Genomic DNA, 144,179 nt, shown 5'->3' with positions numbered 1-144,179 from the left:
AAGAACTGAAAGAAACACTGACATGTTACACTGACAGATGTTATACATCAGTATATTGTGGGGTATTTTACACATATCCATATATATATACACATATATATGTATATTTATATAATCTCTCTCTCTCTATCTATCTATTGTTCTGTCTTTCTATCTGTCTGTCAGTCTGTCTATAAAATATCTATCTATCTATCTGTCTGTCTGTCTGTCTGTCTGTCTGTCTGTCTGTCTATATAATATCTATCTGTCTGTCTATCTATCTGTCTGTCTGTCTGTCTGTCTGTCTATCTATCTATATAATATCTATCTATTTAAACACACACACACATATATATATATACAGTATATATATATATATATATATATATATGTATATTTGTATAATCTCTGTCTATAAAATATCTATCTATCTGTCTGTCTGTCTGTCTGTCTGTCTGTCTGTCTGTCTGTCTATATAATATCTATCTGTCTGTCTATCTATATGTCTGTCTGTCTGTCTGTCTGTCTATCTATCTATCTATATAATATCTATCTATTTAAACACACACACATATATATATATATATACAGTATATATATATATATATATATGTATATTTGTATAATCTCTCTCTCTATCTATCTATTGTTCTGTCTTTCTATCTGTCTGTCTATAAAATATCTGTCTGTCTGTCTGTCTGTCTGTCTGTCTGTCTGTCTGTCTGTCTATCTATCTATCTATCTATCTATCTATCTATCTATCTATCTATCTATTTGTCTGTCTTTCTATTGATAAAATATCTATCTATCTATCTATCTATCTATCTATCTATCTATCTATCTATCTATCTATCTATCTATCTATCTATCTATCTATCTATCTATCATGTCTGTCTGTCTGTCTGTGTATCTATCTGCCTGCCTGTCTGTCTGTCTGTCTGTCTGTCTGTCTGTCTGTCTGTCTGTCTGTCTGTCTGTCTGTCTATCTATCTATCTATCTATCTATCTATCTATCTATCTATCTATCTATCTATCTATCTATCATGTCTGTCTGTCTGTCTGTGTATCTATCTGCCTGTGTGCCTGTGTGTCTGTCTGTCTGTCTGTCTGTCTGTCTGTCTGTCTGTCTGTCTATCTATCTATCTATCTATCTATCTATCTATCTATCTATACATACATACATACATACATACATACATACATAGCTTTGGCTAAATGAAGCAGAAATTAGAAGTGAGGTTTCTTATTCGCTGTGATAAAAATGTTGACCTGACTTGAATGGATAATTGGATTAATTTAAGAACATCATAGATATAATCATCTCAATGACAACCTTTATCTTACCACGGATTTATCTTGTTAAACTAAGGCGTGTGTCTAGAGGTTAATGCATTCACGGTCTAATTCACTTCTTCACGTCCCCCAATAACGATAATTAATGTCCCAAATTTGCAGACCGAACTGAGGCTTGCACTGAGTGAGCAATTGCTAAATAACTGCTAGCTGAATAGACGTTAAGGATTTTTAGCACTAACGTTCATAACAGGCGTACGTTCCTTATACATTAATTACCATCATCAGCTACAGCCACAGGACCATATTACTTTAATGGTGATGGCTGAAAATTTCCTCATTATGCATTGCTGGGTTTAAAGTGCCATGGGGAGGGTTGTTTATGTGCCTCCTACAGAATGTTTCGAGCATAAACGGCCGAGCACTTTGCTGAAGCAAAGCTCTGATTTACGTTGCCTTCTTGGCAGGCATCGATGGCCCAGCGAGGTGTGAAGATTATGCAATGAAACAGAGTCTCAGTTTATGAGCGGAGCATCCATATTCATTAGCGGCAGAACATTAACATATGACGCCTGTGCCGGAGCCTGCATGTTTTATGAGCATGGTTAATGGTACCTCGACAACACTGTGAGTACAGTCTTATTTAAATAGAGTAGAATAAAGAAAAGACACGGAGACTTGTGCATCCCTAGGAAAGCCACATGGCACTGAGCAGATTATTGATTCTCCCCCGTGTCCTATTGATCCCTGATGTTTTCATCTCGCAAAGGGCCTGCTAAGCTGCCCGTGTATCTAGGAGACACACTGACAACGCAGACCATTGACTCCTGGCTATCAATCGTCACGGTAGCTGGATATCATTAAATCCTAATCATCATGTTTCCATCCAGCAAACAAAGGCGAGCGCCTCTCGTGACCTCGAAATCAAAGCAGTGATCTGTGCTGTTCAATCCCGTCTGTAAGTGAGGTCATTACAGTGCTACTTTTTATTCGATTAGGCAGGCTATATGATGCATGGTATATATTTAACCTATCCTGTAGGCTGATTATACATTGTATGAATCACAGCATGTTTCTGAGATGTGAGACAAAACCATACATCTTTAAAGAAACCTAAATTACTGCCAAACAGACAGTAAATGAAGCTGAGGATTAAACCATGGACCTGTGAGACATCAGCACTACATGTTGTGCTACTGTGCTGCCCTAATCAGCGAAATCAGAAACAAATATAAAGACTAATCAAATGCCGCTCAGGTGGCGCAGCGGTAAAAACACAAGCTGCAACCAGAGCTGGGATCTAGAATACATCGTATCGAATCTCAGCTCTGCCTAAGCCGGATATGGGTCTCTCTCTGTCAGACTGGTGCAATTGCGACCTCTGCTGGCTGATTAGGGGCGCCTACACAGAGATGAGGAAAGAGTGCTCTTTGGGTGTGTCTCTCTGTACACAACGCTAGGTGGCACAACACTCGTCAATGTGTGGGTGATAAGATGCATACGGCTTGCTGGGCGTGGGTTAGCTTCGATCTCCTCGGTCAGAGCAGGGATCGGCATTGGTGGAGAGGAAGCACGATACAATTGGGCAATTGGATGCTCTAAAGGTGGAGAAAAAGGGGAGAAAATGCATTAAAAAAAAGACTAATCAAAATAGTACATTAGACAAAACTACATTTTATATTTTCATGAAGGACAATTTTATGTTAATAAATCCCTTTTAAATCAAAGCTCAACAGAATGTGTTTTGTAATATATCTTTATTTTGTTTATGCATTTTCTCCCATTTTTCTCCCTTTTAGGGCGTCCAATTGCCCGATTGCGTCATGCTTCCTCTCCACCAATGCCGATCCCCGCTCTGATTGAGGAGAACGAAGCTAACTAACGCCCCCTCCGACACGTGGGCAGCAGCCATATGCATTTTGCCACCTACACTTTGACGAGTGCAATGCGGATCAGCACTGTGTATGGAGAGTCTGATCAACACTCTTTACCCATCTATGTGCAGGCGCCATCAATCAGCCAAAAGTTATGAGAGAGTCCCTATCTGGCTTTAATATCCCACTCCTATATGAACAACAGGCCAATCGTTGTTCATGTGGTTGCTCAGCCCAGCCGGCAGGCAGAGCTGAGACTCGATACGATGTATTAAAGATCCCAGCTCTTCACACAAAATGTTTCAGTGGCTGGTGTTTATTTAAAACCACAGCATTCAATAATAACAGTAAACACGGAGAGCTGACGGAAAAGAGAAACGTACACTTCGCTTCATACGCATCGACTCCTGACTCACTTATAGCGATATTGTGAACAGAGCATCTCCCACTATACACCTCTATTAAAGACACACATACACTGTTGTTTTTGTCACCAATTTATCTTTACTGTTAGCCTTTTTTTACGGTCCTTTTTTCAGACTATGGCTATAGCTATGCCTTTGATGGATATGAAATGGGATGTTTTGTTATGTAATATGGGTAACAAAAAGGTAATATAAGTGGGCTTTTTTATCACTGCTTCGTCTAATTCAGGGTCGCGGTGGGTACAATTCACTAGCCGAAATGCAGGAAACATCCTGGACAGGTCACCAGTCCATTACTGGACAAACACACCCAAACACAGGGCAACTTAGTATCTCCAATTGACCTGGCTGCATGTCTTAGGACTGTGGAAGGAAACCCACACAGACACAGGGAGAACAAACAAACTCCACACAGATTCGAACCCAGGGCTTTTTTGCTGTAAGGCCATAGTGCTACAGTGCTACCCAACAGGCAACCTGTCATCTACTCTTTGTCCTACATTCTGAGCAAAGCAAAGCATGGAAGACATATAATTCGTGAAGCGTGTTAAAATATCCCCATGATGCTAACAGCCCCTGTTTGGTGCATGGCTCTAACAATAAATTTGATCATTCTTGCGCTTCTCTAGCACCGACGCCCGAGGCACCGACCGAATTCCTAAGCGGAACGGAGGAGGGGCGACTGATCAAGCGTGTGACTTCACGCAGGGGACATATTTTACCCCTCTGACAGCAGGGGACATCCTTCTCCCTCTCACTGGGGCCTGGGAGAATAAGGGGGAGGGAGAGGCACTGATGCAAGAGATCGATGGGATACGGGAAGGGGAGGGGGCAGGGACAGATGTGGGGGAGCTGTACTAAAGCCATGCTCCATTAAAGACAGTGGGAGTATCCCACCGCGCCAGCCGTCAGCCTGACAAACAGCCTGACTTCTGATAATAGTCTGCCTGATCAATAGCCTGTCCTGCTCCGTCCACTCCCTGGGGAAACACAGTGGAGAGGGGCAGGGCTGCCACTGACCTCAGGGCAAAGGTCGGAGGGCTTAGGTGTTTAGGAGGGGGGCATGGGAGAAAGGACGGAGGCCATAAATAGTCTGTTGGAGATTCTTTAAAGCTGCAGTGTGTATCTTTCTAAGATTTTGACACCTACCTGTTATAAACAAAAAATACCCAAAAAGGAGCTTGACTTTAATGTGACTTCACAGGTCACAAGTCAATCGAAGCTGGACTGGTCAAGTGTATTTAGTGGATAGCTAATTAACAACATGTGTCCGCTATATTACATATCAACCTGAGACAACTAACAGAGTATAAACAAATCCTTAAAAGTAGCAGTATATATACAGTATATTCATAAGGTCCCTCCGTGTAGTTCTGGGATTTTTGCTCACCGTTCTCATGATCATTTTGACCCCACGGGATGAGATCTTGACCCCAAGGGAGATTATCAACGGTCTTGTATGTGTTCCATTTTCTTACAATTGCTCCCACAGTTGATCTATTCACACCAACCTGCTTGCCTATTGTAGATTCACTCTTCCCAGCCTGGTGCAGGTCTACAATTTTCTTCCTGGTGTCCTTCGACAGCTCTTTGGTCTTGGCCATGGTTGAGTTTGGAGTCTGACTGTTTGAGGCTGTGGACAGGTGTCTTTTATACAGATAACGAGGTCAAACAGGTGCCATTAATACAGGTAACGAGTGGAGGACAGAAGAGCTTCTTAAAGAAGAAGTTACAGGTCTGTGAGAGCCAGAAATCTTGCTTGTTTGTTATTGACCAAATACTTATTTTCCACCATAATTTACAAATAAATTCTTAAAAAATACTACAATGTGATTTCCTGGATTTTTTTTTCTCATTTTGTCTCTAATAGTTGAAGTGTACCTATGATGAAAATTACAGACCTCTCTCATCTTTCTAAGTAGGAGAACCTGCACAATCAGTGGCTGACTAAATACTTTTTGACCCCACTGTATATATATATATATATATATATATATATATATCAGTGGCGATTTCTGTAAGACTGCAAGGGAAGCTCAGCTTCCCCTAAAATTTCAAAAATTAAATGGTCAAATATGTACAGTTGTGTTAACATTTCATTGACTACAAATGCGTTAGAACACGTTCATCTTGAAGACGAGTTCGTTCAGAATCAGCTACTTATCACAAATCGACTCGATTTTGTTAACTTAACTCATACGTTCCCGGAGCGTCAATGCATTTACCCGCAGACGCTGAGCGTCTCTTTGCTTCTATGGGGCTGCGTGGGTGGGACTTCGAAACTCGCCGGTCATTGGATAAATGCCACGATTTTGTCCCGCCCCCAGACGCTGAGCGTCTCTGGGGGTGAATGGGGCTGTGGGCGGGTCTGGACGCTGAGCTTCTGCAAGATGATTGGAGGATCAGTCGAAAGGCTGAATCCCGTTTTGATTGACAGCTGTCGCTGGGAGCTTCAGTACCATCGCGGACTTTGCGAGTGAAGTCGGAAGACAAACTGCAACCCATTTCCTGCCATTTTCTTGAAAAGTAACAAAGGGGAGAATTTATACATTTATATATAAATAAATTGACAAATTTTATGATGTAAGCCGACAATGAGCTTCCCCTCTTTGAAAGACCAGCAGCCGCCACTGATAAATATATGGGTAAATGTTACAGCCAGCTTCCGGCGTAGTGATGAAGCATTGCTCCCTACACAGTTTGAAGTTCCTTTCATTTGAACATTTTCATTACCTACATAGTGCACTTCACAGGAACAACTGGGTTGAATGGAACGCTCCTACAGAATTGGCACTAATGGTTGAAAGGCCGCTTTCTGAACCAATCAGACCTTCTGATTTTAATTTTTAGTAAGAAATGCTGTTATTTGCATTTATTCAGTTTGCGTCACACAGATGATTGTCAATTAGATGCTTGATTGGCTTTCTAACGAGTTCGTGTTTTACTTCACAACCGGAAAAAGTTTGGAGGTTTTTAATTATAAGCACATTTACAAAATAACGGATTATATTCCTAATGGTTATAAATTATACACACGGTTATAAATTTAACAGCATCTGGAAGAACATAAGCTAAGGTAAGCAGTGGTTATGATTTTTTTTGCTGTGTTTTGGATTTTGGCCTCTGTGCCGTGATTTATCGAGCGTTTTTGTTTTGCAATGAAAACAAAATGTATCAGTTTAAGCTTTTAACTGGTACCTTCTTGTTACTGAAATTACATTCATTTGCACAATGACTAGGAAAGTAAAGGCACTAAATAAAATCGCAAAATAGAGTCGCTAATCTGTTGTTGTTTTTTATCTGAACGTACATATTATTTGTTTATTTCTACGCTACATTTCCAATATATCTTTTGTGTATATTATATTGACTCGTGACTTGACTTGGACTCTAGTCTAATGACTCGTGACTTGACTCGGACTCTAGCCTAAAGACTCGTGACTTGACTCGGACTCTAGCCTAAAGACTCGTGACTTGACTCGGACTCTAGCCTAAAGACTCGTTACTTGACTCGGACTCTAGCCTAAAGACTCGTGACTTGACTCAGACTCTAGTCTAAAGACTCATGACTTGAACCGGACTCTAGCCTAAAGACTCATGACTTGACTCGGATGCTAGTCTAATGACTCGTGACTTGACTCGGACTCTAGCCTAAAGACTCGTGACTTGACTCGGACTCTAGCCTAAAGACTCATGACTTGACTTGGACTCTAGCCTAAAGACTTGTGACTTGACTCGGACTCTAGCCTAAAAACTCGGGACTTGAGTCGGACTCTAGTCTATAGACTCGTGACTTGACTCAGACTCTAGCCTAAAGACTCGTGACTTGACTCAGACTCTAGTCTAAAGACTTGTGACTTGACTCAGACTCTAGCCTAAAGACTCGTGACTTGAGTCGGACTCGTGACTTGACTCAGACTCTAGCCTAAAGACTCGTGACTTGACTCGAACTCTAGTCTTAGGACTCATGACTTGACTCGGACTCGTATTTTGTGACTTGAGAGCATCTCTGCCTTAATCTACTACAGCCTAAGTTAAAGTTAATGTCAAGAAATCAGGTCAGAATGGTCTGCCTCATGTCCTGCCTCATGCCTTCTCCACCAAACGTTCTGATTTATTTACATCTTCCACTGCCATCTCTCCAGCCCCGTTTTAATTGTCTCTCTTAGTTATTACTCCACTGCCCTCTTCTCTCTCCTGGTTTATTGATCATGTGATGAAGCGGCGAGTGGAAGAGGATAGAAGCCTCTGTGGTTTTTTAGCAGATTTAATGGTTTTCATTTTGTAGCTGTGGATCCGCAGACCGTGTTATTGATGGTCGTCCTCAGCTTCTCCGTCACGCCATCCATTTTGTTTATTTGCAGTGCTGTCCTCTAGCTTTAATGCCCCTGTGCTTTCACTCTCGCTGTAACAGAACCAGGTCAGTGTTGACCTTCACTTAGTTGCAATGATCTGTACGTGTGTGTAAGTATGTAAGTGATAGCATAGGTGGTTATTCAAATCTAATGTGGTATACAGAACATTTGTAGCTGTCAGCTTTTCCCCACATATACCTGTATATATATTTGGGTGTGGTGTGTGTTGTATATACACCAATCAGCCATAACATTAAAACCACCTCCTTGCTTTTACACTCACTGTCCATTTTATCAGCTCCACTTACCATATAGAAGCACTTTGTAGTTCTACAATTACTGACTGTAGTCCATCTGTTTCTCTACACATATTTTTAACCTGCTTTCACCCTGTTCTTCAATGGTCAGGACCCCCACAGGACCACCACAGAGCAGGTACTATTTAGGTGGTGGATCATTCTTAGCACTGCAGTGACACTGACATGGTGGTGGTGTGTTAGTGTGTGTTGTGCTGGTATGAGTGGATCAGTGTTCCACTCACTGTCCACTCTATTAGACACTCCTACCTACAGTAGTTGGTCCACCTTGTAGATGTAAAGTCGGAGACGATCGCTCATCTATTGCTGCTGTTTGAGTTGGTCATCATCTAGACCTTCATTAGTGGTCACAGGACGCTGCCCACTGGGTGCTGTTGGCTGGATATTTTTGATTGGTGGACTATTCTCAGTCCAGCAGGGACAGTGAGGTGTTTAAAAACTCCATCAGCATTGCTGTGTCTTATCCACTCATACCAGCACAACACAAACTAACACACCACCACCATGTCAGTGTCACTGCAGTGCTGAGAATGATCCACCACCCAAATAATACCTGCTCTGTAGTGGTCCTGGGAGAGTCCTGACCATTGAAGAACAGCATGAAAGGGGGCTAACAAAGCATGCAGAGAAACAGATGGACTACTACAGATGGAGATTTGTATATAAATAATCATAATTCTCACAATTTTTTTGGTATTTTGCACATTTGTATCTCTATTTTATAACTGATTGCTAACTGAATTGCCGTAGGATTGCTAGGACCGGCTTATAGTGCAAATTAACCAGTAAACGTGAAGCCCTCGAATGCTACGTGAATAAAAAATGTTAAATTGCTAAACACATTTTTCACAGCAAATTTCACAGCAAATTGCATATTGTGCTGTAAATACACTATATACACTAAGCAAACATTAGCTTGTTGGACATCCCATTCCAATACCAGTCATTAAAAGACATTCAGTTCCAAGACTACACCCACACTTTTAAGGCTAAATTTATATATAGATTAGGGCTGTTGAAGTTAACGTGCTAATAACGCATTAACGCGATCTCAATATAACGCGATTTTAAAAAAGAGTGCCGTTAACGCAAATTCTATTTGGCTCTGCGAGTCATCCATAGTTCATGTTGAGACTTGACCGTGCACGGTATCTCTCATTAAGACAGCGTTTCTCAAATGTAACCGAGCGTCGTAGTGATGCACTTGCTTAATAACTAAATAAATACACGGTATTCACAAATTGTCGGGAGCATAACGCTTTATTACTTTTTCTGTTACGGTACCGAACAGCGGACAGCTAGAGTCATCGCGTTAGCCAAGCATGCTATTCCATGAACTATGGAAGCCCCAAAGGGTCAAAACACACTCACTTTGTGTAGAAACGTCCATCAAACCATTGTCACAATACAACCACAGAAAAGTCTGTTACAATAACTACGCCTTATCCCACGTAAAGCACCGCTGATCTACAATGTTTGCTGATGGAGAAATTTTAACCTACAATCTGACATATACACGATGTCAAGGGTTTCTGCTGGATAGTATTACTGCCTAGTATGTGAGTGAATAAAACTCCCTTACAGTTTTCTCTTGTCCCAGCAGTTTTTAACATAAGTACATTTAGCATAAAATGTGTTCACCATTTTAATTGTAACATTTCACTTAAAAATCCTTGTTTTCTATAACATTTACACAGATTTTTTTTATTCGATTAATCGCGATTAACTATATGAAATTCAGAGATTAGTCGCGATCAAAATTTTTAATCGTTTGACAGCCCTAATATATACGTATATACAGTGTATCACAAAAGTGAGTACACCCCTCACATTTCTGCAAATATTTCATTATATCTTTTCATGGGACAACACTATAGAAATAAAACTTGGATATAACTTAGAGTAGTCAGTGTACAACTTGTATAGCAGTGTAGATTTACTGTCTTCTGAAAATAACTCAACACACAGCCATTAATGTCTAAATGGCTGGCAACATAAGTGAGTACACCCCACAGTGAACATGTCCAAATTGTGCCCAAAGTGTCAATATTTTGTGTGACCACCATTATTATCCAGCACTGCCTTAACCCTCCTGGGCATGGAATTCACCAGAGCTGCACAGGTTGCTACTGGAATCCTCTTCCACTCCTCCATGATGACATTACGGAGCTGGTGGATGTTAGACACCTTGAACTCCTCCACCTTCCACTTGAGGATGCGCCACAGGTGCTCAATTGGGTTTAGTCCATCACCTTTACCTTCAGCTTCCTCAGCAAGGCAGTTGTCATCTTGGAGGTTGTGTTCGGGGTCGTTATCGTGTTGGAAAACTGCCATGAGGCCCAGTTTTCGAAGGGAGGGGATCATGCTCTGTTTCAGAATGTCGCAGTACATGTTGGAATTCATGTTTCCCTCAATGAACTGCAGCTCCCCAGTGCCAGCAACACTCATGCAGCCCAAGACCATGATGCTACCACCGCCATGCTTGACTGTAGGCAAGATACAGTTGTCTTGGTACTTCTCACCAGGGCGCCGCCACACATGCTGGACACCATCTGAGCCAAACAAGTTTATCTTGGTTTCGTCAGACCACAGGGCATTCCAGTATCCATGTTCTTGGACTGCTTGTCTTCAGCAAACTGTTTGCTGGCTTTCTTGTGCGTCAGCTTCCTTCTGGGATGACGACCATGCAGACCGAGTTGATGCAGTGTGCGGCGTATGGTCTGAGCACTGACAGGCTGACCTCCCACGTCTTCAACCTCTGCAGCAATGCTGGCAGCACTCATGTGTCTATTTTTTAAAGCCAACCTCTGGATATGACGCCGAACACGTGGACTCAACTTCTTTGGTCGACCCTGGCGAAGCCTGTTCCGAGTGGAACCTGTCCTGGAAAACCGCTGTATGACCTTGGCCACCATGCTGTAGCTCAGTTTCAGGGTGTTAGCAATCTTCTTATAGCCCAGGCCATCTTTGTGGAGAGCAACAATTCTATTTCTCACATCCTCAGAGAGTTCTTTGCCATGAGGTGCCATGTTGAATATCCAGTGGCCAGTATGAGAGAATTGTACCCAAAACACCAAATTTAACAGCCCTGCTTCCCATTTACACCTGGGACCTTGACACATGACACCAGGGAGGGACAACGACACATTTGGGCACAATTTGGACAGGTTCACTGTGGGGTGTACTCACTTATGTTGCCAGCTATTTAGACATTAATGGCTGTGTGTTGAGTTATTTTCAGAAGACAGTAAATCTACACTGCTATACAAGCTGTACACTGACTACTCTAAGTTATATCCAAGTTTCATGTCTATAGTGTTGTCCCATGAAAAGATATAATGAAATATTTGCAGAAATGTGAGGGGTGTACTCACTTTTGTGATACACTGTATATATATACTTTTTGTATATATATATAAGATTTACTGTCTTCTGAAAATAACTCAACACACAGCCATTAATGTCTAAATAGCTGGCAACATAAGTGAGTACACCCCACAGTGAACCTGTCCAAATTGTGCCCAAATGTGTCGTTGTCCCTCCCTGGTGTCATGTGTCAAGGTCCCAGGTGTAAATGGGGAGCAGGGCTGTTAAATTTGGTGTTTTGGGTACAATTCTCTCATACTGGCCACTGGATATTCAACATGGCACCTCATGGCAAAGAACTCTCTGAGGATGTGAGAAATAGAATTGTTGCTCTCCACAAAGATGGCCTGGGCTATAAGAAGATTGCTAACACCCTGAAACTGAGCTACAGCATGGTGGCCAAGGTCATACAGCGGTTTTCCAGGACAGGTTCCACTCAGAACAGGCTTCGCCAGGGTCCACCAAAGAAGTTGAGTCCACGTGTTCGGCGTCATATCCAGAGGTTGGCTTTAAAAAATAGACACATGAGTGCTGCCAGCATTGCTGCAGAGGTTGAAGACGTGGGAGGTCAGCCTGTCAGTGCTCAGACCATACGCCGCACACTGCATCAACTCGGTCTGCATGGTCGTCATCCCAGAAGGAAGCTGACGCACAAGAAAGCCAGCAAACAGTTTGCTGAAGACAAGCAGTCCAAGAACATGGATTACTGGAATGCCCTGTGGTCTGACGAGACCAAGATAAACTTGTTTGGCTCAGATGGTGTCCAGCATGTGTGGCGGCGCCCTGGTGAGAAGTACCAAGACAACTGTATCTTGCCTACAGTCAAGCATGGTGGTGGTAGCATCATGGTCTTTTGCTGCATGAGTGTTGCTGGCACTGGGGAGCTGCAGTTCAATGAGGGAAACATGAATTCCAACATGTACTGTGACATTCTGAAACAGAGCATGATCCCCTCCCTTCGAAAACTGGGCCTCATGGCAGTTTTCCAACAGGATAACGACCCCAAACACAACCTCCAAGATGACAACTGCCTTGCTGAGGAAGCTGAAGGTAAAGGTGATGGACTAAACCCAATTGAGCACCTGTGGCGCATCCTCAAGTGGAAGGTGGAGGAGTTCAAGGTGTCTAACATCCACCAGGAGTGGAAGAGGATTCCAGTAGCAACCTGTGCAGCTCTGGTGAATTCCATGCCCAGGAGGGTTAAGGCAGTGCTGGATAATAATGGTGGTCACACAAAATATTGACACTTTGGGCACAATTTGGACATGTTCACTGTGGGGTGTACTCACTTATGTTGCCAGCTATTTAGACATTAATGGCTGTGTGTTGAGTTATTTTCAGAAGACAGTAAATCTACACTGCTATACAAGTTGTACACTGACTACTCTAACTTATATCCAAGTTTCATGTCTATAGTGTTGTCCCATGAAAAGATATAATAAAATATTTGCAGAAATGTGAGGGGTGTACTCACTTTTGTGATACACTGTATATATATATATATATATATATATATATATATATATATATATATATATATATATATAGTCACCATCCGCTTTCCAGCGTTGTACCAACTTTTTAATGGAAATAAGATGGTGCTAAATCTGGACTATAAGCTCTCTCTCAGTCTCAGTCTCAGTGAGTAGCACTGTCACCTTAAGACACGCTCTTCCAGTGTCTGTGTTCAAGAGAGGCTTTATTGTCATTCCAGCTATATACAAGTACATATTAAAACGAAACATCGTTCCTCCAAGACAAGTGTAGTGTTGGCCACCAGTGTGTGTGGGTTTCCTTTGCCCTAATTGTAAATGTGTGTGAAAGTGTGTTTGCCCTGTGATGGACTGGTGATCTGTTCAGGGTGTTTCCTACCTTTCGCCCAGTGAATCTGATCCACCGCAACCCTGAATAGGATAAAGCTGAGGTAAAATAGGCAATGAATGAATAAAATGAACAAACACCACTGGAAAAATAATACAAACCAGATATAGGTACAGGGGTGTGGCTAAAACACCTGAACACAAAGAATTCATTGACGTGTCTACGCACTTTTGGTTCCATAGTGTTATCACACATTTTTAGGCTAAATGATCTCCTTAAATCTGATAGTGTTTATGTGCATGCTCAAAATCTTTAAATAGAACGTCACATGTGCAGCAGCCACATTGAGCACATTCAGCCGATCTGTTTATATGAGCCGGATAGGAAACAGTGAGTCAAAAAGGCTCTTGAACGTATCAAGCTGTGTTGTGGCATGTGTGGAAGTCATGAGTTTAGTAGAACATTACGAGGTTAAAAGAGCAAGTTCCTTTTCGAGAGGTGCAACGTGGGGGAAGTTGCGTCTTTAGTGCAAGCTGGCAACGCAGCATCGTGCCTCAGAGGAGGATGTGGAAATAAACTTTGGGTAATGTACTTAAACCCTCCCCTCTCGTCTACACACGTACATACCTGGTGAGTAGCAGCCACAGAAACATTTCAAAGGACCCCTTTCCTCCTTCTTCTCGCGAGCTGCCGCTGTTATCTCAGAGTGACAGTTGTGGCTTAAACGGCGGTGATATAGCCTGACTGGGAAAGTAAGACCGCATAAATTTAAAGAGGAAAAAAAACAGAAAGCAAAGAGCTCGCATGCCGGCGGCCTATGCAGACTTCAAATGCTAACAAGCTGGAATAACATTTTGCTTGGGGTGTCTGCTGGAGGCCTCCCAGCTGCTGGTAGGGTGATGTGAGAAACAGCCAAAAAAGTTCAGATACTTCCTAGGGCTTGTGTGGTTCTGATGTGAGCTAAACCACTTTGTATGGAAAACTACAGCGGTGGTCGACATTCAAATTTTAGGAGTTTGTTTTTTGGTTGACCATGTAGCCACTGAAGCATCGCTGCTTTTACATCATCACATGAAAATCTTCTTCCCCTTAAAGCTTCTTTGAGCGTCCAAAAAGATGGAAATCAGATTGTGCTAAATCCGGACTATAAGCTCTCTCTAAGTCTCTCAGACACGACCAATTACTACTCCTCCCACCCTCAACGTTTCCAACGGAAATATAAAAGTGTGGAAACTTTTTGAACATTGCTCTAGTTTGATTCTGATGTTATAATAGATTAAATAAAGGGTGAAATGTGTCAGAGAAAGGCATCGAGAGGAATTTCAGTGCGTAAAGGCCAAGGGCGCAAGCTTAAGCTGAACGCCTGTGATCTTTGATCGCTCAGACGGCACTGCATCAAGAACCGCCACTCAACAATAGCTGATATAACCACATGGGTGAGGGATTACTTTGGCAAACCTTTGTCAAGCACTACAATACAGAGTTACATGCACAAATGCCACTTCAAACTTTACTGTGCAAAAAAGAAGCCTTATGTTAACCATGTCCAGAAGCGGCGTCGACTTCTCTGAGCTCGGAGGCATCTAGGATGGACCGTCAAACAGTGGAAACATGTATTGTGGTCAGATGAATCAGCATTCCATCTTTTTTGGAAAAAATTTACTCTGTGTGCTCTGGACCAAAAGCCCAAAAGCCAAGGTCTGTCATGGTATGGGGAGGTGTCAGTGCCATTGGCAAAGGTCATTTACACTTCTGTGATGGCAGCATTAATTCAGAAAAGTACATTGAGATCTTAGAGCAACATGTGCTGCCTTCAAGACGTCATCTTTCCCAGGGACGTCCATGCATTTCTCAACAAGACAATACAAAACCACATGCTGCACACATTACAAAGGCATGGCTGCGGAAGAAGAGGGTACGAGTACTGGACTGGCCTGCCTGCAGTCCTGACCTGTCCCCAATAGAGAATGGGTAGAGAATTTTCAAACAGAAAATGCAACAACGACAACCCCGTACTGTTGCACATATTAAGACGTGTTTGCAGGAAGAATGGGACAAAATAAAAGCTGAAACACTACAGTAAATCACTTGGTCTCCTCGGTGCCAAAACATATTTTAAGTGTGGTGAAAAGGAATAGCAACAGTACAAAGTGGTAAATGCTTTACTGTCCCAACTTTGTTTTGGAATGTGTTGCAGAGCTGAAATGCAGGAATGGATGTTTATTAATAAATGAGATGAAGCTGAGCAGATAAAACATGAAATATCTCAGGTTCATCCTGTCTACAATGAAATAAAAGTCAAAGTACATGTGTCTTTTTTATTATTTGCACTTTTCATGTCACAACTTTTTCTGATTTGGGGTTGTAGATTTATGTTGCTGTTGTGCTCTTGGTTGTCTCTTTGCAGGATAATCCATGGAAATGTGTAATGGTGAATTAAACTGGGGATGTGAGTGTGTGTGTGTGTGTGTGTGTGTGTGTGTGTGTGTGTGTGTGTGTGTGTGTGTGTGTGTTTGTGGGGCAGAACGGCTACCCTAATGCTAAATTCTACTTACTTTGACTGGCAGGCCTGTCTGTCGTCATGGAAACAGCCAAAATCTCCACACTGACCTCCCAACATCGTGTGATGGAGTATAACACTGACCACGCTCCACAGCCCTCTATCACTCCTCATCTCCACTTATCGAGGACTATCTGTTTCTCAGACGCACTATCGTTTTATCTCCTCTCTCTCCCGGGCTGCGGACCCGCACGCGCTCACATGGTTTATGTCACGCTCGGTGTGCCGAACCGAGCGCCTGGTTATTTGTTAACAGGAAGTCGGAGGTGCCGAGCCAGTGGGATCACCTCATAACATCTTTGTTTGGGTTTGTGCAGTGGTGTGGAAAACACACACACACACACACACACACCCAAACATACACGTACGGTTGCCAGGAGGAAATTGTGAATCCTCTAGAATAAACTGGATTTTTTTTATTAGTTGCATATTAAATTTTTTTAACATACAGGTTTTTTTTCTGTGACCCTTACTAAACAGCTGTTTATCAGGTGGTCCAACTCTTAAAAATAATGCAGTAACTCACACGGTTACTATAATTATTTAAGAAAACTTTACCAGTGGTTGTAAAACTACCAGCTCTGGAATATCTCCAGCTTAGATCTATATTAAACACAAAAATCAAGGATAAAACAACTCTAGAACTTACTACACCAATTTCTGAATTCTTCAATATCTAAAATTTATAGGTTCTTATCTGAACAAGACCAAACAGTTTCTATACCAAAAAACAAATGGGAAGAAGATCTCTCAAATACTCTCACTGCCGATTCCTGGACAAATATTCTCAAAAACCCATTTAAAATAACTAACAATATTAACATCCACCTTATACAATATAAGGTAATTCACAGAGTACACTATACTAGGCAAAAGCTATATAAAATGGGATTAGTGGACTCTGAAATCTGTACACACTGCTCACTAAACACCCCAGACAACTATATACACGCCTTATGGTACTGTCCACCAATCAAACACTTCTGGCAACTAGTTATAAGTTATCTGACTCCACTACTAAAACACCCCAACCCCCTATCCCCATCACTCTGTGTATTAGGTGACACATAGACCACAAACTTAAACCAGGATGACACAAAAGCACTTTTAGTGGCGCTAACCATCGCCAAAAAACTATTCTCACAAACTGGAAATCAAAGAAAAATATCACAATCAATCAATGGAAAAACTTACTCATAGAACATATAGAAATGGAAAAAATATCAGCATCTATCAAAAACGGAACTCACGAACACAAGAAAACATCAGCACTTAAAAACCTGTTATATCAATAACTTCATCAGCTCTCATCAACATAACACAACCATTACACATCTATAACCATTCTATATATATATCACCTCCACCCGAATGTTCCTAAACGCGCACACACACGTATGCACGCACGCATACACACACACACACACACACACACACACACACACACACAGAGATAAGACAAGACAGATTCATTTTTATTATAATTTTTTTTGTTCGTTCCTCTCTCTTCATTTATTATTACTATTACTTTTCTTCTCCCTTTTGTCTGCTCATGTCTGTTCCCTCTTTTACACTCCGCTCTCACCCCCCTTTTTTCTGTTTGTTCATTATATTGCTTATATTATTGTTTCCTTATTATATGTAATGTATATCTTCCCTCTGCGTAATGACCACACTTTAGTACTTTGCATTAACAATAATAAAGTTTAATTGGTCCCCCGAAGAGGGGGGGTGGTGGTGGTAAAAAAAATAAAATAAATAAATTTACCAGCATGGTAAGTAAACAGTAGACAAACAAAGCTAATAAATGCACTATATGTGTGTGGTTAGGACAAAATAGGAAAACTATGCAGTGTTACTTGAAATTAAATTAATAAATAAATAAATAAATAAATAAATAATGTAATTATTTTAATATACATAATTATTTATTTTTTAATAATTTAATATACATAATTAAGAGCCATTTTTGGACGGTGTAAATCAGATAGCATTAAATCCGCACTATGAGCTCTACACTCACTGTCCACTTTATCAGCTCCACTTACCATATAGATGCACTTTAAAGTTCTACAATTACTGACTGTAGTCTATCTGTTTCTCTACATGCTTTGTTAGCCCCCTTTCATGCTGTTCACAGGACCACCACAGAGTAGATATTATTTAGGTGGTGGATTATTTAGTGTGTGTTGTGCTGGTATGAGTGGCATTTTTTCACTGTCCACTCTATTAGACACTCCTACCTAGTTGGTCCACCTTGTAGATGTAAAGTCAGAGACGATCGCTCATCTATTGGTCATCTTCTAGACCTTCATCAGTGGTCACAGGACACTGCCCACACGGCGCTGTTGGCTGGATTTTTGGTTGGTGGACTATTCTCAGTCCAGCAGTGACAGTGAGGTGTTTAAAAACTCCATCAGCACTGCTGTGTCTTATCCACTCATACAAGCACAACACACACTAACACACCACCACCATGTCAGTGTCACTGCAGTGCTGAGAATGATCCACCACCCAAATAATACCTGCTCTGTGGTGGTCCTGTGGGGGTCCTGACCATTAAAGAACAGGGTGAAAGGGGGCTAAAAAAGTATGTAGAACAACAGATGGACTACAGTCCGTAATTGTTGAACTACAAAGTGCTTCTATATGGTCGGTGGAGCTGATAAAATGGACAGTGAGTGTAGAAACAAGGAGGTTAAACTAGTTTTAAGCTATGTTAGGAGTGCTCTAAGGGGATTCCGAGAAGCTCTATGAATACAGCCACTGATGTCAGAATGTGTCTTGTGATTATTATAAAAATATTTCTTTAAAATGCTTGTTTGTTTTGGGTTTTTTGTCTTATTGACCAAATTCTTCACCAATTCTCCTGGTAATAAACTTCTACCTTGACATTTTTTTGTTATGTTACTCGATACAATTGTGAACAGCAAGTTTCTGGTGTCATCGACTGTGTGTAAAACAACAGTGTACACTGCATTCCTAAAACATGGACTTGCTAAATTGTTCTTGAATGTTAAAGTGCTTTTGTACAATTCTTCTGGTGCATGGATTAGATCTCTGAGCAGACGTTCATTATAAACAGGTAAGAAACACTTACACATTCAATCACGACTTATTAATTGTACCTTCTAAGCATTTTTCTTCCTGGGACTGTAATTGACCTTAGGAAGACCTTAAAAGTAAAATTTTCAGGCATGCATGAACCAGCATTCAGTCATCATGTCCACCAGTGATATAAAACACACACAAAACACTCTTGCATCTGGCACAAAAACAGACAGCAAATTTGATAACTGCTTGCATATGTCTGAGGAAAGTCTGTGGCTTTGCTGTGAGATGGTGGAACTGTTCAATGACAAGTACACACACACTTAAACACACACACACTTCAGCAGACATGCCAGTGACATCAGGCACAGAGAGAGTGTGTTAGCGCACAGTGAAAACAGTAATTCAGAGCACAGTAGCTTAACCGCACCACATGAAAGGAAGTGGTTCGAAAAGACTTGATGGAGGTGTGGGTGCTGCCTTGCAGAAAAAAACAAGGTCAGCGTGTACTCAAGTTTCAGCTCTCAAGTGACATGTCTCTGGGGTTTATTTCTAGCCTAAAGACATGAAGTGTAGCTTTTACTGATGCTAAGTAAGAACAATGATATACATATAGAAACAGACATCATTGTGATAAAAATAAATTAACACAAATTAGCAATTTTAATTAAGATCAAAATCAATACAATTATTAAAATCCACTATTTAAACCCAGTGTATATATTCATATCACCATATAAATACTCTATATTTCCTATAATTTTATCTAATTTTGTGTTTTACCTATTTTTTATATTTTTATATATTTTATATTTTTTTATTATATTTTTTTACCTATTTTTTTATATTTTTACATATTTTACTTATTTATTTGTTATCTTATTTGTTATGTATTCTTTTATATTTTTATATATTTTACATTTTTTTATCTTATTTTTTAACCTATTTTTTTGTATTTTTATATCTTTTATTTATTAATTTTTTATTTCATTTTTTATTTAATTATTGCTGCTGGTCTCACTGAGAGCTACCAAAAACAGAACACTGTTATGTTTTGCACAATTTAAACCCAGTGTATATATTCATATCACCATATAAATACTCTATATTTCTTATAATTTTATCTAATTTTGTGTTGTACCTATTTTTCATATTTTTATATATTTTTATCTTATTTTTTTAACCAATTTTTTATATTTGATATATTTGTATCTTATTTTTTTACCTATTTTTTAAAATATTTTTGTATATTTTATATATTTTTATATATTTTATTTCATTTATGATGCTTATCATAGAGAAAGCTACCAAAAACATAACACTGTTGTGTTTTGCACCATTTAAACCCAGTGTATATATTCATATTACCATTTAAATACTCTATATTTCATATAATTTTATCTTATTTTGTGTTGTACCTATTTTGTATATTTTTATATATTTTATTTTTTTTATCTTATTTTAACCTATTTTTTATATTTTATTTTTTTATCTTATTTTAACTTATTTTGACCTATTTTTTATCTTATTTTTCTTTTACCTATTTTTTATTTTTTTTTATATTTTATATTTTCTCATCTTACTTTCTATTACCATTTACCTATTTTTTATATTTTTGTCATATTTTATTTAATTTATAATGCTGGTCACACAGAAAGCTACCAAAAACAGAACACTGTTGTGTTTTTCACCATTTTAACCCAGAATTTATTTACATTTGAAAAGAACTCAGAACTAAGTTCTCACTTAGAATTAAGGCACCTCAGTAGGGAGCATGTTAAGGCATCTAAAAATTCGGACAGGCCTCTTGTTAAGAAGCAAGGTCCGTGAAATTTAAAATTTTAAAATTGCTGCTGGTCACACTGAAAGCTACCAAACAAAGTTTCATAGTATAACTACAAAGACAATAAAGTCTGTCTTATCTTATCTTATCTTATCTTATCTTATCTTATCTTATCTTATCTTAAGATTTACACAAAACCCTTTGATTTATAAGTACCCATTATAAGTATCAGCATCTTTAAAATACCCTTACAAGCTACTTTATGCCACAAAATCATTCATTCATTATCTGTTTTACCACCGCTTTATCCGATTCTGAGTCGAGGTGGGTGTAATTCACTGGGCAAAAGGTAGGAAACACCCTAGACCGGTCGCCAGTCCATCACAGGGCAAACACACACATTCACACATAGGGGCAATTTAGTATCTCCAATGAGCCTGACTGCATGTTTTTGTACTGTGGGATGAAACCCACACAGGCACAGGGAGAACATGCAAACTTCTGGCTCGGTGGGTAACACTGTCTCCTCAAAGCAAGAAGGTCCTGGGTTCATTTCCCAGGTGGAGTGGTCTTGGTTCTTTCTGTGTGGAGTTTGCATGTTCTCTCTGTGTCTGCGTGGGTTTCCTCCGGGAGCTCCGGTTTTCTCCCACAGTCAATTGGAGGTTGCAGGTTAATTGGAGATACTAAAATGCCCCTATGTGTGAATCTATGGTATGCATGTGTGTGTGTGCTCTGCGATGGACTGGCACCTCGTCCAGGTGTTTTCTGTGTGCCTTGTGCCCAATGAGACCTGGGATAGGCTCTGGCACCCCTTGCGACCCTGATTAAGATAAATGGCTTACGGATAGTTATTTTGTCACATTGTCCAAATTCCAGCTTTAGATAATAAACTCAGGGCAAGCTGTAGCTTAGCAAGCTGGACTAGTTATCAGAAGGTTGCTGGTTCAAGTCCCACACATGCCAGGTTGCTGCTGTTGAACCCTTGAGCAAGACTCTTAACCCTCCATTGCTCAGACAGAATACTGTAACTGTAATATAAGTTGTTTTGAATAAAAGCCCCTACTAAAGACTCCCGGAGGAAAGCCACACAGACACGGGGAGAACATGCAAACTCCAGCTTTAGATAATAAAATCTTTTTGATACAGGTGTTAATTCATTATTCCCTTCGTCTAAGCTGTTGATGCTGTGCAGCCCCAAAACATGGTGTTTGTTTCTTCTATAATACCTAACACTTAGAATGAGTTTTTGTGCCGCTCAGGTGGCGCAGCGGTAAAAACACACGCTGGAACCAGAGCTGGGATCTCGAATACATCATATCGAATCTCAGCTCTGCCTACTGGCTAAGGCTGAGCGGCCACATGAACAACGATTGGCCTGTTGTTCAGATATGGGCGGGACTAAGCCGGATGGGGTCTCTCTTCCATGACTGGTGCAATTAAGACCTCTGCACAGAGATGAGAAAAGAGTGCTCTCAGGGTGTGTCTCTCCGTACACAACGCTGAGCTGCACTGCACTCGTCAAAGTGCAGGCGATAAGATGCATACGGCATGCTGCCCACGTGTCGGAGGGGGCATGGGTTAGCTTCGTTCTCCTCAATCAGAGCAGGGATCGTCATTGGTGGAGAGGAAGCATGACGCAATCGGGCAATTGGACACGCTTAAAAAAAAGGGGAAGAAAAGAGGAGAAAATGCATAAACTAAAATATATACATATATATAAAAAGAATGAGTTTTTGTGCTCCTGGTGTGACATTTGCAAGACACAGCACTGTATTTTTTTGTTATAAGCTGTGTATTTGCAAGACACAGCATTCAACTGTCATGAATATTTATGTCGAGCAAAGACTTCCTCTTTTTAATTACTTTTTCTGGTCCTGAAAAAGCTATAAAATCAGCCAAAGCAGCTTAGACCACCCACAGTGTCACGGAAGTTTAAATAGGGTAGAGTGCGGTCTGGGTGCAGCGAAGCTTCTACCCAGATAAGTCTGTTCTTTCATGAACCACATGACAGGAGCATACAGCTGCATAACGTTTCCGCTTCTGCACAGACAGAACAGCAGTCGACATCTCGACCTCACAGGGCTGGGTATCAATGATTTTATTAAGAACGAGGGGGGGGGGGGGGGGGGGTCAGTATGTAGCAATGGTATTTACAAGTGTGTGTTCAGACACAGTGGGCATGTACAGGCTTAGTCCATGAGTATGATGGAAAATTTAATGGCATGTTTCCACGTTTTCAGTGCTGTACAGGAACACTTCTTTTACATTTAGGAAATATCAAAGAAAGGTTGCCGCCAGCTAATTTTTTAGCGCTGTGGAAGTGTCGTGTGAAGTACAGTCTCTATTAAAAGCAAAGCCTGTGATTTTTTTACTCTGTGGCTTAAGTTTTACATTTCCATTTTTTATTCAAAGCCACTTTCAGTTGTGACAGTACAATCTAAGCACTTGAGGGTTAAGGGCCTTGCTTAATGACCCAACAGTGACAACCTGACTGTTGTGGGGCTTGAACCGGCAACTTTTTGATTACTTGTCCAGTACCTTAACCACTAGGATACGGCTGCCCTAAATCTATCTGTCTGTCTGTCTGTCTGTCTGTCTGTCTGTCTGTCTGTCTGTCTGTCTGTCTGTCTGTCTGTCTGTCTGTCTGTCTGTCTGTCTGTCTATCTATCTATCTATCTATCTATCTATCTATCTATCTATCTATCTTGTTTTATTTGCCAACATGTTACGATGAAGCTGGATACACTTACACACTCGTATGAACATACCAACCTAACTGTATTTTAAGGGAGTTGTGAATACAAGTTTGTGCTTCAAGAAGAAAAACTGGTACGTCTGTTGTGTTATGAGGCCATGTCTGTGGTAAAGGAGTACAATAGAAATGTAGATATACATTATAAATACACAGTATACATTTGGCATTTAGCCTCCAAGAAAAACAACAAATTGTCCAAGACTTAAAAGGCAGACTGCAATCACAGCAGGATATGTTACAATTGGCCCTTTGAGAGCCACCATAATGCAGATGTGGCCCTTGGTGAAAATGATTTTGACACCCCTGCCTTAACTGGTAAGAGGCATGTAAACAAATAAGCCTGGTATTTTGTTTGGCACGGCTTTTTTAGCTACAGTGTATCACAAAAGTGAGTACACCCCTCACATTTCTGCAGATATTTAAGTATATCTTTTCATGGGACAACACTGACAAAATGACACTTTGACACAATGAAAAGTAGTCTGTGTGCAGCTTATATAACAGTGTAAATTTATTCTTCCCTCAAAATAACTCAATATACAGCCATTAATGTCTAAACCACCGGCAACAAAAGTGAGTACACCCCTAAGAGACTACACCCCTAAATGTCCAAATTGAGCACTGCTTGTCATTTTCCCTCCAAAATGTCATGTGATTTGTTAGTGTTACTAGGTCTCAGGTGTGCATAGGGAGCAGGTGTGTTCAATTTAGTAGTACAGCTCTCACACTCTCTCATACTGGTCACTGAAAGTTCCAACATGGCACCTCATGGCAAAGAACTCTCTGAGGATCTTAAAAGACGAATTGTTGCGCTACATGAAGATGGCCAAGGCTACAAGAAGATTGCCAACACCCTGAAACTGAGCTGCAGCACAGTGGCCAAGATCATCCAGCGTTTTAGAAGAGCAGGGTCCACTCAGAACAGACCTCGCGTTGGTCGTCCAAAGAAGCTGAGTGCACGTGCTCAGCATCACATCCAACTGCTGTCTTTGAAAGATAGGCCGCAGGAGTGCTGTCAGCATTGCTGCAGAGATTGAAAAGGTGGGGGGTCAGCCTGTCAGTGCTCAGACCATACGCCGCACACTACATCAAATTGGTCTGCATGGCTGTCACCACAGAAGGAAGCCTCTTCTGAAATCTCTACACAAGAAAGCCCGCAAACAGTTTGCTGAAGACATGTCAACAAAGGACATGGATTACTGGAACCATGTCCTATGGTCTGATGAGACCAAGATTAATTTGTTTGGTTCAGATGGTCTCAAGCATGTGTGGCGGCAATCAGATGAGGAGTACAAAGATAAGTGTGTCATGCCTACAGTCAAGCATGGTGGTGGGAATGCCATGGTCTGGGGCTGCATGAGTGCAGCAGGTGTTGGGGAGTTACATTTCATTGAGGGACACATGAACTCCAATATGTACTGTGAAATACTGAAGCAGAGCATGATCCCCTCCCTCCGGAAACTGGGTCGCAGGGCAGTGTTCCAGCATGATAATGACCCCAAACACACCTCTAAGACGACCACTGCTTTATTGAAGAGGCTGAGGGTAAAGGTGATGGACTGGCCAAGCATTTCTCCAGACCTAAACCCAATAGAACATCTTTGGGGCATCCTCAAGCGGAAGGTGGAGGAGCGCAAAGTCTCGAATATCCACCAGCTCCGTGATGTCGTCATGGAGGAGTGGAAAAGCATTCCAGTGGCAACCTGTGAAGCTCTGGTAAACTCCATGCCCAGGAGAGTTAAGGCAGTTCTGGGAAATAATGGTGGCCACACAAAATATTGACACTTCAGGAACTTTCACTAAGGGGTGTACTCACTTTTGTTGCCGGTGGTTTAGACATTAATGGCTGTATATTGAGTTATTTTGAGGGAAGAAAAAATTTACACTGTTATATAAGCTGCACACAGACTACTTTTCATTGTGTCAAAGTGTCATTTTGTCAGTGTTGTCCCATGAAAAGATATACTGAAATATCTGCAGAAATGTGAGGGGTGTACTCACTTTTGTGATACACTGTATATGACCACGCTTTCATTTTATCAAACTGTTTCACCTTATTTTAATAGAAAGAATAATAAAATATTGACCGGTGCACCTTCATGAGGCCATGTTTATGCATCCAATTGCCAGATTGCGTCATGCTTCCTCTCCACCAATGCCGATCCCCGCTCTGATTGAGGAGAACGAGGCTAACCCATGCCCCCTCCGACACGTGGGCAGCATGCCGTATGCATCTTATCGCCTGCACTTTGACGAGTGCAGTGCAGCTCAGCGTTGTGTACGGAGAGACACACCCTGAGAGCACTCTTTTCTCATCTCTGTGCAGGCGCCATCAATCAGCCAGCAGAGGTCGTAATTGCACGTCATGGGAGAGAGACCCCATCCGGCTTAGTCCCGGCCATATCTGAACAACAGGCCAATCGTTGTTCATGTGGCTGCTCAGCCTTAGACGGCAGGCAGATACGATGTATTCGAGATCCCAGCTCTGGTTCCAGCGTGTGTTTTTTTGCCCGCTGCGCCAGCTGAGCGGCCATGAGGCCATTTCTTTTAGACCTGGAATGACTATCTATCAGCAGAATAAATGGGGCCAAAGAATGAATTATGTCCGCTTCATGTGTTCGGTGCCCTTTTTTTATCCTTTTTGTACGTCATCGATTTACAGCAGCAAGTCTCCTTATTGTCCCTGCCACTAAAAATACAGGAGAGGGGAAAACAACAACAGTGACATGGCAGGGGTATTGATTTTAACGGCCGGACACGGTCTCACAGTCGCCCCCGGGCACCTTTTATCGAGAGCAGTAAAATAACAAAGGAGATGGGCTGGAAGTTTTCCATGTATACCAATCAGAGTTTATAAATTGCTCCATTACCTTTATTTCCCTTGGTTACTCCAGGAACATTAGCAATTATTTTCTCGAGGGCTTCACCCACGAAACTAATAATCTGGTGATTTAGTGCCTTGTGGTGCGAGGTACCTACTCCCGCCTGCCTTAATCCATTCATCCAACCACCTATCAGTTTTACTTCGCTGGGACAAATTGCTTGCCGGAGCACATCCGAGGGAAAAATGGGTCAATAAGTATCCAGCATGCTCCCTCTCCCATTAGAAAGCACTAACAATGTGTCTCGAATGTACGTACATGTCTTAAGACTGGCGAAGCTCATTATGGGAATAATACGTAAAGAGGCACTGATTGCGTATTCATGAGAAATTCAGGTGGAATGGAACGAAAGCACAGTGCTTTGAAAAGCATTACGTTCACTAAATGTATATTTATATTACAACCCCAATTTAGAAAAAAATTGGGACAGTATGGAAAATGCAAACACAGTGTTTCTTACATTTACTTTGACTTTTATTTCAATGCAGACGGTTTGAACCTGAACCTTTGATGAGCAAAGATGATCAGAGAATCTCCAGTTTATCAACAAATGTGTGAGAAAATTATTGAAATGTTTACAAACAATGTACCTCAAAGAAAGATTGGAAGGGATTTGCATATTTCTCCCTCTTCTTCTTCTTCTTTCGGCTTTTCCCTTTTCAGGGGTCGCCACAGCGAGTCATCCTCCTCCATCTCACTCTGTCCACTGCGTCCTCTTTCCTCACCCCAACTACTTCCATGTTCTCTCTAACTGCATCCATATACCTCCTCTTTGTCTTTTTCCTGGCAGCTGCATATCTAACATCCTTCTACCAATATACCCGCTGTCCCTCCTCTGGACATGTCCAAACCATCTCAGTCTGGCCTCTCTAACTTTATCTCCTAGTTGTTTAACCTGTGCTGAACCTCTGATTATCTCATTCCTAACCTTATCCATCCTTGTCACTCCCAAGGAGAACCTCAACATCTTCATTTCTGCCACTTCCAGTTCTTTCTCCTGTCTTTTTGTCAATGCCACTGTCTCCAAACCATACAACATAGCTGGTCTCACCACTGTCTTGTAAACTCTTCCCTTGACCCCTGCTGTCACCCTTTTGTCACAAATCACTCCTGAAACTTTTCTCCATCCACTCCATCCTGCCTGGACTCTCTTCTTGACCTCTTTACTACACTCCCCATTTTCCTGAACAGTCGACCCTAAGTACTTGAAGTCCTTCACCTTTGTGACTTCTGCTCCTTGTAGCCTCACTGTTCCACCTGTCTCTCTCCCATTCACACACATGTACTCTGTCTTGCTACGGCTGACTTTCATTCCTCTTCTTTCAAGTGCATATCTCCACCTCTCCAAGTTATCTTCCACCTGTTCCCTGTTCTCACCACAGATCACAATATCATCTGCAAACATCATAGTCCATGGGGATTCCTGCCTGACCTCATCTGTTAGTCGGTCCATCACCAAAGCAAACAAGAAGGGGCTCAGAGCCGATCCTTGATGTAGTCCCACCTCCACCTTGAAGCTATCTGTCACTCCTACAGCACATCTCACCACTGTCCTGCTGTCCTCATACATGTCCTGTACCAGTCTGACATACTTCTCCACCACTCCAGATTTCCTCATACAACACCACAGCTCCTCCCTTGGCACTCTGTCATACGCTTTTTCTATATCAACAAAGACACAATGAAGTTCTTTCTGACCATCTCTGTACTTCTCCATCAGCATCCTCAAAGCAAATATGGCATCTGTGGTACTCTTTCTTGGCATGAAACCATACTGCTGCTCACAAATAGTTACCTCTTGTCTAAGTCTAGCTTCCACAACTCTCTCCCAGATCTTCATTGTGTGGCTCATCAACTTAATTCCCCTGTAGTTGTTACAACTCTGTACATCACCCTTGTTCTTAAAAATGGGCACCAGCACACTTCTCCTCCATTCCTCTGGCATTTTCTCACTCTCAACAATGCCATTGAATAATTGAGTCAGAAACCTCACTGCCATCTCACCTAGACATCTAGACAAATCCGGTATGGTATCTCTTAGATGAACTCGCATGTTAGTTTTGGCAAAGTGTTTTACGTCGGATGCCCTTCCTGACACAACCCTCACCATTTACCCAGGCTTGGGACAAAAGATACACTGGCTTGTGTTCCCTAGTGGCTGGTTTTTGCATATTTCTCCCTCTACCATGCATAATATTACAGTGCGGAAAGGTCAAGGGCGCAAGCTTAAGCTGAACGCCCGTGATCTTTCATTCTTCAGACGGCACTGCATCAAGAACCTCCACTTAACAATAGCTGATATAACCACATGGGTGATGGATTACTTTGGCAAACCTTTGTCAAGCACTACAATACATAGTTACATGCACAAATGCCACTTAAAACTTTACTGTGCAAAACAAAAGCCTTATGTTAACCATGTCCAGAAGCAGCGTCGACTTCTCTGGGCTTTGAGGCATCTAGGATGGACCATTACACAGTGGAAACGTGTATTGTGGTCAGATGAATCAGCATTCCAGGTCTTTTTTGGAAAAAATGGGCGGCGTGCGCTCTGGACCAAAGACAAAATGGACCATCCAAAAGCCAGGGTCTGTCCTGGTATGGGGTTGTGTCAGTGCCCTTGGTAAAGGTCATTTACACTTTTGTGATGGCAGCATTAATGCAGAAAAGTACATTGAGATCTTAGAGCAACATGTGCTGCCTTTAAGACGTCATCTTTTCCAGGGACGTCCATGCTTTTTTCAACAAGACGATGCAAAACCACATGCTGCACACATTACAAAGGCTGTGGAAGAAGAGGGTACGGGTACTGGACTGGCCTGCCTGCAGTCCTGACCTGTCCCCAATAGAGAATGTGTGGAGAATTTTGAAATGAAAAAGGCGTGACGACCCCGTACTGTTGCACATCTTAAGACGTGTTTGCAGGAAGAATGAGACAAAATAAAAGATGAAACACTAAATCACTTGGTCTCCTCAGTGCCAAAACGTATTTTAGATGTGGTGAAAAGGAATAGCAACATTACAAAGTGGTAAATGCTTTACCGTCCCAACTTTTTTTGGAATGTGTTGCAGGTCTGAAATGCAGGATGTTTATTAATAAATGAAATGAAGTTGAGTAGATAAAACATGAAATATCTCAGGTTCATCCTGTCTGCAATCAAATAAAAGTTAAAGTAAATGTAAGTAAATGTGTTTTTTATTATTTGTATTTTCCATGCTGTCCCAACTTTTTCTGGTTTGGGGTTGTACGACAAGCATAATAAAAGACACAAAGTGCATAATGATACTACTCATCAATGATGGAAAATCAGTTGGAACCCTGAGCTTTTTACTCTGCAATGAGACAATAACACCGGTACCGGTCCGTGGCCTGGTGGTTGGGGACCACTGGTCTAGAAGACTTGGACCTAGCCACATCATGTATGCAAGTTGTACTTGGAGGAATCCTCCATTCTTCCCCAGTAAGTAAGATTTCCTTCCTTTGTACATCTCCTTTGGTTTGGTGAGTGTAAAACGGGGATTGTGTGTGTGTGACAATGTATTTGCGTGCAATGTAAGTGAGGCTGCTTGCAGGGCCGAGGCTTATTTTAGCCAGGGTTTGTACAGTAGATGGATAGCATGCTGATAGACTGGACAGGGCCTCTGTGTTCCTGCAGCCGTCCCATTAGTATCTCCTCAGGGAGGGACAGACCTGGAGGACAAGGAGACAGGTCCAGATTAGCTAATACATCACTGCCTGGGGGATGGCGCAAGAGTCCGTGACAACATCGCTTGGAGACAAGGTGGCCACCATGCCGCAGGGCTGACTGTGCAGTCCTGTTACACCCTGGCCTGGATGATGTGACCTGACATGTTGTTTTGTTCCTCAGCACGACTGCAGTGCCAACATCATGGCAAATTTTGCTCAGTAAAAGCACCAAACAGGTTTCCGGATCTGAAATGCAGCAGCTTACATCCCCAGAATATTTCCTCGGTGGTTTATTCGGAATATATAATTTTTTGGGGGTCAAATTTGTTATCATAGTACTGAAGTCTTACCCTTTATTAAAAACATTAAAGACATATATATATATATATACTATATATATATATATATATATATGTCTTGAATGAAAACCAATATATATGGAATGAAACTGATATATGTGGAATGAAAACAGATGTATATGAAATAAAACTGATATATATGGAATGAAAACCCATAAATATGGAATAAAAACTGATATATTTGGAATGAAAACCGATATATATGGAATGAAACTCAATATATATGGAATGAAAACAGATATATTTGAAATAATAACCAATATATATGGAATGAAAACCGATAAATATGGAATGAAAACCGATATATATGGAATGAAACAGATATATGTGGAATGAAAACCGATACATATGGAAGAAACACAGGTTTATATGGAATTAAACTCAATATATATAGAATGACAACCGATATATATAGAATAAACACAGGTATATATTAAATCAAACTCAATATATATGGAATGAAAACTGATATACAAATATATGGAATGAAAACCGATATATATGGAATGAAACCAATACATATGGAATGAAAACCAATATACAGGTCCTTCTCAAAAAATTTGCATATTGTGATAAAGTTCATTATTTTCCATAATGTAATGATAAAAATTAAACTTTCATATATTTTAGATTCATTGCACACCAACTGAAATATTTCAGGTCTTTTATTGTTTTAATACTGATGATTTTGGCATACAGCTCATGAAAACCCAAAATTCCTATCTCACAAAATTAGCATATCATGAAAAGGTTCTCTAAACGAGCTATTAACCTAATCATCTGAATCAACGAATTAACTCTAAACACCTGCAAAAGATTCCTGAGGCTTTTAAAAACTCCCAGCCTGGTTCATTACTCAAAACTGCAATCATGGGTAAGACTGCCGACCTGACTGCTGTCCAGAAGGCCATCATTGACACCCTCAAGCAAGAGGGTAAGACACAGAAAGAAATTTCTGAACGAATAGGCTGTTCCCAAAGTGCTGTATCAAGGCACCTCAGTGGGAAGTCTGTGGGAAGGAAAAAGTGTGGCAGAAAACGCTGCACAACGAGAAGAGGTGACCGGACCCTGAGGAAGATTGTGGAGAAGGGCCGATTCCAGACCTTGGGGGACCTGCGGAAGCAGTGGACTGAGTCTGGAGTAGAAACATCCAGAGCCACCGTGCACAGGCGTGTGCAGGAAATGGGCTACAGGTGCCGCATTCCCCAGGTCAAGCCACTTTTGAACCAGAAACAGCAGCACTGGACTGTTGCTCAGTGGTCCAAAGTACTGTTTTCGGATTAAAGCAAATTTTGCATGTCATTCGGAAATCAAGGTGCCAGAGTCTGGAGGAAGACTGGGGAGAAGGAAATGCCAAAATGCCTGAAGTCCAGTGTCAAGTACCCACAGTCAGTGATGGTCTGGGGTGCCATGTCAGCTGCTGGTGTTGGTCCACTGTGTTTTATCAAGGGCAGGGTCAATGCAGCTAGCTATCAGGAGATTTTGGAGCACTTCATGCTTCCATCTGCTGAAAAGCTTTATGGAGATGAAGATTTCATTTTTCAGCACGACCTGGCACCTGCTCACAGTGCCAAAACCACTGGTGAATGGTTTACTGACCATGGTATTACTGTGCTCAATTGGCCTGCCAACTCTCCTGACCTGAACCCCATAGAGAATCTGTGGGATATTGTGAAGAGAAAGTTGAGAGACAGAAGACCCAACACTCTGGATGAGCTTAAGGCCGCTATCGAAGCATCCTGGGCCTCCATAACACCTCAGCAGTGCCACAGGCTGATTGCCTCCATGCCACGCCGCATTGAAGCAGTCATTTCTGCAAAAGGATTCCCGACCAAGTATTGAGTGCATAACTGAACATAATTATTTGAAGGTTGACTTTTTTTGTATTATAAACACTTTTCTTTTTTTGGTCGGATGAAATATGCTAATTTTTTGAGATATATATGGAATAAAACTGATATATATGGAATGAAAACCGATATTTATGGAATGAAACTGATATATATGGAATAAAACTCAATATATATGGAATGAAAACCGATATATATGAAATGATAACCAATATATATGGAACGAAAACCAATAAATATGGAATGAAAACCAATAAATATGGAATGAAAACCGATATATATGGAAGGAAACTGATATATATGGAATGAAAACCGATACATATGGAATAAACACAGGTATATATAAAACTAAACTCAATATATATGGAATGAAAACCGATATATATAGAATAAACACAGGTATATATTGAATCAAACTCAATATATATGGAATAAAAACCGATATATATGGAATGAAAACTGACATATAAATATATGGAATGAAAACCGATATATATATGGAATGAATCCAATATATATGGAATGAACCTGATATATATATCGAATGAAAACCGATATATATGAAATGATTACCGATATATATGGAATGAAAACCGATATATATGGAATGAAACTGATATATATGGATACATGTGGAATAAACACAGGTATATATGGAATTAAACTCAATATTTATTAAATGAAAACCAATACATATGGAATAAACACAGGTATATATGGAATTAAACTCAATATATATGGAATGAAAACCAATATATATGGAATGAAAACCGATAAATATGAAATGAAAACCAATATATATGGAATGAAAACCAATAAATATGTAATGAAAACCGATATATATGGAATGAAACTGATATATATCAAATGAAAACCATATATATGGAATAAACACAGGTATATATGGAATTAAAGTGATATATATGCAGTATATAAGTAAGTAAGTAAGTAAGTAAGTAAGTAATATATATACAGTTGGTCATCTTCTAGATTTTCATCAGTGGTCACAGGACACTGCCCACAGGGCGCTCCATCAGCATTGCTGTGTCTGATTCACTCATACCAGCACAACACACACTAACACACCACCACCATGTCAGTGTCACTGCAGTGCTGAGAATGATCCACCACTTTAATAATACCTGCTCTGTAGTGGTCATGGGAGAGTCCTGACCATTGAAGAACAGCATGAAAGGAGGCTAACAAAGCATGCAGAGAAACAGATGGACTACGGTTAGTAATTGTAGAACTATAAAGTGCTTCTATATGGTAAGTGGAGCTGATAAAATGGACAGTGAGAACAACAAATATTACAAAGTGTGCTTTAAATCACAAATTGCCGCCTCCTTCTTGACTATAAGATTAAATGTATTAAGTTGTCTGGTATTTTTGCATTACTGTGGAATCTAAAATTACCCTGTGGCTGGAGCACCATACGGGTTCACTTACTAAATTCAAAGAGCTCTAGTGGGTATGTGTTTGTTTTCACGGAGGCCTCAAATTTAAATGTGTTAAACAGCCTGTAATAAGACTTGTGGGCTCACACAAGCACACACACACACACACACACACACACACACATGGGCCTGCGGTAACACGGTCTTCTGACGTTGGACGACAACACCCAACCTCAGTTTTTCCAAAGCTGGGTGGGATGAGAGACACGGCCAAGCCACAGCACAACCGAGATGGTCTGGATACCAGCACACACTACGTACAGACAAAGTGGGTATGTGTGTTCGCACACAATTATGCTCGACATTTGTGTATACTTGTAAAATGAGGGGATGTGGTTCTACCAGTGCTGCTTACCATACAAGCCCACCCATGAATACACACGTGCATACACACGAACCAGTGACTTAATTATCCATCCAGCACCTGGCAACACCACAGCGGCGGTTTGGTTGTTGGCTGTACTTGACAGGTTGTTGTGAAGCATTTTGTCATGCAATGCGCATCACCTGACAGGATGTGGAGCTTATGTGAGGTTCTTTGCAGCTCTGGAAGCTCTAAATATTATGGAATCAACATTATTTAAAGACTATTATTTTTCTATCTGATTTACATCTGGCACATCTGTAAAGTATGATTGATTACCATGGAAATAATTTTAACATACTCCTATGAGTCCACTGGCAAGCAATTGTCATGGTAAGCTTTTACAGGTTTGAACCCAGGGAACCCACACAGTACCTGTATATATAGTGTGTATACATTATATACACTGATCAGCCATAACATTAAAACCACCTCCTTGTTTCTACACTCACTGTCCATTTTATCAGCTCCACTTACCATATAGAAGCACTTTGTAGTTCTACACTTACTGACTGTAGTGCATCTATTTCTCTACATACTTTTTTACCCTGCTTTCACCGTGTTCTTTAACGGTCAGGACCCCCACAGGACCACTACAGAGTAGGTATTATTTAGGTGGTGGATGATTCTCAGCACTGCAGTGACAATGACATGGTGGTGGTGTGTTAGAGTGTGTTGTGCTGCTGTCACCGCTGGACTGAGAATAGTCCACCAACCAAAAATATCCAGCCAACAGCACCCCGTGGGCAGCGTCCTGTGACCACTGATGAAGGTCTAGAAGATGACCAACTCAAACAGCAGCAATAGATGAGCGATCGTCCCTGACTTTACATCTACAAGGTGGACCAACTAGATAGGAGTGTCTAATAGAGTGGACAGTGAGTGGACACGGTATTTAAAAACTCCAGCAGCATTGCTGTGTCTGATCCACTCATACCAGCACAACACACATTAACACACCACCACCATGTCAGTGTCACTGCAGTGCTGAGAATGATCCACCACACAAATAATACCTACTCTGTAGTGGTCCTGTGGGGGTCCTGACCATTGAAGAACAGCATGCAAGAGGGCTAAGAAAGCATGCATAGAAACAGATGAACTACAGTCAGTAATTGTAGAACTACAAAGTGCTTCTATATGGTAAGTGGAGCTGATAAAATGGACAGTAAGTGTAGAAACAAGGAGGTGGTTTTAATGTTATGGCTGATCAGTGTATATATACCTAATATCCAGAGTAACCGCCGTGTGCAATAGTAATATTGGGCCAGTGATAGCTCAGTGGTTAAGGTACTGGACTAGTAAACAGAAGGTTGCCGGTTCAAGCCCCGCCACCACCAAGTTGCCACTGTTGGGTCCCTGAGCAAGGCCCTTAACCCTCAATTGCTCATTGTGTAAGTCGCTTTGGATAAAAGCGTCTGCTAAATGCTGAAAATGTAAATGTAATATAAACAAGTCAGAGCCTAACGATTTGTGGTACTGAACTAGTAATCAAAAGGTCGCTGGTTCAAGCCCCACTACTGCCAGGTTGCCACTGTTAAACCCTTAACCTTTAATTGCTTAGACAATATACTGTCACAGTACTGTAAGAGTTCAATTAGGGTGTTTAGTTATCTGATTTGAAGGGATCTACTTTCCCAAACTGTAGTGGAGTAATAAGTGGTTTTATTCCTTTTCCCTTAAGACCAAAATAAATGTAAATAAATGATTTTATATGGTAATCGGTCACATCCAACAAACGCAGTATTCCAGTGTAATCTGATTGGCTGTTGATCAGACGCAGTAAGTCGTAAGTCGCAGCACATTCCACTCAAATCAACCCTTCCAGACTTTGCAGACAGGAGCTGTGCATCACACAGGCCCAAATAATCTCTCTCTTCATCTCTCCCTCTCTCTCTCTCTCTCTCTCAAGCCCCTGGGAGTCGCTCTTTGTCCCTGTCATGTTCTGTTGTTATAACCGCTCAGACTAAACTCTACATTTACCTCAGATCTAAGGCGGCGAGACCCTAGGGCTCAGACTTATCTGGCATTATCAAAGCAAAAAAAAAAAAGGATTGGAGCCAACACCCCTTCATTCCTCATCTGTCCAGCAGGCCGGCTGTTTTGTCTGGAAGTAAGTGCAGATTTGCGTAACAATGTCAGACAGAAAGGAAAGGAGGAAGGAGCAAGAGCAAGAGAACGTTCCACTCGAGAAACAGAGAGAGAGAGAAAACTCAGACAATCTCACTTCATCCTTCAATCCCTCTCCAGTCTCTGCTCTGGACTGGACTGGACTGGACTGAACTGGAGAGAAGGATGAGGAATGTTTGCCACATTTTGGACAGAACGCTTGAGGCATTTGGCATTCTGAGAGCTGAGTAATTGCCACCTTATGTTGCTTCCTGTCAGTATTGGCTTGGTTGAATTTGACACAATTTAAGAAATGCTTCAGAATGTATTAACCCAATCAGTTTAAACCTCTGTAGCATATACACTTAATGGACAAAAGTATTGGGACACCACTTCTTTATATACTATATATGGCTGAAATAACCTCAGTTAGACGTTTCCTATAACCATGCTACCCACCGAGCCACCGTGCACCCCGGAGAGAACTTATGAGCAGTAATAATTAAGAGTAGTTTAGAGTTCCTATGTTGTTCTTTTAGTACATTAATCCATGTTAAGCTGTTTTTAATAATAAGCATTTTACACTTTCCCGGACAAGCTGATTCTCAAAATTTTTCAGCACCCTGAGCGGTAAAACACAAGTTTAAAAGTGAACATAGATAGATGTGGACGCTTTCAGAGTGGATTTGATGGTTATTTCACACAAATGGATATCATATGATGGTGCACTTTGATGATGTTTTACCGCACTGCACAAGCCAAGCGCTGAGCTAAGCAGCAATGTTTATTCTCTCTTTTAGAATCTTTTCCTATATTGTGGATTTATGCAAATATGTCACAGCCTTGAGCTAATTGCCAGTATGATCAGCTGTCCTATGGGTAATTAAATCTGTGTAAACAAGACATGCAGGAGCGTTTCCTTCTTCACAAAATAGAAGTAAAGTACTGGGGAGCGTGGTGAGCGCTCCTTGTTCTGTGTGACAGAGTCGATGGGTTTTCTGGGCCTGTAATCTAGCTGGTTATTGTCTTCCAGACGCAAAGTTTGCATGATGATTGCTCAGAATATTTGTGTTGCGTAAACTCGTCGATTTAGGTCTCATCTCAAGTCAATATAGTTTCTATCTTGTCTTGGTTAGTAAAGTTATGTGACTTAATATGCTGCAAGCATGAGTGCCTATGCCACCATAAAAGAGAATAAAATAGTAAGTGATCTTGATGCCTTATGGGCCTTGCCAAATTAAAAAAATGTAAAAATATAACAATATTAATATTATTAAAAAAAAAATTATCATTAATATTAAAAATAATTTATTTATTTATTAAAATATTTAGATAAAAAAAAATTATTATTATTGTTCTTAATAATAATAATAATATAACAAATTGTTATTATAAAATAATAATTGTTATTTAAAATATTAAAATATTTAAGTTTAAAAAAAAATATTATTATTGTTCTTAATAATAATAATAATATAATAAATTGTAATTATAAAAATAATTATTATTATTTAAAATATTTAAATATTTAAATAAAAAAAATATTATTATTGTTCTTAATAATAATAATAATATAAAATTGTTATTATAAAAATAATAATTGTTATTTACAATATTAAAATATTTAGATTTTTAAAAATATTATTCTTGTTCTTAATAATAATAATATAATAAATTGTTATTATAAAAATAATAATTGTTATTTAAAATATTAAAATATTTAGATTGTTAAAAATATTATTATTATTGTTTTTAATAATAATAATAATAATAATATAGTAAAGGTTATTATAAAATAATAATTGTTATTTAAAATATTAAAATATTTAGATTGTTAAAAAATATTATTATTATTGTTCTTAAAAATAATAATAATAATAATAATAATAATAATAATAATAATAATAATAATAATAATAATAATAATAATAATAATAATAATAATAATAATAATAATAATAATAATAATAATAATAATAATAATAATAATAATAATAATAATAATAATAATAATAATAATAATAATAATTGTTATTAAAAAACGCTAAATATTTTGCTAATGGGCCAAGCAGGTCGATGGCTTTGCTAAAGGGGCTAACACTGGCTGCTTAATAATAATAAGATTCAAACCCACAACCTTCTGATTGATACCCTAGAGCCCCTAATGCCTCCAATGATGGTTTAATTTAGAGAGGCACCTACATATCAACTTTGTTTTTAAGCAACTATATTTCTTATTCAAATTGTTGCCATCAGCCAATCAGTTAGTCATATAATATTTGTGATTCAGGTCACTGACTCAACAAGTAAAATTCATCCATGAACCAAAGATGTCAGAAAGCAGAACTCATCCCATTTATCATCTGGCATATCGTTGCCTTCAAGTGCTTCATACGGGCTGAACCTTTGAACCTCTTTTTTTAAATCTGCAGGATTAAGTGGAATATTAGTCCCATATACAGCTGAATTTCTGCAATGGAGATAAACTTGCTCTGTATCTTAATGGAACGCAGATGCATCGCTCTCTGATGATAAACGAGTCCCCAGCTCAAAGCCGGCAGATTCGCCAGCGCTGCTGTAAGGCTGTGGATGTTATGATACATTATCAAAACTCTGAGTTAGTTTAGGGCAGATAAAAACGCAGGCTCAGGACTTTCCTGGCGAATGGAAACGCCAGCCGGAACCTCAGCACGGTCTTTTTCTTACACTCCAGTGCACATAACCGTTCTAAAAAAAAATGGCACAGCTGCCGCACCTGCTCGTGTTTGCCAGCTCTGGGCTCTCCCGCGCCATCTCTCGCCTCTCGAAGCTCTGCTAATGAGGGGATTTTAATTACTGATAGCGTGGCCCTATCCCTCCGTTAACTGTACTCAGCTTCATTAACCGCCATCAACAGGAGAGCGCCGCACATAAACACAGCTCATTAGTGCTGCTTCTCCTCCTTTTCGCATTACTCTCCCCCCTCTTTCTCCCTATGGAATTAATGGCAGGTCATTTTTCATTCCCCGCGGAGATTAAGAGACGGAACTTTGTTAGCAACAACGACTCAAGGGAAAAAAATAATGTTTTTGTTTGTACGCGCGGTATTTTTTTTACTCTGAGACAAAGTCAATATTTGTGCTTTTAAGGGCTGCAGTGCGGTCAGATCGCCGTCGGAAACCGTGCCAGGCTGAGGTTTGTCATTGAAATTTACACACGGTTGTTGCCAGGTTATCTCGTCAATAAGTGTCAACATGGTGCAGTTTAATACAGGTGCGAGCGGATAGCAGCTGGCGAGGCTCTGTGGCGTGTCAGATAATGCGGATGAATCTGCCTCTCTTCGCACTTTGGATAGCGTGAAAGGGCCGGAGGAGATACCAGGTCTCAACCTCACACACTCCAGGCTGAACAGCCCAGTGGAGGTGAAAATGCATTTGGACCAGAGTGAGAAAAAGCTCTTCGGCATCCTGATATAGGATTGCATTTATTGATAATCAGTAAGCACGTTATGATCAGGGTTAAGATGGGTCTAGACCCTCACTTATAACTAAGTGCAGTTTACAGTAGCCAACCCACCATCCGCATGTGTTTCTTTTGCAGTACTTTAGGAGAGGACACTGTAAATTTGGCTGGGTTTTTTTTTCAAGTAAGGAAAGTGGGGGTTGGGGGGGGGGGGGGGGATTGAGTACCTTAGGGACACTCACCGATTTTGGTCTTATCTCAAGTCAATTTAGTTTCTATCTTGTCTTGGTTTTGACTGTAATTTAAGTCAGTTAGCTGATTTGTAAAGTTATGTGACTTAATATGCTGGAAGCTGGAGTGGCTGTGACACCATAAGAGAGAATAAAATGGAAAGTGATCTTGATGCCTTATGAGCCTTGCCAAATTAAAAAATATATAAAAATATTACAATATTAATGTTATTTTTAAAACTAAAATTGTTATTATTATTATTAAAAATAATAATTGTTATTTAAAATATTAAAATATTTAGATTAATAAAAAATATTATTATTATTATTGTTTTTAATAACAATAATATAAATTATTATTATAAAAATAATAATTGTTATTTAAAATATTAAAATATTTAGATTATTAAAAATATTATTATTATTGTTCTTAATAATAATAATGATAATATAATAAATAGTTATTATTAAAATAATAATTGTTATTTAAAATATTAAAATGTTTAGATTTTTAATAAATATTATTATTATTATTGTTTTTAATAATAATATAAATTGTTATTATGACAAAATAATTGTTATTTAAAATATTAAAATATTTAGATTATTAAAAATATTATTGTTCTTGATAATAATAATAATAAAAAATTGTTATTATAAAAATAATAATTGTTATTTAAAATGTATTGATAATTTATTGATAATCCGTAAACACTTTATAATCAGGGTTAAAGTGGGACTAGGCCCTCACTTATAACTAAGTGCAGTTTACAGTAGCCAACCCACCATACTCATGTGTTTCTTTTGCAGTACTTTAGGAGAGGACACTGTACATTTGGCTGGGTTTTTCTTTCAAGTGAGGAAAGTGGGGGTTGGGGGGGCGGTTGAGGATTATATCCACCTTCTACATGTGTGTTGAAACCTGAGTACCTTAGGGACACCCATGTGGACATGAAAGAACACACCAGAAAGAACTTCCTACAGACAGTGACTGGGGATAAGGATTGAACCAGAAGACCCATGTTGCCATGCAGCAGAGATGGGGACTCGAGTCTGCACACACAGCGACTTCAGACTCCACTCTGACTTGTTTCAAATGACTCGTAAACAACAAGAGTCCCTAGCGTCAGCATGTGTTAACATAAGTTACGTGTGACAATTATTTATTCACTTCATTTGAACATTTTCGTTCCCTTTTGGATTGGAATCTCACTTAAAATAATGGAATACCCTACTTAGTGCACTTCACAGGAACAACTGGGGTGAATGGAACGCTCCTACAGAATTGGCGCTATTGATTGAAAGACCGCTTTCTGAACCAATCAGAAAGTTTTTTTAATTAAAAATTTTTTATTAAGAAATGTTGTTATTTGCATTTATTCAGTTTGCGTCATACAGATGATGTGTTAATGAAACGCTTGATTGGCTTTCTAACGAGTTCGTGTTTTACTTCACAACCGGGAAAAGTTTGGAGGTTTTTAATTATAAGCACATTTACAAAATAAGGGATTATATTCCTAATAAGACACACAGTTATAACTTTAATAGCATCTGGAAGAACATAAGCTAAGGTAAGCAGTGGTTATGATTTTTTTTGCTGTGTTTTGGATTTTGGCCGCTGTGCCGTGATTTATCGCGTGCTTTTGTTTTGCAATGAAAACAAAACGTATCAGTTTAAGCTTTTAACTGGTACCTTCATGTAGGGAAATTACATTCATGTGCACAATGACTAGGAAAGTAAAGTAACTCGTGACTTGACTTGGACTCTAGCCTAAAGACTTGTGACTTGACTCTGACTCTAGACTAAAGACTCGTGACTTGACTCGGACTCTAGTCTAAAGACTCGTGACTTGACTCGGACTCTAGCCTAAAGACTCGTGACTTGACTCGGACTCTAGCCTAAAGACTCATGACCTGACTTGACTCTAACCTAAAGACTCATGACTTGACTCAGACTCTAGCCTAAAGACTCATGACTTGACTCGGACTCTAGTCTAAAGACTCGTGACTTGAGTCGGGCTTTAGTCTAAAGACTCGTGACTTGACTCGGACTCTAGTCTAAAGACTCGTGACTTGACTCGGACTCGTATTTTGTGACTTGTGAGCATCTCTGCCATGCAGCACCTATTCTACCAGCTACGCCACCGTGCTGGCATACTAGCACAATCCAGGAATTATGTTTGAGTGATTTGGAATGTTTATACCTGACATTTCAGTGTAATAAGTTTTACAGGTGTGCCGCTACGGGGCTAATTAAAGCAAAACAAAACGCCGGGCATGAAGGGAAACGTGGCTGTTGCGTGACAGCAGCTGCCCAGTAAAACCAGGCCTGCCGCTGGCCCGACAGAATTTACCCGACTTCAGAGAGAGCGAGCGCTAAATGACATCATTTCCCCCGTGGCGCGTGAAACCCGTCAGATGTAAATACTGTCATTTGCCATTCTAATGACCCTCCAGCCAATCCCGTCCAGCTCTCGCTAGCTGGGTGTTACATCTCATCGCTGTTTCCGATGCCGGCACAGTCGTAAAGCGAAGGCAGCGTCAATATCGCTTTACACCCGACGGCGCCCGTTCCCGCCCTCCCACGTCCTCGAAGCGTTCGGCGCTTGGCCGGCGCGAGCGCAGGCACTGTAGCAGGTACACAGTGCTCTTTGTTTACCCTCGTCTCTTACCAATCTGGCGCACAGATGGCTAACAATTATTTCTCTGTGTGCTCATTGCTTCTGGCAAACTGGCAGTGCGCTCGGAGATTGGTGTAATCTTTTATTATTTATGATTGTCTAAGATTCCTGGATCAGGATTTAAGCACAAGCTGTTGAAGAGCTGAGAGGAGCCATTCGGGGGGGCTCGGAGGAGGGAAATGGAGTGTAAACACCGAGCCTGGAAGCAGAAAGGAGTGGGAGAGCTGCCGTAATGAAGCCGTGAATGTTGGGGCCTGTTCGCAGGAGAGACGCACCCTGCGAGTTTCAAAGGAATTTAATCCCATTACCACACACTAAATATACAATTTGTTTTAAGAGCGTCGTCGGTTGAGTTTTATGATAATAAGCGGAATGCCGCGGGCGCTTACCGAGAGAGACGTTTGGAGGGCGCAAGCTAATAATTAGATTTTAAAATTAAGTCAATTTGGATCCTCATTTGAAGTGAACATAAGAGGCTTAGCTTCTCACTGCGGTAGTGTATTAATTTGCTTAGTCTCTTTTTCACTCTCACAGGATGCTTTGTGGTTTATAATACTGCAGAACTCAATATTACAAACATCGTTCAGTATACACCGATTTATCAGCTCCACTGACCATATAGAAGTGCTTTGTAGTTCTACAATTACTGACTGTAGTCCATCTGTTTCTCTGCATACCTCCTTTTTAGCCTGCTGTTCTTCATTGGTCAGGCCCCCCACAGGACCACTTCCCAACAGGTATTATTTGGGTGGTGGATCATTCTCAGCACTAACATGGTGGTGGTGTGTTAGTGTGTGTTGTGCTGGTATGAATGTATCAGACACAGCACTGTCACTGCTGGACTGAGAATAGTCCACCAACCAAAAATATCCAGCCAACAGCACCCCGTGGGCAGCATCCTGTGACCACTTATGAAGATTTCAAAGATGACCAACTCAAACAGCAGCAACAGATGAGTGATCGTCTCTGACTTTACATCTACAAAGTGAAACAACTAGGTAGGAGTGTCTAACAGAGTGGACAGTGAGTGGACATGGTATTTAAAAACTCCAGCAGCACTGCTGTATCTGATCCACTCATACCAGCGCAACACACACTAACACACCACCACCATGTCAGTGTCACTGCAGTGCTGAGAATGATCCAACACCTATTATTTATGTCCACTCTATTAGACACTCCTACCTAGTTGGTCCACCTTGTAGATGTAAAGACGGAGACGATCGCTCATCTATTGCTGCTGTTTAAGTTGGTAATCTTCTAGACCTTCATCAGTGGTCACAGGATGCTGCCCACGGGGAGCTGTTGGCTGGATATTTTTGGTTGGTGGACTATTCTCAGTCCAGCAGTGACAGTGAGGTGTTTAAAAACACATTACCACCATGTAAGTGTCATGGTGAGGATAACTGTTAATTTAGGAAGCAAAAGCTCTTGTGGCGTAATTGCGGTAATCACTTATTGTCTTATAAGAATCGTCTCTACTTAGGCAGCTGCCTAGGTAGGCAGTAGGCAGCAAGGCAGCTCACTAGGTTTTGAAACAGACCCAAGTACAACATGCACTTTATTTCTGAAGTCTGGTAATATTACTGGTCGTTTCCATATAGATGATTTTACATTATCTGTTATGGTGGTGTTTCACATTGCATTTCCGAAAGTCCAATAAAGGAAAATGACCCTGTCGGACAAACTGGTCAAATAGCCACACAAACCGTTGCTGAGACATTAATTTCCGAGCCCAATAGCAGGTTCAATAACCAACTCCTTATCCATTTCAGCAGAAATACACAGACAGTGTTTCTGGCCATAATAGCGCTTGATAATAGGTGTGTGTGCGTATATCGTGCCTGGTTGGTGGATCTCTTCATCACAGTGTGTAATCTCTGTTCAGAGCGGGTCAGATCCGCAGCCCGAGGCCCTCTCTTAACACAGAGTCTCATCTCCCGTCAGGAACCGCAGCACCATGCTTAAGAGCATCCTTCCTCCTCTCCTCTCACACTCTCACCTTTCTTTATTATTCTTTTACTCAACTCTTCCCTCTCATTTTCCCCCACTCGCTCGATCTCACTCCATCACTCTATTACATTTCCTCCCTATCGTGTTTTCTCGCTCTCATTTTCGACTTAATAGCAGAACCAAGTCCCCCTCGGAGGCGCCGGGCTCGGCGGATGGAGGAGTAATTTTTTTAGGGGAGCATGTGTCAGTCAGCATCTCTAGGAGTGCTTGTGCGCAGGCAATTTTGCCTGGAGGAGCAGCAGTTTATTGCTTTTGTGGCAGGAAATAAGAAAAGAGACCCTCTATGGTGTGGAAGTCATGAAATTACAGTATCCTGGAAGAAAATGAATAGGGACCCTTGGCGGAGTAATTGTGGCCGGCTTTGTTCTGTGACAGGAGCGCGTACTGACTGTCCTCCAAGCTCCAAAATACACTGGCTTTGTTCTTCAGGGAGAAGGATTTGCTCATGGAGATTGGACATATACACTGATCAGCCATAACATTAAAACCACCTCCTTGTTTCTACACTCACTGTCCATTTTATCAGCTCCACTTACCATATAGAAGCCCTTTGTAGTTCTACAATTACTGACAGTAGTCCATCTTTCACCCTGTTCTTTAATGGTCAGGACCCCCACAGGACCACTACAGAGCAGGTATTATTTAGGTGGTGGATCATTCCCAGCACTGCAGTGACACTGACATGGTGGTGGTGTGTTAGTGTGTGTTGTGCTGGTATGAGTGGATAAGACACAGCAGCACTCACTGTCCACTTTATTAGACACTCCTACCTCGTTGGTCCACCTTGTAGATGTAAAGTCAGAGACAATCGCTCATCTATTGCTGTTATTTGAGTTGGTCATCTTCTAGACCTTCATCAGTGGTCACAGGACGCTGCCCACATGGTGCTGTTGGCTGGATATTTTTGGTTGGTGGACTATTCTCAGTCCAGCAGTGACAGTGAGGTGTTTAAAAACTCCAGCAGCGCTGCTGTGTCTGATCCACTCATACCAGCACAACACACACTAACACACCACCACCATGTCAGTGTCACTGCAGTGCTGAGAATCATCCACCACCCAAATAATACCTGTTGTGTAGTGGTCCTGTGGTAGTCCTGACCATTGAAGAACAGCATGAAAGGGGGCTAACAAAGCATGCAGAGAAACAGATGGACTACAGTCAGTAATTGTAGAACTACAAAGTGCTTTTATATGGTAAGTGGAGCTGATAAAATAGACAGTGAGTGTAGAAACAAGGAGGTGGTTTTAATGTTATGGTTGATCGGTGTATGTGGATGCCTGACCGTGAGCTTGTCAGACATCCTATTCCAACACTGTGGGTATTACTATGGAATCGCCTCCCCTTGTTTAGTCGTATTACAGCCCCAAATCAGAAAAAGTTGGGAAAATTCAAGTCAATTTTATTGCAGATATCATGAACCCAAGATATTTCATATTTAATTTGTTAATTTGCAACACATTCCAAATAAAGTTGGGACCGTAAAGCATTTCCCACTTTGTAATGTTGTCATTTCTTCTCACAACCTTTAAAACATGTTTTGGCACAGTGGATACCAAGCAATAAAGTGTTTAAGGTTTTAATTTCTCCACACATTCTCAATTAGGGACAGGTCAGGACTGCGGGCAGGCCAGTCCAGTACCCGTACCCTCTTCTTCCGCAGCCATGCCTTTGTAATGTGTGCAGCATGTGGTTCTGCATTGTCTTGTTGAAAAATGAATAGACGTCCCCGGAAAAGACGACGTCTTGAAGGCAGCACATGTTGCTCTAAGATCTCAATGTACTTTTCTGCATTAATGCTGCCATCACAGAAGGGGAAGGGCACTGACACAGCCCCATACCATGACAGACCCTGGATTTTGGACTTGTTGCTGATAACAGTCTGGACGGTCCTTTTCGTCTTTGGTCTGGAGCACACGACCTGGACCTGGAATGCGGATTCATCTGACCACAATACACGTTTCCACTGTGCGATGGTCCATCCTAGATGCCTCCGAGCCCAGAGAAGTTGACGCTGCTTCTGGACATGGTTAACATAAGGCTTCTTTTTTGCACAGTAAAGTTTTAAGTGGTATTTGTGCATGTAACTCTGTATTGTAGAGCTTGACAAAGGTTTTCCAAAGTAATCCCTCACCCATGTGGTTATATCAGCTATTGTTGAGTGTCGGTTCATGATGCAGTGCCGTCTGAGGGATCGAAGATCACGGGCGTTCAGCTTAAGCTTGCACCCTTGGCCTTCACGCACTGAAATTCCTCCTGAGTCCATGAATCGTTTAATGATATTATGCACTGTAGAGGGAGAAATATGCAAATCCCTTCCAATCTTTCTTTGAGGTACATTGTTTCCCTCATTGTGCATTTTGGCACTGTCACTTTATTAGCCGAGTTCCTTCGGTTTCTAAATATGTGCTCTAAATCGGTGCTTGTCAGATGTAATGGTGCTCTGTGAGATATATCTTTATAATCTCAACACACTGCCAGAACGACAAGTGATGACTTAATCCTTTCCTAATTCCCAACAAAGCACTCGTTTGTCGTGAGGAGGCTCAGTTATGTCTAAATCAGTGACAAAGATCCAAACCATTTGATGTCTGTAGTCATGGATTAGGGCTGCCAGCATTGGCTTTATTCATTAGACTTTATTCTCTGGGCCTATCAGTGGCATTGTGTCAATCAGTGATCAGCCATAACATTAAAACCACCATCCATTTTATCAGCTCCACTTACCATAGTTCTACAATTACTGACTGTAGTCCATCTGTTTCTCTGCACACTTTTTTAACCTGCTTTCACCCTGTCCTTCAATGGTCAGGACCCCTCACAGGACCACCACAGAGCAGGTATTATTTAGGTGGTGGATCATTCTCAGCACTGTAGTGACACTGACATGGTGGTGGTGTGTTAGTGTATGTTGTGCTGGTATGACTGGATCAAACACAGCACCGCTGCTGGAGTTTTTAAATACCATGTCCACTCACTGTCCACTCTGTTAGACACTCCTACCTAGTTGGTGCACCTTGTAGATGTAAAGTCAGAGATGATCGCTCATCTATTGCTGCTGTTTGAGTTGGTCATCTTCTAGATCTTCATCAGTGATCACAGGACGCTGCCCACGTGGCGCTGTTGCTGGATATTTTTGGTTGGTGGACTATTCTCAGTCCAGCAGTGACAGTGAAGTGTTTAAACACTCCGTCAGCATTGCTGTGTCTGATCCACTCATACCAGCACAACACACACTAACACACCACCACCATGTCAGTGTCACTGCAGTGCTGAGAATGATCCACCACCCAAATAATACCTGCTCTGTGGTGCTCCTGTGGGGGTCCTGACCACTGAAGAACAGCATGAAAGGGGGCTAACAAAGCATGCAGAGAAACAGATGGACTACAGTCAGTAATTGTAAAACTGCAAAGTGCTTCTATATGGTAAGTGGAGCTGATAAAATGGACAGTAAGAGTAGGAATAAGGAGGTGGTTTTAATGTTATGGCTGATCTGTGTATATACTGGTGACTGTGATTTTATAGCTTTAGGAGTGGCATTAGTCTTTAGGATCTAAAACTACTAGTCTATCATTCACATCTATTCCTGAGAATTAGCCTACCACATTAGCCGACCTGCTAGTTAGTCTGTTTGTTAGCTGCTGGCTTGTTAACAGTTTACTAACGTTGCCTGCCTAAAACGATGGTATATTAAAATGTTTTGTGTTTTTTACATACATAATAATTAAATAAGACTTCAGTTTTATTTAATACACACTGTTCTTTTTATCTGTGATCAATGAGGTTTAGTATATCTGCACCAAACTGAATATAGCCAGCCAGCCTGCTAGCTATAGTTCAATCTATGGTTATTATTAAATATTTGAGAATTTTAATAAAGTATCTATCTATTAATAAAGTATCTATCTATCTATCTATCTATCTATCTATCTATCTATCTATCTATCTATCTATCTATCTATCTATCTATCTATCTATCTATCTATCTATCTATCTATCTATCTATCTATCTATCTATCTATCAATAAGATAGATTACACCATTGTAAAAATATCACTGCACTTTGTACCACACTTAACTCTGTACTTTTTACAAATGTATCATCTCAACTGTATATACCATCAGTATTTTGCAAATTTGCACATGGCACTATTGCACTGTTTACACCAGCTCAACAATAATGTGAATACTGTATATACTTGCTATACTTATATACTTCATTTTATTTATTCTCATTCATTACCCACTTATGTAGCCACTTTAGTCACCTTCATTACTCTGCAAATACATATTAGTCTATTCACTGTACAATCATCATTATCTGTTTAATAGTCTTAATATTCTGTCTAATAGTCTTAATATTCTTATATGTCTCCTCATTTCACTTATCTGGTCACTTCTGCACTTTAACTGTGTATTATATGTATATAATCTTTATCTTGCACTTCTGGTTAGATGCTATTGCATTTAGTTGGCTCTGTACTTGTTTACTCTGCACAATGACAATAAAGTTGAATCTAATCTATCTATCTATCTATCTATCTATCTATCTATCTATCTATCTATCTATCTATCTATCTATCTATCTATCTATCTATCTATCTATCTATCTATCTATCTATCTATCTATCTATCTATCATCTATGAAAGATGCAAATTGGGACAACTGCAATTTAAGCTTGTTTACTACCTTTCTGTACCACAGATGCCGCTAATACTGATATTCATACTGATATTTTTTACTCTTTTATCCCCTAACGTTTAAGGGCTAAGTGGAAGCTTGGTAGTGCCAGGATTTGATCTCAAAACTCTTCGATCAGTAGTCAACCACTTAGCCAGCACTTGAAAGCACAACAGTCATCACAGTTAATCACCCACAACAATGATCCGACTTTAGAAGTACCTAAGACTAGCATAAAAACCTCTCATAAAACACACTTATACTCTTAGCCAGCTGTTGGCACGAGTAGAAATTATAGTATTGATTAGTTGTGGCGTTGTGGTGGTGTGTCTGTGAGAGTAAGAAAGGTAGTGAAAATTATTAGCGTAGGAGATTGACACTGGGCAGATGTGCAGACCTACCAGATTTTGATTGGATAATTATAGAGGAGTCATAAAAACATCAAACGTTCAATTAAAGGAGGTGCTGCTTGTGTTGGGGAGAGGGAAGTGTGAGAGGCCAAGCTATGCCCGCACCCTTGCGCTGCTTCCAATAGTCAACAGCCAGCATCACTACTTGTCATCCATAGAAAACCTAGTGAGCTGCCTTGCTGCCTACTGCCTACCTAGGCTGATGCCTAAGTAGAGAGGATTCTGATAAGACATTAAACTCATAAGGCAGATTATTTAGACACACCACTTAGACAGCGATCACGCCGATTTGTTCTTAGGATTGTGTAGGGTGACGTAAAATGTCATCTATGTAGAGAGGTCATTAGGTTTTCAGACAGACACATAGATTGGTACATTGCCAGGACTAGACACAGTGAGCTTTGGTGGTGTAATGGTAAGAGCCACATCACTGGTAACTGGGGGTGGGGGGGTAGAACTTAGCCACTGAGAAAAAAAACGAGCAGTGAACCCTTGGTGCCTTAGACACTCTGGCGATTCTGCCCAAATATGCCCCCTCTTACTGCTTCCAATAGTCAAGAGCCAGCATCACTATTTGTCTTCCATGGACATCAGCTACACATACACTGATCAGCCAGAACATTAAAACCACCCCCTTGTTTCTACAATTACTGACTGATTACTCCATCTGTTTCTCTGCATACTTTGTTAGCCCCCTTTCATGCTGTTCTTCAACAGGACCACTACAGAGCAGGTATTATTTAGGTGGTGGATCATTCTCAGCACTGCAGTGACACTGACATGGTGGTGGTGTGTTAGTGTGTGTTGTGCTGGTATGAGTGGATAAGACACAGCAATGCTGCTGGAGTTTTTAAACACCTCACTGTCACTGCTGGACTGAGAATAGTCCACCAACCAAAAATATCCAGCCAACAGCGCCCCGTGGGCAGCATCCTGTGATGAAGGTCTAGAAGATGATCAACTTAAACAGCAGCAATAGATGAGCAAACGTCTCTGACTTTACATCTACAAGGTGGACCAACTAGGTAGGAGTGTCTAATAGAGTGGACAGGGTGTGGACACTGTATTTAAAAACTCCAGCAGTGCTGCTGTGTCTGATCCACTCATACCAGCACAGCACACACTAACACATCACCACCATGTCAGTGTCACTGCAGTGCTGAGAATGATCCACCACCTAAATAATACCTGTTGTGTAGTGGTCCTGTGGTGGTCCTGTGTGGGTCCTGACCATTGAAGAACAAGGTGAAAGCAGGCTAAAACAGTATGTAGAGAAACAGATGGACTACAGTCAGTAATTGTAGAACTACAAAGTGCTTCTATGTGGTAAGTGGAGCTGATAAAATCGACAGTGAGTGTAGAAACAAAGAGGTGGGTTTTAATGTTATCAGTGTAGACTGGCACATTGCTAGAACTAGACACCGTGAGCTTTGGTGGTGTAATGGTAAGAGCCACAGCGCCTAAGTTCCGGGGGTTCGAATCTCAGGCTGGGGGGGGGGCACATATCGGTGCACCCTTAGTGCCTTAAATCACACGACTTCGCGCCTACATGTTCCAACCCTGAAGCTCTCCACTGGACCATCTGACTTACAGATGACACGATGGCCCCGGCGGCCACCTGCAGCTTCGCCCCGAGGGCGACATTCTCAGCTGCAGACCGACGACCGCCATTTAATCCGCCCAGGCAACTATCCCCGTGATTGACCCACAATCCTTCGGGGCTTTCTGTTCCCATGGTAACAGATCTCCATGCAGTCATGAAGTGATCTACAAAATAATGTACATCAGTGTTTCCTGCAATGTGCTTTCTCGCTCTCTCTCTCCGCCTCTTTACTTCTCTCTCGCAGCTGGTAGCTCGCACGTTGTAAAATCTGTCAGACAATTAGTTTTGCTTAGATTCATCTCCGCCGCTGTCAGTCATGATGCGAACATCAATCACACTCCGGTGATTTTCTTCAACTGCCGTGGTTGAGGATCAGAGATGTATGACAGCTAGCCGTAATTTGCGGAGCAAAAATGAGTTCTGAACAGGAGAACTAATTAGAGTACGTTTAATTATCGAGAACATGGTAAGTCATTAAATCTTTTGAGGAAGAGTAGGGTTATTATTTTATTTTTGCATTTCCCAGACTATTTTTCTCCCAGTCTAGTATCTAAATCCCTAAGTGTATCATTTGCTATTGCTGCTGACCCCCACCTTGGTCATTATGTTCCCTCTCCAAAACAGGGGCAGGGACCAACCGCTTTTAGACGCTCTGTCAGAGTCTAACAGAGCAGCAACGTGTACGGATTCATGCCTTATTTGTGAATCAAATATCTCTCATGCAGACGCTTAGACCAGCCAGAAGAGGTCGCAATTGCAGCAGCAATGTCCACTCCCTTAGACAAAGACAGTAGTGTCTGTGTGGGGGTCCAGCCGATTAAGAGCACAGCTGAGATTTGATCTCAAGAGCTAAAGATCTCAGAAGTGGTGTACTAGCGTAGTTGACCAGTGTGTCCATAATGTTTATGGTTGGAATTGGCACATTGCTAGGACTAGACACTGCCCCAACTCTTTCTAATTTGTGGTTGTAGATTATTAAAGCAAACAATAGGGCTTACTTGTGGCATAGTGACCAGACCTGTAGCACTTAATTGACAAACCATACTTATAAACTCCTTTGAGCATTTGTTTTTCCTGCCATATGCTTGACCTAACAATGTTTCACAATACCCCAACCCCCTCAAACGCTTTCCAAGGTGTGGTGAGTGTTACACTTTGGGTTATGGCCTATTGTGTTGCCCATCCTTTGGGCACAATTCAGGCTGGAGATCTTCAGACTTTATGACCCTAAAGAATAATAGGAAGCATCCCTGTGGGGGTGGGCTGTTTATACGTGTGTGTGTGTGTGTGTGTGTGTTTGCAGAGGGAGGAAAAGGAAGGTTGGACAAATGAGAAAGCCGCCTGTTGATCAGTGAAGAATAATGACGGCACAATGCCCTATTAGACTCTGCCTTCCAGTGAGTAATCTTCCCCCTTGTTAATGAGAGGGAGAGGAAAGGCGAGACCAGACAGACCACGGTTTTATGCTCAGGGAGTTCAAAGGAACGGCTCTGGGAACTTTAGCAGCTCATTGCGAAAATTGATGTGGGCTAAATGCTGGAAAAAAATTGGCTTTAGCAATTACCTAACAGCGCGGTGAAAATGTCTCCTGCTTAGTCTGAGCGAGCGTGCCAGAACCGGGCAAGCGTGACAGTCCGGGCATCAATCTTTCTAAAAGTGAGCACGAATCTACCTGAATGATAAAAAAAAAAAATCACATTTGCCGAAAAGATGGTTCATTAAATTCATCTCAAGTGCTCTAAGTATTACCCTAAGGCTGTGTGATTGTGTACGCACCGAATTAATGGACTGCTAATCAGCGCCGACGTTCAGCAATGTTCTTTTAGCGGCGTTCGGTAGCTAAGAACGGCTGACAGGAGGTCAGTCTTGAAGGCGTCTGATATCATACAGGTTGCCAGGCTGAGCGGAATCATTGACGGTTATACCATTATGGAGGAGGAGAGGCTTTGTAAATGGAAGCCTACGAGCCTCTTGACGGATGAGTCGGGCGCTGAGCACAATAGTCGTTAATGGTGCTCCGTTCTCCTCGTGGGCCTCATCTGAGCTTCGGCTGTATTGTCGGGGCTGAATGGTGTTAACCCCTGCTTCAAGGACACGCACACAATCTTAACGGATTCTACAAATGGAAAGAAAATAACCATCTGACCGGTAATCGGGGGATGGTGGACTGAAAAAAAAGTGTGTCCAGGGCATTTGTGTGACCATTATAAAGGATATTGATTTTTCCAACAGCAGAGTAAGAAGGTTGCCAGATGTAAGAGGCTTGGGGTGATATTTGCTGTCCATTTATCCAGCTCTTTAGCCCATGAGAAAGTGTAGACTGGTCTGCTAGTTCATTTTATAACACTGGATGTGCTATTATAAAATAATACTGACACATTTGCAATAAAATTGATAAAATCCACAGTGTTGTTAGTGTTGACACCACCAAGTAAGCAATTATTCTCTGATTTACACAGGCCCCATATTGTGTCTCTTATAATGGGCATCTTGGGCAAGATATGTGGTATACCCAGCCCCCATTGTTTATTAATAAATTCCCAAGTAATTTTTGTGATAATTTCATCAACAATAAATAATACAGTGGGAGAACATCCAAGAATCAATGTGGCAGTATGATTGGATTTTGGAAGACCTGCAAAGGAATACAGTGTCCCATCCAATATAAAACAGCCCAAAAGGGTACAGACTATATTAACTAACAAAATACAGTATGTCACTTTAAAATAATGCTTTACAGCAGTTATTATACTACATATTACATATCTTCATCTTATCACATACTACATTTCTTATTCTATTAATGTAACTACATAGTGTTGTACAATAATACTTGTGTACCTTAATACTTTTAACTTTAATGTATCTTGGGCTGCTGAAATAACTGCCTTTCCTATGGGATTCATACAGTGATTTGTCTATCTGTCTGTCTGTCTGTCTGTCTGTCTGTCTGTCTATTTGTCTATCTGTATATACACCGATCAGCCATAACATTAAAACCACCTCCTTGTTTCTACACTCACTGTCCATTTTATCAGCTCCACTTACCATATAGAAACACTCTGTACAATTACATCTGTTTCTCTACATAATTTTTTAGCCTGCTTTCACCCTGTTCTTCAATGGTCAGGACACCCACAGGACCACCACAGGGCAGGTATTATTTAGGTGGTAAATGATTCTCAGCACTGCAGTGACACTGACATGGTGGTGGTGTGTTAGTGTTTGTTGTTTTAGTATGAGTGGATCAGACACAGCAGTGCTGCTGGAGTTTTTAAATACCGTGTCCACTCCCTGTCCACTCTATTAGACACTCCTACCTAGTTGGTCCACCTTGTAGATGTAAAAACAGAGACGATCGCTCATCTATTGCTGCTGTTTGAGTTGGTCATCTTCTAGACCTTCATCAGTTGTCACAAGACGCTGCCCACAAGGCGCTGTTGGCTGGATATATTTTTGGTAGGTGGACTATTCTCAGTCCAGCAGTGACAGTGAGGTGTTAAGAACTCCATCAGCGCTGCTGTGTTTTATCCACTTATACCAGCACAACACACACTAACACACCACCACCATGTCAGTGTCACTGCAGTGCTGAGAATGATCCACCACCCAAATAATACCTGCTCTGTGGTGGTCCTGTGGGGGTCCTGACCATTTAAGAACAGGGTGAAAGCAGGCTAACAAAGCATGCAGAGAAACAGACTACAGTCAGTAATTGTAGAACAACTTCTGGGTCAGAAAGGCCTGTAATAAATTGGCCCAAGATTTTGGTATTTTAAGATGAACCTGGTTTACTTTAATCGAGCCTCTAAATATATTACATTTTTAGTTCAGAAGTACTCTAACCACTGACTGCGAAAGCTGTTATTAATTTTTTTCCCTGTAAATATAGAATATACTGTATAAAACATATTTCTTAACTATCTTTTCTAATATAAAATATAAATACAACCACTTCTATTTAATTATTATTAATAATATTAATACGTATTATTATCAATAAGATATTTAATTTCATGGTGTAAGAAGTAATTTACATTTTCAGCTTTTGGTAGACGCTTTTATCCAAAGCAATGACAGCACTGTGACAGTATATTGTCTAAGCAATTGAGGGTTAAGGGCCATGCTCAAGGGTCCAACAGTGGCAACCAGCGACCTTTTGATTATTAGTCCAGTACCTTAACCACTAAGCTACAACTGCTCTTAAATATTAATTTTGGACCCATTTTTTATTACTTTATTTATTCACCCATTTATTGGTTCATTTGTTTATCTTCCATAACTCTTTAATTCAGGTAAGGGTAGTAGCAGGTCTGGTGGCATCCAAAAACTTTGGGTTCAAGGCAGAAGCACAACCTGGACAGCCCACCAATCCATCCAGGGACAACACATTAAATCCTTTACTTATTACTTATTACACTCGCACCAATGGGCAACCTGGAGTAGCCGATCCACCTTCTGCATTCTCACTTTTACACAGTAAAATCCACTAATCCACTAATCCACTAATCCACTAATTTTCTATGAACATTAAAAGTAAACCATTTGCATCTTGTGTGTAGAGTCCCTTTGTACACATAATCTACACTTGCTTTGCTTCTACCACACACCCTTGATAGCTGCACTTAGGGTTTTAAGATACCAACAAGTGGATGTTGATGTTTGAGAATTAGAAATTCAGGGTAGTAATTGGCTCCGTTTCCCTCTGGCAGATTGCACCGTGGCCGGCCCGGAGCCCCTGCCAACGGCTTCATCCCTTTTTGTTTGGTGACACTGTTCATGTCTGCAATTGTCCCTTTTGATAAGGCCTTTCATCCTGTTTGCATTGATTACAGCCTGTCGAGTCACCCTAATACACTGTCGGCCATTCATACCCCTGTGCCACACACTGGGCCCATTGTGGAGGCTGGAATGTGATTGTGCGTGTGTGTGTATGAGTGTGTTTGTGTCTAAGTGTACGTGCGTGCTTGCGCGTTAGCTATATAGGCTCGGTTCGGAACGAATGTGAGTATCCAGGAGACGGGGACACATGCAGTCTCCTGTAAAAGCTAACCATGGAAATACTTTAAGACCCCTATTTTATGCTCCGTGAGCATGAAACTTAGATCGAGTACGCACAGAAGCAGGGCGCATTACTCATTTATGCGACGAGAGTTTGCTTTTCTGTTTGGGTGCTTTTTTTGTCACGTTAATGACCACATACCGAGCTATTTGCATATGGCGCCAATGAGCTGTTGATGAATACGGCTCTGTTAAATAATTTATATGTGCCTTGTTTTTCAGTGTGCAAACAGTAAATGGAGCTTAAAAGACTTATGGCCTGCTTATCAGGCGGCATGGTAATTTTGGCAGTAGCTGGGACTTTACAGAGCAGAGCAAAGCTTTCTATTGTGAGGGCTTTCCCACACTGGCTTACATGAGCGCTAACAACATCAGAGCACACGCTAATACCTGAAGAACTGGACTCCCCCTGCTCATTGTTAGCGTTCGAACGCTGCTTGTTTTAAGTCATTTGCAATCATTTGTGATGTGTGTCTGTACCTAAAGGGAACCAGGTGGGTGTGTGGGAATTGGGCATTGGCCCGGGTTGAAAGCGGATAGGCTGAATCCTTGTTCTGCGAAGAATTAAAAGCACCTCTGCAAATAGCGGCATGTGTAAATCCCGGGGGTGGGAGGTTCACAGCGGCTGGGGTTTCCGTATAAATAAACAGCGAGTGAGGTCTGCGGGGGCGGATGGGCCCTGGCTCTCTCCACTCCCCCCCCCCTCTCTCTCTGAGGTTAGGGCTGGCCTTTTGTTGCACTAAATCCAAGCACTTTCTATTCAGCAAGCTGGAGGGGGTTTGTCTGGGAGAGATTAGGCTGCCAGTTCTGGTGAGCGCACACACACACACATTTAACACACACGCATACACAATACTGCACCTTTCTCAGCCAAAAGACCCCCCCTCTCTCTCTCTCCAAACATTTTCCATAACAAGAATGGACAGAATAAAGTCTCACTCCCAAGCTGAGTGCAAAAAACCTGCCATGTAAATACAATTTGGACACCTTTGGCTCGCTTCCAAAACCACGGAACCATTCAATTCCACAACCGTCACGTCAGTGCGCCGCGCGAACCTTCAAAATTGGGATGAGCGTAAAGCTTTTTATGGTGCATTACATTTTCTCCAAATTTCCTCCAAATCCCCAGTGTACGACCACCGTATTTTTAATCCTAATGGTTGCATAGTGCGTGCAGGCATAAAAGATAGTAAATTGCTTTGTGAGGATATCATTAAAGACCGGATGTCCTGCTTGGGCTAGTAATTACTGTGTAATTGTGAGGATATTACAAATTTATACCCAAATCAATTAGGTTAATCAAACTTGAAATTTAATAGGAAATAAACAAACAAGGTCAGAATGACATATTTTGTACTCTATTAGACCTCTGATAGACATCACTGGATTGCAGCTTTATCATGGTCTGGGTCACAGTGGGTCTGGTTTTTCAGTATAATACAGTGACACACCCTGCACCCTGGATGTCAATCCATCAAGAGGCCAAGTGAGTCAATCTCTTACTATGAACATGTTGGTATTTTAATTAGTACTAGAATCTAATTACATTCAAATCCATAACATATAATTGATATTTTACTATTTTATGTAGTAAAATAGGTTTGTGTTATTAATGAAGGGTATCATTAATTAATCAGAAAAAAAGAGCACTGGCACCTGCCTTCATTTGCTCATGTGATCAACAACAAATCTTATTCATGCTTAATTAAGAGGGTTTGTTTCTTGCATAGTTTCTTGTTGTGGTGATGTAAAGCTTGCTTGACTGTAAACAGTGTCACCCATGTAAAATGTAATTAATGAAAAATTTACTGGTACATTTAATGCAACCATGTTTTCAGTATTCGGTATCTTTACTGATATTAAGTAGAATAATCTTTATTTTTTATTATTGTTCCTGCTGTTATGTGTGAATCTTATTGATTAGTAGCTAAGAATTATATTGAATGACCGAATTCGGCCTCACTTGCACGTCTTTGGATTGTGGGAGGAAACCGGAGCTTGTGGAGGAAACCCACACAGACATGGGGAGAACATGCAAACTCCACACCTGGCGATCAAACCCTGAACCTTCTAGCTGTGAGGTGACAGTGCTACCCAATAAGCCACTGTGATGCCCTTAACTGTGTTTATATTCTCTATTTAATTAATGTAAAAATTTCTGGTACATTTAATGCAACCATGTGTTCAGTATTCAGTATCTTTACTGATATTAAGTAGGGGTATCTGTTCTTTTATATTGTTCCTGGACTGTAATGTGTGAATCTTATTGATTAGTAGCTAAGAATTATACTGAATGACCGGATTTGACCTCACTTGGATGTCTTTTGACTGTGCTCCCAGAGGAAACCCACGCAGACACGGGGAGAACATGCAAACTCCACACAGAAGGGACCCGGACCGCCCCACCTAAGAATCGAACCCAGGACCTTCTTGCTGTGAGACGACAGTGCTACCCTCAAAGCCACCATGCCACTTTTAACTGTGTTTATATTCTACATTTAATTAATGTAAACATTTCTGGTACATTTAATGCAACCATGTGTTCAGTATTCAGTATATTTACTGATATTAAGTCGTGATATTTAATTGTTTCTGGATATTAATGTGAGAATCTTATTGATTAGTAGCTAAGAATTATATTGAATGACCGAATTCGTCCTCATTTGCATGTCTTTAGACTGTGGGAGGAAAATGGAGCTCCTGGAGGAAACCCAAACAAACACAGACACAGGGAGAACATGCAAACTCTACACAGAAAGGACCCAGACTGCCCCAGCTGGGGATCGAACCAGGACCTTCTTGCTGTAAGGCGAGAAGCCAGCATGACTCTCTTAACTGTGTTTATATTCTACATTTAATTAATGTAAACATTTCTGGAACATTTAATACATGTGTTCAGTATTCAGTATCTGTACTGATATTAAGTCGGGGTATCTGTTCTTTTTAATTGTTCCTGGACTTTAGTGTGTGAATCTTATTGATTAGTATCTAAGAATTATATTGAATGATCAAATTCGGCCTTTAAGGAAGCTATAAAGTGTTTGCATGCCGCTTTGTGACACCCTTAACTGTGTTTATATTCTACATTTAATTAATGTAAACATTTCTGGTACATTTAATCTAACCATGTTTTCAGTATTCAGTATCTTTCATATTGTTCCTGGACTTCTATGTGAGAATCTTATTGATTAGTAGCTAAAAATGATATTGAATGACCGAATTCGGCCTCATTTGCATGTTTTTGGAGTGTGGGAGGAAACCGGAACTCCTGGAAGAAAACCACGCACACAGACACATGGAGAACATGCAAACTCCACACAGAAAGGACCCGGACCACCCCACCTAGGAATCGAACCCAGGACCTTCTTGCTGTGAGGCGACAGTGCTACCAACTAATGTAAAATATAATTAATGTAAACATTTCTGGTACATTTAATGTAACCATGTTTTCAGTATTCAGTATCGTTACTGATATTAAGTAGTGATATCTGTTCTTTTTCATTGTTTCTGGACTTTAATGTGTGCATCTTATTGATTAGTAGCTAAGAATTATATTGAATGACCAAATTTGGCCTCATTTGCACGTCTTTGGACTGTGGGAGGAAACCCAAACATACACAGACACAGGGAGAACATGCAAACTCCACACAGAAGGGACCCAGACCGTCCCAGCTGGGGATCGAACCAGGACCTTCTTGCTGTGTTTATATTCTACATTTAATTAATGTAAACATTTCTGGTACATTTAATGCGACCATGTGTTCAGTATTCAGTATCTTTGCTGATATTAAGTAGGGGTATCTGTTGTTTTTATATTGTTCCTGGACTGTAATGTGTGAATCTTATTGATTAGTAGCTAAGAATTATATTGAATGACCAAATTCTTCCACGTTTGCATGTCTTTGGACTGTGGGAGGAAACCGGAGTGCCCAGAGGAAACCCAGACACATGCCGCCCTTAACTGAGTTTATTTTCTACATTTAATTAATGTAAACATTTCTGGTACATTTAATGCAACCATGTGTTCAGTATTCAGTATATTTACTGATATTAAGTAGGGATATCTGTTCTTTTTTTAATTGTTGCTGGACTTTAATGTGAGAATCTTATTGATTAGTATCTAAGAATTATACTGAATGACCGGATTCGGCCTTTAAGGAAGCTATAAAGTGTTTGCATGCCGCTTTGTGCCACCCTTAACTGTGTTTATATTCTACATTCAATTAATGTAAACATTTCTGGTACATTTAATGTAACCATGTGTTCAGTATTCAGTATCTGTACTGATATTAAGTAGGGGTATCTGTTGTTTTTTAATTGTTTCTGGACTGTAATGTGTGAATCTTATTGATTAGTATCTAAGAATTATACTGAATGACCGTATTCGGCCTTTAAGGAAGCTATAAAGTGTTTGCATGCTGCTTTGTTCCTTTGTTTTATGTAAGGCTCTCATTACCACGTGGTAGTAACAGATTGTTTGAACTGGAAAGAAAAGCCATTGGAAGCTAATTAAGCAGCCATTCCAGGCGCTATTCACCAGCACAAGACCGAGAAGCACAGGCATTTGTCAGCGCTTGACCCCGCGTGGTATTGATTGACAACGAACCTTCTTGAATGACAGCTTTAACCCGTGCTGTCCAATCATATCCGAGAGCACAAGCGTGCTCCGCTTTCATTGGCTGAGAAGGTGTAAAGCCGCAGAGCAAGCCCACGTGGGTGCAACGAAGCGGCCAACCCAGAGAGGATGGTTGTTGTTACTCCAGTGCTCGGTGCAGACATGGCCGCCGTTCAGTGGGATCAAACCCCAAAAACCTCTCACTATATTCACATGATGGGTCATTCTCTCAGCCACATGCACCCTAAAGGCTTCGAATAAAATGTAACACCGCGGATACGACTTAATAAATCCAGCAATCCACCTACACTGAAATGTAAACACGAATTCAGACGCACCGAAAGTATTAGGACTTATAATAATAATAATAATAATAATAATAATAATAATAATAATAATAATAACAACAATAGTAATAATAATAATAAAAAATCTAAATTCAATAATAATGTCAGCCATGTGTCATGTATCCTGTTTTATGAGAAAACTAGTAGTTAGTAGCTTAGTATTTTGATTATTTTTATATTAAGTATTAAAGAAGCCACTTGTTATATCAACATTTAGCTATTTTCTAACTGTATACAACCTAAATGGACAGAAAAATAAATCTGCTTTTGAAGGAAAAACAAAAACAAAACAATAAAAAACTCGAAATGTGGAAATGTTCATTAATATTAAGCAAATTAACATTTTATGTGTTTTTAACAAAATATATATTTGTATAATATGTATTTATATTCTATAATTTATTTTGTTTCGTTATATTTAATTATATTTATGTAATTTTTTAAATTATTTATTCACTTAAATTTTTGTACCTTTTTTAATATCTTTGAATATTAACTGTACTTTTTCAAAGTACATGTTAATATTTTAAATATATTTTATATTTAATTTTTACATTTGAAAATCTCTTTTTACGATTTAATGTATAATTCCTATTTTATTCATTTAATAATTGATTCTAGCTACCTTTTTTCTTTTTTTCTTTTCTTTTTTTTTTATTCAAGCTACCTTTTTTATTTTTTATTTTCTTTGTTTTTTTAATTTATTTTTTATTTTTATTTATTCATTTTTTTTATTCAAGCTACCTTTTTTATTTTTTATTTTCTTTCGTTTTTTCATTCTTTTGAATTTGAATTTATTTAATTTTTAATTTTTATTTATTTATTTATTTATTATTTTTAAATTCAAGCTACCTGCTTGGATCTAAAATGGCGAGAGTGACGTCACTCGCAGAACCGATGCTCCCACGTGGGGACATCACACCGCGATTGGACGAACACGAGCGACTCCGCGTCGGTCTCGCTGATTGGTCGAGGAGCGGCGCTTTCGCGGCAGTTCAGACCGTGGTGTCAGTAGTGTGTCTGTGTGTGGTACGGGGCAGCGACGCTGGACAGAGTGCGAGAGCGAGAGCGGAGTTACAACTTAACCGCTTCCAGTCGTTTCTAAACATATCGGAAATACAGTGGAGCAGTTTTTTGGGATTATGAGAAGGTATTTTTTGAGAAGGTTCGAACGAGAGTTGGAGTTGTGCGAGTGAACGTTGGAGCGGCTGCGCTCCGGACGTGCTGAGGAGAAAGAGGCAGTCGGTCGCTTTCTGTGTACAGTCACATACAGGCGCATGAACGGGAGATGCTGGAGCGCTGGGTTTCTTCTTAAACTCGGAAGTTTTCGACGCCGTTAAGCGCTAGAAGTGCCCCGAAGTCGAACCGGTTCTGGCTCCCTTTTTAAAAAGTCGTTTTTTGGTTCTTCTAACGGCCGTTTGAACGGTTGGAGACGCGCAGGCAGCACAGCAGGTACGTGGCTACCAGGTTAGCTTAGCATACTGCCGATATTGTTCTACAAGTCTTCATTCAGCCTCGCGCGCTAACTGCTAGATTGACGGCTTCACGTCCACTGTAATGTTTACACGCTTAACGGCTTGATTCTGGAATGCGCATGTGTGTCCGAGTGTGCGCAATTTAATGCGCAAACAAAGGAAAAGAACAGCACGCTTTGTTATGAGCTGTGGTATGTGGTCAGTATTTACTGCTTCAGTAGCTCAGGTTCGGTTTATAGGGGTTATGAAAGCAGTACAGTCCTAATCAGCTGTTATTACCTGACCTGACTGTAGCTGCTCCTTTATTTACCTTGGTGTGTGTTTGTATAATGTGGGTCAGGCTGTCTGACATGAGTTGGTGGTGCACTGCTTAAAGGGCCCAGGTTCGATCCTGAGTTCTGGTTAGATTTAGTCCTGCTCGTGTGTCTGTGCTTGTTCTGTTATTTTCTAAAATAAAAAGACAATCCATGTATGAATTCGCTGTTTAGAATTCACACTAGATCTAAATACATGAGAATTAAATGTCCTAATAGAATAAGCACCACATTGCAATCCGGATTATGCAGGTTTTAAAAGATAAATGACTCAATATTGATGTTGGTTTGTGTATTTCTTGTGTCTGAGACCCATGTCAGAGGTGCTGGTTAATTATCCATGGGTGTTTTGATTAATTAAGGCAGACAATTAGTTTATTCTAGATTATTTGTAATACACAGCTCAGATTATTGTATTGTTTAAATATGACACAAGATATTTTGTGGACGATAAAGCCGTTTCTATGTGTAATTCTGTTACAATACAGGTAAACGTAACCGTACTGTGTCTGTTTACACATTTTACAAATGTATTAACGCTCTATGTCCTTTTCGTATGCATTAACACAACATATCTGTTGCAGTGTAATTAGAATCAAAGCACTCACTAGATAGCCTTCCACCTTCAACAGTGTTTACTTTACATCTTCCAACCCGAATGCAAACACAATCACAATCTAAGGCTTATTTTTTTTCTGCTTGTGTTTTGGCCGAAAAGGTGAAAGGGTTCGTGCTCATCCGTACACGAAGACCGTGGATCGGGGTGTGTTCACCCCCAGCACTGACCGGTGTCCTGATGTGCTGATTTACTCCGGACCCCCTTCCACCCAGCAAAAGCGGCTAGCCTTTGAGAACCAAAGGATACATTTCAAGATGTATCCACAGGGCCGGCATCCGGTGAGTCGCACATCTTGAACTAATACGGGCTGTAATTTGCTGCATCTGCGTCGTCTTAGCCGGTGCAACGTGGAACCCTCGATGTGTTTACGTAGTTCACTCGGGTTTATTTATGCTCCGAAGGAAGCTTGCAGGTCGGAGGAATGAATCTTTTAGAGACGTTTTAGTGGCGTGAAAAGCTGCGAACGTCCTGAATTACCAGAAAAATGCGGTCAAGCCGAGAGAAAGTGAAGCATCTCCTTTGAAGCGACTGCTTCAGCCTGAGAAGTCGTGTTTGTTTACTAGAGCGAGGACTTTTCTTCCTTTTTAAAAGAGAGCACCTGGTTAGACTAGCGAAACAGAGGGAGGAAGGCAAGGCGGCGTTCGGCATGCTCAGACTCATCCAAGCGAGGTGACCCCACTCCTCTGCCTGGTGTTTATGCAAAGCTTTAAAACCACCGCCGTCTTCACCCAGATGTCAGAGCAGGAACAAAAAAAGGCAGAGACAGGAGAGACGTCACCCGTTTTCTCTCGGCTTGATATATTAGAGGTGCTCCCAGTGGGCGCAGGATGCATTAGAGCCTCTCTCAGTGTTTGCTGGAAAACAAATTCGGTTCTCGCGGGAGGTAATTGAGTTTGATTGATGTGATGGCTGTCTTTCAGGCGCCCCACCAGCCTGGTCAGCCAGGCTTTAAATTCACAGTGGCAGAGTCGTGCGACAGGATCAAGGATGAGTTTCAGTTCCTGCAAGCTCAGTATCACAGGTAATAATCTAAAGCTGTATCACTGTTAGTACTTGCTGCATGCTGTTAATATTTGTTTTTTTTTATGTGCTATATTTAAACTACAGGCTGTAACGTTTGGAGGTTTTGGGACCTCTTTGGTACAAATAATTAAAAGCATGTATGTCCGGTCCAGGTCCTTTATGTGTGGCGTTTGCATGTTCTCCCCGTGTCTTTGTGGTTTCCTCCCACAGTCCAAAATTGTGAACTGATGAATTTTGTGTACCCAGTAGCTACCAGTCCTGTCATGAATGCAACCGAAGTGTGTAAAACATGACGGTAATGCATGTATGTGTAATAGTGGCAGGTTATAATGGTCAACGACAGCCGATAGGGCGACCCCGCATTAGGCTTTTTAGTATTTTTTCATATTAATATTGTCACACGATATACATATACAGCAACTTTAACAGAAGTGCAAGTTGTTAAATGTGAAATGACTGAGCCGCTGTGTGTTTACAGTCTTAAGGTGGAGTACGACAAACTCGCCAACGAAAAGACGGAAATGCAGCGCCACTATGTCATGGTAAGACGAAAGGAGTGTTTTTATTTTTATCTACGCCGTATGCGACAGTGACGTGTTTATGTATACAGGCCCTGTCGCCGTGTTTGTGTGGGCGTGCCTGCAAGTTTGTGAAAAAGCCTCTCGCAGCGCCGTCAGCTTCATTAAAGGGCTCCGAGCGACTGCTCAGAGAAGCCAGGCTTTTTCATACCTTACCCACAGGGGTCAATGACCATCGCATTGTCCCCTTTTTTCCCCCCTCCCTCTGCCTTTCTGTGTCCCTCCCTTCTGCTCCCCCTTCAATCTCTCAATTCCTCTGTGCCGGCCTCCCTCCGTGCAGGGATCTGATTATTCTCCAAGGAGACGGCACTCTCGGACAAATGCGTGGCTGTAAATTGGGTGAGGGGTGATGGAGGCGGTCCAGGGGCAGCTGTGGGAAAGTACTCGATCGTGCCGGAAAACGTACAGTCTCCCGATAATGAGATTTGACACGTGAACACGAAGCCATCCCAAAAATCAGCGTTGATTTAAAGTCCAGGATTAATCATTGACACGATGTGAAAAAGACCCGGATTCAGACGCAGACTCGGATCAGGTTTTATGATTAGCAAAGAAAGGAAAACTTCCTGTTATGTCATGAAGCAAGGTCAAACCATGGAAGTGTGTTCTCTTATCATGGGTAAACACGCGAAGGATGACTTTAACCAATACCCCGGGACGCTAGTTAAACATTCCACTTGCATTAAGAAGCTTGTCTGACTGATAGGAAGGATGAAAGGTTAGGTAAACACCAGGAAGAATCCCAGTGCTAACTGGCTGCACTGATAGAACAGAGATGATCCGGAGTCGGAGACGCTTCTATTGTGAAATCGTTCACGCTAAGGCTGGATTTTTTTTTTTATTAATTAAGGTACTCGACTAGTAGTCAAAAGGTCGCTGGTTCAAGCCCCACGAATGCCAGGTTGCCACTGTTGGGCCTTTGAGCAAGGCAGCCATAACATTAAAACCACCTCCTTGTTTCTACACACATTGTCAATTTTTTCAGCTCCACTTACCATATAGGAGCACTTTGTAGTTCTACAATTACTGACAGTAGTCCATCTGTTTCTCTGCATGCTCTCCTTTTCATGCTGTTCTTCGATGGTCAGGACTCCACTACAGAGCAGGTATTATTTGGGTGGTGGATCATTCTCAGCACCGCAGTGACACCGACATGGTGCTGGTGTGTTAGTGTGTGTTGTGCTGGTATGAGTTGCTGGACTGAGAATAGTCCACCAACCAAAAATATATCCAGCCAACAGCGTCCAGTGACCACCGATGAAGGTCTAGAAGATGACCGACTCAAACAGCATCAATAGATGAGCGATCGTCTCTGACTTTACATCTACGAGGTGGACCAACTAGGTAGGAGTGTGTAATAGAGTGGACAGTGAGTGGACACGGCATTTAAAAACTCCAGCAGCACTGCTGTGTCTGATCAACTCATACCAGTCATAGTCACTGCAGTGCTGAGAATGATCCACAGCCTAAATAATACCTGCTCTGTAGTGGTCCTGTGGGGGTCCTGACCATTGAAGAACAGCATGAAAGGGGGCTAACAAAGCATGCAGAGAGACAGATGGACTACAGTCAGTAATCGTAGAACTACAAAGTGCTCCTATATGGTAAGTGGAGCTGATAAAATAGACAGTGAGTGTAAAAACAAGGAGGTGGTTTTAATGTTATGACTGATCAGTGTATACGGTACTGTAAGTCTCTTTGGATAACAGCGTCTGTAAATGTAAATATACATAAAGCTCTGGTTGACTCCGATCTTTCTGGTTCAGACTCGTCTCGAATGTTCTGCACATAGGCTGGAAAAAGCCAGATTTAAAATTCTGGTGTGAATCAGAAGCTGCAAAGAAAAAGAAAAAAAAAAAAAAAAAAAAAAACACCCTTCTGATGTGCACTAAGAATATTTGATGATTGGATATGCTGAGTGAAAAGCCAAAGCGAATAAATTTCCCCTCTCTTTCTCTTCAGTACTACGAGATGTCCTACGGGCTGAACATCGAAATGCACAAACAGGTACGTGAGCCTTTGATCCCGTCTCGATTTGATTCCTGCCGCTGACTTAGAGATCACACCGTCTGTGATCTAGGGATGGTGTGAGAACACAGGGTGTGTTACTTGTATGCTTGTACGCTTGTGTGTGTGTAGAGCGAGAGAAACCTAGTCATCCCAGTTACACCGGTATGTCAGGGATGAGTAAAGCGTGCTTCATAGATATAACGGTCTGTTATTGAGAGCTGGAGCTACATAAACAATCATTTCCTCCCATTTCCTGCCTGGGCTTGGCTTAACCGCACATCCCTGCGTGGTCAGACAGGTTTGATAAGATTAAAGCTCTGCGCTTGGCACCGACGACCCCGGTGTCTTAATGAGTAAAGAGAGAGGAGACGGTTCAGGCTCCGTTATGTCAGCACATTTAAGACACCCCTATAAATTAAAGCTGGGGGAAAATAGATGCTGTAAATTCAACCCAGCCGTGAGTTCCATAATGTGGAAAGTTTTAATGCGCACGCCTGACTCGTGTGTTTTAAGAAGGCGCTCATTATACACCGACCAGGCATAACATTATGACCACTGACGGGTGAATTGAATAACACTGATTATCTCCATCACGGCACCTGTTAGCGGGTGGGATATATTAAGCAGCAAGTGAACATTTTATCCTCAAACTTGGGCGAGCGTAAGGATTTGAGCGAGTTTGACAAGGACCACAAGGTGATGGCTAGACGACTGGGTCAGAGCAGCTCCAAAACTGCAGCTCTTGTGGCGTGTTCCCCGTCTGCAGTGGTCAGTATCTATAACAGTGGTAAACCGGCGACAGGGTCATGGGCGGCCAAGGCTCATTGATGCACGTGGGGAGCGAAGGCTGACCCGTGTGATCCGATCCAACAGACGAGCTCCTGTAGCTCAGATTGCTGAAGAATTTAATGCTGGTTCTGATAGGTGTCAGAATACACAGTGCATCACAGTTTGTTGTGCACGGGGCAGCAAAAGCAGAACCAACACACTATTAGGAAGGTGGTCATAATGTTATGCCTGATCGGTGTATTTATGCCCTAAAATCACAAGAGATTTGAAGATCAGCATATGGCAGCACTGGGGTGCAGCTGGTAGCACAAAGCAACGTGTAAGGAGTTTGTTTTCCTCATGTCAGCATCGTTTTACCAAAAGTAAGGGATTAAAAACCTGCCAGTATTAGAGCTGGAAATATTTAAAACAATTTTAGTCAAGCCATGTTTATATTTTATCAGAAGGTAACCAGTTCAAAAAAGCTTTGAGCATTTTTGCTATTATATATAAAAATACAAGGTTTCCGGCCGTACATCAAACATTCATTCATTCATTGTCAGTTTAACCACTGCTTTATCCTGGTTTTGGTTGTGGTGTGTCTGATTCATTGTGCGAAAGGCAGGAAACATCCTAGACCGGTTGCCAGTTCAACACAGGGCAAACCCAGCACATATTCACACACAAACTCACACTCAGGGAGGGCAATTTCTAGTAGATTCAATTAACCTGACTGCATGCCTTTGGAGTTGTCGATGGCAACAGGAGCACCCGGAGGAAACCCACACAGACAGGGAGAACAGAGCCGGGGAATCAAACCTATGTCCTTCTCTCCACTGTGCTGCCTTGTAGATCAAACAATAAAGCAGACAGTAAATGTGCAGCAGTTGAACGAGAAAGGGAAGCACACATTGTTCAAACTAAATAGGGGCGGCACGGTGGCTTGGTGGGTAGCACCGTCACCTCACAGCAAGAAGGTCCCGGTTCGATTCCCAGGTGAAGTGGTCCGGGTCTTTTTTGTGAGGAGTTTACATGCTTTCTCCCACAGTCCAAAGACATGCAAGTGAGGTGAATTGGAGATTGTCCATGACTGTGTTTGACATTAAAACTTGAACCGATGAATCTTGTGTAACCAGTAACTATCTGTCCTGTCATGAATGGAACCAAAGTGTGTAAAACATGACGTTAAATCTTAATAACGTATAACGATTCCTTCAGGCAGCACGGTGGCTCGGTGGGTAGCACTGTCACCTCACAGCAAGAAGGTCCTGGGTTCGGTTCTCTTTCTGTGTGGTTTGCATGTTCTCCCCGTGTCTGCGTGGGTTTCCTCCGGGAGCTCCGGTTTCCTCCCACATCCAAAAACATGCAGTCAGGTTAATTGTAGACACTGAATTGCCCTATAGGTGAATGCGTGTGTGTGTGTGTGTGTGTGTCAGCCCTGTGATGGACTGGAGCCCCGCCCAGGGTTTTACTGTGTGCCTTGCAGCCATTGAAAAGCTGGGATAGGCTTCTGCACCCCCCTACAGCTAACCCCCCCACCCCGCGACCCTAATTGGACAAGAGGTTAAGACAGACACTGGGTGAGTGTGTAACCAGTGTAACCAAAGTGTGTAAAACATGACGTTAAATCCTAATAACATATAACGATTCTTTCAGGCGGCACGGCGGCTCGGTGGGTAGCACTGTCGCCTCACAGCAAGAAGGTCCTGGGTTCGGTTCTCTTTCCGTGTGGAGTTTGCATGTTCTCCCCGTGTCTGCGTGGGTTTCCTCCGGGAGCTCCGGTTTCCTCCCACAGTCCAAAGACATGCAAGTGAGGTGAATTGGAGATAAAAAATTGTCCATGACTGTGTTCGATATAAGCTTGTGAACTGATGAACCTTGTGTAATGAGTAACTACCGTTCCTGTCATGAATGTAACCAAAGAGTGTAAAACTAATCCTAATAAGGTATAACAATTCCTTCACATTGATTCCACTAAAGTCAAGTCAACTTTATTTATATAGCGCTTTTTACAATAGACATTGTCTCAAAGCAACTTTACAAAATCCAGGACCAACAGATACAAACATACAGATACAGAAATATCATCGTTCGAGAGGTGCATGTTCAGAAATGAAAACGCCTGAATAGCAGAACAGTGTGTAAATAATTCATGCTGCAATCTGCAGCTTTTGGAGAGTGTTGGGAAATGAATGTGCCAGATACGGAATACTATGCAATACTGAATCGTTTCCCCTGTTGGTGCAATAGTGCAACTTCCCTAATTTGTAGTGGTTAAATATGTAGCCACTGATGCACCGCTGCTTTCACATCATCATCACATGGAAATCTTCTTCCCCTTAAAGCTTCTTTGAGCGTCCAAAAAGGTGGAAATTGGATGGCGCTAAATCCGGACTATAAGCTCCCTCTGTCTCTCAGATACGACCAATTACTGCTCCTCCCACCCTCACCGTTTCCAACCAAAATGTAAAAGTGCGGAAACTTTTTGAAGATCCCTCTTAGTTATAATGTAAACTATTTACAAGCATTGGGGCAGTACGGTGGTTAAGTGGGTCCTGGGTTCGATCCCCAGGTGGGGCGGTGCGGGTCCTTTCTGTGTGGAGTTTGCATGTTCTCCCAGTGTCCGCGTGGGTTTCCTCCGGGCACTCCGGTTTCCTCCCACAGTCCAAAGACATGCAAGTGAGGTGAATTAGAGACACTAAATTGTCCATGACTGTGTTCTATATAACCTTGTGAACTGATGAACCTTGTGTAATGAGTAACTACCGTTCCTGTCATGAATGTAACCAAAGTGTGTAAAACATGACGTTAAAATCCTAATAAACAAACAAACAAACATCATCATCACATGAGAATCTTCTTCCCCTTAAAGCTTCTTTGAGCGTCCAAAAAGGTGGAAATTAGATGGCGCTAAATCCAGACTGTAAGCTCTCTCTCAGTCTCTCAGACACGACCAATTACTGCTCCTCTCACCCTCACCACTTCCAATGAAAATATAAAAGTGTGGAAACTTTTTGAAGATCCCTCTTAGTAAAAAAACAGTAGATTATTACCTTTTATATCGTACTGCTTGATATGTGGCCTATCAAAATATAGTCTAAGTACTAAATATTAGGGTAAATTAGTAATAAAATTTAAGGTGTGAGACAGTACAGATGTTGAATGTTATTCCCCCAAACTCCAAAAGCTAATCTTAGAAACGTGTGTTTATATCCGCGCGTTATTTTGATCGATGCCGTCGCCCCGTTTTCCAGATGAGCGAACAGGAGCGTCGATGTAATTGGATCATCACAATAAGGGCGGAGGACGCTGGTTTAGCCCGCTCTCCGGCAGCCTCCCCCGTCCTCCTGAAGGTTAATAGCATCAGGGAGGAGCGGTCGAACAGGCGATCCATCAGTGTCCACCGTGTGTGTCAGCGTGCCGGGTTGTTTGTGAGATCCCACGCTCTTCTGATGGCTCCTGTCAGCCAATTATCTCGCAGCTAGAAACTGGTTGTGAGAGGGAAAAAAAAGGGGGGGGGGGAGGTTGTGGGAGCAGTGGACCGAGCGAGTGGGAGGGCCAGGCCTTTGTAAACAGGTTAATCGACTGATCCAGTTTAGAGCTCTGACTTTTATCAGCCGCCACCATCGAGCCCGTGTAAGCGCCTGTGTCATTTATCCAGTCCCAGCTCGATCAGTCTAGAGGCGAAGGAGTAAATGTAGTAAAACTTACCTCGCCATCATGCAGCACAGTAGAATGAATTCATTCGCACCATCGTATGGTCCGCTCCATGAGGTTCGGCCACCCAATCAGCTGGCTTATTTATTTATTAGGATTTTAACGTCATGTTTTACACACTTGCATACATTCGGACCGCCCCACCTGGGGATTGAACCCAGGACCTTCTTGCTGTGAGGCGACAGTGCTACCCACCGTGCCGTCTGAAGGAATTGTCATATGTTATTAGGATTTTTAATTCATGTTTTACACACTTTGGTTCCATTCATGACAGGACAGGTAATTACTCATTTAATGTCCAACACAGACAGTCATGGACGATTTAGTATCTCCCATTCACCTCACTTGCACGTCTTTGGACTGTTGGAGGAAACCGGAGCTCCTGGAGGAAACCCACACACATAGAGAGAACCAGCAAACTCCAGACACAAAAGACCTGACCCGCTCCACCCGGGGATCAAACCCGACAGTAGACACCCACCCTGCCGCACCAGACACGGCTCAATGCGGATCTCCACCGAACGCCTCGGCGTCTGATCAGGGATATCCCGATCCGATCTCAAAGATCGGAATCGGGGCCGATCAAGGCATTTTTTTTTCAATGATCGGTGTCGGCTTTACTAAGACCGAACCTAAACCGATCCTTCGTTTTACGTCAGCATGTCCGCTGTGTGGAAATACTTTAAATTGGAAAGTGAAACAAGTCCAACAGTGAAGTGTAATGTCTGCAATGCGAGCGTTTCACGAGGCGGTGGGAGCAGAGCTGCGTTCATTACTGTAGAATTCTACTATTTATATGGTGTGTGAGTCGAGGATCACTCCGGTTTACAAAACAATAACTTTTAATCCGAGTATGAAAACCTCAGGGACCATAACGTACAGCTTTTACGAGTTTACGTGTTACAAGACTGAACGACATCTCAGTATCAAGCACTCTGATTGGCTTAGTTATGTCACCGAGCGTCGTAGTGATGCACTTGCTTAATAAAGAAATAAATACATGGTATATGTCACAAATTGTCGGGAGCAGAACACTTTATTAACTTCTTCTGTTACGGTACCGAATAGCGGACAGCTAGAGTCATCGCGTCAGCCAAGCACGCTATTCCATGCACTATGGAAGCCCCAAAGGGTCAAAACACACTCACTTCGCGTAGAAACGTCCATCAAACCATTGTCACAATACAACCACAGAAAAGTTTGTTACAGTTACAGTTACAACACGCATACAAGTACGGTGGCTCATAAGAAACAAACCAGATATCATTTAACCAAACGATCTACCAATTTGATACGGCACCTCAAAAATAAACACTCAGCCGAATACAGCGAGTTTATTATTATATGATGAGAAGAGGAACCGGAGGCTGATTTTCCTCAAAAAGAACCTTCACTTCATTTTGAGTGTTCTACTTTTACTACTACAATGCTGCACTAAGTTTGTTTACTTTTATTTTGTAAAAATAAAAGAACATTAAGCAATAGCTTGGATGCAGGCAATTTTTTTCCTACAGCACTGCAGAGCTATTCAGTTGTTAAACGTATACATTGGATTAATTTGAATAACTGTAATGTACTTGAAGTGTGCACTGTGTGAACAGGTATTTTCTAGATATTGTCTAGATAAGAACTAGATAATAAAGTATCGGTTTGAGACTCGGTATCGGATCGGGATCAGAATTAATGATCGGGATCGGGAACCAAAAAAACGTGATCGGGACATCCCTACGTCTGATATCTCCAGACAGCCGTAGCAGCGAGCGAAAACACACTTCTGACATCTGCTTTGCCGTGTCGATAAGCCGCCATGACCGGATGTTATTACCCGTCGATACATATATCTTAGCCCCGATGACTGGCGCGAGTGGGTGGGGGGGGGATCCCTCTCCCACGTTGCCAGGTCATCCCCCTGCGCGTCTAGAGCCCTGGATCGAGTCGTCCTGCGCCCGCTTGATGCCGAGACTGATCAATGATTTATACCAGGGAGACTAGTAAGTGTTTGCTAACTGCTGGATGGCCCTTCTTAGCGCCAGCCAAAGCAAACACACTTACTCTGTGGGGTGAGCACACAGCCCCTTTTCAAAGAAAAATATTGGATGGTTGGAAGTAAGGGCTGACAGCCCAGACCGCCTCTCATTTTCTCACTCAACAGCCCGCGGTCAGGTGGAGAATACGCGCCCAGAGAGTGACGCCATGTCCCCGCGCTCGGTAAATGAGAGTCTTTGTATTGTTCCAGGTTGACACACACAGGTGTTCGCTTTAGCGTTTTCAACCCAAGCTCGATCCGCCAGGTCTGTAGCATCGTTGTGCGCACTGTGTACAATCATTTCGCTGTTTTCTGCATGGGGGGGGGAAGGAAGGGAGGGGGGTGAACGCTGAACAGAAGTGGCGTGTTTCGCACAGCAAGTCAGGTTTAAATCACAGGACATGAATTAGATTTATACTGGTGCTGTACTCCTGTGCTAAATACTTTTTAAATACACTGATCAGCCATAACATTAAAACCACCACCTTGTTTCTACACTCACTGTCCATGTTATCAGCTCCACTTACCATATAGAAGCACTTTGTAGTTCTACAATTACTGACTGTAGTCCGTCTGTTTCTCTGCATGCTTTCTTAGCCCCCATTCATGCTGTTCTTCAATGGTCAGGACCCCCACAGGACCATCACAGAGCAGGTATTATTTAGGTGGTGGATCATTCTCAGCACTGCAGTGACACTCACATGGTGGTGGTGTGTTAGTGTGTGTTGTGCTGGTATGAGTGGATCAGACAGTCCACTCACTGTCCACTCTGTTATATTAGACACTCCTACCTCGTTGGTCCACCTTGTAGATGTAAAGTCAGAGACGATCGCTCATCTATTGCTGCTGTTTGAGTCGGTCATCTTCTAGACCTTCATCAGCGGTCACAGGACACTACCCATGGGGCGCTGTTGGCTGGATGTTTTTGGTTGGTGGACTATTCTCAGTCCAGCAGGGACAGTGAGGTGTTTAAAAACTCCATCAGCATTGCTGTGTCTTATCCACTCATACCAGCACAACACACACTAACACACCACCACCATGTCGGTGTCACTGCAGTGCTGAGAATCATCCACCACCTAAATAATACCTGCTCTGTAGTGGTCCTGTGGGGGTCCTGCCATCGAAGAACAGCATGAATGGGGGCTAAGAAAGCATGCAGAGAAACAGACGGACTACAGTCAGTAATTGTAGAACTACAAAGTGCTTCTATATGGTAAGTGGAGCTGATGTGGACAGTACTAAGTAGTGCTAAAATATTCCTTATATGTAGACTAAGGACTCGTAGATCAGTTGTAGCCTAGTGGTTGAGGTACTGGACTAGTAATCAGAAGGTTGCTGGTTCAAGCCCCACCACTGCCAGGTTACTGCTGTTGGACCCTTGAGCAAGGCCCTTAACCATCAATTGCTCAGACTGTGTACTGTCACTGCTGTAAGTTACTTTGGATAAAGGCATCTGCTTAATGCCAAAAAAATGAAAAAGACTTGTGCCCAGAGACCCTGACCAGGATAAAACACTGGTAAAACTTAATGAACTGATTAAAATTTGATCTGAGACTCAGTACTTCTAAACCATAAGACCACCTGGGTCAAGTATTATTTGTGATCGGGGCGCTTGGCCGCAAGCGCCAGTCGTTTCCCCTCTATATTCAACGCTCATCAGCGACTCGCTCCGTCCCGCCCGCCGCTGATGGCAACAGACAAACAGCTTTCAGCACGCCATTGACAGGCCAGGCCTGGAGTGCTCTTCAAGGGGTGCTAGACAGGTCCGAGTACCTGTAATTGTGCACCGGCGCATGAAACCCACCGCTCGAGAGGCCCGCTTTCATCCGCTTAAAGAGACAACGTCCTATTTTTATCCGCGGCCCAAGTACAAACACACACATCACGCCGTGTCCGCGTGTAGCTACAGGGTGGTGAGAGCAAACATGTACACGGACAGCTGTCATTTATCCCTCACACACACATCGTACATTACAAGCCAGAGTACAAAGGTTTAAAGTGAGTGACTGTTAAGTCGACCCTTGACCCCACTCGGCCAGCTGTCAGCGTTCTGGTAAGCCCTTAAGGAATGTGCTCGATACTCTGTAGTCTGAGCAGATCCTGTCAATCATTCAGCCGCTATTGACGAGGTTATCTCTGATAAGGCAGCTAAGCTGGCTTATCAATTCTGTTTGTCGAGCTATCCTGCAGCTGTTTTCATTTAGCTCGTTAGATACACCTCGTTACTTCAGCGTAATGTCACACAGATTATACAGTGGTACCTTGTAACTCAACGTCCCATCAGTTTGTTATTCAGATTCAGATTCAGAATCAATACTTTATTGATCCCAGAGGGAAATTGCAGTTCTTACAGTAGCACCCACTTATGTAGAAAGAATAAACACTCTACTAGCTAAAAACTAAGAAGAAGAAAAAAAGAAAATTTAGCAAATAGAATTTAAAAAGTTATTTACACATAATTAAATAATTAAATGCTTGCATTATTATTATTGCACATATGAATACAAAAATTGCACTGAATATTGCACAGGTGAACCATAGTGTCACATATTAAGGGAGGACAATATATAATATACAGTGTATCACAAAAGTGAGTACACCCCTCACATTTCTGCAAATATTTCATTATATCTTTTCATGGGACAACACTATAGACATGAAACTTGGATATAACTTAGAGTAGTCAGTGTACAGCTTGTATAGCAGTGTAGATTTACTGTCTTCTGAAAATAACTCAACACACAGCCATTAATGTCTAAATGGCTGGCAACATAAGTGAGTACACCCCACAGTGAACATGTCCAAATTGTGCCCAAAGTGTCAATATTTTGTGTGACCACCATTATTATCCAGCACTGCCTTAACCCTCCTGGGCATGGAATTCACCAGAGCTGCACAGGTTGCTACTGGAATCCTCTTCCACTCCTCCATGATGACATCACGGAGCTGGTGGATGTTAGACACCTTGAACTCCTCCACCTTCCACTTGAGGATGCGCCACAGGTGCTCAATTGGGTTTAGTCCATCACCTTTACCTTCAGCTTCCTCAGCAAGGCAGTTGTCATCTTGGAGGTTGTGTTTGGGGTCGTTATCCTGTTGGAAAACTGCCATGAGGCCCAGTTTTCGAAGGGAGGGGATCATGCTCTGTTTCAGAATGTCACAGTACATGTTGGAATTTATGTTTCCCTCAATGAACTGCAGCTCCCCAGTGCCAGCAACACTCATGCAGCCCAAGACCATGATGCTACCACCACCATGCTTGACTGTAGGCAAGATACAGTTGTCTTGGTACTTCTCACCAGGGCGCCGCCACACATGCTGGACACCATCTGAGCCAAACAAGTTTATCTTGGTCTCGTCAGACCACAGGGCATTCCAGTTATCCATGTTCTTGGACTGCTTGTTTTCAGCAAACTGTTTGCTGGCTTTCTTGTGCGTCAGCTTCCTTCTGGGATGACGACCATGCAGACCGAGTTGATGCAGTGTGCGGCGTATGGTCTGAGCACTGACAGGCTGACCTCCCACGTCTTCAACCTCTGCAGCAATGCTGGCAGCACTCATGTGTCTATTTTTTAAAGCCAACCTCTGGATATGACGCCGAACACGTGGACTCAACTTCTTTGGTCGACCCTGGCGAAGCCTGTTCCGAGTGGAACCTGTCCTGGAAAACCGCTGTATGACCTTGGCCACCATGCTGTAGCTCAGTTTCAGGGTGTTAGCAATCTTCTTATAGCCCAGGCCATCTTTGTGGAGAGCAACAATTCTATTTCTCACATCCTCAGAGAGTTCTTTGCCATGAGGTGCCATGTTGAATATCCAGTGGCCAGTTTGAGAGAATTGTACCCAAAACACCAAATTTAACAGCCCTGCTCCCCATTTACACCTGGGACCTTGACACATGACACCAGGGAGGGACAACGACACATATGGGGACAATTTGGACATGTTCACTGTTGGGTGTACTCACTTATGTTGCCAGCTATTTAGACATTAATGGCTGTGTGTTGAGTTATTTTCAGAAGACAGTAAATCTACACTGCTATACAAGTTGTACACTGACTACTCTAAGTTATATCCAAGTTTCATGTCTATAGTGTTGTCCCATGAAAAGATATAATGAAATATTTGCAGAAATGTGAGGGGTGTACTCACTTTTGTGATACACTGTATATAAAATAACTATATATTAAATATATTGTTATTTAATTTCAGATTAACAATGAACAGTCGCTTTGTTCAGCGCTCGGCTTGAGCGGTGCGGTAATACGTCATCAAAGCGCGCATATGAGTCGAATCTGCATTTGTGTGGAATAACCGTCAGATTCACTCTGAAAGCGTCCACACGTATCTGTGTTTAGCTGAATTTTCCCCGTTTCACTTTTAAACTTGTGTTATAGCTCGGGGTGCTGATAAACTGTAAGAATCAGCTTTTTTTTTTCAGTGTACAAGTATCAAAAACAACCCCATTATTTTACATTAGCCTAAAATATATGCAGCTCCACAGGACCATGGAACACATCAACAGGTTTCCCGTACATCCTTATGGGAAAAAATACCTCGAAACTCAACGCCACTCCCAGAACCAATTGACGTTGAGTTTCAAGGTACCACTGTATAATCATGAACTGCTTCTTATTACCCGTGCAACCACAAGGTGTCTGAATGGGTAGCACTATCGCCTCACAGAAAGAAGGTCCTGGGTTCGATCCCCAGGTGGGGCGGTCCGGATCCTTTCCGTGTGGAGTTTGCATGTTCTCCCCGTGTCTGCGTGGGTTTCCTCCGGGTGCTCCGGTTTCATCCGTCAGTCCAAAGACATGCAAGTGAGGTGAATTGGAGATATTACATTGTCTATGACTGTGCTCGATTTAACCTTGTGAACTGATTAACCTCGGGCGGCACGGTGGCTAAGTGGGTAGCACTGTCGCCTCACAGCAAGAAGGTCCTGGGTTCGATCCCCAGGCGGGGCGGTCCGGGTCCTTTCTGTGTGGAGTTTGCATGTTCTTCTCTCCTCCGGGCGCTCCGGTTTCCTCCCACAGTCCAAAGACGTGCAGTCAAGTTAATTGGAGACGCTAAATTGCCCTATAGATGAATGGGTGTGTGTGTGTCTGCCCTGAGATTGACTGACGCCCCGTCCAGGGTGTTACTGTGTGCCTTGCTCCCATTGAAAAGCTGGGATAAACACCCTAATTGGATAAGCGGTTAAGACAATGAGCGAGTGAGAACTGGAGAATCTTGTGTAATGAGTAACTACCATTCCTGTCATGAATGTAACCAAAGTGTAAAACAGGACGTTGAAATCCTAACAAACAAACAACCAACCCGTGCAACGAACTGTCAGCGGTGTTGTTCTAGAGCGCAGGAAGCGTGCAGCAGGCGAGGAATTTTGGCCACGTCCTGTTAACCGCTTTTATGTCCGTACTCAGCCGCGTCTTTGATGTTAAGCACCATCCGCCCAAGATTAGCCTCAATACGGCTTTGATTTCCACTCACCCGCTTGCTTATTCCAGACATCACCGTCGCCCGGCCCAGAATATGAATCTCTTCTCATCAGACTGAGCGATGAGGCCGGGGGAAACGATTCTCCATCATCTCGTATATTGCGTTTGGCCGCGCCGGCCACTTGGCATTTTTCAGCAATATGTTATAAATAATTTCCCGCCGCCGCACCGCGCCGCGTGTTTACCGGCGAATGAGAAATCGGAGAAAAAGCAGCGCGATTGTTTGTGCACGGCCGTGGCCCTGGGCTGAACCGAGCCTCATAAATTCCTGTTGATGCATCTGTACCTGAGCTCGTTTTCTCTCCCTGATTACACCTTTTTTTTTTTTTTTTTTTTTAACTTGGTCACAGGCTTAGTCAGGGTTGTGAGGTCTACGCCACCGCTTTGATATCGGCTAAGCAGAGGAAGGATAAATTCTAGCCAGCTTGTGCGGATAATGCCGGGCTCTTCGTCCTCTTTTGTCCTCCGCTGCCACCGTTCCCCCTCTTTATCCACCTTCGTCGTCGTGCGCCGCGATCGTCTGATCGACAGGCCGAAAATTCAATTTAATGACCTGCCCACGCGTGCCTGTAATATGATTTTACAGGCTGTTACGGTCAAGCCGAGGTAGCATTTGCATAATGATTGCGGCGCGATAGGAGACGAGGGGCGGAAGGGGGGGCGCGGTTGGAGGGGTCGGACGGCGCTCGGCTCGGTCGCAGTTGCCATGACGACCACGGCCAGGCAGGCGGAGAGAGAATGGAGATCGTTCTGCATTGATGAGATGGGGTGGGAGGTGGGGGGAGCTGTGCTGGTGGTTAGCGGTGCTGGGAAAATGAAGAAGGAGGGTGGCGGGGTGGAATGGGCCCAGAATACTGACAGATTTGGCCTGGGTCCACCCTCTCTCATTACCGACTGCTGCAGACATTTCCATCCTCAGCCAGAAGCCTCATCTTAATTCCCGACATCAACAAGTGGCTTTTCAGTATGCAGCCGGGCCTAGCCCGGGCTTAACTCGAAGCATTCCGCGCCACGCTCTCGAATACGATCGCAGCTCAAGCGCTCGCGCGTAGCCGACGTTGACGTTCGGGTTGCTCCACGTCTACGCGAGATGCGGTGCGGAGAGTCGCAGGGAAGTCCTAGTCAGCAGTACACTGCATTACCGGGCCGACGGCGGGTGAAGTGTAATGGCGCTCTTAACGCGGCTCGGCTCGCGCGCAGTTTGGAGTGTACACTCATCGCAGCTGCGCTCCCACTCTCCCGGGCCCTCCTAATGCTTTAAATATTTCACATGTCAATATCACGCTGTTTGGAGTGTGCCGAGTCAAGCGCCGCTGATTGCCATGGTAATTGACTTAATCGTCGTAAACACTAAAACGGTTTGAGTGAGGGTTGGGTTTTTTTTTTCATCCATCCCTCCCTGCTTCATTTTGTTTCTGTTTTCTCTCTTGCAGACAGAGATTGCTAAAAGGCTCAATGCAATTTTGGCTCAGATTATGCCCTTCCTGTCACAAGAGGTAAGTGTCATTAGCACACAGCTGTGATGGCCATAAATATCAGAAAAATACTTATGAGCCCTTATAAGTCCGCCTGTATTTATGTTGCCTATAAATATGATCCTTATAATGTAAGACTTTATTATAAAGTAAAAATAGGCTCTTAATTAAAGTCTTCTTTATAGCTTATATAACTTCGTAGCTTTTGCATGTTCAGAAGTATATATTTAATCAGTATAATTATTGTCAGGTGGGGGTTACATATTTATATTGTCTACAGTATATAGTAGGGCTGCACGATATTGAAAAAAACTGACATTGCGATTTTTTTTCTTCCTGCGATATATATTGCGATATTAAAAAAAATTATTAATAATACATGTATCTTACTCTAAATAAGGGGCTCATCTGTGAAAAAGGGTGGTGCCTACAAGGGATACAAAAGATTATGACAAGCTACATCTTTGTACTCGGTTGAAACTGAGCATTAAACTAAGAAAGCTTCAATATCACATGAGGGAATTAACAGGATTGACAAAATGGGTCATTTAATATTTTATTTCACAATCAAAACCTCTTCAAATAGTAAACATTATTAAAAAAAAATATACAAACAAAAGAGCAGCTATACACCTGTTCGAAATCCGAGATGCCTTACTAAGCTCACTACTGAGGCAACTTAATATTTCAATGGTATTTTGACTCAAGAACGAGTGAGAATCGGAAGCGTCCTTAGTGATGAAGGCAATCCCAGAATTCATTGCGGCATCTCTTTTCTCACAGAAAAATAAACATGGCTGACGGTGCGGACAAAGTTATTTTCAAACGTAAATAAATAGTTATTGATTTTTAACGAGTTTTCTGTACACGAATCGAGATGTTATATTGACATGTTAGCGCTGTCCCACCTCATTCTGTTGGTTTTAATGGCAAGATGCTAAATGCTAAACGCGAAACCCGATGGAATCGCTAAGTAGCGCGTTCGAATAACCTGCCTTATAAAAGTTAATGACTTATTAGAATCCTCTCTACTGAGGCAGCTGCATATGTAGGTAGTAAGACAGCAAGGCAGCTCCCTAGGTTTTCAAACACACTGGTTGATGTGTCATGGAAAATGAGAACGGTGTGAATTTTCACTTTGTGTCAAGCAGCAAAAAAGTTGTAGCATGACGTATTTGATTTAATTTGCATTAAGTGACATAGCACGTCCTGCGATGTGACTATTGCGCATGCACACATCGCGATGACGATGCTGAACTGATATCGTGCAGCCCTAGTATATAGTACTTATATGTACCTAAATGTACATTGTATAGTACTTATATAGTACTTAAATATGATTGGATGGTTGGTTGGTTGGTTGGTTGGTTGGTAGGTAGTAACACTGATGGATGGGTTTATGGATGGATGGATAGTAAAATTGTGATTGATGGGTTTACACTGTATATGGATGGATGGATGGTTGGTTAGTAAAATTGTGATTAATGTTTTTATGGATGGATGGTTAGTAACATTGCCATGGATGGATGGACATATGGATATTATATAGATGGATGGATGGTTAGTAACATTGCCATGGATGGACATATGGATATTATATAGATAGATAGATGGATGGTTAGTAACATTGACATGGATTGATGGATATATGGATATTATATAGATGGATGGATGGATATATGGATATTATATAGATGTATGTATGGATATTATATAGATGGATGGATGGATGGATGGATATTATATAGATGGATGGATATATGGATATTATATAGATGGATTGATGGATATATGGATATTATATAGATGGATGGATGGATATATGGATATTATATAGATGAATAGCTAGATGGATGGATGGTTAGTAACATTGACATGGATGGATGGATATATGGATATTATATAGATGGATGGATATATGGATATTATATAGATAGATAGATGGATGGACATATGGATATTATATAGATGGATGGATGGATATATGGATATTATATGGATGGATGGATGGATATATGGATATTATATAGATGGATGGATGGATGGATATATGGATATTATATAGGATGGATGGATGGATGGATATATGGATATTATATAGGATGGATGGATGGATATATGGATATTATATAGATGGATTGATGGATATATGGATATTATATAGATGGATGGATGGATATATGGATATTATATAGATGGATTGATGGATATATGGATATTATATAGATGGATGGATGGATATATGGATATTATATAGATGGATGGATGGATATATGGATATTATATAGATGGATTGATGGATATATGGATATTATATAGATGGATGGATGGATATATGGATATTATATAGATGGATTTATGGATATTATATAGATAGATAGATGGATGGATATTATATAGATGGATGGATGGATATATGGATATTATATAGATGGATTTATGGATATTATATAGATAGATGGATGGATGGATATTATATAGATGGATGGATGGATATATGGATATTATATAGATGGATATATGGATATTATATAGATGGATGGATGGATATATGGATATTATATAGATGGATGGATGGATATATGGATATTATATGGATGGATGGATATATGGATATTATATAGATGGATTTATGGATATTATATAGATGGATTGATGGATATATGGATATTATATAGATGGATGGATGGATATATGGATATTATATGGATGGATGGATATATGGATATTATATAGATAGATAGATGGATGGATATATGGATATTATATAGATGGATGGATGGATATATGGATATTATATAGATGGATATATGGATATTATATAGATGGATGGATGGATATATGGATATGATATAGATGGATTGATGGATATATGGATATTATATAGATGGATAGATAGATGGATGGATGGTTAGTAACATTGACATGGATGGATGGATATATGGATATTATATAGATGGGTGGATGGATATATGGATATTATATAGATGGATTGATGGATATATGGATATTATATAGATGGATGGATGGATATATGGATATTATATAGATGGATAGATAGATGGATGGATGGTTAGTAACATTGACATGGATGGATGGATGGATATATGGATATTATATAGATGGATAGATAGATGGATGGATGGATAGTAACATTGACATGGATGGATGGATATATGGATATTATATAGATGGATGGATGGTTAGTAACATTGACATGGATGGATATATGGATATTATATAGATGGATTGATGGATATATGGATATTATATAGATGGATTGATGGATATATGGATATTATATAGATGGATTGATGGATATATGGATATTATATAGATGGATATATGGATATTATATAGATGGATTGATGGATATATGGATATTATATAGATGGATTGATGGATATATGGATATTATATAGATGGATTGATGGATATATGGATATTATATAGATGGATGGATGGATATATGGATATTATATAGATGGATTGATGGATATATGGATATTATATAGATGGATTGATGGATATATGGATATTATATAGATGGATTGATGGATATATGGATATTATATAGATGGATTGATGGATATATGGATATTATATAGATGGATTGATGGATATATGGATATTATATAGATGGATGGATGGATATATGGATATTATATAGATGGATGGATGGATATATGGATATTATATAGATGGATTGATGGATATATGGATATTATATAGATGGATTGATGGATATATGGATATTATATAGATGGATGGATGGATATTATATAGATGGATTGATGGATATATGGATATTATATAGATGGATTGATGGATATATGGATATTATATAGATGGATTGATGGATATATGGATATTATATAGATGGATGGATGGATATATGGATATTATATAGATGGATGGATGGATATATGGATATTATATAGATGGATTGATGGATATATGGATATTATATAGATGGATTGATGGATATATGGATATTATATAGATGGATAGATAGATGGATGGATGGTTAGTAACATTGACATGGATGGATGGATATATGGATATTATATAGATGGATGGATGGTTAGTAACATTGACATGGATGGATGGATATATGGATATTATATAGATGGATTGATGGATATATGGATATTATATAGATGGATTGATGGATATATGGATATTATATAGATGGATTGATGGATATATGGATATTATATAGATGGATTGATGGATATGTGGATATTATATAGATGGATAGATAGATGGATGGATGGTTAGTAACATTGACATGGATTGATGGATATATGGATATTATATAGATGGATATATGGATATTATATAGATAGATAGATGGATGGATATATGGATATTATATAGATGGATAGATGGATATATGGATATTATATAGATGGATATATGGATATTATATAGATGGATGGATGGATATATGGATATTATATAGATGGATAGATGGATATATGGATATTATATAGATGGATATATGGATATTATATAGATGGATATATGGATATTATATAGATGGATGGATGGATATATGGATATTATATAGATGGATAGATGGATATATGGATATTATATAGATGGATGGATGGATATATGGATATTATACAGATGGATATATGGATATTATATAGATGGATGGATGGATGTATGGATATTATACAGATGGATATATGGATATTATATAGATGGATGGATGGATATATGGATATTATATAGATGGATGGATGGATATATGGATATTATATAGATGGATATATGGATATTATATAGATGGATAGATGGATATATGGATATTATATAGATGGATGGATGGATATATGGATATTATATAGATGGATAGATGGATATATGGATATTATATAGATGGATGGATATATGGATATTATATAGATGGATATATGGATATTATATAGATGGATAGATGGATATATGGATATTATATAGATGGATGGATGGATATATGGATATTATATAGATGGATAGATAGATGGATGGATGGTTAGTAACATTGACATGGATGGATGGATATATGGACATTACAATAAAATTTTTTGTGAAATGGACCTTTTTATTATCATTTTTTATTAGAGCGTACTACAATAAGATGGTTGAATTCATAGTGAATTTTACTTATTTATTTAGTTCATTTTGTAATGTATATACACACCACTTGACATTTTTGGTATTTGGAATGTAATAATGTGTAAAAGAACACAGACTACGAATTAGCATATGACCACACTACTAAGAACGAGCAGGCTGGTTTGGCTGAGTAATGATCCACCATTCCACCAGTATTGCACCATGGATTTGGGTTTATTTGGGATTTGGGTAACACTGATGGATGGGTTTATGGATGGATGGTTAGTAAAATTGTGATTGATGGGTTTACACTGTATATGGATGGATGGTTGGATGGATGGTTAGTAAAATTGTGATTGATGGGTTTATACTGTATATGGATGGATGGTTGGATGGATGGTTAGTAAAATTGTGATTGATGGGTTTACACTGTATATGGATGGATGGTTAGTAACATTGTGATTGATGTTTTTATGGATGGATGGTTAGTAACATTGCCATGGATGGATGGACATATGGATATTATATAGATGGATGGATGCTGAGTAACATTGCCATGGATGGATGGACATATGGATATTATATAGATAGATGCATGGTTAGTAACATTGACATGGATGGATGGATGGACATATGAATATTATATAGATAGCTGGATGGTTAGTAACATTGACATGGATTGATGGACATATGGATATTGTATAGATAAATGGATGGTTAGTAACATTGCCATGGATGGATGGACATATGGATATTATATAGATAGATGGATGGTTAGTAACATTGACATGGATGGATGGACATATGAATATTATATAGATAGCTGGATGGTTAGTAACATTGACATGGATGGATGGATATATGGATATTATATAGATAGATGGATGGATGGATATATGGATATTATATGGATGGATGGATGGATGGATATATGGATATTATATAGATAGATGGATGGATGGATATATGGATATTATATAGATGGATGGATGGTTAGTAACATTGACATGGATTGATGGATATATGGATATTATATAGATAGATGGATGGATGGATATATGGATATTATATGGATGGATGGATATATGGATATTATATAGATGGATGGATGGATATATGGATATTATATTGATGGATGGATGGATATATGGATGGTTAGTAACATTGACATGGATTGATGGATATATGGATATTATATAGATTGATTATATAGATGGATGGATGGTTAGTAACATTGCCATGGATGGATGGACATATGGATATTATATAGATGGATAGATAGATGGATGGATTGCCATGGATGGATGGACATGAATAATATATAGATAGCTGGATGGTTAGTAACATTGACATGGATTAATGAATATATGGATATTATATAGATGGATAGATAGATGGATGGATTGCCATGGATGGATGGACATATGAATATTATATAGATAGCTGGATGGTTAGTAACATTGACATGGATTGATGGACATGGATATTGTATAGATAAATGAATGGTTAGTAACATTGACATGGATGGATGGATATATAGATATTATATAGATGGATTATATAGATGGATTGATGGATATATAGATATTATATAGATGGATGGATGGTTAGTAACATTGACATGGATGGATGGATATATGGATATTATATAGATAGATAGATGGATGGATATATGGATATTATATAGATGGATGGATGGATATATGGATATTATATAGATGGATGGATGGATATATGGATATTTTATAGATGGATGGATGGATATATGGATATTATATAGATGGATGGATGGATATATGGATATTATATAGATGGATGGATGGATATATGGATATTATATAGATAGATGGATGGATATATGGATATTATATAGATGGATGGATGGATATATGGATATTATATAGATGGATGGATGGATATATGGATATTATATAGATAGATGGATGGATATATGGATATTATATAGATGGATGGATGGATGGATATATGGATATTATATAGATGGATGGATGGATATATGGATATTATATAGATGGATGGATGGATATATGGATATTATATAGATGGATATATGGATATTATATAGATGGATAGATGGATATATGGATATTATATAGATGGATGGATGGATGGATATATGGATATATGGATATTATATAGATGGATAGATGGATATATGGATATTATATAGATGGATGGATGGATATATGGATATTATATAGATGGATGGATGGATATATGGATATTATATAGATGGATATATGGATATTATATAGATGGATGGATATATGGATATTATATAGATGGATGGATGGATATATGGATATTATATAGATGGATGGATGGATATATGGATATTATATAGATGGATGGATATATGGATATTATATAGATGGATGGATGGATATTATATAGATGGATAGATGGATATATGGATATTATATAGATGGATGGATGGATATATGGATATTATATAGATGGATGGATGGATATATGGATATTATATAGATGGATTGATGGATATATGGATATTATATAGATGGATAGATGGATATATGGATATTATATAGATGGATGGATGGATATATGGATATTATATAGATGGATGGATATATGGATATTATATAGATGGATGGATAGATATATGGATATTATATAGATGGATGGATGGATATATGGATATTATATAGATGGATATATGGATATTATATAGATGGATGGATATATGGATATTATATAGATGGATGGATGGATATATGGATATTATATACATTTACATTTTCAGCATTTAGCAGACGCTCTTATCCAGAGCGACTTACAGAAGTGCTTCCATAGTGAACATTTCATTCCTTAAGTTTAGATAGACAACAGTCGAAGAACACAACTCTGCTAAAACCTGTTAGAACCAAAGTGCCTTTTTTTTTTTTTTTTTTTTAATGGAAAAGATTGGAATAAAGTGTTAGTAAATAAGTACAAGTCAGCCTAAGTGTTTAGTAAAGAGGTGGGTTTTTAATCGTTTTTTAAAGACAGCAAGACACTCAGCTGTTCGGACAGACAGAGGAAGTTCGTTCCACCATTTGGGCGCTAGAACAGAGAACAGCCTTGATGCTTGTCTTCCTTTAGTCCTGGATGGAGGCTCAAGTCGAGCTAGACTAGAGGCTCGGAGGTTGCGTGGTACAGAGCGGGGTTTGATTAGACCCCGAAGGTAGCTTGGGGCTGGTCCATTTTTGGCTTTGTAGGCGAGCGTCAGTGTTTTAAACTGAATGCGTGCAGCTACAGGAAGCCAGTGAAGAGAACGCAGCAGTGGGGTGATGTGGCAGTGTTTAGGTTGGTTAAAGACCAGACGGGCAGCTGCATTTTGAATGAGCTGTAAGGGTTTAATAGTGGCCATGGGAGCTCCTGCCAGGAGGGAGTTGCAGTAGTCCAACCGAGAGATTACAAGTGATTGCACCAGAATCTGGGTAGCTTCTCTGGAGAGAAATGGCCGAATCTTCCTGATGTTGTACAGGAGGAACCGGCACGATCTCGTCATGTTGGCTATATAAGGAGAGAAGGTCAGCTGGTTATCCAGGACAACACCAAGACTTCTTACCTTATCAGATGGTCTAATCAGGAAGTCATCCAGAGAAATGACTAGGTCCTGGGTTGGAGACAGATCTCCAGGAATGAGCAACATCTCTGTCTTGCTGGGATTAAGTTTTAGATGATGAGCTGACATCCATTGTGAGATATCTTGCAGACATGCTGAGATGCGAGCTGAGACTTGCGTGTCTGAAGAAGGAAATGACAGAACAAGCTGAGTGTCATCTGCATAGGAGTGGTAGGAGAAGCCATGGGAGGCTATTGGGAGGCTATATAGATGGATGGATGGATATATGGATATTATATAGATGGATGGATATATGGATATTATATAGATGGATATATGGATATTATATAGATGGATGGATATATGGATATTATATAGATGGATATATGGATATTATATAGATGGATGGATGGATATATGGATATTATATAGATGGATGGATGGATATATGGATATTATATAGATGGATAGATGGATATATGGATATTATATAGATGGATGGATGGATATATGGATATTATATAGATGGATGGATGGATATATGGATATTATATAGATGGATGGATATATGGATATTATATAGATGGATGGATGGATATATGGATATTATATAGATGGATGGATGGATATATGGATATTATATAGATGGATGGATGGATATATGGATATTATATAGATGGATAGATGGATATATGGATATTATATAGATGGATATATGGATATTAGGATATTATATAGATGGATATATGGATATTATATAGATGGATAGATGGATATATGGATATTATATAGATGGATGGATGGATATATGGATATTATATAGATGGATGGATGGATATATGGATATTATATAGATGGATGGATATATGGATATTATATAGATGGATGGATGGATATATGGATATTATATAGATGGATAGATGGATATATGGATATTATATAGATGGATGGATGGATATATGGATATTATATAGATGGATGGATGGATATTATATAGATGGATGGATGGATATATGGATATTATATAGATGGATAGATGGATATATGGATATATGGATATTATATAGATGGATGGATGGTTAGTAACATTGACATGGTGGATGGATATATGGATATTATACAGATGGATATATGGTTATTATATAGATGGATTGATGGATAAATGGATATATGGATATTATATAGATGGATAGATGGATATATGGATATTATATAGATGGATAGATAGATGGATAGATGGATATATGGATATTATATAGATGGATAGATAGATAGATAGATGGATGGTTAGTAACATTGACATGGTGGATGGATATATGGATATTATATAGATGGATGGATATATGGATATTATATAGATGGATGGATGGATATATGGATATTATATAGATGGATGGATGGATATATGGATATTATGTAGATGGATGGATGGATATTATATAGATGGATAGATAGATGGATATATGGATATTATATAGATGGATAGATAGATGGATATATGGATATTATATAGATGGATGGATGGATATATGGATATTATATAGATGGATGGATATATGGATATTATATAGATGGATGGATGGATATATGGATATTATATAGATGGATGGATGGATATATGGATATTATGTAGATGGATGGATGGATATTATATAGATGGATAGATAGATGGATATATGGATATTATATAGATGGATAGATAGATGGATATATGGATATTATATAGATGGATGGATATATGGATATTATATAGATGGATGGATGGATATATGGATATTATATAGATGGATGGATGGATATATGGATATTATATAGATGGATGGATGGATATATGGATATTATACAGATGGATGGATGGATATATGGATATTATATAGATGGATGGATATATGGATATTATATAGATGGATGGATGGATATATGGATATTATATAGATGGATGGATGGTTAGTAACATTGACATGGTGGATGGATATATGGATATTATATAGATGGATGGATGGATATATGGATATTATATAGATGGATGGATATATGGATATTATATAGATGGATGGATGGATATATGGATATTATATAGATGGATGGATGGATATATGGATATTATATAGATGGATGGATGGATATATGGATATTATATAGATGGATGGATGGATATATGGATATTATATAGATGGATGGATATATGGATATTATATAGATGGATGGATGGATATATGGATATTATATAGATGGATGGATGGTTAGTAACATTGACATGGTGGATGGATATATGGATATTATATAGATGGATGGATGGATATATGGATATTATATAGATGGATGGATATATGGATATTATATAGATGGATGGATGGATATATGGATATTATATAGATGGATGGATGGATATATGGATATTATATAGATGGATGGATGGATATATGGATATTATATAGATGGATGGATGGATGGATGGATATTATATAGATGGATGGATATATGGATATTATATAGATGGATGGATGGATATATGGATATTATATAGATGGATGGATGGATATATGGATATTATATAGATGGATGGATGGATATATGGATATTATATAGATGGATGGATGGATATATGGATATTATATAGATGGATGGATGGATATATGGATATTATATAGATGGATGGATGGATATATGGATATTATATAGATGGATGGATGGATATATGGATATTATATAGATGGATGGATGGATGGATATATGGATATTATATAGATGGATGGATGGATATATGGATATTATATAGATGGATGGATGGATGGATATATGGATATTATATAGATGGATGGATGGATGGATATATGGATATTATATAGATGGATAGATGGATATTATATAGATGGATGGATGGATATATGGATATTATATAGATGGATGGATGGATATATGGATATTATACAGATGGATATATGGATATTATACAGATGGATATATGGATATTATATAGATGGATGGATGGATATTATATAGATGGATGGATGGATATATGGATATTATATAGATGGATGGATGGATATATGGATATTATATAGATGGATGGATGGATATATGGATATTATATAGATGGATGGATGGATATATGGATATTATATAGATGGATGGATGGATATATGGATATTATACAGATGGATATATGGATATTATATAGATGGATGGATGGATGGATATATGGATATTATATAGATGGATGGATGGATATATGGATATTATATAGATGGATGGATGGATATATGGATATTATATAGATGGATGGATGGATATATGGATATTATATAGATGGATAGATAGATGGATGGATGGTTAGTAACATTGACATGGATGGATGGATATATGGACATTACAATACAAAATTTTGGGAAATGGACCTTTTTTATTATCATTTTTTATTAGAGCGTACTACAATAAGATGGTTGAATTCATAGTGAATTTTACTTATTTATTTAGTTCATTTTGTAATGTATATACACACCACTTGACATTTTTGGTATTTGGAATGTAATAATGTGTAAAAGAACACAGACTACGAATTAGCATATGACCACACTACTAAGAACGAGCAGGCTGGTTTGGCTGAGTAATGATCCACCATTCCACCAGTATTGCACCATGGATTTGCATCTGTCCTCAGCTGTGGGCTCAGCTGCTTTTATATTTTACATAGATCACACAATGCTCTGTTCTGTTTACCTCCAGTTGCATATCACATGCATCATGCAAATCATGAACTTACTCTGTGTGGGGCTGTTTAAGGGTTTTATTTTTAATTCTATTATCATTTTTTTCTTTTAGCACCAACAGCAGGTCGCTCAGGCTGTTGAACGTGCCAAACAAGTGACCATGACCGAGCTGAATGCGATCATCGGGGTACGTGGACTGCCCAATCTGCCTCTTACCGTGAGTATTCCTCTTTAATTCCTTCATTTAAATGTTATAAAGGGACACAACTGCTTTGTTATTAGCTGATGATTGATTTCAGATTTGCTTTTGGAATAAATGATACGGTAATAAGAACGCTATGCTATGAGTTTATGTGAACGCTATGCAGTTTTGTCCTTTTTCATAAATGATTTTTTAAATCTATTTTAGTCAAAATGCAAAAACTTGTGTATTAATCTTCCTGTTTTAACCATCATACAGAATTGTGTATGCATGCATAGTAAGCACACATACATGGCAATTTAGCATATAAACTTAGCAACTTAGCATACATATTTAGCAACTTAGCATACATATTTAGCAACTTAGCATACAAACTTGGTATTTTAGCATACATATTTAACAACTTACATTTACATTTTCCTGTATTAACCATAATACAGGATTGTATATGGATGTATAGTTAACATACTTATCAACTTAGCATACATATTTAGCAATTAAGCATACAAACTTAGCATTTAGCCCACATATTTAGCAACTTAGCAAATATATCTCGCAACTTAGCCTACAAACCTAGCATTGTTTTTATACATATTTAGCTACTTGGAATACATATTTAGCAATTTAGCACACAAACTTAGCATTTAGCCCACATATTTAGCAACTTAGCAAATATTTCCCGCAACTTAGCCTACAAACCTAGCATTTTTTTATACATATTTAGCTACTTGGAATACATATTTAGCAATTTAGCACACAAACTTAGCATTTTGCCTATATATTTAGCAACTTAGCATATATATTTACCAGTTTATCATACAAACCGAGCATATTACCATACATATTTAGCTACTTACATTTACACTTTCCTGTTTTAACCATAATACAGAATTGTGTATGGATGTATAGTTAACATACTTATCAACTTAGCATACATATTTAACAATTTAGTATACAAACTTACTATTTTAACTTAATTTTAACATAATTAGCAGCTTGGCATACAAACTTAGCATTTTAGCATACATATTTAGCAACTTGCATTTACAATTTCCTGTTTTAACCTTAATACAGAATTGGGAAAAGCATGTATAGTTAACATACTGAGCATTTTAGCATGGGCGGACTGGGTGTTACATACACTGATCAGCCATAACATTAAAACCACCTCCTTGTTTCTACACTCACTGTCCATTTGATCAGCTCCTTTTACCATATAGAACCACTTTGTAGTTCTACAATGACTGACTGTAGTACATCAATTTCACTACATACTTTTTTAACCTGCTTTCACCCTGTTCTTCAATGGTCAGGACCACCACAGAGCAGGTATTATTTAGGTGGTGGATCATTCTCAGCACTGCAGAGACACTGACTGAGCGCTGCTGGAGTTTTTAAACACCGTGTCCACTCGCTGTCCACTCTATCACTCCTACCTAGTTGGTCCACCTTGTAGATATAAAGTCAGAGGCGATCACTCATCTATTGCAGCTGTTTGAGTCGGTCATCTTTGAAATCTTCATCAGTGGTCACAGGACGCTGCCCACGGGGTGCTTTTGGCTGGATGTTTTTGGTTGGTGGACTATTCTTAGTCCAGCAGTGACTGCTGTGTCTGATCCACTCATACCAGCACAACACACACTAACACACCACCACCATGTCAGTGTCACTGCAGTCCTGGGAGAATCCTGACCATTGAAGAACAGCATGAAATGGGGCTAACAAAGCATGCAGAGAAACAGATGGACTTGGACTACAGTCAGTAATCGTAGAACTACGGTAAGTGGAGCTGATAAAATGGACAGTGTGTGTAGAAACAAGGAGGTGGTTTTAATGTTATGGCTGATCGGTGTATGCATCTGTTACTGCTGCCCTCTCACAGGGGTACCATTAATACGGCCTCCAGTCGTACCAAGGGTCCAATTAAACGTGTGTTTGTGTGCGTGAGGAACACTAAGGCAGCAGGAACCGTTGTGGATCTTCAGAGACGGCACGTTGCATGGTTACAGTGCTAAATTGTTTAGCTTATCCCACCCGAGGCCGAGGGTAAGTAGGTGTCTAATTCGGCCGGTAGGGGTTTTCAACCACCCAGCCGTGTTATTCCGCTCGTCTGTCGGCCAGCCAGCGTTTGGCAGCGGCGCTTCACAGTCGGGGAGGAGATTAACGTCAGCAGAAGAGGTCTTTATCTAGGAATATTAAATTAGAAGAGGCATTTTATTTCTATTTCTCGTCTTCATAGCCCGGGCACTAATGAGAGTTCTCGATGATTGTCCATGCATATTACACATCAGTGGCTCATTAGCCGGAATGAGCAGGAAAGGGCCTCCCCCGTGAATCAACTGTCTCTTTAATTTCCCTCGTGGTCCATGATCTTCTCTAGCTTGCAGACACACACACACACACACACATTTGCTAACTCTCACTTTTTCCTTCATCGTGTACATACTAAGGTACTAGAATTTGGAGTTTGGAGTTTGGCTGATTGACACCTTGTTTTTATTTATCGAGTGCTAGATCAAGTACTTTAGGATAGCGCATATCAAGTGCAAGAGTTCAAGAGTGGCTTAATTGTCATTTCAGCTATACACTCATCAGCCATAACATTAAAACCACCTCCTTGTTTCTATACGTACTGTCCATTTGATCACTTTGTAGTTCTACAATTACTGACTGTAGTCCATCTGTTTCTCTGCATATAATCTTAGCCTGTTTTCACCTTGTTTTTCAGTGGTCAGGACCCCCACAGAGCAGGTATTATTTAGGTGGTGGATCATTCTCAGCACTGCAGTGACACTGTGTTGTGCTGGTATGAGTGGATCAGACACAGCACTGCTGCTGGAGTTTTTAAACACCGTGTCCACTCGCTGTCCACTCTTACACACTCCTACCTAGTTGGTCCACCCTGTAGATGTAAAGTCAGAGACGATCGCTCATCTATTGCTGCTGTTTGAGTCGGTCATCTTCTAGATTCCTCATCAGTGGTCACAGGACGCTGCCCACGGGGCGCTGTTTGCTGGATATTTTTGGTTGGTGGACTAATCTCAGTCCAGCAGTGACAGTGAGGTGTTTAAAAACTCTGATCCACTCATACCAGCACAACACACACTAACACACCACCACCATGTGAGTGTCAGTGCAGTGCTGAGAATGATATACCACCCAAATAATACCTGCTCTGTGGGGGTCCTGTGGTGGTCCTGACCATTGAAGAACAGGATGAAAGGGGGCTAACAAAGCATGCAGAGAAACTGGACTACAGTCAGTAATTGTAGAACTACAAAGTGCTCCTACATGGTGAGTGGAGCTGATAAAATGGACAGTGAGTGTAAAAACAAGGTGGTATAAAGTGAGGTAAAAAAAACATATTCTGATATACAGTTACTTACAGTATACAGTCTGCGCAATCGAGGGTTAAGGGCCGTGCTTAAGGACCCAACAGTGGCAACCTGGCAGTGGTAGGGTTTGACCCAGCAGCATTTATTAATGGGTACTTAAGCACTTGCAGCTTTTCCCAGCCCCGGTTTCTCAGAAGCGTGGATTCTAACAGACTTGGCAGCTATGAGTTCGAAGAGGGGCAAGGTTGTAAGTTCAGCTCCCGGGTGGCACTCCTCTATATAGCGCTCCCGTCCCTGCCATTCTCCAGAGGCCCGTCTCGGCAATATACAGCCAGCTGTGCAAATAATCATCAAAGCTGTTAGCAATTATGCTCACCCCTAAATTCGAGCTTCTGACGGACATCTTAATAATGATTCGTCCTCTGGAAAGGGCAAGCTTTCGGAGTATTCCAGACATCTAAATAAGCCCTCGGTATTGATATTTACTCTGGCGTGCCATTAATGACCTGCTAATAATTCCAAAAGGTTGTACCTCCGCGCCTGCTGTACTTCGCCAATAAGATCTAACCTTTTCCACTTCAATAGAAGAAAAAAAAAACGCACACTGGAGATTTCCGTCAGAACGGCCATAAATGGTCATTGATTGGCCGGAGGAAGGGAGCTACTTGCCATAACAGCAGCTAAATTATTCAGGCCTCTGGAGCGTAGTAATAAATTGTGTAGTCTGTTGGTTTTTTTTCTTTTTCTACCTCTTTTATTGGTGCCTGTACTAAGTATTATTTAAGCTCGCTTTAAATGGTGCACTTCCCATGCTGAGAGGCTTTTAACTCCCGTTCGCTTGCTCCAAGCCCTTCAAATATTGATGGGAGTATTGGAGGCTTGAAGGCTTGCCAGCGTGAGACCCCTGATTGTCCACTGCAACCACACACACACACACACACACACACACACACACAGACACACTTTCATACCCTGGAGTGACTTTTTTTTTTTTTTAGTTTTTATGGCTGATTCATATGTGTGTGTGTTTGATTGTGTGTGTGTGTGTCCAGCTTTTTGAGCAGGTAGTGGGTAGCACTGTTCCTTCACTGTTCCTCACAGCAGGAAGGTCCCGGGTTCGATTCCCAGGTGGACCGTACCGGGTCCTTTCAGTGTGGAGTTTGCATGTTCTCCCCGTGTCTGTGTGGGTTTACCCTGGGAGCTTTGAATTAACTGAACCATAATGCGGGTGAAGTGTGTGTGTGTGTGTGTGTGTGTGTGTGGTCAGCTTTTTGACTTTGTGTAGGAGCAGGTGGTGTAAATGCTGCCCTGATATCTGCCTTACATTGTTACTGGGGGCAGCACAATGGATCAGTGGGTAGCACTGTCGCCTTACAGTGGGTAGCACTGTCGCCTCACAGCAAGAAGGTCCTGGGTTCGATTCCCAGGTGGAGTGGTTCGGGTTCTTTCCGTGTGGAGTTTGCATGTTCTCTCCTGTCTGTGTGTGTTTCCTCCGGGAGCTTTGAATGAACTGAACCCTAATGTGTGTGTGTGTGTGTGTGTGTGTGTGTGTGTGTGTGTGTGTGTGAGTGTGTGAGTGTGTGAGTGAGTGAGTGAGTGAGTGAGTGAGTGTAAATGCTCATGCTTTCTAATGGTATCTTAAACACCACTTAATATTTGATTGGGCCGGCACGGTAGCTTTAGTGGGTAGCACTGTCGCCTCACAGCAAGAAGGTCCTGGGTTCGATTTCCAGGTGGAGCGGTCCGGGTCCTCTCTGTGTGAAGTTTGCATGTTCTCCCCATATCTGTGTGGGTTTACTCCATGAGCTTTGAATTAACTGAACCATAATGTGTGTTTGTGTGTGTTTGTGTGTGTGTGTGTGTGTGTGTGTGTGTAAATGCTCATGCTTTCTAATGGTATCTTAAACACCACTTAATATTTGATGGGGCCGGCACGGTAGCTTTAGTGGGTAGCACTGTCGCCTCACAGCAAGAAGGTCCTGGGTTCGATTCCCAGGTGGAGCGGTCCAGGTCCTGTCTGTGTGAAGTTTGCATGTTCTCCCCATATCTGTGTGGGTTTCCTCCGGGAGCTTTGAATGAACTGAACCATAATGTGAGTGAAGTGTGTGTGTGTGTGTGTGTGTGTGTGTGTGTGTGTGTGTGTGTGTGTGTGTGTGTGTGTGTGTGTGTGTGTGTGTGTGTAAATGCTCATGCTTTCTAATGGTATCTTAAACACCACTTAATATTTGACTGGGGCGGCACGGTAGCTTAGTGGGTAGCACTGTCGCCTCACAGCAAGAAGGTTCGATTCCTAGGTGGAGTGGACCAGGTCCTTTCTGTGTGGAGTTTGCATGTTCTCCCCGTGTCTGCGTGGGTTTCCTCCGGGAGCTTTGAATGAACTGAACCCTAGTGTGAGTGAAGTGTGTGTGTGTGTTTAGCTTTTTGACTTCGTGTAGGAGCAGGTGGTGTAAATGCTCATGTCCTAACAGACCTCCAGCCCATGCTTTCTAATGGCATCTTAAAGACCACATAATATCCGCTTTTAGGCACGTGTGCGTCTGTACGAGCATGACTGTTTTATTTCAGCTCTTGCAACGACAGTAATGCTAACCACTTTTGTGCCAACGACCGCCAGCTTTCCAGGTTTCCACGCCCAGCCGCGATTAACTCGTCTCGTCCGTCTCAAGTGTGACGGCTCCCTTCTTTTCCTTCACACAGCTGCAACATACAAATCTAGAAACGTCTTGACTTTTGCGTCTGTAATACGAGGGCTGTTCAAAAAAGTTTTTTTTAACTGTATTTATTAAGGATTTTAAAAACAAATGACATCACTTTTCTACACAGTCACCTCCCGATGCATCATGTGATCATTCATCGTCACATGAAAATCTTCTTTCCCTTAAAGCTTCTTTGAGCGGTCCAAAAAGGTGGAAATCAGATGGCGCTACATTCAGACTACAGACTCTCTCTCAGACACAGCCAATTACTACTCCTCCCGCCCTCACAGTTTCCAACCAATATAAAAGTGCGGAAACTTTTTGAAGACCCCCCGTAGATATGATTAAACCATAAGGGTGCTAATGCTCCTGGTTTCTGAACCCCTTTTACAATGGTTTTACTGGCTCAGACTGTATAGAAATGTCCCCGTGTACACTTCGACCCACTTGATGTTCGTTTCTTCACAGCAGCAGCAGCTCCAGGCACAGCATCTCTCTCACGCCGCCCACGGCCCCATGGTTCTGCCGCCGCACCCCTCGAGCCTGCAGCCTCCAGGAATCCCTCCGGTCTCCGGCACCGGCTCAGGCCTGCTGGCACTGGGCGCGCTGGGCAGCCAGCCCCATCTGCCCGTAAAGGATGAGAAGAATCACCATGACCTGGAGCATAGAGGTGAGAGGGGATTCATACACTGTTCATATACCCAAGCAGTAGCAAAAAAAAGCCCAGACTAGGACCAAACTTTTTAAAACAGGCAGCTGGATTGGCTACCTCATAGGTTACAATACTTAAATGAGACGTTTCATATATGTCCAATCAGAAACAGAGCTGCATTGTCTACACTTATGTAATTTTTTATATATTATATATAGGTATATTGATATATAGATATATAAACATACACAAAAACATAAGATCATAAGATGCCCTTCCTGACACAACCCTCCTATTTTTATTCGGGCTTGGGACCAGCACTGTAAGCGCACCTATAAACCCACCTTCCATTGGCTAGGCTGTATTGGTCATCCCCACCCCCGGACATTATTGTTATCTGTGGTATATGTGTAATAAAACCACAAGTGTGCAAATACTTCCCCTGAATCTTACATAACTGTATTTCTGGAATGAAAAATAAACCAGTAAAAGTGGTTTATTTTATTTATTAATATTAGCTCTAAAATTATACTAGCCAAGAAAACAGTAAACACTTGGCTAAGCTCCTCCCCCCCCCCGAGGCATCGTTTAATCCATACAACTATAAACAACTCACGGTGTTTCGCACGGACGACTTTCACATTCGCACAACGTGTTTACGCCGTGGTCAGGTGGCGTGAAGAAGCCCAGGGCTGCGTCCCAAATCTCATACTTAAACAGTACTTAAACCGGGTACTTTTTGCGTACAGTTCAATGAATACTACGTATTTGGACACGCTCGCTCCCGCTTCTGCGTACTGCTCAGTGTGAAAGTAGCGGTTTAGGACGCAGCCGAGATTTGATAGCGCGGACTGCAAAACATAGAAAGAGAGAAAATAGCGAACAGGAGACTGGACAGAGAAAACCACCGAAAGTTTGAGATCATTTGAAGCTGAAAAAACAAAAATTCAGTACAACATTGATGGATTTGTTTTTGCATTTCAAAAGTGTTCTCTTTAAACTGTACTGTATGTAAGGAATAAAAATGTACAGTTTGTTTTAAGAGACACGTCTTATTTAAACTTATATGTATTTATTTCTGCTCTTTATTAAAGCAAAAGTATTTCTTATCCGATTACTCGATTAATCACTGGAATAATCGATAGAATACAGTAATCCCTCCTCGATCGCGGTGAAAGGTGAAAATCCGCGAAGTAAAAACCATGTGTTTATATGGTTATTTTTATATATTTTAAGCCCTTATAAACACTCCCACACTCTTATAAACATTTCCCACACATTAATACAGCATAAAGCGGAATCTAATGCTTCTCTCCTTCGCTGAGCCAATCAGCACCCAGGATACTTAACCGCGTGCTCTGATTGGGTAGCTTCTCAGCCGTCCGCCAATAGCCTCCCGTGTATGAAATCAACTGGGCAAACCAACTGAGGAAGCACGTATCAGAAATAAAAAGACTCCTTGTCCGCAGAAATCCGCGAACCTGCGAAAAATCCGCGATTTATATTTAGACATGCTTGCATATAAAATCAGCGATAGAGTGAAGCCGCGAAAGTCGAAGCGCGATATAGCGAGGGATTACTGTACTCGATTACAAAAATAATCGATAGTTGCAGCCCTACACACGGTTAACACACACACTGTGATATTTGCCATTTACCTGTTTCTATAAAACTGTGGTCCCCAACCTTTATTGCACAATTTCATATAAGATATAATTTTACAGGGGCGAGGGTGGGAGGATTTAAAATACAATTACACAACGAGCATAATAAACATAAAAAACACAAAGTGCACAACAATACTACTCACCAATGATAGAAAGTCAGTGGGAAACAATTATTTATTCTTTCTGTGCGGCGTCCAAAATACTTACAGCACTGACTTTGCAATACCAAGAGTACAATCCTTAATCAAACCAAAATGAAACCAGTCCTCAGGTTTTTGGCCAATAGTGTTCTAATAGAGCGCATCTAAAGAACATAAGAACGACACTTGACAAGCACTGTAGATTGAAATATGAGTATTAGCTATCTTTACTGCCTTTAATACTGTATAACCACTGTGTAAGCACGGCGTAAAACATCTAAATAAATACATAAAGCATAAATACATCATGTGATCACATGTACAGTTTGAACATATGCAGCACTAGTCTGGATTAATACACCGATCAGCCATAACATTAAAACCACCTTGTTTCTACACTCACTGTCCATTTTATCAGCTCCACTTACCATATAGAAGCACCTCGTAGTACTACAATTACTGACTGTAGTCCATCTGTTTCTCTGCATGCTTTGTTAGCCCCCTTTCATGCTGTTCTTTAATGGTCAGGACTCTCCCAGGACCACCACAGAGCAGGTATTATTTGGGTGGTGGGTCATTCTCAGCACTGCAGTGACATTCACATGGTGGTGGTGTGTTAGTGTGTGTTGTGCTGGTATGAGTGGATCAGACACAGCAGCGCTGCTGGAGTTTTTAAATACCGTGTCCACTCACTGTCAACACCGTCAGCGCCCCGTGGGCAGCGTCCTGTGACCGTTGATGAATGTCCAGAAGACGGCCAAGTCAAAAAGCAGCACTAGATGAGCGATCGTCTCCGACTTTACATCTACAAGGTGGACGAACTAGGTAGGAGTGTCTAATAGGGTGGACAGTGAGTGGACACGGTGTCACTGCAGTGCTGAGAATGATCCACCACCTACATAATACCTGCTCTGTGGTGGTCCTGTGGGGGTCCTGACCATTGAAGAACAGGGTGAAAGCAGGTTAAAAAAGTGGGTAGATAAACAGATAGTTGTAGAACTATAAAGTGCTCCTATATGATAAGTGGAGCTGATAAAATGGACAGTGAGTGTAGAAACACGGAGGTGGTTTCAGCGTTATGGCTGATCGATAATTGTGTTTATGAGCTAACTTTTGTTGTTCATCTTTTTCACGGCTCCCTTTGCCAACCGGATCCGCCGATCACAGAGAACACGGTGAGTTCCCAGTTCCTCACCGTCTCACGTATGCTCCGATTCTCCACCATACTCTCTATTCAGTCGCCCACTCTCCACTTTCACATGATCTTATTCTGTCACGCTTTGTCTGGTTTGTGCTGCATGAAAAAGAAAGCTTCTTAACCTGTTTCACGCCTAAGAACATTTCCATTAATGTAAATGTCAAGCACGACTCTTAGCCTGAACGCTCGCAGGTTGCACTCTGTACAGTAATCTGCTTTCATTAAAGTGACTAATGGGGAAACAAGTTTTTCTCTCTCTCACGGGCGGGAAAAAAAAAAAGCCCTTACATCTCCGTGCAGATGGGAAATGACTCACATCGCGGCGTACAGATTATCACGTCTGCTTAATTTCATCACAATTAAAAACGCCTTCAACTCGCTTCCCTTTTTAGTAGATTGGTTTAATCCTCCTCTTTCCTCCCTCCTGGCTTTCACCGCTCTGCTGCACTTTTCTAGCCCCGGTGAATATAATCATAAAGCATAAACATCGCAAGTGGAATTGTTTTGTCATGTTAGAAAAGGAGTTCATACTGTACAATTGGGGTTTAAATCTCTCCCATGCCCGATTGTTTGAAGTATATCAGGTTTCTGTTGGTTCCAGCCAGAGCTGAATGGGCGCAGTCACGTCTAAAGCATTGTGTCCTCTGTTTTAGGTCATCTGATAGCATAGTTGTGACTCTATTTAATGAGACACGTTAAGGATCTCTTTAAAAGGTCAGGCATTACACACACACACACACACACAGGACTGTGGGCTTAAAGCCCAGTCTGCTACTTCATCTCTCATCTCAACCAGGTCTCGTTTTACACTCGCGACGAACCGACGACTTTCTCGGTTTCCGTTGTGCCGCGGGAAACCTAAGAGAGGTTCTCGGGGTTGGATTTGGATTTGGATTTGATGTTGAGAAAGTGCCCGGAGAGCACTTAAGAAAGGTCTCCGCTTCACTAACGCCTCGCTTAACTCCACGCCTCAGTGATTAGACTTAGACTAGTTTTATTTTTCTTGCAAAGGACACACAAAGGACTCGCTGTACATCGATCAAGCATAACATTATGGCCACTGACAGGTGAGATGAATAACACTGATTATCTCATCATCATGGCACCTGTTAGTGGGTGGGATATATTAGGCACCAAGTGAACATTTTATCCTCAAAGCTGATGTGTTAGAAGCAGGAAAAATGGGCGAGCGTAAGGATTTGAGCGAGTTTGGCTAGACGACTGGGTCTGAGCATCTCCGAAACTGCAGCTCTTCTGGTGTGTTTAAAAGTGCTCCAAGGAAGGAACACTGGTGAACCGGCGACAGGGTCATGGGCGGCCAAGGCTCATTGATGCAAGTGGGGAGCGAAGGCTGGCCCGTGTGGTCCGATCCAACAGACGACCTACTGTAGCTCAAATTGCTGAAGAAGTTAATGCTGGTTCTGATAGAAAGGTGTCAGAATGCACAGTGCATCACAGTTGCAGGGCTGTTTTGGCAGCAAAGGTGGACCAACACAATATTAGGAAGGTGGTCATAATGTTATTTACATTTACATTTTCGGCATTTAGCAGACACTTTTTTCCAAAGCGACTTACAGTACTGTGACAATATATTGTCTAAGCAATTGAGGGTTAAGGGCCCAACAGTGTCAACCTGGCAGTGGTGGGGCTTGAACCAGCGACCTTTATGTTACTAGTCCAGTACCTTATCCACTAGGCTACAACCGCCCTGTTATGCCTGATAAGAGTTGTGCAGCTGTGTGATTGGTGGCCCGCCCTGTCCTATCTGCTGATCAGGGTCCTTGCGCAGTGTTAGAAGACCCCACCCACATAGTCCGGTCATCCCGCCCTAGCAGACACGGTAGCCAATTAGTCTGCTGCTCTATCTGCTGATCAGGGTCCTTGCACAGCATTAGAAGACCCCACCCACATAGTCCGGTCATCCCGCCCTAGCAGACACGGTAGCCAATTAGTCTGCTGCTCTATCTGCTAATCAGGGTCCTTGCACTGTGTTAGAAGACCCCACCCACATAGTCCGGTCATCCCGCCCTAGCAGACACGGTAGCCAATTAGTCTGCTGTCCTATCTGCTGATCAGGGTCCTTGCACAGCGTTAGAAGACCCCACCCACATAGTCCGGTCAGCCCACCCTAGCAGACACGGTAACCAATTAGTCTGCTGTCCTATCTGCTAATCAGAGTCCTTGCACAGTGTTAGAAGACCCCACCCACATAGTCCGGTCATCCCTCCCTAGCAGACACGGTAGCCAATCAGAGTCTGCTGTCCTATCTGCTGATCAGGGTCCTTGCACAGTGTTAGAAGACCCCACCCACATAGTCCGGTCATCCCGCCCTAGCAGACACGGTAGCCAATTAGTCTGCTGTCCTATCTGCTGATCAGGGTCCTTGCACAGTGTTAGAAGACCATACCTACATAGTCCGGTCATCCCACCCTAGCAGACACGGTAGCCAATTAGAGTCTGCTGCAGGCACCCAACCGAGGAGTTCAGAATCTCGGCGCTGGTGTTCTAGCGGAATTTTCCGCTGCGCCACCTGGGCGCCTCGATTGGTTTATTCTGTTTGAACATCCAGATTCTGGAATGTTTAAGGTTACTTCAGGTTGGTTGTTTAATTATGGTCATTAGCGCGGCACGGTGGTTCGGAGGGTAACACTGTCGCCTCACAGCAAGAAGGTCCCGGGTTCAATTCCCAGGTGTTGAGTTTGCACGTCATGAATGTAACCAAAGTGTTTAAAACATGACGTTAAAATCCTAATAAAATATAATAAATGAACAATTTAAGGTGAATTCCGCTCATTTCGATCCCTTATTGTGTTGAGCACAACTGAGCATGCCCAGTACACCTACTACTTTATACAGAATTACACTACTGGACCGGATTCCAGAGGACCAAAGAGCTACCCGTCAATACCACAGAAAGCACCGACTGCCTGTTTGTAGCTTACAAGTTCTACAGACTTGAACTCGGAGCCTAGCGTGATGCAACAAACAATGGCCATTACATGCTCCCACACACACATCCACACACACCGCTCCAGTCCAGGCCTGGCTGCTCTCCGATAAAGAGCCGTTGTTCGTGCCTAGTACACTACTCATGTCCTCTGAAGCTGTTTGTTGTCTTTTTTAGGAGAGGAACAGGAGGGAGGGAGGGACCGTGAAAACAAGCTCCTCTCTTCGGTCTGCTTAACTGTGGCTCCTCTGTTGTGGAGCCAGCACATTCTTGCGTGTTTAGTCTAGCGCAGGTCGTTGGATACGGCTCGGCTGGTTTCGGCGCATTGTGTTAAGCCCGTTTCAGGCCTCGCAGCCGGCCGACGGGAATGAATAGGCCTCTTCTGGCTTTTTAAAGTGTGCATTTCGGAGTGATAAGAGCTACTTTTTCATCCTCCCTCATTTCACTGTTTTTATCTCGGATTCCTCTCAGGGGCCATAGCTGCGAAGTAAGTACCCTGTAGTAGCCGTCTGCGGTTGTTTTGAACCGTGGCTGGGATGAACACTCTAGTTACAAGGCAAATAACCCACTATTAACTAACACATAATGAATGAAGTATGTGAAGTGGTGTGGTGTGCCACTTGTATTTTTGGTTTCCGGTCAGTGCACCGAACGATCGATAACAAACAATGAATGTGACTATAACTATAGCTTTCTGGTTTTTTCTTTTTAGAACAACTCCATCTCCCCATCCGACAGCCTGCGTACCTCCAGCGAGAAGCACCGCAGCTCCTCCGACTACAACCTGGACTCGAAGAAACGCAAGATGGAGGAGAAGGACAACATGAGCAGATATGTAAGTGCAAACTGCTTCTTAACAGACTATCTATCTATCTATCTATCTATCTATCTATCTATCTATCTATCTGTCTATATGTTTAAAGAGGTATAATATTGTAAGCGTAATATTAATAATAATAATATACATATTATACATTTTTATTTTTTATGTTACAGGACAGTGATGGAGACAAGAGTGATGATCTTGTGGTCGACGTTTCTGTTGAGGTAAATTTTTTTTATCTTTATAACCAATTAATGACTAATTTATCGTGGTCAGGGTCACACTGGGTGACTGGGTGTGCAGGACAGGAATACCCTGTACAAGGGTTTGGGCATCCCCCATGATTGATATAGACAATCATGTCTGTGCTGATGCCCAGCTGGCTGATAGCACCACTGGGATTTGGACCTGTATCTGAACAGTGGTGGGCTAGCATATGTGTCTGTGTGTGTATATATATGTATGTACAGTATATATGTGTATATGTACACCGATGAGGCATAACATTATGATCACATTTCTAATATATATATACAGTGTATCACAAAAGTGAGTACACCCCTCACATTTCTGCAGATATTTAAGTATATCTTTTCATGGGACAACACTGACAAAATGACACTGACACAATGAAAAGTAGTCTGTGTGCAGCTTATACAACCCCTGGCAAAAATTATGGAATCACCAGTCTCTGAGGATGTTCCTTCAGTTGTTTAATTTTGTAGAAAAAAAGCAGATCACAGATATGACAAAAAACTAAAGGCATTTCAAATGGCAACTTTCTGGCTTTAAGAAACACTAAAAGAAATCCAGAAAAATAATTGTGGTAGCCAGTAACAGTTAGATTTTTAGAACAAGCACAGGGAATAAATTATGGAATCACTCAATTCTGAGGAAAAAATTATGGAATCACCCTGCAAATTTTCATTACAAACACTAACACCTGCATCAGATTAAAGCTGCTCGTTAGTATGCAGGTAAAAAGGAGTGATCACACCTTGGAGAGCTGTTGCAACAAGTGGACTGACATGAATCATGGCTCCAACACCAGAGATGTCAATTGAAACAAAGGAGAGGATTATCAAACTCCTTAAAGAGGGTAAATCATCACGCAGTGTTGCACAAGATGTTGGTTGTTCACAGTCAGCTGTGTCTAATACCTGGACCAAGTACAAACAACATGGGAAGGTGGTTAAAGGCAAGCATACTGGTAGACCAAGGAAGACATCAAAGCGTCAAGACAGAAAACTTAAAGCAATATGCCTTGAAAACAGAAAATGTACAACAAAACAAATGAGGAACAAATGGCAGGAAACTGGAGTCAACGTCTGTGACCGAACTGTAAGAAACCGCCTAAAGGAAATGGGATTTACATACAAAAAAGCTAAAAGAAAGCCATCACGAACACCTAAACAGAAAAAAACAAGGTTACAATGGGCTAAGGAAAGGCAATCGTGGACTGTGGATGACTGGATGAAAGTCATATTCAGTGATGAATCTCGAATCTGCATTGGGCAAGGTGATGATGCTGGAACTTTTGTTTGGTGCCGTTCCAATGAGATTTATGCAGACGACTGTCTGAAGAAAACATGCAAATTTCCACAGTCATTGATGATATGGGGCTGCATGTCAGGTAAAGGCACTGGGGAGATGGCTGTCATTACATCTTCAATAAATGCACAGGTTTACATTGACATTTTGGACACTTTTCTTATCCCATCTATCGAAAGGATGTTTGGGGATGATGAAATCATTTTTCAAGATGATAATGCATCTTGCCATAGAGCAAAATCTGTGAAAACATTCCTTGAAGAAAGACACATATGGTCAATGTCATGGCCTGCAAACAGTCCGGATCTCAATCCAATTGAAAATCTGTGGTGGAAGTTAAAGAAAATGGTCCATGACAAGGCTCCAACCTGCAAAGCTGATCTGGCAACAGCAATCAGAGAAAGCTGGAGCCAGATTGATGAAGAGTACTGTTTGTCACTCATTAAGTCAATGCCTCAGAGACTGCAAGCAGTTATAAAAGCCAGAGGTGGTGCAACAAAGTACTAGTGATGTGTTGGAGTGTTATTTTGTATGTCATGATTCCATAATTTTTTCCTCAGAATTGAGTGATTCCATAATTTATTCCCTGTGCTTGTTCTAAAAATCTAACTGTTACTGGCTACCACAATTATTTTTCTTGATTTCTTTTAGTGTTTCTTAAAGCCAGAAAGTTGCCATTTGAAATGCCTTTAGTTTTTTGTCATATCTGTGATCTGCTTTTTTTCTACAAAATTAAACAACTGAAGGAACATCCTCAGAGACTGGTGATTCCATAATTTTTGCCAGGGGTTGTATAACAGTGTAAATTTATTCTTCCCTCAAAATAACTCAATATACAGCCATTAATGTCTAAACCACCGGCAACAAAAGTGAGTACACCCCTTAGTGAAAGTTCCTGAAGTGTCAATATTTTGTGTGGCCACCATTATTTCCCAGAACTGCCTTAACTCTCCTGGGCATGGAGTTTACCAGAGCTTCACAGGTTGCCACTGGAATGCTTTTCCACTCCTCCATGACGACATCACGGAGCTGGCGGATATTCGAGACTTTGCGCTCCCCCACCTTCCGCTCGAGGATGCCCCAAAGATGTTCTATTGGGTTTAGGTCTGGAGACATGCTTGGCCAGTCCATCACCTTTACCCTCAGCCTCTTCAATAAAGCAGTGGTCGTCTTAGAGGTGTGTTTGGGGTCATTATCATGCTGGAACACTGCCCTGCGACCCAGTTTCCGGAGGGAGGGGATCATGCTCTGCTTCTGTATTTCACAGTACATATTGGAGTTCATGTGTCCCTCAATGAAATGTAACTCCCCAACACCTGCTGCACTCATGCAGCCCCAGACCATGGCATTCCCACCACCATGCTTGACTGTAGGCATGACACACTTATCTTTGTACTCCTCACCTGATTGCCGCCACACATGCTTGAGACCATCTGAACCAAACAAATTAATCTTGGTCTCATCAGACCATAGGACATGGTTCCAGTAATGCATGTCCTTTGTTGACATGTCTTCAGCAAACTGTTTGCGGGCTTTCTTGTGTAGAGACTTCAGAAGAGGCTTCCTTCTGGGGTGACAGCCATGCAGACCAATTTGATGTAGTGTGCGGCGTATGGTCTGAGCACTGACAGGCTGACCCCCCACCTTTTCAATCTCTGCAGCAATGCTGACAGCACTCCTGCGCCTATCTTTCAAAGACAGCAGTTGGATGTGACGCTGAGCACGTGCACTCAGCTTCTTTGGATGACCAACGCGAGGTCTGTTCTGAGTGGACCCTGCTCTTTTAAAACGCTGGATGATCTTGGCCACTGTGCTGCAGCTCAGTTTCAGGGTGTTGGCAATCTTCTTGTAGCCTTGGCCATCTTCATGTAGTGCAACAATTCGTCTTTTAAGATCCTCAGAGAGTTATTTGCCATGAGGTGCCATGTTGACCAGTATGAGAGAGTGTGAGAGCTGTACTACTAATTTGAACACACCTGCTCCCTATGCACACCTGAGACCCAGTAACACTAACAAATCACATGACATTTTGGAGGGAAAATGACAAGCAGTGCTCAATTTGGACATTTAGGGGTGTAGTCTCTTAGGGGTGTACTCACTTTTGTTGCCGGTGGTTTAGACATTAATGGCTGTATTTTGAGTTATTTTGAGGGAAGAATACATTTACACTGTTATATAAGCTGCACACAGACTACTTTTCATTGTGTCAAAGTGTCATTTTGTCAGTGTTGTCCCATGAAAAGATATACTTAAATATCTGCAGAAATGTGAGGGGTGTACTCACTTTTGTGATACACTGTATACAGTGTATCACAAAAGTGAGTACATCCCTCACATTTCTGCAAATATTTCATTATATCTTTTCATGGGACAACACTATAGACATGAAACTTGGATATAACTTAGAGTAGTCAGTGTACAACTTGTATAGCAGTGTAGATTTACTGTCTTCTGAAAATAACTCAACACACAGCCATTAATGTCTAAATAGCTGGCAACATAAGTGAGTACACCCCACAGTGAACATGTCCAAATTGTGCCCAAATGTGTCGTTGTCCCTCCCTGGTGTCATGTGTCAAGGTCCCAGGTGTAAATGGGGAGCAGGGCTGTTAAATTTGGTGTTTTGGGTACAATTCTCTCATACTGGCCACTGGATATTTAACATGGCACCTCATGGCAAAGAACTCTCTGAGGATGTGAGAAATAGAATTGTTGCTCTCCACAAAGATAGCCTGGGCTATAAGAAGATTGCTAACACCCTGAAACTGAGCTACAGCATGGTGGCCAAGGTCATACAGCGGTTTTCCAGGACAGGTTCCACTCGGAACAGGCTTCGCCAGGGTCGACCAAAGAAGTTGAGTCCACGTGTTCGGCGTCATATCCAGAGGTTGGCTTTAAAAAATAGACACATGAGTGCTGCCAGCATTGCTGCAGAGGTTGAAGACGTGGGAGGTCAGCCTGTCAGTGCTCAGACCATACGCCGCACACTGCATCAACTCGGTCTGCATGGTCGTCATCCCAGAAGGAAGCTGACGCACAAAAAAGCCCGCAAACAGTTTGCTGAAGACAAGCAGTCCAAGAACATGGATTACTGGAATGCCCTGTGGTCTGACGAGACCAAGATAAACTTGTTTGGCTCAGATGGTGTCCAGCATGTGTGGCGGCGCCCTGGTGAGAAGTACCAAGACAACTGTATCTTGCCTACAGTCAAGCATGGTGGTGGTAGCATCATGGTCTTGGGCTGCATGAGTGTTGCTGGCACTGGGGAGCTGCAGTTCATTGAGGGAAACATGAATTCCAACATGTACTGTGACATTCTGAAACAGAGCATGATCCCCTCCCTTCGAAAACTGGGCCTCATGGCAGTTTTCCAACAGGATAACGACCCCAAACACAACCTCCAAGATGACAACTGCCTTGCTGAGGAAGCTGAAGCTGAAGGTGATGGACTAAACCCAATTGAGCACTGTGGGGCATCCTCAAGTGGAAGGTGGAGGAGTTCAAGGTGTCTAACATCCACCAGCTCCGTGATGTCATCATGGAGGAGTGGAAGAGGATTCCAGTAGCAACCTGTGCAGCTCTGGTGAATTCCATGCCCAGGAGGGTTAGGGCAGTGCTGGATAATAATGGTGGTCACACAAAATATTGACACTTTGGGCACAATTTGGACATGTTCACTGTGGGGTGTACTCACTTATGTTGCCAGCTATTTAGACATTAATGGCTGTGTGTTGAGTTATTTTCAGAAGACAGTAAATCTACACTGCTATACAAGTTGTACACTGACTACTCTAAGTTATATCCAAGTTTCATGTCTATAGTGTTGTCCCATGAAAAGATATAATGAAATATTTGCAGAAATGTGAGGGGTGTACTCACTTTTGTGATACACTGTGTATATATATATATATATATATATATATATATATATACAGTGTATCACAAAAGTGAGTACACCCCTCACATTTCTGCAGATATTTAAGTATATCTTTTCATGGGACAACACTGACAAAATGACACTTTGACACAATGAAAAGTAGTCTGTGTGCAGCTTATATAACAGTGTAAATTTATTCTTCCCTCAAAATAACTCAATATACAGCCATTAATGTCTAAACCACCGGCAACAAAAGTGAGTACACCCCTTAGTGAAAGTTCCTGAAGTGTCAATATTTTGTGTGGCCACCATTATTTCCCAGAACTGCCTTAACTCTCCTGGGCATGGAGTTTACCAGAGCTTCACAGGTTGCCACTGGAATGCTTTTCCACTCCTCCATGACGACATCACGGAGCTGGCGGATATTCGAGACTTTGCGCTCCTCCACCTTCCGCTTGAGGATGCCCCAAAGATGTTCTATTGGGTTTAGGTCTGGAGACATGCTTGGCCAGTCCATCACCTTTACCCTCAGCCTCTTCAATAAAGCAGTGGTCGTCTTAGAGGTGTGTTTGGGGTCATTATCATGCTGGAACACTGCCCTGCGACCCAGTTTCCGGAGGGAGGGGATCATGCTCTGCTTCAGTATTTCACAGTACATATTGGAGTTAATGTGTCCCTCAATGAAATGTAACTCCCCAACACCTGCTGCACTCATGCAGCCCCAGACCATGGCATTCCCACCACCATGCTTGACTGTAGGCATGACACACTTATCTTTGTACTCCTCACCTGATTGCCGCCACACATGCTTCAGACCATCTGAACCAAACAAATTAATCTTGGTCTCATCAGACCATAGGACATGGTTCCAGTAATCCATGTCCTTTGTTGACATGTCTTCAGCAAACTGTTTGCGGGCTTTCTTGTGTAGAGACTTCAGAAGAGGCTTCCTTATGGGGTGACAGCCATGCAGACCAATTTGATGTAGTGTGCGGCGTATGGTCTGAGCACTGACAGGCTGACCCCCCACCTTTTCAATCTCTGCAGCAATGCTGACAGCACTCCTGCGCCTATCTTTCAAAGACAGCAGTTGGATGTGACGCTGAGCACGTGCACTCAGCTTCTTTGGACGACCAACGCGAGGTCTGCTCTGAGTGGACCCTGCTCTTTTAAAACGCTGGATGATCTTGGCCACTGTGCTGCAGCTCAGTTTCAGGGTGTTGGCAATCTTCTTGTAGCCATGGCCATCTTCATGTAGCGCAACAATTCGTCTTTTAAGATCCTCAGAGAGTTCTTTGCCATGAGGTGCCATGTTGGAACTTTCAGTGACCAGTATGAGAGAGTGTGAGAGCTGTACTACTAAATTAAACACACCTGCTCCCTATGCACACCTGAGACCTAGTAACACTAACAAATCACATGACATTTTGGAGGGAAAATGACAAGCAGTGCTCAATTTGGACATTTAGGGGTGTAGTCTCTTAGGGGTGTACTCACTTTTGTTGCCGGTGGTTTAGACATTAATGGCTGTATATTGAGTTATTTTGAGGGAAGAATAAATTTACACTGTTATATAAGCTGCACACAGACTACTTTTCATTGTGTCAAAGTGTCATTTTGTCAGTGTTGTCCCATGAAAAGATATACTTAAATAACTGCAGAAATGTGAGGGGTGTACTCACTTTTGTGATACACTGTATATATATATATACATATACAGTGGGGTCAAAAAGTATTTAGTCAGCCACTGATTGTGCAGGTTCTCCTACTTAGAAAGATGAGTCTTCATCATAGGTACACTTCAACTATGAGAGAAATACATACATACATACATATGTATATAAAAAATATATAATAATAAAGTTAAGACTTCTTGCTGTGGTATTCATTTCTGTATAGGATCCGGCCACGCCCCGAGCAAGCCCAGCCCATTCGCCACCCGAAAACGGCATCGACAAGCCTCGTCCAACGAAGAAGGACACGCCCAACAGCCCAGCCTCAGTGGCCTCATCTGGCAGCACGCCTTCTTCTAAAAACAAGGAGCATGGCCATGTAAGGGCACCCCTCAGCTCATGAGCATAATACGTTTAATATCGAACTGTCGCTGTATCTGTATAGCAAAGTCATTAACATGGGAAACAGAGGGGCGGAAGTGAATCCTGTCTGTGGATTCTAGCTAGAAAGATGGCACAGAACAGATCTCTCTCTTGTTCGCTTGCTAGCTCTCTCTCTCAAGGGATCAGGAGTGAATGTTTTTTCAGATCTGGCTTTAAATACGTCAGTAAATGTCAGGCATAATGCATTTCCAAAGAAGGATCTGTCATGTCTTCTGCGCTAATAACTCAATGCGCTTAACCATCGCAAGCCTTTCGCCTTAGCAGAAAGATTAAAGGGAGGAAGCAGGGAATAGGATAAAAATGAGCCTCATCGCCATTGTGGCAGTAATGGCTTTTGGGATAAATAGTAGGGTTTTATAGCTGCATAGGAATAAGGTGTTTGTCAGAATTGGATTGGATTGCATTCAGCCAGCGTTTAAATCTCCTGCTTGGATGTTTCCTCACTTATTTTTCTCTTTCCTTTGTCCGCACTAGCAGAATGACAAATCGTCCACGCCCGGTCTCAAGTCCAACACGCCCACACCTCGTAACGACGCCCCCACCCCTGGCACAAGCACTACGCCAGGCTTGCGACCCATCCTGGGAAAACCTCCAATGGAGGCTCTTGGTAAGTCGACGTCTTACTTCTAACTTCTGTACAGATTCATCAGCATGTGTCTAACTGATTTCCTGTTCGGCTCAATCTAGCTGCTCCTGCACTGCGCACCCCGCTGTCCATCGCTGGCTCTTACCCTGCTCCGTTTGCCATGATGGGCCACCATGAGATGAACGGCTCACTCACTAGTCCCGGGGTGTACGCTGGCCTGCACATCTCACCCCAGATGAGTGCAGCTGCCGCATACGGTCGGCCTCCTATTGTAAGTGCACATATTTATTTCTCCTTTGTGTTTGTCTGTATTCGGATTACATTCTCCACTTGCTATGTAGTATACAAGTGGTAAATGTGACACGCATTGCCCTTTTTTGTACATTATAAATCGTTAAATGCATCACATTATGGAGGAAAATGCATTTTGATATGTTTACAGTTATATATCTCAGCATTTTACTTGTAATAGATAGGGTGGGTGATGGGAATGTACAAAAAAACCTCTAACACTGCTGGTATAATGGAGAAATTAGTCAACCTATTTTTTTAAAATCTGACTAATTTCACATTAAATGAAACTGCTGCAAAACAATATGGTTAGCCGCTCAGGTGGCGCAGCGGTAAAATACGTAAGCACACCAGAGCTGGGATTTCAAACACATCGAATCGAATCTCGACTCTGACATCCGGCTGGGCTGGGCGGCCACGTGAAAAACGATCGGCTGTTGTTCAGGGATGGGAAAGCCGGACCAGGGTTCCTCATAACTGGCGCCTGCGCAGAGTCGAGGAACAATGCTGATCAGGGTGTGGCTCTCCGTGCACAAAGCTGATCCGCATATGAACTCGCCTCGTAAAGGTGAAAAGATGTAGTCAGTACTGCTCACGTGTCGGAGGGGGCGTGTGTCACTTGCGAAGCTCCTCAGTCAGCAGTGGAGGTTTGTATCGGTAGAGGTGGAGTGTAACACAACCAGGGTAATTAGATACGACTAGATTAGGGGAGAAAAAAACCCAAAAACAATATGGTTGTCTTTTAACAATTCTTGATTGTAACTCCCCGTCAGCACACCATTCGACCTTCCCTCCCTCAAACACAACCAAGCCAACCTTGTTTGCGTGGCTGCCCGGCCAGGTTGGTCACTTTTCTAAGATTCAAACCCACAAGTTTGAATGCTTTGAAGTGGTGTGCTGGCACATTAGACTACTACGCCACCCAAGCACCTCAAATACAAAAATACAAACTCAAATAAAAAAATATACATTACACATGGACAATTAACAGAAATTTATATTATTATTTTTATTATATTATGCTTTGAGAAATACTGTTTTTAAATTTTATTTTAAAAAATTTACTCTTATTTAAAAACAAGTAATGTAATTTTTTTAATATAATCTGTTGTGGCTTGCCTAGAGTCTAATCTTATTAAATAATAAACAATAACTATAAATAAAGAATTTAAAAAGGTCACTTTTTTTATTTCTAGTTATCTGCTGTGAACAGGTTTGTAATAAAATAAGTTAAATAAGAGTAAAATAATTAATAATAAATAGTAAATAAAATAATTAATTAGTAATAATTGGTAAATAATTAAATAAATAATTAGTAATATTAGTAAATAATTAAATGAATAATTAGTAGTAATTAGTAAATAATTAAACAATTAGTAATAATTAGTAAATAATTAAATAAATAATTTGTAATAGTAGTAAATAATTAAATAAATAATTAGTAATATTAGTAAATAATTAATTAAGTAAATAATGGGTAAATAATTAATTAAATAAATAATTAGTAATAATTTGTTATTAATTAAATAAATAATTTGTAATAATTGGTAATTAATTAAATAAGCAATTAGTAATAATTAGTAATTAATTAAATAAATAATTTGTAGTAATTAGTAATTAATTAAATAAATAATTTGTAATAATTAGTTAAATCAGTTCTTACAACCAAAAAAATCATGATGTTTGATTAAGTGTTGAAGTGGTTAAATAAACGTAATAAATTATATAAACTGATGCATTTGTATGTGAATAACTTGGCTATATGGTGCTGCTCTAGTATGGATAAAACTGATGCTACTTGTTTCTCCCCTTAAGGTGGGCTTCGATCATCCTCATATGAGAGCCCCGGTCCTTCCTGCCAACCTCACCTCTATCTCTGGAGGAAAACCGTAAGTGTCCCATGAACAGTGGCATCATCCAAACCCTAGTCTGCACTGCCATCGCTTGCCTTGATTTAATTAGCCTACCTCAGTCAGCATCGCATGCATCAACAAAACTTTCATCACTTCATCTCTCTCTCAGGGCGTACTCTTTCCACGTCAGCGCCGACGGCCAAATGCAGCCGGTGCCCTTTCCCCCGGACGCTCTGATCGGCCCTGGGATCCCACGCCACGCTCGCCAGATCAACACCCTCAGCCACGGCGAGGTGGTGTGCGCCGTGACCATCAGCAACCCCACGCGTCACGTCTACACCGGTGGCAAGGGCTGCGTCAAGATCTGGGACATCAGCCAGCCTGGCAGCAAGAGTCCCGTGTCTCAGCTAGATTGCCTGGTGAGGATGAAACACACACATGACTCAGTGTTCATGGGCTAGGTGTAAATATGTAGGTTTGGCTCATTATGCTTGTGCTTTGTGCAGAACCGGGATAACTACATCCGGTCCTGCAAGCTGCTGCCCGACGGTCGTACGCTGATCGTGGGCGGCGAAGCGAGTACCTTGACCATCTGGGATTTGGCCTCCCAGACGCCGCGCATTAAGGCTGAGCTGACCTCGTCGGCCCCGGCCTGCTACGCGCTGGCCATCAGCCCCGACGCCAAGGTCTGCTTCTCCTGCTGCAGCGATGGCAACATTGCCGTCTGGGACCTGCACAACCAGACCCTCGTCAGGTTAGTATGGGGGGAGATTGGGGCTAGGCAGTATGACCAAAAATTTATTTTTTTAGGATTCTGACTAACTAGTGAGCTGTACCAAATCTTCACAGCGCTTCAAAGCCCTTTTAGCGGTAAACGATATTGTATGATTTGCTGCCTGTTAAAACCAATAGGAAAAATCCATACCATACAGGGAATCAAAACCGGTACACCGAATGAATCGTCATACTAGAGATGTTCCCAAGTCACAAAATATGAGTCCGAGTCAAGTCACGCGTCTTTAGGCTAGAGTCCAAGTCAAGTCAAGAGTCTTTAGGCTAGAGTCCAAGTCAAGTCACGAGTCTTTAGGCTAAAGTCCAAGTCAAGTCACGAGTCTTTAGGCTAGAGTCCAAGTCAAGTCAAGAGTCTTTAGGCTAGAGTCCGAGTCAAGTCACGAGTCTTTAGGCTAGAGTCCGAGTCAAGTCAAGAGTCTTTAGGCTAGAGTCCAAGTCATGTCACGAGTCTTTAGGCTAAAGTCCAAGTCAAGTCACGAGTCTTTAGGCTAGAGTCCAAGTCAAGTCAAGAGTCTTTAGGCTAGAGTCCAAGTCAAGTCAAGAGTCTTTAGGCTAGAGTCCAAGTCAAGTCACGAGTCTTTAGGCTAGAGTCCAAGTCAAGTCACGAGTCTTTAGGCTAGAGTCCAAGTCAAGTCACGAGTCTTTAGGCTAGAGTCCAAGTCAAGTCACGAGTCTTTAGGCTAGAGTCCAAGTCAAGTCACGAGTCTTTAGGCTAGAGTCCAAGTCAAGTCAAGAGTCTTTAGGCTAGAGTCCAAGTCAAGTCAAGAGTCTTTAGGCTAGAGTCCAAGTCAAGTCATGAGTCCTTAGACTAGAGTCCAAGTCAAGTCACGAGTCTTTAGGCTAGAGTCCAAGTCAAGAGTCTTTAGGCTAGAGTCCAAGTCAAGTCACGAGTCTTTAGGCTAGAGTCCGAGTCAAGTCACGAGTCTTTAGGCTAGAGTCCAAGTCTAGTCAAGAGTCTTTAGGCTAGAGTCCAAGTCAAGTCACGAGTCCTTAGACTAGAGTCCAAGTCAAGTCAAGAGTCCTTAGGCTAGAGTCCAAGTCAAGTCAAGAGTCTTTAGGCTAGAGTCAAAGTCACCAGTCTTTAGGCTTGAGTCCAAGTCAAGTCACGAGTCAATATAAAAACATATATTGAAAATGTAGCGTAGAAATAAACAAATAAAATGTACGTTCAGATAAAAAACAACAGATTAGCAACTGTATTTTGGCTTTCCGTAACAAGAAGGTACCAGTTAAAAGCTTAAACTGATACGTTTTGTTTTCATTGCAAAACAAAAGCGTGTGATAAATCACGGCACAGCGGCCAAAATCCAAAACACATACAAAAAAAAATCATAACCACTGCTTACCTTAGCTTATGTTCTTCCAGATGTTATTAAATTTATAACTGTGTGTCCCATTATGAATATAATCCATTAAAACTTTTCCCGGTTGTGAAGTAAAACACGAACTCGTTAGAAAGCCAATCAAGCGTTTCATTAACACATCATCTGTGTGACGCAAACTGAATAAATGCAAATAACAGCATTTCTTACTAACAATTACTAAAAAATCAGAATGTCTGATTGGTTCAGAAAGCACTCTTTCAACCATTAGCGCCAATTCTGTAGGAGCGTTCCATTCACCCCAGTTGTTCCTGTGAAGTGCACTACGTAGGATATTCCACCATTTTAAGTGAGGTTCCAATCTAAAAGTAACGAAAATGTTCAAATGAAGTGAACTTCAAACTGTGTAGGGTTTAGGGAGTAGGGAGCGACGCTTCATCACTACGCCGGAAGCTGGCTGTAACATTTACACGTTAACACATGCTGACGCTAGGGACTCTTGTTGTTCACGAGTCATTTTTTTTGCGAGTCATGAGTCAGAGTCATTTGAAACGAGTCCGAGTCGAAGTCTGAAGTCGCTGTGTGTGTGACTTTGCATCATACCTTCCAGCACTAGTAGAGATACTATATAAAGAGCTTGATTTCTCTCCAAAGAGTCTAGCCAGGAGAAATCTAACCACCCTGTTTATCCGTTGGCTACTGTAGGCAGTTCCAGGGCCACACAGATGGCGCAAGCTGCATCGACATTTCTCACGACGGCACCAAACTCTGGACGGGCGGCCTCGACAACACCGTGCGCTCCTGGGACCTGAGAGAGGGCCGGCAGCTTCAACAGCACGACTTCACCTCCCAGGTTAGTTCCTCTCCTTCCTCCTAACGATCTAAATTCCCTAAACATTTAAAACCCAAGTCAGAAAACTCACGGACTCTTACTCTGTCCAGATCTTCTCGCTGGGTTACTGCCCGACGGGTGAGTGGCTGGCCGTGGGCATGGAGAGCAGCAACGTGGAGGTGCTCCATCACACCAAGCCCGACAAGTACCAGCTCCATCTGCACGAGAGCTGCGTACTCTCACTCAAATTCGCCTACTGTGGTAAGAAGTCAAGACATTTCTGATTTACTTCGCTTAAATGGACTAGGAGGACAAGGAGGTATCATGCTGCCTTCAGGTGCTATTGGAATTATTGTAAATATAGGTTTTAGACCTCTGTGATTTACATATTTATGCTTTCATGATGTACAAGAGGATGCATAGGAAATAGCTTAACCTTTTATTTGTTTATTTATTAGGATTTAACGTCATGTTTTACACACTTTAGTTACATTGATGACAGGACCAGTAGTTACTGGTTACACAAGATCCATCAGTTCAAGTCTTTAAAGTCAAACACAGTCATGGACAATTTTGTATCTCCAATTCACCTCACTTGCATGTCTTTGGACTGTGGGAGGAAACCGGAGCACCCGGAGGAAACCCACACAGACACAGGGAGAACATGCAAACTCCACACACCTGGGAAGCGAACCCAGGACCTTCCTGCTGTATGGCGACAGTGCTACCCATCGAGTCACCATACTGGCCCACTTTTTTAAGTGTCTTAACGTATATTTCACTCACTGGGAAGTGTTTTCTGGGCAAGTGTGCACATATATGTCCTTAAGTATGTGCACACCTGTCCATAAGCGTGTTTCATATCCTAGTTAATAACTATAGATGTTTGATTAACGTGTTTTCTATGGCTAATATTAGTCAGATGTAGGGATGCATCGATACCATTTTTTCCCAACCGAGTACGAGTACAAGTACATGTATTTTTGTACTTGCCGATACCGATACCAATACCTATTTAGAATAAATTTTTTTTAAACAAAAACACACGTGAGAAGTGACGAGAAGTTTAATGATACCACGTCCAAAAATGCACGTCAACAAGTAGCAACTGAAGTGTTTGTGCGCTGACGTGATGAAATCAAGGAGGAAAAATAAATGAATCTGAGTGGATTTGGCAACACGAATAGCATGGATTGTTCTGTAGTGAGTTGGAGGTTAATAAATAATTTTGCAATGTCGGTGTTTTGTTGTTATGTTTTGTAGAGAACGATCAGGTCAGAAATACTGTAAAACGTGTGTGTGTGCCGATGTATTCTGATATAAACTATATTATCCCCCTGTCCCACCTGTTTACACTCCCCTCCTGCGTTTCCCCTCACACCGTATCCTGCGTTCTCATTGGCTGTTCGACATGTCACTCATTCCCAGTCGCACATCTCAGATCAGATATCTGACGTGCTAGAAAACTCGATCCGCTCGGCGAGCCGGTTGTTGGATAGTTCACACTTAGCGATCGAGAGCCGAGTTTTGATCGCCGAGCGAACGCCGAGTTGCTCCCGAGCCGGCAAATCTAGCGCCGACCAGCCGCCGAGCGAAAATCAGGGCAAAGATCGTGTAGTGTGAACCAGGCATGACGCAGCAACGTGCACTAGGCACACGGTATCGGATGTTTAGTATCGGAGCCTCGTTTGCGAGTACGAGTACAAGTTAATGAGCGCGGTATCGGGACTCGTGCATCTCTAGTCACATGGTATTGATATGGCATACATAACGAAATGACATAGGGAAAGAAAATGTTTAATTGGTTAATGCCAGACCGAGCACTAAGACTGGCGGTAGTGGATCATGCTGGGTACTAGTCTTTTGGACTGGCTGGATATATCCTGCCCTGACTATGAGGTATGTCAAGTTATCCATTTTTAATTGGCATTAGGACGGCACGGTGGCACGGTGGCTCGGTGGGTAGCACTGTCGCCTCACAGCAAGAAGGTCCTGTGTTCGATTCCCAGGTGGAGCGGTCTGGGTCCTTTCTGTGTAGAGTTTGCATGTTCTCCCCATGTCTTTGTGGGTTTTCTCCAGGAGCTCCGGTTTCCTCCCACAGTCCAAAGACATGCAAGTGAGGTGAATTGGAGATACAAAATTGTCCATGACTGTGTCTGACATTTAAACTTGTGAACTGATAAGTCTTGTGTAATGAGTAAATACCTGTACTGCCATGAATGTAACCAAAGTGTGTAAAACATGACGTTAAAATCCTAATAAAATAAATAAATTAAATAACTGGGTGCCGCCAGACCAAGCGCTACTGTGTATGTGGGTGCACAGATCAATTTGGGAAAGACCGGTGGTACAGGATCATGCTGGGTACTTTTAGTCTTGTGGACTGGCTGGATATGTACACTACTTGATTGCATTGTCCTCAAGTTATCAGATTTTAATTGGATTGTATAAATTTGGTGCATCTACAAGCTCAATTTAATGTGCCCTATTCTTATGTGAATACAGTATGCTTTAAATCAGGGGTTTTCAACCTTTTTAGGCATGCGCCCCCCCTTCGTGTGCCAAGCGCAACTTGCTCGCACCACGCCCCCCTCCCCTTGGTGAAACAGCGCTCAGTCGCGTATACCAAGCGCTGCTTCCGCCACGGCCCCCTCCCCTTGATGAACCACGGCTCAAACGTGGATGCCTGGCATGTCCTCCGCCAGGCCCCCCACTCCTTGATGAACCACCGCTCAATCTCGTGTGCCACCGGTTCATAATAATAATCTCGTAATGCCACGCCCCCCCTCCCCCGGTCAGCCACTCGCGCCCCCCCAGGCAAGTACTCGCGCCCCCCCCCCCAGGGGGGCACGCCCCACAGGTTGAAAACCCCTGCTTTAAATAATCAAGTGGTAGAGAGTCAATACTAGTCAGATCGAACTCTCATCACTCAGATCACTTGGACCCCGTTCAGTCACGGCCCTTCCTGTAATATAATAACGACGCTCACTGAAACCTCGCTGGTCAGACTGGCCAGACTGAAATCCAGTTGCCATACGGTGTGTCATCATCAAGGTAAATGCGGCCCTAGTCACATGATTGAAACAGGGGTGCGTCCACAGATGCATAAATTCACAGCGTAAACAAGATCTCTTATTTTTTAATTATTATTTTTTATTATTTAGTCATGTGCAAGCCCTAGGGCAGTTGTAGCCTATCGGTTAAGGTGCTGGACTAGTAATCATAAGGTTGCTGGTTCAAACCCCACCACTGCTGCCACAGGTTGCCATTGTTGAGCGCCTGAGCAAGACCAATAATACTCAATACTAGTACTTACTGTATACTGTAAGTAGCTCTGGATAAAAGCGTCTGCTAAATGTTGAAAATGTAAATGCCCTGCACTTTTGAATGTTTTTGTGGGTCCGCCACACCCAGTTCATGCTGTTAACAAGCTGTAAATATGGCAGGATTGCTAAAGCTTTGTATTATACCATAGACACTGTATGGACGCTTAAAGTTGCTTTAGTGAGTGAAGGAAATGCTAGAAAAGATCAGGCTTCGGCATAAACAGAGCACCTAATGCAAAAAACATGAATTATGACTATGTAACTAGAAATGACACCAATTCTAAGAGCATGTGAAGGTTGCATATACTGTATATTTACCATGTATAGATATCTATTGCCAGCCATTCTTTCCATGTGAACCATATCGCTCAATTGAGCAGAACCTTGACTGTCCTCTCTTTCCCTTTAAGCCTGTTTTCAGTGTCTTTTCACATGTCTCAATTTAGCTCTATCTTGCCTTGGCAGTCAGAGCAAAGCTCTAATTACATTTGATTTCCCCCGACAAGGTAAATGGTTCGTGAGCACTGGGAAGGACAATCTGTTGAACGCGTGGAGGACTCCCTACGGCGCCAGCATATTCCAGGTACAGAGATCAATACAGTCTGTCTGCAGGAAGCTCGCCCTTGAGGGCAGAGTGACCGCTAACTGATGGACAATGCCTGCATCAGCGGAAATGGACCGGAGTGTGTCATTAGCGCCAGGGCCCCCGAACCACTTAGGCAGGATGTGGGCATGCACCCGCTGCCACCACGCTCCAGTAAATAACGCTAAACCTTTAAAGTACTTAAGGCTTGAGAGGTTAGCGTAAGAGCTAATGCAGTGCGATGGGCGCAGAGACAAGTGCCTAGGTGTTCAACTCTTGAGTCATAAGGTTCAGGCAGGGTGGATTTGAATCATAGCTTCAGTTTAGAGATGAACAAGCACAGCAGCCGGATATGTACAGACCCAAATCATGCCTTCGGGCGCTAAACACAGCCACAGCCTAACACCCAATAATAATCAAAATACAGAGAACACACAAACAAACAATAAACTACACAAGATTCACCCCAATGCTGCTCAGGTGGCGCAGCGGTAAAACACGCTAGCACACCAGAGCTGAGATTTCAAACACATCGTTTCGCATCTCAGCTCTGCCATTCGGCTTGGCTGGGCGGCTACATGAACAACGATTGGCTGTTGTTCACAGGGTGGGACCTGGGTTCCTCATATGACTTGATGACTCCTGCGCAGGGTAGAGGAATAATGCTGATCAGGGTGTGACTCTCCGTACACAAGGCTGATCCGCATATGAACTCGCCTCATGCAGAAATGAACAAGCGCAGCAGCCTGATATGTACAGACTCCAAATCATGCCTTCCGGCACTAAACACCCCTAACAATAACGAAAATACAGAGCACCATAAATTAACTCCCAGACTAACGGTAAAACACACTAGCACACCAGAGCTGGGATTTCGAACACATCGTTTAGAATCTCAGCTCTGCCATTGGGCTGGGCTGGGCGGCTACATGTACAACGATTGGCTGTTGTTCATGGGGTGGGACAAGCCGGACCAGGGTTCCTCATAACTGATGCAGCTATGACCTCTGCTGGCTGATTGATGGCGCCTGCGCAGGGTAGAGGAATAATGCTGATCAGGGTGTGGCGCTCTGTGCACAGCGAGTTCAGTTGATGGCCGCGCACTTGTAAATGTGAATGTGCCGTAACGCTTACCACTTTGTTTACATCGCTTAGAATTCGAAGCAAGTTTGGAGTGAATGTGTAGGTTAGAATCTGGGCTCGTTCTGTCGTTACTGTACATTGGACTTAATGAGACGTGCCCACCTCTAACTATTTTATTTCTGCTATAAGTTTAAGCACTTTGCTTTGTGTACAGAATGCCATAAGCATGTTACACTTTGTTTAATACGGAGCACTTGATAATTTGATAATATGGACATAAACCCTGTTTACATTTAGTTTTGTGCCATATTATTATGCCACATAGTTAAAATAAAAGAAGCTTAAATGAGATTCTGAATAATTCTGGATTCTGGAAAATTAATCGTTTCGATTAATCGACTAATCGATCAAATTAATTAATCTATAGATTAATTGATAGAAAAATAGTCGGTAGTGGCAGCCCTATTTACGGTAAGCGTTTTAGACTCTCAGAAAAGCTGACACTTAAAACGTTTCAGAACCCCGAGCTATAACACAAGTTTAAAAGTGTAACAGATACATGTGGACACTTTGGGTGAATTTGACGGTTATTCCACACAAATGCAGATTCGTCTCATATGTGCGCTTTGATGACGTTTTACTGCAATGCTTAAGCAGAGCGCTGAACAAAGCAGCTGTTCACTGTTAATTTGAAATTATATAAATAATAGGGCTGTCGTTTAACGCGTTAATTAACGCGATTAACACGTTAAAATTTTAAATGCGATTAAAAATTTTTTATCAAGATTAACATTTTTAATCTAACTGTTTTTATTTGGCTGTTTGTGCCACGTAAATATGTGTCTCTGTGGTAATGAACTGTATTTCAGATGAATTTGTATGTAAAGCGCATGAACTGTACACGGAACTTTACAAACACTGCTGTTAAATGGATCATAATATACTGCATAAAGCAGGCAGGTCCAAAGTCTGGTTTTATACGGCCCGCATCTTCTGTTTTAAACTGCATTACTCGTGACCCGCCAGCGCAGTCAAACAGAAAAAAGTAATAAATTATCGCCGCTGTCCGATGAAAAACTACTTTTAGCGGTTTTCACTATTTTTACGTGTTGATGAAAAGATGAATGAAATCACGCAATCTCTGTAACGAGTATTTTCATTGGCTGCTAGACCTGTCCATCAAAACCGCGTAGCTCCGCCTCCTTCCCTCAGATACTGTTTGATACAGAAGTGAAACTGCATATATGAACTATATATATATATATATATATATATATATAGTAATAATATATAAACTGCGTAATGTTTCATCTCTACAGTTTATTCAGGTTATTGTATCACATGGCTATTAACATGATTTATATTTGTGATGTTTGTAGTTTTTTTAAAAACACATTTGTATCTGATATTTATATGGACTAAGCGTTTACATGGACTGTATTAATTAACACTTTTTTTATAGCTACAGTCAATAACTTCTATATAATGTCTGGTAACTTGATTGTTTTAGGTATTTATAGGTATTTAAATGGTAATTTATAACAATATTTCCCAGTCATTTTTCTGCACAACACAGTATTAAAAGCTTTTCTTAATAGATCTATGAAATAATCATATCTGTGTTTTGTTATTGATGCATAATATTACATTAAAATATTTCGAAAGCATGATTTATGCTTATTATCAGCATATGCAATTTGTTGAGGGGGTCCAACTTTTTTTTTTTTGAACTGGGGCCCATGAGCTCCTAGTTACACCACTGGTGTTGCATCTAGAAATGGTTCTTGCAATAAAAATGTGCATAACTGTTCAGATTTTGCTTAATTATTAGTTTGCGATTAATCGCGATTAATTTGGCTCTTTAATCGCGATTAATCTCGATTAAAAAAAAATAACCGCATGACAGCCCTAATAAATAATAATAATAAAAAAAGCTGAACATGTTAAGTTTAAGGGAAACGTTGAGATTAAGGGTACAAATTACTCCACAAAGGGGGTCTAGTTTCAAAGATTTTGAGTTTAGGGTACCACTGTAGTATCAGACATACTACACACTACATACATACACATGAAAACGTAATACCAGACCAATAAAACTAGCGTAAGACTTTGATTTCTGTCGTGAATGTCATAAATGTAGCATGGTGTTAAATATATATATATTTGTTTCTCTTCTAGTCAAAGGAATCTTCGTCGGTTCTGAGCTGCGACATCTCGGCGGATGACAAGTACATAGTGACCGGCTCTGGCGACAAGAAAGCCACGGTGTACGAGGTGATCTACTAGACGGACACCCGACCGATCGCTAAAGCCAGACGAAGTAGGAACCAGGACTGTCTCCCCCCCCCCCCTTTATGAACACATCGGCACCCTACACAAATCATGATGGACCGCTTGATTAAGCACCTGGACTACTTCATTGAGGACTGGACAGGGTTCAGCCCAGCCACTGATGCTCCTCACTCGTTCATTCCTGTATCACCGGGGGCGTATGGCACTAGAGAAGAGAATACTATTGGTTTTTTTGGGATTTTTATGGTCTTTTTTCCAACGTGAAGCGGCGCTTCGTCCCCGAAACTGTATCCACATGGAGTTTCTGTGAAAATTGTACATAATGGAGTATTAAAAGGCCTTTTATAGATTTATATTTTGGTGTTCAGTTACACTCGTGATGGTTCTTTCTCTCTCACCCTTTTCCTTGATGCTTTGTTTTTTCCGCCGGGGTTTGGAAATTAAATTAGGACTTTTTTTTTTTTTTTCTAAGGATATTCAAGCTCTTTTTTCCCTGAGAAGTTAATTTTCTAGGCTGACCTTTTATGGGAATCTAATTTACTTCAACTCCCTCTCTTTCAAAATTGAAAAACAATTTTGAGCTAGATCGCATTTCAGAGATGCTTTTTTTTTTTTGGTGAAATGTCCTGTGGATTTTTTTTCCTCGCTGAGTGGTGGATTGCATTGCTCCTGCCTTATCCTGCGAGCACTGACGGATGCTACCTAAAGAGCCGCCTCTCCTAGGCGTAAGGAGAACGGACGATCATCAAAGACCGAGTAGCCCGGACGGGTGGCTGTTTAATAGGCGTGAATGTGTACTGATTGACAGCAAGTGACTTCATTACATTAATGTATGGACAGGACACACAGCGTTTTGTCAGTAAATGTTCCTCCCTCTTTTTTTGGTCCTGTGGGTCATTTTTTGAGCTTGTTTGCCTAGTAACTCGTATACAGGAAGCACAGAGTGGGCTTACGTGTTCGTGGTCAGATTTGCAGACTTGAAGCGGATGATCGGCGGACTTCTTCGTTGTACAGAACTGTCTCATGCCTTACAGTCAGCTGATACAGTCACGTCTTAAACACACACCAAAGTATGTAGCAAACTGTGTTGTCACTGAAGATATGTACAGTTGTTGATAATACAATAAACTGTTTTTGTAAAAAAAAAAAACTCTATATATAACTTATTTCTATCTGTCTGTCCATTTGTTCATGTCTATCCATTTTCGATATCTGTCTGTCTGTATTATCTGTCTGTCTGTCTAACTATCTGTTTGTCTGTCTATCTATCTGTTTACATATGTCTGTCTTTATTTATCTGTCTGTTTATCCATCTGTCTATCTGTCTTTATATCTATCTATCTATCTGTCTATCTATATATATCTGTCTACCTATCTGTCTGTCTGTCTATCTAGCCGTCTGTCTGTCTGTTTAGCCATTTGTCTGTCTGTCTGTCTATCTAGCCATCTGTCTGTCTGTCTGTCTATCTAGCCATCTGTCTGTCTGTCTATCTAGCCGTCTGTCTGTCTATCTGTCTATCTAGCCGTTATATGTGATGCAGATCAGGTACACAGCTGATATTTTTAATAAGTACAGTTTTAGGAAGGTGGAAGGCATCATGGATTTAAGACAAATAGGTTTATAAAAACGGGCATGCAAGGAATGTGTAGATTGAGTCTACTTAATTATGGACTGACACCGGGTACTTAGCTCATTTTTAATAGGACAACTGAGGTGCTAGTGCACAGCCAGCCATGTGCATGATGCATGGTGAGTGATGTCATTGATTTTTCTGGTAATAAATGGCATTTTAATGTCATCATTTTAGAAATGTATTTATAAAATAATACACTTTTTTTCTTTAAAGAATTATGATTTATTTTTGATGTCTAGTTTTCAGCTGCTGTAATACAGCATCATACTTTCCTTCAAGTTGAATCAACATCCAAATAATTAAATAAATAATTATTTAATTATTTTTTAATTGATTATTTAAAAATATACCAGCGAGCTAAAAGCCCAAGCTAGAGCTGTCGTAATAAGATTTTTAAATATATATTAAATACTATATTTGATATATATATATATATATACAGTGTATCACAAAAGTGAGTACACCCCTCACATTTCTGCAGATATTTAAGTATATCTTTTCTTGGGACAACACTGACAAAATGACACTTTGACACAATGAAAAGTAGTCTGTGTGCAGCTTATATAACAGTGTAAATTTATTCTTCCCTCAAAATAACTCAATATACAGCCATTAATGTCTAAACCACCGGCAACAAAAGTGAGTACACCCCTTATTGAAAGTTCCTGAAGTGTCAATATTTTGTGTGGCCACCATTATTTCCCAGAACTGCCTTAACTCTCCTGGGCATGGAGTTTACCAGAGCTTCACAGGTTGCCACTGGAATGCTTTTCCACTCCTCCATGACGACATCACGGAGCTGGCGGATATTCGAGACTTTGCGCTCCTCCACCTTCCGCTTGAGGATGCCCCAAAGATGTTCTATTGGGTTTAGGTCTGGAGACATGCTTGGCCAGTCCATCACCTTTACCCTCAGCCTCTTCAATAAAGCAGTGGTCGTCTTAGAGGTGTGTTTGGGGTCATTATCATGCTGGAACACTGCCCTGCGACCCAGTTTCCGGAGGGAGGGGATCATGCTCTGCTTCAGTATTTCACAGTACATATTGGAGTTCATGTGTCACTCAATGAAATGTAACTCCCCAACACCTGCTGCACTCATGCAGCCCCAGACCATGGCATTCACACCACCATGCTTGACTGTAGGCATGACACACTTATCTTTGTACTCCTCACCTGATTGCTGCCACACATGCTTGAGACCATCTGAACCAAACAAATTAATCTTGGTCTCATCAGACCATAGGACATGGTTCCAGTAATCCATGTCCTTTGTTGACATGTCTTCAGCAAACTGTTTGCGGGCTTTCTTGTGTAGAGACTTCAGAAGAGGCTTCCTTCTGGGGTGACAGCCATGCAGACCAATTTGATGTAGTGTGCGGCGTATGGTCTGAGCACTGACAGGCTGACCCCCCACCTTTTCAATCTCTGCAGCAATGCTGACAGCACTCCTGCGCCTATCTTTCAAAGACAGCAGTTGGATGTGACGCTGAGCATGTGCACTCAGCTTCTTTGGACAACCAACGCGAGGTCTGTTCTGAGTGGATCCTGCTCTTTTAAAATGCTGGATGATCTTGGCCACTGTGCTGCAGCTCAGTTTCAGGGTGTTGGCAATCTTCTTGTAGCCTTGGCCATCTTCATGTAGCGCAACAATTCGTCTTTTAAGATCCTCAGAGAGTTATTTGCAATGAGGTGCCATGTTGGAACTTTCAGTGACCAGTATGAGAGAGTGTGAGAGCTGTACTACTAAATTGAACACACCTGCTCCCTATGCACACCTGAGACCTAGTAACACTAACAAATCACATGACATTTTGGAGGGAAAATGACAAGCAGTGCTCAATTTGGACATTTAGTGGTGTAGTCTCTTAGGGGTGTACTCACTTTTGTTGCCGGTGGTTTAGACATTAATGGCTGTATATTGAGTAATTTTGAGGGAAGAATAAATTTACACTGTTATATAAGCTGCACACAGACTACTTTTCATTGTGTCAAAGTGTCATTTTGTCAGTGTTGTCCCATGAAAAGATATACTTAAATATCTGCAGAAATGTGAGGGGTGTACTCACTTTTGTGATACACTGTATATATATATATATATATATATATATATATATATATATATATATATATATATATATATATATATATATATATATACACACACACATATATATACTGTATATATATATCTATATATACACATATATATATATATATATAAAATATTTTATTTGATTATATATACTGTATATATATATATATATATATATATACACAGGGGTTGGACAATGAAACTAAAACACCTGGTTTTAGACCACAATAATTTATTAGTATGGTGTAGGGCCTCCTTTTGCGGCCAATACAGCGTCAATTCGTCTTGGAAATGACATATACAAGTCCTGCACAGTGGTCAGAGGGATTTTAAGCCATTCTTCTTGCAGGATAGTGGCCAGGTCACTACGTGATGCTGGTGGAGGAAAACGTTTCCTGACTCGCTTCTCCAAAACACCCCAAAGTGGCTCAATAATATTTAGATCTGGTGACTGTGCAGGCCATGGGAGATGTTCAACTTCACTTTCATGTTCATCAAACCAATCTTTCACCAGTCTTGCTGTGTGTATTGGTGCATTGTCATCCTGATACACGGCACCGCCTTCAGGATACAATGTTTGAACCATTGGATGCACATGGTCCTCCAGAATGGTTCGGTAGTCCTTGGCAGTGACGCGCCCATCTAGCACAAGTATTGGGCCAAGGGAATGCCATGATATGGCAGCCCAAACCATCACTGATCCACCCCCATGCTTCACTCTGGGCATGCAACAGTCTGGGTGGTACGCTTCTTTGGGGCTTCTCCACACCGTAACTCTCCCGGATGTGGGGAAAACAGTAAAGGTGGACTCATCAGAGAACAATACATGTTTCACATTGTCCACAGCCCAAGATTTGCGCTCCTTGCACCATTGAAACCGACGTTTGGCATTGGCACGAGTGACCAAAGGTTTGGCTATAGCAGCCCGGCCGTGTATATTGACCCTGTGGAGCTCCCGACGGACAGTTCTGGTGGAAACAGGAGAGTCGAGGTGCACATTTAATTCTGCCGTGATTTGGGCAGCCGTGGTTTTATGTTTTTTGGATACAATCCGGGTTAGCACCCGAACATCCCTTTCAGACAGCTTCCTCTTGCGTCCACAGTTAATCCTGTTGGATGTGGTTTGTCCTTCTTGGTGGTATGCTGACATTACCCTGGATACCGTGGCTCTTGATACATCACAAAGACTTGCTGTCTTGGTCACAGATGCGCCAGCAAGACGTGCACCAACAATTTGTCCTCTTTTGAACTCTGGTATGTCACCCATAATGTTGTGTGCATTGCAATATTTTGAGCAAAACTGTGCTCTTACCCTGCTAATTGAACCTTCACACTCTGCTCTTACTGGTGCAATGTGCAATTAATGAAGATTGGCCACCAGACTGGTCCAATTTAGCCATGAAACCTCCCACACTAAAATGACAGGTGTTTCAGTTATTTTGTCCAACCCCTGTATATATATATATATATATATATATATATATATATATATATACACCTTGTTTCTACACTCACTGCTCTAGCAGCATTGCTGTGTCTGATCCACTCATACCAGCACAACACACACTAACACACCACCACCATGTCAGTGTCACTGCAGTGCTGAGAATGATCCACCACCTAAATAATACCTGCTCTGTGGTGGTTCAGGGAGAGTCCTGACCATTAAAGAACAGCATGAAGGGGGCTAACAAAGCATGCAGAGAAACAGATGGACTACAGTCAGTAATTGTAGAACTACAAAGTGCTTCTATCTGGTAAGTGGAGCTGATAAAATGGACAGTGAGTGTAGAAACAAGGAGGTGGTTTTATGGCTGATCGGTTTATATTAAAGAGATTTAGCAATTTTCAGCATAATAAATCTGGAAATATGAAATAAAAATGTGTTTAATTTGAATGTATTGTTCCTGAACAATAAATAGCTCAATTGACCTCCATATTTTAAAGACTACGGACTACAGAGCTGTCTTAAATTTCCTTTTTATGGATTTTCTGTTGTAAATAATTGAAATCAAGCCAGTTTTATAAATTTATATTCCTAGATTTTTAATAGAATATATAAAACCCAAACATCCTGCTTACAGCCCTATTGTTTCCTACGGTTTAATAATGGATGGCCATTGGTACGAAGATCAATGGATCTTATAAACTGAACTTCTTTCGAGCCACTTGAAAACAGATGACGCAAACCGGACTTTCCAGCCCCTCTCAGTGCTCTATTGCAGGAGCATTTTCAGAGATCTGGAGGAAAAGGAAGTCTTTCTCTGGCCTATTTCTCCTTTTTTGTTCAGAGGCTTTTGCTTTGAGCACCTCTCCTGGCCGACCCTTCAGTAATGTTGTTGTTGGCTAATAAAAGCTGAGGCGGATGCTTTCAGCTCCGAGACACTCTTACACAATATTCCACGACCCCACCCCCCCCCCCCCCTTCCCCCCACCACCCGATGAAGTGTGCATTTCCTGAGTGCATTTTGTATGGCGGCTCCCCTGTTCTGCTCCCAGCTTTTCTTTCTTTCATTTCTCAATCAATCGACTGAGAGCCCATGAGGGGATGAAAGCTCTCGCCCCCTTCAGAGTACTTGACACTGGGCTCAGGAGGAGGCCATGGGGTGCTTGGTGTTCCAGCCATTGTTGATGTTTCTGCCCCTGGTGCCATGTTTGAAACCCTGTAGCAGCCCTTTTGAAAATGATTGGTGATTTTGTACATGTATTATTAAAATGTGGCACATTTTCTTAATACTGCACATGAGAGACCTGGCTGACAAATAGGAAATAAGTGAATTCAGTTAAAAATATTAGTAGTTATAGTAGTAATAATAATAATAATAATAATATAGTAATAGTAGTAATATCAATAATAATAAAAATAATAGTAATAATAATAGTAATAATAATAAATAGGAATAATAATAATAATAATAGTAATAATAAAAATAATAGTAATAATAATAGTAATAATAATAATAGTAATAATAATAATAGTAAAAGTAATAATAATAATAATATTAACAATAGTAATAATAATAATAATATTAACAATTGTAATAATAATAATAATAGTAATAGTAATAATAATAATAATAATAACAATAGTAATAATAATAGTAATAATTATAATAATTATTATTATTGTTATTGTTTTGATATAACTAATATTATTATTATAATCATTGTTATTATATTTAATAATTCATATTTAATTACTTAATTATTATATAATAATACAAATAAATAATAATACGTAATATTATTTTTGTTATTATTATTATTGCTAATAAATAATCAATTTTAATTACTAATTTATTATTTAATAATGACAATAAATAATAATACATATTATTGTTGTTATTATAGTTGTTATTTAATAATTCATATTTAGTTGTTATTTATTAATACTTATTTTCTATAGATACAATTATAATTATTTTCTATTTATAATATATAATGATTTTTATTTATAAAAATAATATTATTATTATTTTCTACCAAAAATTTAGACATCAATGTTTATTCTCCAAGCTAATCTATTGATATATACAGTACGTAAACGTTATGTAAACGTGCGGCTATGCAGCCCCATTCGCAACAAACCATGTACTCATGTATTCTAACACCTTTCTATCAGAACCAGCATTAACTTCTTCAGTAATTTGAGCTAAAGTAGCTCGTCTGTTGGATCGGACCACACGGGCCAGACTTCGCTCCCCACGTGCATCACTGAGCCTTGGCCGCCCATGACCCTGTCGCCGGTTTACCACTGTTCCTTCCTTGGACCACTTTTGATAGATACTGACCACTGCAGACCGAGAACACCCCACAAGAGCTGCAGTTTTGGAGATGCTCTGACCCAGTCGTCTAGCCATCACAATTTGGCCCTTGTCAAACTCCATTTTTCCTGCTTCTAACACATCAACTTTGATAAAATGTTCACTTGCTGCCTAATATATCCCACCCACTAACAGGTGCCGTGATGAAGAGATAAGTGAACAAATAAGTGGACGCTCCTCTTTCAGGGGTGTACCGCTGCCTGGTGTTTATGGGTGGCACTGAGACTCTGATTAGAATGAAGTGGTAACTGAAGATGATTGGATTAAAGCATGACCTGCTGATGAACATCTTGTGGGAATGCGGTCTTTTCTGGCTGGTTTGTCTTCTTAGCGCTTTAGCCAGTGGCGATGAGGATGTGTGGGCTGCTGAGAAACTGGCACAGCAATGAAAGACCAGTAATAATCCCCTAATCACCTGAACGTTGCCAGGCCGGGGTTTTATCTGACGCGGATGCGAGAGCCCCTTCGGTCATGTGTGATTACAGCGTTTGATCTGGGTAATAAAGTCTTTACTGTGGCCCGGTCTGAGCCTTAATCCACACAATGCATTCTGGTGGAATCACGTTACACAAAGACCACCAGTTTCACTGCAGACTAGGTTAAGGGGAGGAGAAATGGTGGTTGTCATGGAGACAGTGCCCTTCTCCTCTCCTTTCTCCACTTATTCTCTTTCTCACGTCTACCAGCTATTTTCTTTTCTCTCTACATAGGATGTTTCTACGCTGCATGTTTAAAACACGAACCAGTCCAAACAGGAACTAACAGAACATGGACTTCACCAACTTGATGGAAGCAGAAGCAGTGACAGTAACAGCACTCTCACATTAAAACCACCTCCTTGTTTCTACACTCACTGTTCATTTTATCAGCTCCACTTACGATATAGAAGCACTTTGTAGTTCTACAATTACTGACTGTAGTCCATCTGTTTCTCTGCATGCTTTGTTAGCCCTCTTTCATGCTGTTCTTCAATGGTCAGGACCCCCACAGGACCACCACAGAACAGGTATTATTTGGCTGGTGGATCATTCTCAGCACTGTACCTCACTGTCACTGCTGGACTGAAAATAGTCCACCAACCAAAAAAATACAAGCCAACAGCGCTCCGTGGGCAGCGTCCTGTGACCACTGATGAAGATCTCAAAGATGACCAACTCAAACAGCAGCAATAGATGAGCGATCGTCTCTGACTTTACATCTACAAGGTGGACCAACTAGGTAGGAGTGTCTAATAGAGTGGACAGCGAGTGGACACGGTATTTAAAAACTCCAGCAGCGCTGCTGTGTCTGATCCACTCGTACCAGCACAACACACACTAACACACCACCACCATGTCAGTGTCACTGCAGTGCTGAGAATGATCCACCACCTAAATAATACCTGCTCTGTAGTGGCCCTGTGGGGGTCCTGACCATTGAAAAACAGCATGAAGGGGGCTAACAAAGCATGCAGAGAAACAGATGGACTACAGTCAGTAATTGTAGAACTACAAAGGGCTTCTATATGGTAAGTGGAGCTGATAAAATGGACATTGTGTGTAGAAACAAGGAGGTAGTTTTAATGTTATGGTTGATCAGTGTATGTGTAATTATATTATTTATATATTTTAACTGTTTCATCTTGGAAAACAGCAAGAAGGTCATGGGTTCGATCCCCAGACGGGGCGATCCGGGTCTCCCCGTGTCTGTATGGGTTTCCTCCCACAGTCCACAAACGTGCCGTCAGGTTAATTGGAGACACTGAATTACCCTATAGGTGAATGGGTGTGTGTATGGGTGTATGCCCTGTGACGGACTTGCGCCCCGTCCAGGGTGTTACTGTGTGCCTTGCGCCCATTGAAAAGCTGGGATAGGCTCCAGCACCTACATACCCCCCCCCCCTCCCCCGGCAACCCTAATTAAATAGGTGGTTAAGAATGTGAGTGAGTGAGTGTTTCATCTTGATTAAGATCACCCTAGTCAAGGTGGCAATCACCCACACCTACACCCTATTTACCTACAAACAGTTAAAGGCAAATTAGAGCAGCCAAACACCCTTCGGAACGTTTTTGGGAGGTATGTGGAGGTTCCCAGAGAAAATGTGCTCAAACACAGGTAGAACATACAACATTTAACAGATACAAGGATCAAACCCTGGTCCCCAGTACCCCAGTACCCATGTTGCTCTGTGCCACCTGCTCTGCCAGCTAATTTTATTTTCTTTCCAACATTTTTCCATCCTTTTTTCTTATTTTCCCTGTTCCTCCGTCTCTGCAGTACAGATAAGCGTGAGGACATATTTCTGTTTATTTGACGCAGCAGGAACCCTCGATCCCTGAACAGAACTAACCCTGATAACACTTAGCCACTACACCAACAAGCCCCTGACAGCTGATAATCTCTCTCTCTTTTGCGCTCTCTCGCTCGCCCACTCTCTCCACAAGTACACGCACTGTGTTCATTTGGATTAGCGTGGATGGGATTGGATTACCCCCTCTGTGCTCAGAATGCTGATGTCCAAAAGCCCCACATTGCCATTCTCAGAACTTCTTGCTGTACTTGTACTTCCGTCCCTGATGCATTTATTGTAGGGATGTTGTATAGGACTGAAGTTTGGGAAAATTCCAAGATCCTTAAGAAAAAGAGTGGGCACAGGATGTTCTCAGAGGGAGGGTGTTTACATGCACATTAATAATCTGACTATAATTATGTGTTTATAAATTTATTGTCATATGGACAGAAAACAGTCGGTTAGGTATATACACTCAGCCACAACAGGACCCCCACAGGACCACCACAGAGCAGGTATTATTTAGGTGGTGGATCATTCTCAGCACTGCAGTGACACTGACATGGTGGTGGTGTGTTAGTGTGTGTTGTGCTGGTATGAGTGGATCAGGCACAGCAGCGCTGCTGGAGTTTTTAAATACCGTGTCCACTCACTGTCCACTCTATTAGACATGCCTACCTAGTTGGTGCACCTTGTAGATGTAAAGTCAGAGACGATCGCTCATCTATTGCTGCTGTTTAAGTTGGAAGGGACGCTGCCCATGGGGCGCTGATGGCTGGATGTTTTTAGTTGGTGGACTATTCTCAGTCCAGCAGTGACAGTGAGGTGTTTGAAAACTCCAGCAGCATTGCTGTGTCTTATCCGCTCATACCAGCACAACACACACTAACACACCACCACCATGTCAGTGTCACTGCAGTGCTGAGAATGATCCACCATCTAAATAATACCTGCTCTGTAGTGGTCCTGGGAGAGTCCTGACCATTGAAGAACAGCATGAAAGGGGGCTAAAAAGTATGTAGAGAAACAGATGGACTACAGTCAGTAATTGTAGAACTACAAAGTACTTCTATATGGTAAGTGGAGCTGATAAAATGGACAGTGAGTGTAGAAACAAGGAGGTGGTTTTAATGTTATGGCTGATCAGTGTATATAAGTCAGTTAGGTATATATATATATGCAAAATATAATTCAGTATACAGGGAGGATCTGCCTCCTTATGCTTAGTCTTTGCTAGTAAAGAGTGGGCGTGGCTTCATGAGAAAATTGTGAATAGTTCAAAATAAACATTACTTAATGCAAGATTTGCAAATATTTGAGGTCGTTCCCCATCTACTGTACAAAATATTGAGAAAAGATTCAAGGCTGGAAACCACTGATGAACATGTGACCTGCATTGGAAACTGTCATACTACAATGATAAATGTTAAGGTTAAGGGCTTAAAGATGTCAAGGGCTGAGATACAGTAGCTCAGTGGTTAAGGTACTGGTATAGGAATCAGAATGTTGCCGGTTCAAACCCCACCACTGCCTAGTTGCCACTGTTGGCCCCGTGAGCAAGGCCCTTAACCCTCAATTGCTCGAGTTGTATTTAGTCATAATTGTAAGTCGCTTTGGATAATTCTCTATTGAAGGGCAGTTGTAGCCTAGTGGTTAAGGTACTGGACTTGTAATCAAAAGGTCGCTGGTTCAAGCCCCACCACTGCCAGGTTATCACTGTTGAGCCCTTAAGTAAGGTCTTTAACCCTCAATTGCTTAGACTGTATACTGTCACAGCACTGTAAGTCACTTTGGATAAAAGCATCTGCCAAATGCTATAAATATAAATATAAATATAAAGATCACTCGCATTAGGCTGCATTGGTACTAAAAAAAAATGTGTTTGCACGCATATTCATAATCTGATCCCTACTATAGCCTCAGATTTCTTATTATCACATCCTATAGGTGCATATAATGCGATAATAAGAGATAAAAAATAGTCTAGGAGCCAGGTACAGTAACTAACCTTTCGTGAGAACCGAATATATTACTGGTGCGGTGGTGACACATGATCTGTTTCGCTGTTTTGATAACTAGAGTCTTTCATTTCTGTAATACTGTAATAAAATCTGTAGCAAAGCAGTCCACCGGAACAGCGGTGGCAGGTCCAGTGTTTCGCCAAGCATGTCTGCATTCCAAAGCATTGAGTCTGCATTCTTTACTGTTTGCAGTCCCTTGTAGTCTGTAGCCTTGGTCATACCTAACATGCTTTTATCAAAGTCACACACAGCAAGATGTATTTTAAAGCAGTGCCAGGAGTGAATTGTGAATTGGTAGCAGGTGAGGGTATCATGATTTGGTATAAAGGGAGGATTTGCTTTTTTAGACTTTGTCTTTGTAAGCAAAAAAGACACGTGGCTCACCACTTTGTGCCAGAGATGTGACTTCAGACTTGACTCGGACTCGTTTCAAATGACTCTGACTCGACTCGTGATTCGCAAAAAATGACTTGTGGACAACAAAAATCAGCAACATTAGTTACGTGTGACAATTACATATATATATGATCCGACATCATTCTGATCGTGTCATTTTCTGCTCTCTAATAAAGCTTCGTCCGTCTTACCCCGCAACGCACGCAATGGGTAAATGTTCCAGCCAGCTTCCGGTGTAGTGATGAAGCTTCGCTCCCTACTTGAAATGGTGGAATACCCTACATAGTGCCCTTCACAGTAACAGATCATGTGAATGGAACGCTCCTACAGAATTGGCGCTATTGATTGTAACAACCGCTTTCTGAACCAATTAGACCTTCTGATTTTAATTTTTAGTTAGAAATGCTGTTATTTGCATTTATTCAGTTTGCGTCACACAGATGATTTTCAATGAAACACTTGATTGGCTTTCTAACGAGTTCGTGTTTTACTTCACAACCTAGAAAAGTTTGGAGGTTTTTAATTATAAGCACATTTACAATATAATGGATTATATTCCTAATGGGAAAACACATGGTTATAAATTAAATAGCATCTGGAAGAACATAAGCTAAGGTAAGCAGTGGTTATGATTTTTTTTGCTGTGTTTGGGATTTTGGCCGCTGTGCCGTTGTTCTGTCGATTTGTCCTACCCTATCGAAATTTCCTACCGTAGTGCAGATATAGACCATAATTTGCAATGAAAACAAAATGTCAGCTTAAGCTTTTAACTGGTACCTAGGAAAGTAAAGGCACTAAGTAAAACTGCAAAATACAGTTGCTAATCTGTTGTTGTTTTTACATATTAACTTATATGTAACGTACATATTATTTGTTTATTTCTACGCTACATTTCCAATATATGTTTTGTGCATATTATATTGACTCGTGACTTGACTCGGACTCTAGCCTAAAGACTCGTGACTTGACTCGGACTCTAGCCTAAAGACTCGTGACCTGACTCAGACTCGTATTTTGTAACTTGTGAACATCTCTGCTTTGTGCCAAACTTTGTGAGAAAAAAAGTAAATCAGTTCAGTTTTTCTTATCTACCGCACAAAATATTGAGAAAAGATTCAATGAATACAGAGAAATCTTAGTCCATATAAGGCCAGAAACCATTATTAAACATGTGACCTTCGAGCCCTCAGACAGTACAGCATAAGAAGCTGTGATAAATATAGTCACATGGGCTTGGGAGTACTTTGAAAAACAATTGTCACTTAACACAAACTGCCGCTGCATCACACAATGCAACCTGAAACTGAAATATGCAAAGAGGAAACCATACAGCAAGTGTGAGTCATATTATTAAAAAGTGGAATCATTTAGGAACCACAGCAACCAAACCACAAAGTGGCAACCAGACCACACAGTGGCAGAACGGGGTCGCCCAGTGCTGAGGCACATAGTGTATAAAAGTCACCAACGCTCTGCTGACACAACAGAGTTCCAAACCTAGACTAGTAATAGACTAGTAGACTAGTACTAGACTAGTAATCGAAAGCCCCACCACTTCCAGGTTGGGCCCTTGAGCAAGGCCCTTAACCCTTAATTTCTTAGATAATATACTGTCTGTCACAGTACTGTAAGTCGCTTTGTATAAAGGTGTGTAGAGTTTGCATGTTCTCCCAGTGTCTGTGTGGGTCTCCTCTGGGTGCTTTGGTTTCCTCCCACAGTACAAAGACATGCAGTCAGGCCAACTGGACCTACTAATCGTAGCCTAGCAATTACGGTACTGGACTAGTAATCGAAAGGTAACTGGTTTAAGCCCAAACCACTGCCAGGTTGCCACTGTTGGGCCCCTGAGCAAGTCCCTTAGTCCTCAATTGCTTAGACTGTATACTGTCACAGTACTGTAAGTCGCTAAAATGCCGAAAATGTAAATGTAGGTGTATGTATTTAATTTAACTTACTATAAAAAATGAGTTGGCAGAGGGTAGCGCTGATGCCTCACAGCAAGAAGGGCCTGGCTGCTTTCTGTGTGAAGTTTGCATGTTCTCCCAGTGTCCACATGGGTTTCCTCTAGGTGTTCTGGTTTTCTCCCACAGTCCAAAGACCTGCAGTCAGGCCAACTGGACCTATTAATTGTAGCCTAGCAGTTAGGGTACTGGACTAGTAATCGAAAGGATCAAAAGCCCCACCTCTTCCAGGTTGCTGCTGTTGGGCCCTTGATTGCTTAGACTGTATACTGTCACAGTACTGTAAGTCACATTATATAAAGGCGGCTGCTAAAATGCCGTAAATGTAGGTGTATGTATTTAATTCAACTTACTATAAAAATGGGTTGGCAGTGGGTAGCACTGATACCTCACAGCAAGAAGGGCCTGGGTGCTTTCTGTGTGAAGTTTGCATGTTCTCCCAGTGTCTGTGTGGGTCTCCTCTGGGTGCTTTGGTTTCCTCCTACAGTCCAAAGACATGCAGTCAGGCCAACTGGACCTACTAATTGTGGCCTAGTGGTTAGGGTACTGGACCAGTTGTTGAAAGGTCGCTAGTTTAAGCCCCACCACTTCCAGGTTGCCACTGTTGGGCCCTTGAGCAAGGCCCTTAACCCTCAATTGCTTAGATAATATACTGTCACAGTACTGTAAGTCGCTTTATATAAAGGCGTCTGATAAATGCAGAAAAATGTAAATGTAAATGGACTGGCAACCTGTCCGAGGTGTTTCTTGCCTTTTGCTCAGTAAATCAGACCTACCCGTGACCCTGACCAGGATAAATGACCAGAATTAATGTTGGTTAATGAATGAATGAATGAATGAATGAATAAAGGAATTCCCAATCTTACTGACGGCAACTGGAAGACTCTCGATACAAAGTACCAATTCAGAATGTGTCATTTATTTAAAAGCATAGCTAGAGGGTACTCATTAAACCACATACAAACACTCTTAATTATACCTTATATTAAGCTGTCACACAATCAGATGTCTGTCGGTTCGCGTTTGTTTTCTGAAGGTGTTTTCGAGCTCGTTTTCAGATGCTGAACTCCTCCATGTGGAACTGTTTAAGTGGACAGGATCGTTCGAATAATGAGTTCCATTTACCCAATAATTGCCTCTAATGGGATACTAAACAGGATCACGTCCAATCTGAGCAGAGGCTAATTTGAAATAATTACTATGTTCTCGTTTCCACTCTAATCAACCTTTTCTGTTTGTACGGCTTCACTGGTGATTGTCGTCCTCGTCTTTAATCAACCTGATCGAGCTAACGTGGATGGTGTGTTACCAAACGGCTGCAGAAATGTACAAATGCTCCTAAAAGGTGGTGTAATTGGACGCTTTATTGAAGGAAGCCAGCACTGACGCTTACAGAATAAGGGTTACTAGTTGACATGACTTATTTGATTGCAGACAGGATGAACCTGAGATATTCCATGTTTTGTCTGGTCAACTTCATTTCATTTATTAATAAACATCCATTCCTGCATTTCAGGCCTGCAACACATTCCAAAAAATAAGTTGGGACAGTAAAGCATTTACCACTTTGTAATGTTGCCATTCCTTTTCACCACACTTAAAATAATTTTTTTTCGTTTCAATGGAGAACATTTTTCGTTTCAAAATTCTCCACATTCTCCGTACCCTCTTCTTCAAAAAAGACCTGGAATGCTGATTCATCTGACCACAATACATGTTTCCATTGTGTGATGGTCCATCCTAGATGCCTCAGAGCCCAGAGAAGTCGACGCAGCTTTTGGACATGGTTAACATAAGGCTTCTTTTTTGCACAGTAAAGTTTTAAGGTGCATTTGTGCATGTAACTCTGTATTGTAGTGCTTGACAAAGGTTTGCCAAAGTAATCCCTCACCCATGTGGTTATATCAGATATTGTTGAGTGGCGGTTTATGATGCAGTGCCGTCTGAGGGATCGAAGATCACGGGCGTTCAGCTTAAGCATTTGCATTTTCCATACTGTCCCAACCTTTTCTAATTTGGGGTTGTATTTCTGTAAATCATTATTCCATCATGTGTGTTGTTTGTAATCATCAGACTGTGGATGGTAAATGGGCGGTTTTAGTGGACAGAAATAATACATCTGAAGGTCTTCTAGAGAAAGTAGCAACTTCCCGCTGCTTTAACAGGCAAATTCTGGCCACCGTCATTTGTGCCTGTTCGACACGTACGCAAATCCACTTCAGGGTTCAAAAAGTCCCTTCACGCCAGGAACCCTTGACTCACACAAAACGCTTTTTACTTCAGTGTTATGTGTTTATTAGATTTGAAACATGTGACGTCTGTATATAAACATCCTTCTCAATTCGAAACGTTAAATATTGAAATCTGTTCGTTTCATTGTGCGTATGAGTGATGAATGATTAGCCATGCAAGTTTTATGGCTGAGCCTGATTTGCCTTTCCCCAAGGCAGCCATGCAAACACGGGTGTGCACACAAACACACACACATATGCTTAAGGGCGAATGCATTCTCTCGAGTTTGTGTATTTTA

At 41.2% G+C, this 144,179-nt stretch overlaps 1 protein-coding gene across 1 annotated transcript; it reads left to right on the top strand.

Moving 5' to 3' along the window:
* Positions 1-62,389: 62,389 nt before the first annotated feature.
* tle3a (TLE family member 3, transcriptional corepressor a) lies at positions 62,390-128,593 on the top strand. Its single transcript, XM_063004135.1, has 21 exons — positions 62,390-62,825; positions 63,881-64,059; positions 64,702-64,802; positions 65,283-65,346; positions 67,345-67,389; positions 80,838-80,900; positions 93,400-93,504; positions 99,989-100,190; positions 103,147-103,154; positions 106,837-106,959; positions 107,121-107,171; positions 114,275-114,427; positions 114,970-115,099; positions 115,180-115,349; positions 117,185-117,258; positions 117,392-117,641; positions 117,729-117,976; positions 120,042-120,189; positions 120,279-120,429; positions 124,001-124,077; positions 127,339-128,593. Exons 2-21 carry the CDS (start codon positions 64,036-64,038, stop codon positions 127,444-127,446), a joined length of 2,295 nt encoding a protein of 764 aa, XP_062860205.1. The 5' UTR covers positions 62,390-62,825; positions 63,881-64,035; the 3' UTR covers positions 127,447-128,593.
* Positions 128,594-144,179: the final 15,586 nt, after the last annotated feature.

The sequence above is a fragment of the Trichomycterus rosablanca genome, chromosome 11 (genome assembly GCF_030014385.1).
Source record: "Trichomycterus rosablanca isolate fTriRos1 chromosome 11, fTriRos1.hap1, whole genome shotgun sequence".
Classification (NCBI taxonomy): Eukaryota; Metazoa; Chordata; class Actinopteri; order Siluriformes; family Trichomycteridae; genus Trichomycterus; species Trichomycterus rosablanca.
Note: the sequence above shows the minus strand (reverse complement) of the source record. Positions and strands in the feature narration are given on the sequence as shown.

Bases quoted from the DNA above. Each gene is read 5' to 3' on its own strand.
- tle3a (XM_063004135.1), top strand. From the start codon at position 64,036: ATGTATCCACAGGGCCGGCATCCG. The intron at 65,347-67,344 runs GTAAGACGAAAG...CTTTCTCTTCAG, and splicing joins TGCAGCGCCACTATGTCATG to TACTACGAGATGTCCTACGG. The intron at 115,100-115,179 runs GTAAGTCGACGT...GGCTCAATCTAG, and splicing joins ACCTCCAATGGAGGCTCTTG to CTGCTCCTGCACTGCGCACC.